At 46.1% G+C, this 128,954-nt stretch overlaps 5 protein-coding genes and 1 long non-coding RNA gene across 22 annotated transcripts in view; all 6 read right to left on the bottom strand.

The window, feature by feature from the left end:
- LOC121645730 (segment polarity protein dishevelled homolog DVL-3-like) overlaps positions 1-5,932 on the bottom strand; it is a 32,959-nt gene extending 27,027 nt beyond the window's left edge. The window contains exons 1-2 of one of the 3 annotated variants that reach the window (XM_041994378.1): positions 5,526-5,932; positions 4,538-4,607 (exon numbers count right to left, since the gene is read on the bottom strand). In XM_041994378.1, coding sequence (XP_041850312.1) covers positions 4,538-4,607; positions 5,526-5,689 — 234 coding nt within the window. In that variant the 5' untranslated portion in view covers positions 5,690-5,932. The remainder of the gene's footprint in view (positions 1-4,537; positions 4,608-5,525) is intronic. The other 2 variants (XM_041994376.1, XM_041994377.1) reach the window with 2 other exon arrangements.
- Positions 5,933-7,870: 1,938 nt separating this feature from the next.
- Positions 7,871-51,462, bottom strand: rnpepl1 (arginyl aminopeptidase like 1). Of its 3 annotated transcripts, XM_041994374.1 has the most exons (11): positions 50,054-51,456; positions 42,681-42,821; positions 16,834-16,985; positions 16,610-16,726; positions 16,304-16,539; positions 16,102-16,215; positions 15,904-16,016; positions 14,751-14,859; positions 14,449-14,676; positions 10,130-10,272; positions 7,871-9,413 (listed from the first exon to the last, which is right to left on the bottom strand). In XM_041994374.1, the coding sequence occupies exons 1-11, from the start codon at positions 50,540-50,542 to the stop codon at positions 9,108-9,110; spliced, it is 2,148 nt and encodes a 715-aa protein (XP_041850308.1). In that variant the 5' UTR covers positions 50,543-51,456; the 3' UTR covers positions 7,871-9,107. The 3 variants fall into 3 exon arrangements, 1 of the variants encoding a protein (XP_041850308.1); XR_006011499.1 differs by lacking the exon at positions 7,871-9,413 and having other exon boundaries at positions 10,145-10,272; positions 14,065-14,676; positions 50,054-51,462; XR_006011498.1 differs by lacking the exon at positions 7,871-9,413 and having other exon boundaries at positions 10,201-10,272; positions 14,048-14,676; positions 50,054-51,462.
- On the bottom strand, positions 42,837-48,636 carry LOC121645734. The gene is made up of 3 exons (XR_006011500.1): positions 48,559-48,636; positions 44,622-44,623; positions 42,837-42,926 (listed from the first exon to the last, which is right to left on the bottom strand). It is a non-coding gene; the product is annotated as an uncharacterized LOC121645734 (long non-coding RNA).
- Positions 51,463-56,261: 4,799 nt separating the features above from the next.
- abcc5 (ATP-binding cassette, sub-family C (CFTR/MRP), member 5) lies at positions 56,262-79,629 on the bottom strand. 4 transcript variants are annotated; one of them, XM_041994358.1, is made up of 30 exons: positions 79,504-79,629; positions 78,998-79,110; positions 77,734-77,831; positions 77,482-77,637; positions 77,198-77,342; positions 71,625-71,858; positions 71,366-71,539; positions 71,113-71,260; positions 70,875-71,023; positions 70,652-70,759; positions 70,409-70,572; positions 70,109-70,331; positions 69,899-69,970; positions 69,696-69,820; positions 69,555-69,627; positions 69,056-69,259; positions 68,839-68,982; positions 68,652-68,745; positions 67,665-67,834; positions 67,413-67,559; positions 67,163-67,292; positions 66,806-67,088; positions 66,530-66,716; positions 65,510-65,599; positions 65,164-65,353; positions 62,545-62,704; positions 62,382-62,460; positions 62,188-62,301; positions 61,953-62,117; positions 56,262-56,593 (listed from the first exon to the last, which is right to left on the bottom strand). In XM_041994358.1, the coding sequence occupies exons 2-30, from the start codon at positions 79,046-79,048 to the stop codon at positions 56,492-56,494; spliced, it is 4,179 nt and encodes a 1,392-aa protein (XP_041850292.1). In that variant the 5' UTR covers positions 79,049-79,110; positions 79,504-79,629; the 3' UTR covers positions 56,262-56,491. The 4 variants fall into 4 exon arrangements, with proteins under 4 accessions (XP_041850292.1, XP_041850293.1, XP_041850295.1 ...); XM_041994359.1 differs by having other exon boundaries at positions 70,109-70,298; XM_041994360.1 differs by lacking the exons at positions 56,262-56,593; positions 61,953-62,117; positions 62,188-62,301; positions 62,382-62,460; positions 62,545-62,704 and adding an exon at positions 64,631-65,105 and having other exon boundaries at positions 65,139-65,353.
- Positions 79,630-81,040: 1,411 nt separating this feature from the next.
- Positions 81,041-86,079, bottom strand: rpl35a (ribosomal protein L35a). Its single transcript, XM_041994380.1, has 5 exons — positions 86,013-86,079; positions 85,402-85,437; positions 85,178-85,330; positions 84,955-85,099; positions 81,041-81,122 (listed from the first exon to the last, which is right to left on the bottom strand). The coding sequence occupies exons 2-5, from the start codon at positions 85,410-85,412 to the stop codon at positions 81,099-81,101; spliced, it is 333 nt and encodes a 110-aa protein (XP_041850314.1). The 5' UTR covers positions 85,413-85,437; positions 86,013-86,079; the 3' UTR covers positions 81,041-81,098.
- An 895-nt stretch (positions 86,080-86,974) lies between these two features.
- On the bottom strand, positions 86,975-109,401 carry lrch3 (leucine-rich repeats and calponin homology (CH) domain containing 3). Of its 10 annotated transcripts, none has more exons than XM_041994365.1 (21): positions 109,103-109,401; positions 107,103-107,247; positions 102,992-103,118; positions 102,811-102,916; positions 100,643-100,779; positions 100,466-100,569; positions 100,289-100,382; positions 99,045-99,135; positions 98,824-98,972; positions 98,486-98,541; positions 98,372-98,411; positions 98,180-98,287; positions 97,967-98,011; positions 97,731-97,784; positions 94,727-94,792; positions 94,433-94,466; positions 94,239-94,352; positions 94,043-94,140; positions 93,744-93,881; positions 93,549-93,626; positions 86,975-91,275 (listed from the first exon to the last, which is right to left on the bottom strand). In XM_041994365.1, the coding sequence occupies exons 1-21, from the start codon at positions 109,359-109,361 to the stop codon at positions 91,129-91,131; spliced, it is 2,190 nt and encodes a 729-aa protein (XP_041850299.1). In that variant the 5' UTR covers positions 109,362-109,401; the 3' UTR covers positions 86,975-91,128. The 10 variants fall into 10 exon arrangements, with proteins under 10 accessions (XP_041850299.1, XP_041850297.1, XP_041850298.1 ...); XM_041994363.1 differs by lacking the exon at positions 86,975-91,275 and adding an exon at positions 91,558-93,182; XM_041994364.1 differs by lacking the exon at positions 86,975-91,275 and adding an exon at positions 91,558-93,182 and having other exon boundaries at positions 94,433-94,463.
- Positions 109,402-128,954: the final 19,553 nt, after the last annotated feature.

Below are 128,954 nucleotides of genomic sequence, written 5' to 3'. Positions count from 1 at the left end.
CCACCTTCAGACACCTGTCCCACCTTCAGTTATCTGTCCCACCTTCAGTTACCTGTCCCACCTTCAGACACCTGTCCCACCTTCAGTTATCTGTCCCACCTTCAGTCACCTGTCCCACCTTCAGACACCTGTCCCACCTTCAAACACCTGTCCCACCTTCAGACACCTGTCCCACCTTCAGTTACCTGTCCCACCTTCAAACACCTGTCCCACCTTCAGACACCTGTCCCACCTTCAGTTACCTGTCCCACCTTCAGACACCTGTCCCACCTTAAGACACCTGTTCCACCTTCAGACATCTGTCCCACCTTCAGTTACCTGTCCCACCTTCAGACACCTGTCCCTCCTTCAGTTACCTGTCCCACCTTCAGACACTTGTCCCACCTTCAGACACCTGTCCCACCTTCAGTTACCTGTCCCACCCTCAAACACCTGTCCCACCTTCAGACACCTGTCCCACCTTCAGTTACCTGTCCCACCTTCAAATACCTGTCCCACCTTCAGACACCTGTCCCACCTTCAGTTACCTGTCCTACCTTCAGACACCTGTCCCACCTTCAGTTATCTGTCCCACCTTCAGTTACCTGTCCCACCTTCAGACATCTGTCCCACCTTCAGACACCTGTCCCACCTTCAGACACCTGTCCCACCTTCAGTTACCTGTCCCACCTTCAGACACCTGTCCAACCTTCAGACACCTGTCCCACGTTCAGTTACCTGTCCCACCTTCAGACACCTGTCCCACCTTCAGAAACCAGTCCCACCTTCAGACACCTGTCCCACCTTCAGATACCTGTCCCACCTTCAGACACCTGTCCCACCTTCAGTTTTCTGTCCCACCTTCAGACACCTGTTCCACCTTCAGACACCTGTCCCACCTTCAGACATCTGTCCCACCTTCAGTTACCTATCCCACCTTCAGTTATCTGTCCCACCTTCAGTTACCTGTCCCACCTTCAGACACCTGTCCCACCTTCAGACATCTGTCCCACCTTCAGTTATCTGTCCCACCTTTAGACACCTGTCCCACCTTCAGTTATCTGTCCCACCTTCAGTTACCTGTCCCACCTTCAGACACCTGTCCCACCTTCAGATACCTGTCCCACCTTCAGACACCTGTCCTACCTTCAGACACCTGTCCCACCTTCAGACACCTGTCCCACCTTCAGTTACCTGTCCCACCTTCAGATACCTGTCCCACCTTCAGACACCTGTCCTACCTTCAGACACCTGTCCCACCTTCAGACATCTGTCCCACCTTCAGTTACCTATCCCACCTTCAGACACCTGTCCCACCTTCAGACACTTGTCCCACCTTCAGACACTTGTCCCATCTTCAATTACCTGCCCCACCTTCAGACACCTGTCCCACCTTCAGTCATCTGTCCCACCTTCAGTTACCTGTCCCACCTTCAGACACCTGTCCCACCTTCAGTCATCTGTCCCACCTTCAGTTACCTGTCCCACCTTCAGACACCTGTCCCACCTTCAGTTATCTGTCCCACCTTCAGTTACCTGTCCCACCTTCAGACACCTGTCCCACCTTCAGACACCTGTCCCACCTTCAGTTATCTGTCCCACCTTCAGTTACCTGTCCCACCTTCAGACACCTGTCCCACCTTCAGACACCTGTCCCACCTTCAGTTATCTGTCCCACCTTCAGTTACCTGTCCCACCTTCAGACACCTGTCCCACCTTCAGACATCTGTCCCACCTTCAGCTACCTGTCCCACCTTCAGAAACCAGTCCCACCTTCAGATACCTGTCCCACCTTCAGACACCTGTCCCACCTTCAGTTATCTGTCCCACCTTCAGTTACCTGTTCCATCTTCAGACACCTGTCCCACCTTCAGACATCTGTCCCACCTTCAGTTACCTATCCCACCTTCAGTTATCTGTCCCACCTTCAGTTACCTGTCCCACCTTCAGACACCTGTCCCACCTTCAGTTACCTGTTCCACCTTCAGATACCTGTCCCACCTTCAGACACCTGTCCTACCTTCAGACACCTGTCCCACCTTCAGACATCTGTCCCACCTTCAGTTACCTGTTCCACCTTCAGACACCTGTCCCACCTTCAGACACTTGTCCCACCTTCAGACACTTGTCCCATCTTCAATTACCTGTCCCACCTTCAGTTACCTGTTCCACCTTCAGATACCTGTCCCACCTTCAGACACCTGTCCTACCTTCAGACACCTGTCCTACCTTCAGACACCTGTCCCACCTTCAGTTATCTGTCCCACCTTCAGTTACCTGTCCCACCTTCAGACACCTGTCCCACCTTCAGACATCTGTCCCACCTTCAGTTACCTGTCCCACCTTCAGAAACCAGTCCCACCTTCAGATACCTGTCCCACCTTCAGACACCTGTCCCACCTTCAGACATCTGTCCCACCTTCAGTTACCTATCCCACCTTCAGTTATCTGTCCCACCTTCAGTTACCTGTCCCACCTTCAGACACCTGTCCCACCTTCAGTTACCTGTTCCACCTTCAGATACCTGTCCCACCTTCAGACACCTGTCCTACCTTCAGACACCTGTCCCACCTTCAGTTACCTGTCCCACCTTCAGACACCTGTCCCACCTTCAGATACCTGTCCCACCTTCAGACACCTGTCCTACCTTCAGACACCTGTCCCACCTTCAGACACCTGTCCCACCTTCAGTTACCTGTCCCACCTTCAGATACCTGTCCCACCTTCAGACACCTGTCCTACCTTCAGACACCTGTCCCACCTTCAGACATCTGTCCCACCTTCAGTTACCTATCCCACCTTCAGACACCTGTCCCACCTTCAGACACTTGTCCCACCTTCAGACACTTGTCCCATCTTCAATTACCTGCCCCACCTTCAGACACCTGTCCCACCTTCAGTCATCTGTCCCACCTTCAGTTACCTGTCCCACCTTCAGACACCTGTCCCACCTTCAGTCATCTGTCCCACCTTCAGTTACCTGTCCCACCTTCAGACACCTGTCCCACCTTCAGTTATCTGTCCCACCTTCAGTTACCTGTCCCACCTTCAGACACCTGTCCCACCTTCAGACACCTGTCCCACCTTCAGTTATCTGTCCCACCTTCAGTTACCTGTCCCACCTTCAGACACCTGTCCCACCTTCAGACACCTGTCCCACCTTCAGTTATCTGTCCCACCTTCAGTTACCTGTCCCACCTTCAGACACCTGTCCCACCTTCAGACATCTGTCCCACCTTCAGTTACCTGTCCCACCTTCAGAAACCAGTCCCACCTTCAGATACCTGTCCCACCTTCAGACACCTGTCCCACCTTCAGTTATCTGTCCCACCTTCAGTTACCTGTTCCATCTTCAGACACCTGTCCCACCTTCAGACATCTGTCCCACCTTCAGTTACCTATCCCACCTTCAGTTATCTGTCCCACCTTCAGTTACCTGTCCTACCTTCAGACACCTGTCCCACCTTCAGTTACCTGTTCCACCTTCAGATACCTGTCCCACCTTCAGACACCTGTCCTACCTTCAGACACCTGTCCCACCTTCAGACATCTGTCCCACCTTCAGTTACCTATCCCACCTTCAGACACCTGTCCCACCTTCAGACACCTGTCCCACCTTCAGACACCTGTCCCACCTTCAGACACTTGTCCCATCTTCAATTACCTGCCCCACCTTCAGACACCTGTCCCACCTTCAGTCATCTGTCCCACCTTCAGTTACCTGTCCCACCTTCAGACACCTGTCCCACCTTCAGTCATCTGTCCCACCTTCAGTTACCTGTCCCACCTTCAGACACCTGTCCCACCTTCAGTTACCTGTCCCACCTTTAGACACCTGTCCCACCTTCAGACACCTGTCCCACCTTCAGTTATCTGTCCCACCTTCAGTTACCTGTCCCACCTTCAGACATCTGTCCCACCTTCAGACACCTGTCCCACCTTCAGACACCTGTCCCACCTTCAGTTACCTGTCCCACCTTTAGACACCTGTCCCACCTTCAGACATCTGTCCCACCTTCAGTTATCTGTCCCACCTTCAGACATCTGTCCCACCTTCAGTTACCTATCCCACCTTCAGACACCTGTCCCACCTTCAGACACCTGTCCCACCTTCAGTTACCTGTCCCACCTTTAGACACCTGTCCCACCTTCAGACACCTGTCCCAGGTGAATGATGGAGCATGGAGAGGCTCATACCTGTCTGTCATGGTTTAAAGTGGAACAGAGGTTGGGAAGCAGTCTACTGGGTTTCTTAGAGGCAGCTAAACGAGGATCCGAATAAGGAATAAACTGATGCTGGATACGTTGCTAGGTAACCAGCTCAGAGGACCAAACTGAATCATCACCATCACAAACCAGTGGATCAATCAGATCATTGATGACTGATCATTCATTTAGATGTCCATTCAGGATTGGACTGGACCGGTGTCAGAACCAGGTCCCAACCAGACCAGACTTAGAGGTCTAATTACTGTCAGGCTCCCGGCAGGTTCTGGTCCGGGAACCAGAACACAAACTGGACCGTGTGTGTGTGTGTGTGTGGGTGGGTGGTTCTTACCCAACAGACAACCCGTCCGTTCACACATGGCAACCTGGCATCATCATCACTGATCTCCTCCTTGACCACCCTGAAAGACACCATCATCTTCTTAACCTTCATCATCATCATTATCATCACCATCATCACTGAGATCAGCTGTTAAATCATTCTCTGATCTTCATCAGAACCTCCTTCTGTAAATGGGTGGCAGGCCTCTTGACCACCAAACCTCTTCTTCCTCCTCCTCTTTCCTGTCTACTCTTCTGAGATCTTCATCTGTCCATCAGGGACCCAACAGAAGAGTCTGAGACCATGGAGGAGGTGGAGAAGATGATGGTGAATGTCAGGAGCCCCCTCCCCAGTAGACCAGATCTGCACCTGGAAGAACAGCACTTCTTGTCTGGTTAGGAAGGTTCAGCAGCTCCTTTCCTTCCTGGTCTGAGGTCCAGCCTGGTCCTCGAGACATGGTGGAGACAAAGGTTCTGGATGGAGTGACGCCCCCCAGAATGGTCCAGAAGAGAACCACCTGCATCTGGAAGGACTCCATCCTGCCTGCACATGAACCAGAACCAGAACTAGAATCAGAGCCTGAACCAGCTGATCCTGGTGGTCTTCATGGTTTCAAAAACATTCTGGTCTCCGTTTTTCTGTTTAATCCTTCTGGACGTTCAGACTAAGAAGGAGAACGGTTCTGACGATCCGGTCCCTGAGCCTGGACCTTCTGACGATCCGGTCCCTGAACCTGGACCTTCTGACGATCCGGTCTCTGATGACCTGGTCCTGACCCGCCTGTCGGGCCTCGGTATGAACATTAAAAGCTTTGTTTGTTACATATGTGCAGCGCGCAGAGGATTAGAGGAAAACAGCTGATGGACAAACAAACAAACAAGCCCGTGCACGTGCGCGGTCACTGTTTTTAATGACAACGCTGATCCCATTGATGGTCGATCACATGACCCCCCGCCCCCGCGCCCATCTGAGCATCACCATCGATCACGTGACCCACCCGAAGTCGTCGTCCACGGACTTGAAGAAGAATTTAACGTTCGGTTTGTTCAGGACCTGCTTGAAGTCCGCGAGGGTGACGCGCTGCGCGGGTACGCTGATCCGGATCAGGTAGGGGGTCTCCTGGTCCTCCAGGTGATAGATGACCCGGGTCTCCTCCGCCATGGTGGCCCCCTCGGCCCCGGATGCTCTGAGGGATGCTGAGACAGAGACTGCGCGTGTCCGTCTGTCTGCCCACGTGACCGCGCACCTGTCTGTCCGGTCCGCGTGTCCGCGCAGGTCCAGGGGTTCCTCGTTCGGTTCTGGTCCAGATGAGTTGGTCCAGCAGCTGCAGGTCCGCGATGCTCCGTCTGCTTCGAACCACGTCAAGACACGCGCAACAACACACACAACTTCCGGCTGTGCTTTTCAAAATAAGAGAGAGGAAGGAACTAGTAGGACTGAAACTGACCCGGTTCTGTAGGAACATCTTACCAAAAGAGTTCTGGTTCCTTCGGAGAACACCGCATGTGCTCTTCTTTCAGTGCGCCATTTTATGTTGTCAATAAAAAGTTTATACATCAATAATCCACGTGGAGAAAATCAAACAGAATAACTTTATTCACACAGGACAGAATAAATCCTCCAGTTATTTATAGAACAATGAAAAAGTCTTTGGTTTTACCTTAAACATGGTGCTGATGGTCCGGTCTCTGAACCTGGAGGCTCTGGTGATCCGGACTCTGACCAGAGCGCCTCTTTACTCAGTTTATTCTACTTTCATGTCTTTTTTATCAGGTTTTATTCCATTTATTTATGTTTGTAAATTTATTGCACACTTCTGGTTTTGAGCATCTTAATTTCGTTTCACATTGTTTTTAAAATAATTGTCTGATATAATTCTAAGAAAACACTGAAAAATACATCAAATACAAGTTAAAATCTATTAATTATTAAATTATTTGACATTGAAATATCTGAAAGTTTATCTTTCTTTACTTGGTGGTTTTAGGCTTGCAGGCTTCCGGGTTGAGGCTGAGGGGAAGTCACTGAATCATGGATGTACCCACATAGAAATGATATTTCCGTGCATGTGCAGACATGAGAGGTAGGACGTCTGGATGGGCGTGATGTTAGAACAGAACCAGAATCATGAAACGTCTTCCTGCTGATCTGAACTTAAAGGTCCCATATTATGCAAAATTCACTTTTTAATGGTTTTGGAACAGTCATACTGGTCCCCCCGCATGTGTAGGAGACCCGTAAGTGTGAAACTCTTTCAGGCGCTCTCTCTCCCCCCTGCTCCACCTCTAGGGAAGTAAGCGCTGAAGTGAGCGAGTTTGAAAGCGTGTACGTTATGACGTCATAAGGGACAATAACCACTCCCCACAGAGCGATGGACCCGTCTACCGGCTCTCAAAGTCCGCCCTCTAAAAATCACCTAGCGCCCAGTGTTTTTCCCTCTTCGGCAACCCTCGTTAGCGGACATGGCTAAGCGACAGAAGCACTGTTCTGTTTGTGGCTGCATAAATGAACACGAAAACGTTTTTTTACTTCCATCCACTGAACCCACGAGGACTGAGTGGATTAATTTTATTTTTGGAGGAAATGTACCCGGAAAACTTCCAAAGGTTTTGCATGTCTGTGGCCAGCATTTCAAAGAGGACTGTTTCCACAACATGGGGGCATGGAAAGCAGGCTTCGCCAACCGTTTGAAGCTGAAGCCAGGTTCAATACCAACTGTCCGTGACACAGCTGGAGAGGTAAGAGCTGGCAGTTATTTTATCGTTTCGGCCTTATTAGTCTGATAGCTTGAAAATATATTAACCTGTCAATCACCTCATGACGGGCGATGCGATGGGCGGAGCCAACAGCTGAGCTGCTCCACCAGGGTTCCGCCCACCATAAACGGCACATTTCTGAAGCTGCTAAAAAGAGGGAGGTGAAGAGAAGCCGCTGCACTCAAACTGAGGGTCGATTTGTCCATACCATGGCGGAAATATTTCATTTAGATATTAATGAATGGTCTCAGATTGGGAATAAAGTGTATAATATGGGACCTTTAAAAGTAAAAACATTTCACTTATCTTCCCTCATCAGCTGATCCAACATGTCAGGATCTCAGGTTGTTATTCTGTGGTCTCCTGCTTTCCTGAACTTCATCTCCACATAAAATTCCACTTTGGATGTTTTCAGTTTTTAAATTCCAAGATCAGAAAACCAGGTTCTGGTTCTGGATAAATGAGAACGGGTCAGGCAGCAGAATCCACATTTTACCTGAAAGATTCAGATTTTATCACGTTAAAAAAAAAGAAAATCAGAAAATTATCAATTGAAGAAATAAAAGTCACATGATCGTTTTTCTTCTGTTATCTCGGTCTTTTATTTTGAAGGTGGCATCACAAACTTCCGGTGCATAAAAAAAATCAAAGCGATTGAACAAGTGTGAGTTAACATTTCCGGTGTGATTAGAAAATAAAAAAGAAGTTGATTCAGATTCCTTCAAAATAAAACCACTATTCTAAGCTTGATGTCACAGAAAACTGTTTACGAACATCACCATTTACTTATTTCTGATTCAACATAATAAATATTAAAGTCAATAATTTATTAATTCTGCTTCAATGATCCAGTTGAAATAATCTGATTAATCGGATCAGAACCATCAGGTAACAGGAAGTAGAACTGAGGTTTCAGGAGGGTTTTCTTTTTCACAGTTTATTCAGATGAGGCGTTCAGTGTTGGCTGGGAACTGGAACTTCCTGAACGATCTGGTTTTCCAGGTGACTGGTCTTCCTAGTTCTGGTTCTGATCAGAGTTCTGGTGAAAACCTGGATCTTTGCTGCTGGTGATGTCTAAGAGAAAAAATAAGTCCACATAGGAAAGGCCACGCAGTTGAAGGTTTTGGGTTTGAAGATGGGGCTTGAGCTGGACCTAAAAAACAGTTCTGGGTCCAGGTCTGCAGGTGTGTCCATATCAGGTGGAGGTAGAGTTCTGGGTCTAGTTAAACCTGGTTTAGTTTTGATTCCAGCAGTTAGATTTCATTAAAATCACATTTTTTGCAGAGAAAGTGAAAGCACCATTCCTCAGCTGGAACCTGGTGAACCAGGTGAACCAGGTCTGGGTTCAGCTGGAACCAGGTGAACCAGGTCTGGGTTCGGCTGGAACCAGGTGACCCAGGTGAACCAGGTCTGGGTTCGGCTGATGAGCAAAAAACTTTTGTTTCACAACTTAAAACAAAAGTAAAAAGTGTCCATAGTTTATTTTTATTGTTTAGAAAAACAATAAAAAGCAGTTTTTTTCTCTCCCACATGGACTTCCTGTGGACTGGTCCTGGTCCTGGTCTCAGACTGTCTCCACCTGCTGCTGAAGTTAGGAGGTTAACAGGTGAACTCTCAGCCAATCAGCTCACTCCAATAAAAAAAAAATTAGGTCCGGGAAACTGGATTGGTTCTATGTGGTGGCATGACAGTGGCCCCTCTGAGGACCAGGGGCCACAGTTTGAGCAGCTGCGGAATGAAACTACTACTTCCAGTGTTTAAACTCTGTTTCCATGGCAACCTGCCACTTGCGGCACCCATCTATAAACCAATCAGAACTGTCGTCACGCTGAGACGTTGACGTCCTGCAGAGCGATGGCAGCGGCCGTCCCGTTGGTGGCAGGAGTGGTTGCCATGGCAGCAGGTGTTGGCTGCGGGGAGCTGGAGGGGGGGGGTGAAAGCACAGCAGACAGGGATGGGCTGTTCTGATTGCTAGGAGAAGATCCGGTCTGAAACAGGATCTGCTGCAACGTCCGCCTCAGGTTGGGGTGGAGGCGGCACTGCGTCTGGTAAAAGATCTCCACGGCAACGCACTTCATCACCCCGGCAACCAGGTCCTCGTAGAGAGGCACGGTGTACATCCTGGATGTCTGTGGAGAGGCCAGAGGACAGCGGTGAGGACAGAGGAGGGGACAGGGTGCTCCAGTTAACCTGTAGAGATTCTAGAGGTTTGAGATCAGGAACTGGTCCAGGACCAGAACTGGTGCCAGTTCAGTGAAGAACAGGAAGGTGGACCAGAACAGCAGCCATGTTAGCATGGATGAATAAAAAATGCTTCCTGCAACCCCATTCAGACGGGACTGTTGCCATGGTGACAGTTTTTCTGGTCAGTGTGAATGAAAACGTGTCTGGGTAGAGGATCCTCACCCTGCTCTTCTTTTTGTAGTAACCGTTTTATTCTTTAGTCCCCCTGATTTTTATTTCTACTTTACGGCACTTTGATCAACATATGATTTAATGTGCCTTTAAATACAGTTGACTTGACTATGACATCAGCGTGACGTCATCCTGTCCTTTATGATGCGTTAGTGGAAGACCTGGCGGACGGAAACAGAACCAGTCCGTATGTGATACATACAGACTTGGAATGATTAAAGAGGTGGAAGAGAAAAGGGTGAGATGGAGATAAATATGCAGCATTCTTCTACTGATGATGTCAGGTGATCTATTCTCTTCCAACGTGTGATGTGTGGAAACGTCACGATGGGAACAACTTTAGTAAAATCTGAGCCGTCTGATCGGAGCCGGAAACATGGAAACATGGCTGCTGTGGGTTCTTCCCGGTCACGTGGTTCCGCGTTCTTACATGTTTGTGCAGGAAGGCTCGGACTCGCGGCAGGTCCGGGTGGAACGTGTTCCTCACCACCATCTGCAGCCAGCGGATCTGGACTTCAGCATTCAGACTGTCAAACAGGGACGAATAGCAGCCGGACAGACTTGCCATCACATCTGAGACACAGATAATCACTGATCAATACCACCCAATCAATAACATCTGATCAATAACACTGATCTGAACCTTCTCTAGGTCCACAAAGCATATGTAGACTGGTTGGATGATCTTCCTCAATCTGAGGTTTGACTATTTGACGGACCCTCCTCTCCAGGACCCTCTGAAAAGATCTTACTAGGGGGGGCGGAGAAGCGTGACCCCTGTGGTTGGAGCACAACTTCCAGTCCACTTTCTTGAAGAGGGGGACCACCACCCCAGTCTGCCAGTCCAGGAGAACTGTCCTCACTGTCCATGCGATGCTGCAGAGGCGTGTCAACCAAGTCAGCCCCACAGCATCCAGAGCCTTAAGGAACTCTGGGTGGACCTCATCCACCTCCAGGGTCCTGCTTTTTAACCACCTCAGCCCCAGAGATTGTAGAGCCCACGCCCGATTCCCCAGACTCTGCTTCTTCGTTAGAATGCATGTAGGTGGATTGAGGAGGTCTCTGAAGTATTCCCTCCACAGTCCCACAACGTCTCGAGTCGAGGTCAGCAGCCCCCCCATCCCCACTGTACACAGTGTTGATGGAGGACCGTTTCCCCTCCTGAGCCTCCAGATGGTGAAGCAGAATCTCCTCAAAGCCACCCAGAAGTCTTTCTCCATGGCTTCTTCAAACTACTCTCTGAACTACTCTCTGAACTTCTCTCTGAACTTCTTCCATGCCCAAGTTTGTGCCTCAGCAACTGCAGAAGCTGCGTTCTGTTTAGCCTGCTGATACCCATCGGCTGCCTCTGGAGACCCACAGGCCAAAAAGGTCCAAAAGGACTCCTCCTTCAGTTTGACGGCATCCCTCACTGCTGGCATCCATCAACAAGTTCGGGGATTTCTGATGCGACGGACACTGGCCAACCACCACCTTGGTGCATAAACACAAACAACTGCCAGGACCTGCACCCAAAGGTGGACAGAGGATACCCTCTCATCTACCGGGATAAACCTCAATATACATGCTGAACTCTCTCCTACTTTGGAGGAGTCTCTAACCGGAGACTCCAGAGTAGAGTCCAGCACTTTTCAAGGTTACTGGTTCCAGAGACAATCTGAACTAGAGGTTAGGAGAATTAAAAGATCACTCAACCCATCAAGAGCAAAAGATGCACTGGGGATGGATGCAGTAATGCTCAAAGATCTTGGTTCATCATTAGCTAGTCCCATAACTAAAATAATAAACCTTTTGATAGCTCAGGCCAAGTTCCCAGATGTCTGGAAATCTGTGATTGTTACTCCAATTTTTAAATCTAGTGATCCTAGTAACTAGTAACTACAGGCCAATCAGTATTTTACCTGCGATGTTTAAGGTTGCAGAGAAATGGATAGTTGAGCAAATAATTCACCATCTTAACAGTGTTTTCTCTCTGCATCCAATGCAATTTGGCCTCAGAGCAAAGCAAAATAAATGAACAAATGGATGGATGGATAAAGGTGGTGTTGTCGGTGCGGTGTTCCTTGATTTCAAGAAAGCATTTGAATCTGTGAACGACAAAGTTCTCTTGTCCAAACTGTCAAAACCTTTAATTTTTCTAGTGAGACCCTATCATGAAATGAATCCTCTCTCTCCAACTGCTCCCAAGTTGTTCAAATACAGAATCATAGGTCAAATGATCTTTGTCTGTCCACTGGGGTACCACAAGGGTTCATATTAGGCCCATTATTATTTAGCTTATACATCAATGATTTGCCATCTGTATGCCCTGAGACTGAGATCCAAATGTATGCTGATGACACAGTATTGTATGTACATGGCAGCACTAAATAATATGTTGCTGCCAAACTTACAAATGCTATTGTGACAAAATGGCTCGGTCAGTGTTGTCTACAACTAAATGTGCCCAAAACTGTTAGTATGTTCTTTACCAAGAAAAACAATATTTCAGAACAGATGTTTTTGTCGTAGGAGAAAGGTTACAGGTGGTATAAGAATTTAAGTATTAAGGTATTGTGACTCCAACCTTAACTTCATTAAATTAAATTTAACCTAGCCAATTTTAGATCTGCAAGACACTGTATGTCTACTGAGGCAGCTAAAATATGAGGCCAGATCAGTCTCAATAAGAATGAACTCACGCCAGGTGTTTCACAAATGCACACGCTCTGGTTTGCATTTGTATTTCAGAATCGGAAATGCACACAATCTGTTTCACAAATGCACACGCTGTGGTTCACAAATATAATTTTGAGGCACACTTGTAAGATTATACGAATTGCTGAACGTGCATTTACGAACTGCTTCTCATTTGTGAACATCTCTGCATTCGTGAGAGAATTCTCTGCGGTGGATTTTGAGACTCCCCTGACGCCGCAGTGTAACGAATCTCACCATTGGTTGACTAATCTGTCAATCAAATTTCCGAGTGTGATTGACAGATTCATCAGTCAATCAGGTGTGTTTGCATTCAGCCAATCATACTGCTCCTTACATTTTCTCCACACTTTTAGACCTGTCGCAGAGCTAATACTGCTATTTGAGCATGGTAGTTAAAGTCCAACTAGCGGGCAGACATGGAGGAGACGCAACAATCACAACCTGTAAGTAACACATTTATCTTACATTCCCTCGTTGTAGATCATGTAATGTTATCGAATTAACTGATTGACTGATGAATCTGTCAATCACACTCGGAAATTTGATTGACAGATTAGTCAACCAATGGTGAGATTCGTTACACTGCGGCGTCAGGGGAGTCTCAAAATCCACCGCAGAGAATTCTCTCACGAATGCAGAGATGTTCACAAATGAGAAGCAGTTCGTAAATGCACGTTCAGCAATTCGTATAATCTTACAAGTGTGCCTCAAAATTATATTTGTGAACCACAGCGTGTGCATTTGTGAAACAGATTGTGTGCATTTCCGATTCTGAAATACGAATGCAAACCAGAGCGTGTGCATTTGTGAAACACCTGGCGTGAGTTCATTCTTATTGAGACTGATCTGGCCTCATACTAAATTGTTCATACATTGATTATTTCACACATGACATACTGTTTGACGAGCTGGTCACAGGCCACTTCTACCACTCTCAAACCTTTGAAATTGTTATACAAACAGACCCTGAAAACTCTTGACAACAAACCTCAGTTACCATCACTGTTCAATACTGACGAAACACAGCCTTTTAAATTGGGAAAATTTGATAAAGTATACAAATATATGTCTTGTTTACAAAATCCTCCATGGTCTGGCTCCCCCCATACCCAGTGACTTTGTAGGTACAAGATCGGACTCACTCCAGATTACGAGACGGGTGACAAGAGGGGATTATTATTCCATCTGGGACTAGTGCTTTTAGTCAGTCCGCCTTCTTAATCAGAGCCTCCCAGCAGAGGAACTCTATTCCAAGTCACATCAGACAACTTGACACTTACCAGTTGTTCATTTCCATCACAAAAAAGTGGCTTATTGATACCTACACAAACATTAATGTTTTTATTTTTAATATGTGTTTTTATTATACTATGGTCTGTGTTTCTTGTGGGTTTGTTACTAAGTAAGTACCATTTTAGTGTGTTCTCATAGTGTGTTTTTATAATGTTTTATTAGTTCCCAGGCAGCCTTGTAAGATCTGGCCAGGGACTACGGGTGAAAATTAGCCTTTTGGCGAACCCTGGCATATTTACAGTTTTATCTTTGTTTCTGAACATGTGCTGTCCCTGTTAAATAAATAAAATATAAATGAATTTAAAAAAAGCCATGTGTCAAGGTGAGCCCAAGAAATCTCCAGAGCTGGGGTCACCTCTTGATCTCACGCACCAGCTCAGGCTCCTTCTTCACCAGAGACATGACATTCCACATCCCTAGGCTCCATGGACATAAACCTGGCCACCCGGAGCTCGACCAGTGCACAGCCTCCGGGCCTGGCTCCAGAGGAGGTCCCCGATGACCCGAGTACAGGCAAGGGATAACTGGCTCCAACGATATTTCTCATCCTAAGGGTCCTTTGTGCTGCACTTTGTCAAGTCCTTCACCTAAAGACCCGTTTACCTTGGCTAACACTACCAAGGCCATCAAGCCCCCGAAAACATAGCTCCTAGGATCACTGGGACACACAAACCCCACCACATGAGATCAAAACAATCTAATCAATCATTCTTCTGGTTAAACTTCCAGGTTCTTCTGGTCCTGGTGGGTCTGTACCCTGGGGGAGTGGCGCCTGGTCCAGCATACGGTCCAGGAACAGAACCACCTGGAAGGTGCTCCAGGCTGACAGGTTGAAGGTGGCCAGGGTCTGGGGGTCCGGAGGGTCGCTGCTCCTCCACAGGTCACACAGATCCTGGACCGGCCTGATCAGAGAGGCCCCTGCTGACAGGTCCGGTTCAAACGGAGGCGGTCCACAGCCGCTCAGCCAGTGCTCGAACTCCAGACCTGGGGACACACACAGGAAGTGATGTCACTGATGAGGTGGGGCATGTGGTACCAAAGCCTCTAATCAAACTGACCTTCTCTCTGAGCGACGGCAGCGTCCTTCAGATCCGGGAAGGACTGCAGGAAGTAGTCAATGAGGTCCTGAGCAACCACGCTCCGGAACCGGAACGCCGAGATGTAGTCCTGCACACGCACACACATACATGTTTTAAAATGTGTTCGTGAATCCATCTCCAAGTTTCAGTGTGACATCAAGCAAGACCAGAACCTGGACACCCTTCTTCTGAACAGCTTTATATCCCGTCCAGGATCCAGCCACAACATTCAGAGACTATCTGGTGGATCCACAAGGATCCATGAGAACAGCATTAATTATCTTTTTATTTCATGGTTTCGTCATAGACGTTTGTTTTTACCTCGACATGTTTTCATTGTGTCTGCAGTCTTCCTCAGAACTGACAGCTGTAACCGCTCGTTTAACAGCTGTTTCTGAGCGTGACTAACCCGATAGATCCGCCAGGTTGGCCATGACCCCCGCGATAGATCCGCCAGGTTGGCCATGACCCCCGCGATAGATCCGCCAGGTCGGCCATGACCGCCGCGATAGATCCACCAGGTTGGTCATGACCCCCGTGTGCGATGGTATCTAGAGGGAAAGAGTTCCAGATGTCTGACATAAAGCATCCTTAAAATCCTCCAGAATGAAAGGAGGACGACGGTGGACGTCCAGAACCAAAGGAGGACGGTGGACGTCCAGAACCAAAGGAGGAGGACGGTGGACGTCCAGAACGAAAGGAGGAGGACGGTGGACGTCCAGAACGAAAGAAGGAGGACGGTGGATGTCCAGAATGAAAGGAGGAGGACGGTGGACGTCCAGAATGAAAGGAGGAGGACGGTGGACGTCCAGAACCAAAGAAGGAGGACGGTGGACGTCCAGAACGAAAGGAGGAGGACGGTGGACGTCCAGAATGAAAGGAGGAGGACGGTGGACGTCCAGAACCAAAGAAGGAGGACGGTGGACGTCCAGCAGGTCATTTTCCTTCTTCTTGCTTACCGGATGTAAATCCAGCGTATTTTTAAACTTTCTTCTTTTTGCTGACTCACACAGGAAGTCATGACTGTTTTCACCAATCAGAGGACTGCAGCTTGTCAGGCTCCACCCTGTAGGGTCCCAGTGTGTACATGTGTGTCCAGATGTTTCAGGTGTGTGTAGGTGTGTGTTCTGACCCTGAGGAATCGATCAAAGCGTCTCACGTCCCCGCAGAGCTCCGACAGGTAGGAGACGAAGCAGAATCCTTTCTCATAGGTGAAGAGGTTCATCAGCGTGCTGGGGTTCACACCTGGAGGGGGAGGGGCGACAGTGATGGAGACACACCTGTACCTGTGGAAACCACACCTGTTTGTGTGTGCTTGTGTGTGTGTTACCTGGCTCAAACTTGACCTGCAGCTTGCTGACAGGGTTGTTGTCTCCAAAAAGACGCAGCTGTCTGTGGAGGGCGTCCAATCGTACGACAGTTTCCAGGCAGGTGAACGCCTCACCTGCAGACCGGGGGAGGGACCATCAACGTGCTTCTGAACCACAGCAGGAGTTGAACGGCATCGCTACAGGGGACCCCTAACCGCTTACCGTAGGCCTCGGTGGTTATCCTCCGCTGGGCGTAGGTGGCAAGGCCTTCGCTCAGCCACATCTCTTCCCAGGTAGCGTTCGTGACGGCGTTCCCGAACCAGCCGTGGGCGATCTCGTGCACCACATCGATCAACAGGAACTCGCTGCTCTCCATGATGGAGGCGATGATGAAAGTCAGGCAGGGGTTCTCCATGGCGACAATGGGAAAGGAGGGGGGGAGGAAGACGATGTCACACCTGAGGAGGGGCTGCGTCACTGCTTGTCACCCACCATTTAAATAAAGTTTGGTTGGAGTTCCAGTCTCACCTGCCCCACAGGTAAGGTCCAAACAGGTCCTCAGCCACGGCCAGCCAGCGCTCCACGCTGCCCCCCAGCTTCTTCACTGCGCAGGACAGCAGACATGGCTCCGCCCAAACACGGCTCCTGATTGGATGACGACAGCGGAGAAAGTTTGATTAAAAAAACTCAAAAGATAAAAAAAAATTTGTTTAGCCCCGCCCCTCAACGTCAGGTGTGTCCAGGTGATCGACCTCGGGCCGATGTCGGCGTGCTGCAGCTCTCCGGCCACCAGCGCCACCAGGTAGGAGGGGACCGGGAACTCCATGGAGAACTGGAAGACCCGGTCCGGTTTGGAGTAGGAACTCCGAGAGGCGCTCATCAGAACCGTCAACCCATCTGGGACCTGAGGAAGAGGAGGATGAAGTTTCTTCATCAAAACAATAGTTTTTTATTTTAAAGAGATAACTGAAGCACTCAAGAAGCTAGGGAATAAAGTCTTTATTAAATCATAGCTAATCTAAATAAAAATACACGCCTACGCGTTTCGTCGGATTACATTTTGACGAAACGCGTATTTTTATTTTTAAATTTTTAAATGAGATTTAATAAAAACTTTTTATTAACTATCTTCTCGAGTGCCTCATTATGTCTTCATTTTTTTTTTTTTTTTTTTTTTTAACTTGTCTTGTCCAGCATCGTTGCAAACAGAATGATTGTCTGGCTGCTGTCTGGTGCTGGGCAATTTTACTCTATCAAGCAGGGATTTATACTACATGTATAAAGTCCCTCTTGATGACATGAAAAACTTTATTAAATCAGACTCTTAATGCTGGACTCGACCGGAGGGGACAGAGAGAGAGAGAGAGACAAGAAAGTAGAGAGAAGAGGGAGGGGAGAGAGAGGGACAGAAAGGGTGTGGGGAGTGCGGGTGGGGACTTAAAACATTATACAGAAAACCATGTAATCCATACTACTTGCAACATATATAGCTAAGATCATCCTGGCCAGTAGGTCATTACACCTAGTTGATAATAGTAACAATAATAATAATCACAATAATAGTAATAATAATAATAGTAGTAGTAATAATAATAAGAGTAAGAGTAATAATAATAATAAGAACAGAAATAATAAAAATTAAAGCCGCAAGCGGCATCCATCGGGTCCGAGCTGCCTGGACCCCGCCACCCGATGTCTCCCTGACAACAGGTGGTGTAATGCGTTAAGGACCCAACGTGTGTGAATACTGTCTAGTTTGGTGCCGTTCCCATTTATTCCTGTGGAGATATAAGCAATCCGTGTTTCATGGCGAGAAGGCTTTTTTGGTCTGTTGCCACGGTTACAGGCTTTTTCCTATTAGAAAGATTTGAATAGCGTTTGTTCCCCAACTTGTCAGGAAGGTTCCCACTAAGTGTGGAGTCAGTCGCACGAATCTCCTCAGACTAGTTCGTTCAAATGGCAGTGAAATCCAAGATGGCGGGCACGCCGTTGTCATGGCAACAGCTGTTCGATTGACTTCTTTGCTGCACTTGGGGTGTCACCAGTATGAATACTGTGAAGTTTGGTGCAGATCCCATGTATTTACATGGAGATATGAGCAAACCGTGTTTCATGGCGAGAAGGTCATTTTCCGTCGGTTGCCACGGTAACATGCTTTCTGCTATTAGAAAGATTTGAACAATTTTTGGTCCCCAACTTGTCAGGAAGCTTCCCACCAAGTTTGGAGTCAATCGCACGAATCCCCTCAGACTAGTTCGTTCAAATACGATGTGTGTAAAGTGCAAAAAATGGCAAAAAAATGGCCGCACACGCCAAGATGGCGGGCGCCCCGTTGCCATGGCAACAGGTGTTCTATTGAATTTTTTGGTCGGCTCAGCATGTTACACGTGTGTGCCAAGTTTCGTCTTCCTATGTTGAAGTAGACGTTCGGGACCCCATTCATTTGGGGAATTTTTGTGTCCGTAGGTGGCGCTGTTGAGCCAATTTTGCATTGAAGTCAATGCGGACTTTAGAATATAAAATTTTTCACCGGGCTTGATGTGTGTGCCAAGTTTCACAACTTTTCATGGGTGTTTAGGGGGTCAAATTTGGCCTCGAAATGCTTAGAAGGAGGAGAAGAATAATTAAAGCCGCAAGCGGCATCCATCGGGTCCGAGCGGCCTGGACCCCGCCACCCGATGTCGCCATGACAACAGGTGGTGTAACGCGTTAAGGACCCAACCTGGATGAATCCTGTCAAGTTTGGTGCAGTTCCCATGTATTCCTATGGAGATATGAGCAAACCGTGTTTCATGGCGAGAAGGTCATTTTCCATTGGTCGGCACGGTAACACGCTTTCTGTTATTAGAAAGATTTGAATAGCGTTTGTTCCCCAACTTGTCAGGAAGCTTCCTACCAAGTTTGGAGTCAGTTGCACGAATCCCCTCAGACTAGTTCGTTCAAATGGCAGTGAAATCCAAGATGGCGGGCACCCCGTTGCCATGGCAACAGGTGTTTGATTGACTTCTTTGCTGGACTTGGGGTGTCACAGGTATGAACACTATGAACTTTGGTGCAGATCCCATGAATTTCTATGGAGATATGAGCAAACCGTGTGTCATGGCGAGAAGGTCATTTTCCGTCGGTTGCCACGGTAACATGCTTTCTGCTATTAGAAAGATTTGAATAGCGTTTGGTCCCCAACTTGTCAGGAAGCTTTCCACCAAGTTTGGAGTCACTCGCACGAATCCCCTCAGACTAGTTCGTTCAAATACGATGTGTGTAAAGTGCAAAAAATGGCAAAAAAATGGCCGCACACACCAAGATGGCGGGCACCCCGTTTCCATGGCAACAGGTGTTTGATTGACTTTTTTGGTCAACACGGGGTGGTATATGTGTGTGCCGAGTTTGGTCTTCCTACGTTGAAGTAGACTTCCTGGGCCCCATTCATGTGGTGATTTTTGGTGAGTCTAGGTGGCGCTGTTGAGCCAATTTTGCATTGAATAGTATGCGGACCTTATAATATCCGATTTTCGCCGGGCTTGACGTGTGTGCCAAGTTTCACAACTTTTCATGGGTGTTTAGGGGGTGAAAATTGGCGTCGAAATGCTTAGTATAATAATAAACATTTCAGGAACAATAGGGCCTTGCCATACTTTGTATGGCTCGGACCCTAATTAAAGCCGCAAGCGGCATCCATCGGGTCCGAGCTGCCTGGACCCCGCCACCCGATGTCTCCCTGACAACAGGTGGTGTAATGCGTTAAGGACCCAACGTGTGTGAATACTGTCTAGTTTGGTGCCGTTCCCATTTATTCCTGTGGAGATATAAGCAATCCGTGTTTCATGGCGAGAAGGCTTTTTCGGTCTGTTGCCACGGTTACAGGCTTTTTCCTATTAGAAAGATTTGAATAGCGTTTGTTCCCCAACTTGTCAGGAAGGTTCCCACTAAGTGTGGAGTCAGTCGCACGAATCTCCTAAGACTAGTTCGTTCAAATGGCAGTGAAATCCAAGATGGCGGGCACGCCGTTGTCATGGCAACAGCTGTTCGATTGACTTCTTTGCTGCACTTGGGGTGTCACCAGTATGAATACTGTGAAGTTTGGTGCAGATCCCATGTATTTACATGGAGATATGAGCAAACCGTGTTTCATGGCGAGAAGGTCATTTTCCGTCGGTTGCCACGGTAACATGCTTTCTGCTATTAGAAAGATTTGAACAATTTTTGGTCCCCAACTTGTCAGGAAGCTTCCCACCAAGTTTGGAGTCAGTCGCACGAATCCCCTCAGACTAGTTCGTTCAAATACGATGTGTGTAAAGTGCAAAAAATGGCAAAAAAATGGCCGCACACGCCAAGATGGCGGGCGCCCCGTTGCCATGGCAACAGGTGTTCTATAGAATTTTTTGGTCGGCTCAGCATGTTACACGTGTGTGCCAAGTTTCGTCTTCCTATGTTGAAGTAGACGTTCGGGACCCCATTCATTTGGGGAATTTTTGTGTCCGTAGGTGGCGCTGTTGAGCCAATTTTGCATTGAAGTCAATGCGGACTTTAAAATATAAAATTTTTCACCGGGCTTGATGTGTGTGCCAAGTTTCACAACTTTTCATGGGTGTTTAGGGGGTCAAATTTGGCCTCGAAATGCTTAGAAGGAGGAGAAGAATAATTAAAGCCGCAAGCGGCATCCATCGGGTCCGAGCTGCCTGGACCCCGCCACCCGATGTTGCCATGACAGCAGGTGCTGCAATGCGTTAAGGACCCAACCTGTATGAATCCTGTCAAGTTTGGTGCAGATCCCTCGTATTCCTATGGAGATATAAGCAAACCGTGTTTCATGGCGAGGGCGTTTTTCCCTCGGTTGCCACGGTTACAGGCTTTCTCCTATAATCCTATAGATTTGAATAGCATTTGGTCCCCAACTTGTCAGGAAGCTTCCCACCAAGTTTGGAGTCAATTGCACGAATCCCCTCAGACTAGTTCGTTCAAATACGATGTGTATAAAGTACAAAAGATGGCAGTGAAATCCAAGATGGCGGGCACCCCGTTCCCATGGCAACAGGTGTTTGATTGACTTCTTTGCTGCACTTGGGGTGTGACACGTATGAATACTGTGAATTTTGGTGCAGATCCCATGTATTTCTATGGAGATGTGAGCAAACCGTGTTTCATGGTGAGAAGGTCATTTTCCGTGGGTTGCCACGGTTACAGGCTTTCTGCTATTAGAAAGATTTGAGGAGTGTTTGGTCCCCAACTTGTCAGGAAGCTTCCCACCAAGTTTGGAGTCAGTGGCACAAATCCCCTCAGACTAGTTCGTTCAAATGGCAGTGAAATCCAAGATGGTGGGCACCCCGTTGCCATGGCAACAGGTGTTTGATGGACTTCTTTGCTGGACTTGGGGTGTTACACGTATGAATACTGTCAAGTTTGGTGCAGTTCCTCTGTATTCCTATGGAGATATAAGCAAAACGCGTTTCATGGCGAGAAGGCTTTTTCTGTCGGTTGCCACGGTTACACGCTTTTTCCTATTAGAAAGATTTGAGGAGCGTTTGGTCCCCAACTTGTCAGGAAGGTTCCCACCAAGTTTGGAGTCAGTCGCACGAATCCCCTCAGACTAGTTTGTGAAAATGTGAGTGAAATCCAAGATGGCGGGCGACCCGTTGCCATGGCAACAGGTGTTTGATTGACTTCTTTGCTGGACTTGGGGTGTGACACGTATGAATACTGTCAACTTTGTTGCAGATCCCATCTATTTCTGTGGAGATATGAGCAAACCGTGTTTAATGGCGAGGTCTTTTTCCATCGGTTGCCACGGTAACACGCTTTCTGCTATTAGAAAGATTTGAGGAGCGTTTGGTCCCCAACTTGTCAGGAAGGTCCCCACCGAGTTTGGAGTCGGTTGGACCATTCCCCTCAGACTAGTTCGTTCAAATGGCAGTGAAATCCAAGATGGCGGGCGACCCGTTGCCATGGTAACAGGTGTTTGATTGACTTCTTTGCTGTACTTGGGGTGTCACACGTATGAATACTGTGAAGTTTGGTGGAGATCCCATCTATTTCTATGGAGATATAAGCAAACCGTGTTTCATGGCGAGAAGGCGTTTTTCCGTCTGTTGCCACGGTAACATGCTTTCTGCTATTAGAAAGATTTGAGGAGCGTTTGCTCCCCAACTTGTCAGGAAGCTTCCCATCAAGTTTGGAGTCAATCGCACGAATCCCCTCAGACTAGTTCGTTCAAATACGATGTGTGTAAAGTGGAAAAAATGGCCAAAAAATGGCCGCACACGCCAAGATGGCGGGCACCCCGTTGCCATGGCAACATGTGTTACATTGAGTTTTTTGGTCAACACGGGGTGGTACACGTGTGTGCCGAGTTTCGTCTTCCTACGTCGAAGTAGACTTCCTGTTCCCCATTCATGTGGTGATTTTTGGTGACTGTAGGTGGCGCTGTTGAGCCAATTTTGCACTGAATAGTATGCGGACCTTAGAATATCCGATTTTCGCGGGGCTTGACGTGTGTGCCAAGTTTCACAACTTTTCATGGGTGTTTAGGGGGTCAAATTTGGCGTCGAAATGCTTAGGAGGAGAAGGAGAATAATAATTAAAGCCGCAAGCGGCATCCATCGGGTCCGAGCTGCCTGGACCCCGCCACCCGATTTTGCCATGACAACAGGTGCTGTAATGCGTTAAGGACCCAAGAACTATGAATCCTGTCAAGTTTGGTGCAGTTCCCATGTATTCCTGTGGAGATATGAGCAAACAGTGTTTCATGGCGAGAAGGCGTTTTTCCGTTGGTTGCCATGGTTACACGCTTTCTGCTATTAGAAAGATTTGAGGAGCGTTTGGTCCCCAACTTGTCAGGAAGCTTCCCACCAAGTTTGGAGTCTGTCGCACGAATCCCCTCAGACTAGTTCGTTCAAATACGATGTGTGTAAAGTGCGAAAACTGGCAAAAAAATGGCCGCACACACCAAGATGGCGGGCGCCCTGTTGCCATGACAACCGATGTTTCATTGACTTTTCTGCTCGACTCGGGGTGTTAGACGTGTGTGCCGAGTTTCGTGTTCCTACGTCGAAGTAGACTTTCTGGACCCCATTCATTGTGTGATTTTTTTGGTGTCTAGGTGGCGCTGTTGAGCCAATTTTGCATTGAAGTGTATGCGGACTTTATAATATCCGAGTTACGCGGGGCTTGACGTGTGTGCCAAGTTTCACAACTTTTCATGGGTGTTTAGGGGGTCAAATTTGGCGTTGAAACGCTTAGGAGAAGAAGGAGAAAAATAAACATTTCAACTACAATAGGGTCTCGCCATACTTTGTATGGCTCGGACCCTAATTAAAGCCGCAAGCGGCATCCATCGGGTCCGAGCTGCCTGGACCCCGCCACCCGATGTCGCCATGACAACAGGTGGTGTAATGCTTTAAGGACCCAACGTATATGAATCCTGTCAAGTTTGGTGCAGTTACCATTTATTCCTGTGGAGATATGAGCAAACCGTGTTTCATGGCGAGAAGGTCATATTCCGTCTGTTGCCACGGGAACACGCTTTCTGCTATTAGAAAGATTTGAGGAGCGTTTGGTCCCCAACTTGTCAGGAAGCTTCCCACCAAGTTTGGAGTATGTCGCACGAATCCCCTCAGAGTAGTTCGTTGAAATGGCAGTGAAATCCAAGATGGTGGCCACCCCGTTTCCATGGCAACAGGTGTTTGATTGACTTCTTTGCTGGACTTGGGGTGTCACATGTATGAATCCTGTCAAGTTTGGTGCAGATCCCACGTATTCCTATGGAGATATAAGCAAACCGTGTTTCATGGCGAGGTCATTTTCCGTCGGTTGCCACGGTTACACGCTTTTTCCTATTAGAAAGATTTGAGGAGCGTTTGGTCCCCAACTTGTCAGGAAGCTTCCCACCAAGTTTGGAGTCAGTCGCACTAATCCCCTCAGACTAGTTTGTGAAAATGGGAGTGAAATCCAAGATGGCGGGCGACCCGTTGCCATGGCAACAGGTGTTTGATTGACTTCTTTGCTGGACTTGGGGTGTGACACGTATGAATACTGTCAACTTTGTTGCAGATCCCATCTATTTCTGTGGAGATATGAGCAAACCGTGTTTAATGGCGAGGTCTTTTTCCATCGGTTGCCACGGTAACACGCTTTCTGCTATTAGAAAGATTTGAGGAGCGTTTGGTCCCCAACTTGTCAGGAAGGTCCCCACCGAGTTTGGAGTCGGTTGGACCATTCCCCTCAGACTAGTTCGTTCAAATGGCAGTGAAATCCAAGATGGCGGGCGACCCGTTGCCATGGTAACAGGTGTTTGATTGACTTCTTTGCTGTACTTGGGGTGTCACACGTATGAATACTGTGAAGTTTGGTGGAGATCCCATCTATTTCTATGGAGATATAAGCAAACCGTGTTTCATGGCGAGAAGGCGTTTTTCCGTCTGTTGCCACGGTAACATGCTTTCTGCTATTAGAAAGATTTGAGGAGCGTTTGGTCCCCAACTTGTCAGGAAGCTTCCCATCAAGTTTGGAGTCAATCGCACGAATCCCCTCAGACTAGTTCGTTCAAATACGATGTGTGTAAAGTGGAAAAAATGGGCAAAAAATGGCCGCACACGCCAAGATGGCGGGCACCCCGTTGCCATGGCAACATGTGTTACATTGAGTTTTTTGGTCAACACGGGGTGGTACACGTGTGTGCCGAGTTTCGTCTTCCTACGTTGAAGTAGACTTCCTGTTCCCCATTCATGTGGTGATTTTTGGTGACTGTAGGTGGCGCTGTTGAGCCAATTTTGCACTGAATAGTATGCGGACCTTAGAATATCCGATTTTCGCCGGGCTTGACGTGTGTGCCAAGTTTCACAACTTTTCATGGGTGTTTAGGGGGTCAAATTTGGCGTCGAAATGCTTAGGAGGAGAAGGAGAATAATAATAAACATAGCAGAAACAATAGGGCCTTGCCATACTTTGTATGGCTCGGACCCTAATTAAAGCCGCAAGCGGCATCCATCGGGTCCGAGCGGCCTGGACCCCGCCACCCGTGTCCTAAACCTTTTCCTAGCATGGTAGGTAACCTGGTAACATCATAGTTAACATGGTAAAACACCCAGCTGAAATGTTGATATACTTAGTTAGCATTTTTTCCTAGCATGCTAATTTGCTAGCTAACATGCTATGTTGCCATGACAACAGGTGTTGTAATGCGTTAGGGACCCAACAAGTATGAATCCTGTCAAGTTTGGTACAGTTCCAATGTCTTCCTATGGAGATATAAGCAAACCGTGTTTCATGGCGAGAAGGCGTTTTGCCAAGGTTGCCACGGTAACACGCTTTTTCCTATTAGAAAGATTTGAGGAGCGTTTGGTCCCCAACTTGTCAGGAAGGTCCCCACCAAGTTTGGAGTCAGTCGCACGAATCCCCTCAGACTAGTTTGTTGAAATAGGATGTGTGTAAAGTGCAAAAAATGGTCCAAAAATGGCCGTACACGCCAAGATGGCGGGCACCCCGTTGCCATGGCAACACGTGTTTTATTGACTTTTTTGCTCGACTCGGGCTATTACACGTGTGTGCCGAGTTTCGTGTTCCTACGTGGAAGTAGACTTTTGGGACCCCATTCAATTGGGGATTTTTGGGGTGTCTAGGGGGCGCTGTTGAGCCAATTTTACATTGACGTGTATGCGGACCTTACAGTATTTCAATTTTCACCGGGCTTGAGGTGTGTGCCAAGTTTCACAACTTTTCATGGGTGTTTAGAGGGTGATATTTGGGCTCAAAGTTCTTAGAAGAATAATAATAATTAAAGCCGCAAGCGGCATCCATCGGGTCCGAGCGGCCTGGACCCCGCCACCCGTGTCCTAAACCTTTTCCTAGCATGGTAGGTAACCTGGTAACATCATAGTTAACATGGTAAAACACCCAGCTGAAATGTTGATATACTTAGTTAGCATTTTTTCCTAGCATGCTAATTTGCTAGCTAACATGCTATGTTGCCATGACAACAGGTGTTGTAATGCGTTAGGGACCCAACAAGTATGAATCCTGTCAAGTTTGGTACAGTTCCAATGTTTTCCTATGGAGATATAAGCAAACCGTGTTTCATGGCGAGAAGGCGTTTTGCCAAGGTTGCCACGGTAACACGCTTTTTCCTATTAGAGAGATTTGAGGAGCGTTTGGTCCCCAACTTGTCAGGAAGGTCCCCACCAAGTTTGGAGTCAGTCGCACGAATCCCCTCAGACTAGTTCGTTGAAATAGGATGTGTGTAAAGTGCAAAAAATGGTCCAAAAATGGCCGTACACGCCAAGATGGCGGGCACCCCGTTGCCATGGCAACACGTGTTTTATTGACTTTTTTGCTCGACTCGGGCTGTTACACGTGTGTGCCGAGTTTCGTGTTCCTACGTGGAAGTAGACTTTTGGGACCCCATTCAATTGGGGATTTTTGGGGTGTCTAGGGGGCGCTGTTGAGCCAATTTTACATTGACGTGTATGCGGACCTTACAGTATTTCAATTTTCACCGGGCTTGAGGTGTGTGCCCAGTTTCACAACTTTTCATGGGTGTTTAGAGGGTGATATTTGGGCTCAAAGTTCTTAGAAGAATAATAATAATAATAATAATAAACATTTCAGGAACAATAGGGCCTTGCCATACTTCGTATGGCTCGGACCCTAATAATAAACATTTCAGGAACAATAGGGCCTTGCCATACTTCGTATGGCTCGGACCCTAATTAAAGCCGCAAGCGGCATCCATCGGGTCCGAGCGGCCTGGACCCCGCCACCCGTGTCCTAAGCCTTTTCCTAGCATGGTAGGTAACCTGGTAACATCATAGTTAACATGGTAAAACACCCAGCTGCAAATCTGAAATGTTGATATACTTAGTTAGCATTTTTTCCTAGCATGCTAATTTTCTAGCTAACATGCTATGTTGCCATGACAACAGGTGTTGTAATGCGTTAGGGACCCAACAAGTATGAATACTGTCAAGTTTGGTGCAGTTCCCAAGTATTGCTATGGAGATATGAGCAAACCGTGTTTCATGGCGAGAAGGCTTTTCCGTCGGTTGCCACGGTTACAGGCTTTTTCCTATTAGAAAGATTTGAGGAGCGTTTGGTCCCCAACTTGTCAGGAAGGTCCCCACCAAGTTTGGAGTCGGTCGCACGAATCCCCTCAGACTAGTTCGTTCAAATGGCAATGAAATCCAAGATGGCGGCCACCCCGTTGCCATGACAACAGGTGTTCGATTGACTTCTTTGCTGGACTTGGGGTGTGACACGTATGAATACTGTCAAGTTTGGTGGAGATCCCATCTATTTCTATGGAGATATAAGCAAACCGTGTTTCATGGCGAGAAGGCGTTTTTCGGTCGGTTGCCACGGTAACACGCTTTCTGCTATTAGAGAGATTTGAGGAGCGTTTGGTCCCCAACTTGTCAGGAAGCTTCCCACCAAGTTTGGAGTCAATCGCACGAATCCCCTCAGACTAGTTCGTTCAAATACGATGTGTCTAAAGTGCAAAAAATGGCGAAAAAATGGCCACACACGCCAAGATGGCGGGCGCCCCGTTGCCATGGCGACAGGTGTTACATTGAGGTTTTTGGTCAACACGGGGTGGTACACGTGTGTGCCGAGTTTCGTCTTCCTACGTTGAAGTAGACTTCCTGGGCCCCATTCATGTGGTGATTTTTGGTGACTCTAGGTGGCGCTGTTGAGCCAATTTTGCATTGAATAGTATGCGGACCTTATATTATCCGATTTTCGCCGGGCTTGACGTGTGTGCCAAGTTTCACAACTTTTCATGGGTGTTTAGGGGGTCAAATTTGGCGTCGAAATGCTTAGGAGGAGGAGGAGAAGGAGAATAATAAACATAGCAGAAACAATAGGGCCTTGCCATACTTTGTATGGCTCGGACCCTAATAATTAAAGCCGCAAGCGGCATCCATCGGGTCCGAGCTCCCTGGACCCCGCCACCCGATGTCGCCATGACAACAGGTGGTGTAACGCGTTGAGGACCCAACAAGTATGAATCCTGTCAAGTTTGGTGCAGTTCCCATTTATTCCTGTGGAGATATAAGCAAACCGTGTTTCATGGCGAGAAGGCGTTTTCCGTCGTTAGCCACAGTAACACGCTTTTTCCTATTAGAGAGATTTGAGGAGCGTTTGGTCCCCAACTTGTCAGGAAGGACCCCACCAAGTTTGGAGTCAGTCGGACGATCCCCCCCAGACTAGTTCGTTCAAATGGCAGTGAAAGCCAAGATGGCGGCCACCCCGTTGCCATGGCAACAGGTGTTCAATTGACATCAATGCTGGACTTGGGGTGTCACAAGTATGAATCCTGTCAAGTTTGGTGCAGGTCCCACGTATTCCTATGGAGATATAAGCAAACCGTGTTTCATGGCGAGGTCATTTTCCATCAGTTGCCACGGTTACACGCTTCTTCCTATTAGAAAGATTTGAGGAGCGTTTGATCCCCAACTTGTAAGGAAGCTTCCCACCAAGTTTGGAGTCAATCGCACGAATCCTCTCAGACTAGTTCGTTCAAATAGCAGTGAAATCCAAGATGGCGGGCACCCCGTTGCCATAGCAACAGGTGTTCAATTGACTTCTTTGCTGGACTTGGGGTGTCACACGTATGAATCCTGTGAAGTTTGGTGCAGATCCCACGTATTTCTATGGAGATATGAGCAAACCATGTTTCATGGCGAGAAGGCGTTTTTCCGTTGGTTGCCACGGTAACACGCTTTCTGCTATTAGAAAGATTTGAGGAGCGTTTGGTCCCCAACTTCTCAGTAAGCTTCCCACCAAGTTTGGAGTCAGTCGCACGAATCCCCTCAGACTAGTTCGTTCAAATGCGATGTGTGTAAAGTGCAAAAAATGGGAAAAAAATGGCCGCACACGCCAAGATGGCGGGCGCCCCGTTGCCATGGCGACAGGTGTTACATTGAGTTTTTTGGTCATCTCGGGGTGTTGCACGTGTGTGGCGAGTTTCGTCTTCCTACGTTGAAGTAGACTTCCTGGGCCCCATTCATGTGGTGATTTTTGGTGACTGTAGGTGGCGCTGTTGAGCCGTTTTTGCATTGAAGTGTATGCGGACCTTATCATATCCGAGTTACGCCGAGCTTGACGTGTGTGCCAAGTTTCACAACTTTTCATGGGTGTTTAGGGGGTCATATTTGGGGTCGAAGCGCTTAGAAGAAGAACGGAGTAGAATAAACATTTCAACCACAATAGGGCCTTGCCATACTTCGTATGGCTCGGACCCTAATTAAAGCCGCAAGCGGCATCCATCGGGTCCGAGCTGCCTGGACCCCGCCACCCGTGTCCTACACCTTTTCCTTGCATGGTAGGAAACCTGATAACATCATAGTTAACATGGGAAAACACCCAGCTGAAAATCTGAAATGTTGATATCCTTAGTTAGTATTTTTTCCTAGCATGCAAATTTGCTAGCTAACATGCTATGTTGCCATGACAACAGGTGTTGTAATGTGTTAGGGACCCAACACGTATGAATACTGTGAACTTTGGTGCAGATCCCATCTATTTCTGTGGAGATATGAGCAAACCGTGTTTAATGGCGAGGTCTTTTTCCATCGGTTGCCACGGTAACACGCTTTCTGCTATTAGAAAGATTTGAGGAGCGTTTGGTCCCCAACTTGTCAGGAAGGTCCCCACCGAGTTTGGAGTCGGTCGGACCATTCCCCCCAGACTAGTTAGTTCAAATGGCAGTGAAATCCAAGATGGCGGCCACCCCATTGCCATGGCAACAGGTGTTCAATTGACTTCTTTGTTGGCGTTGGGTTGTGACACGTATGAATACTGGCAAGTTTGGTGCAGATCCCTTGAATTTCTATGGAGATATAAGCAACCGTGTTTCATGGCGAGATGGTCATATTTCGTGTGTTGCCACGGTAACACGGTTTTTCCTATTAGAAAGATTTGAGGAGCGTTTGATCCCCATCTGGTCAGGAAGGTCCCCACCAAGTTTGGAGTCAGTCGGATGAACCCTCTCAGACTAGTTCATTCAAATGTCAGTGACATCCAAGATGGCGGCCACCCCGTTGCCATGGCAACAGGTGTTCGATTGACTTCTTTGCTGGACTTCGGGTGTGACACGTATGAATGTTGTCAAGTTTGGTGCAGATCCCATCTATTTCCATGGAGATATGAGCAAACCGTGTTTCATGGCGAGAAGGCGTTTTTCCGTCGGTTGCCACGGTAACACGCTTTCTGCTATTAGAAAGTTTTGAGGAGCGTTTGGTCCCCAACTTGTCAGGAAGCTTCCCACCAAGTTTGGAGTCTGTCGCACAAATCTCCTCAGACTAGTTCGTTCAAATGCGATGTGTGTAAAGTGCATAAAATGGCCGCACACACCAAGATGGCGGGCGGCCCGTTGCCATGGCAACAGGTGTTCTATTGAGTTTTGTGGTCGACTCGGGGTGGTACACGTGTGTGCCGAGTTTCGTGTTCCCACGTCGAAGTAGACTTTTGGGACCCCATTCATTTGGGGATTTTTGGGGTGTCTAGGGGGCGCTGTTGAGCCACTTTTGCATTGAAATGTATGTGGACCTTAGAATATGAAATTTTTCGCCGGGCTTGATGTGTGTGCCAAGTTTCACAACTTTTCATGGGCGTTTAGGGGGTCAAATTTGGGGTCGAAATGCTTAGGAGTATAATAATAATTAAAGCCGCAAGCGGCATCCATCGGGTCCGAGCTGCCTGGACCCCGCCACCCGATGTCGCCATGACAACAGGTGCTGTAATCCGTTAAGGACCCAACGTGTATGAATCCTGTCAGGTTTGGTGCAGATCCGATGTATTTCCATGGAGATATGAGCAAACCGTGTTTCATGGCGAGGGCATATTTCCGTCGGTTGCCACGGTTACACGCTTTTTCCTATTAGAAAGATTTGAGGAGCGTTTGGTCCCCAACTTGTCAGGAAGGTTCCCACCAAGTTTGGAGTCGGTCGCACGAATCCTCTCAGACTAGTTCATTCAAATACGATGTGTGTAAAGTGCAAAAAATGGGAAAAAAATGGCCGCACACGCCAAGATGGCGGGTGCCCTATTGCCATGGCAACAGCTGTTTCATTGACTTTTTTGCTTGACTCGGGGTGGTACACGTGTGTGCCGAGTTTCGTCTTCCTACGTTAAAGTAGACTTCCTGTGCCCCATTCATGTGGTGATTTTTGGTGACTCTAGGTGGCGCTGTTGAGCCAATTTTGCATTGAAGTGTATGAGGACCTAAGAATATTGCAATTTTCGCCGGGCTTGACCTGTGTGCCAAGTTTCACAACTTTTCATGGGTGTTAAGGGGGTCAAATTTGGCCTCGAAGTGCTTAGAAGTATAATAATAATTAAAGCCGCAAGCGGCATCCATCGGGTCCGAGCTGCCTGGACCCCGCCACCCGATGTCACCATGACAACAGGTGGTGTAACGCGTTAAGGACCCAACGTGTGTGAATACTGTCAAGTTTGGTGCAGTTCCCATTCATTCCTGTGGAGATATAAGCAAACCGTGTTTCATGGCGAGAAGGCGTTTTCTGTCGGTTGCCACGGTAACACGCTTTCTCCTATTAGAAAGATTTGAGGAGCGTTTGGTCTCCAACTTGTCAGGAAGCTTCCCACCAAGTTTGGAGTCAGTCGTACGAATCCCCTTAGAGTAGTTCGTTAAAATGGCAGTGAAATCCAAGATGGCGGGCAGTCCGTTGCCATGGCAACAGGTGTTCTATTGACATCAATGCTGGACTTGGGGTGTCACAAGTATGAATCCTGTCAAGTTTGGTGCAGATCCCACGTATTCCTATGGACATATAAGCAAACAGTGTTTCATGGCGAGGGCATTTTTCCGTCGGTTGCCACGGTTACACGCTTTTTCCTATTAGAAAGATTTGAGGAGCGTTTGGTCCCCAACTTGTCAGGAAGCTTCCCACCAAGTTTGAAGTCAGTCGCACGAATCCCTTCAGACTAGTTCGTTAAAATGGCAGTGAAATCCAAGATGGCGGGCACCCCGTTGCCATGGCAACAAGTGTTCTATTGACTTCTTTGCTGGACTTGGGGTGTCACAAGTATGAATCCTATCAAGTTTGGTGCAGATCCCACGTATTTCTATGGAGATATGAGCAAACCGTGTTTAATGGCGAGGTCTTTTTCCATGGGTTGCCACGGTAACACGCTTTCTGCTATTAGAAAGATTTGAGGAGCGTTTGGTCCCCAACTTGTCAGGAAGGTCCCCACCGAGTTTGGAGTCGGTTGGACCATTCCCCTCAGACTAGTTCGTTGAAATGGCAGTGAAATCCAAGATGGCGGGCGACCCGTTGCCATGGTAACAGGTGTTTGATTGACTTCTTTGCTGTACTTGGGGTGTCACACGTATGAATACTGTGAAGTTTGGTGGAGATCCCATCTATTTCTATGGAGATATAAGCAAACCGTGTTTCATGGCGAGAAGGGGTTTTTCCGTCTGTTGCCACGGTAACATGCTTTCTGCTATTAGAAAGATTTGAGGAGCGTTTGGTCCCCAACTTGTCAGGAAGCTTCCCATCAAGTTTGGAGTCAATCGCACGAATCCCCTCAGACTAGTTCGTTCAAATACGATGTGTGTAAAGTGGAAAAAATGGCAAAAAAATGGCCGCACACGCCAAGATGGCGGGCACCCCGTTGCCATGGCAACATGTGTTACATTGAGTTTTTTGGTCAACACGGGGTGGTACACGTGTGTGCCGAGTTTCGTCTTCCTACGTTGAAGTAGACTTCCTGTTCCCCATTCATGTGGTGATTTTTGGTGACTGTAGGTGGCGCTGTTGAGCCAATTTTGCACTGAATAGTATGCGGACCTTAGAATATCCGATTTTCGCCGGGCTTGACGTGTGTGCCAAGTTTCACAACTTTTCATGGGTGTTTAGGGGGTCAAATTTGGCGTCGAAATGCTTAGGAGGAGAAGGAGAATAATAATAAACATAGCAGAAACAATAGGGCCTTGCCATACTTTGTATGGCTCGGACCCTAATTAAAGCCGCAAGCGGCATCCATCGGGTCCGAGCGGCCTGGACCCCGCCACCCGTGTCCTAAACCTTTTCCTAGCATGGTAGGTAACCTGGTAACATCATAGTTAACATGGTAAACACCCAGCTGAAATGTTGATATACTTAGTTAGCATTTTTTCCTAGCATGCAAATTTGCTAGCTAACATGCTATGTTGCCATGACAACAGGTGTTGTAATGCGTTAGGGACCCAACAAGTATGAATCCTGTCAAGTTTGGTACAGTTCCAATGTCTCCCTATGGAGATATAAGCAAACCGTGTTTCATGGCGAGAAGGCGTTTTGCCAAGGTTGCCACGGTAACACGCTTTTTCCTATTAGAAAGATTTGAGGAGCGTTTGGTCCCAAACTTGTCAGGAAGGTCCCCACCAAGTTTGGAGTCAGTCGCACGAATCCCCTCAGACTAGTTCGTTGAAATAGGATGTGTGTAAAGTGCAAAAAATGGTCCAAAAATGGCCGTACACGCCAAGATGGCGGGCACCCCGTTGCCATGGCAACACGTGTTTTATTGACTTTTTTGCTCGACTCGGGCTATTACACGTGTGTGCCGAGTTTCGTGTTCCTACGTGGAAGTAGACTTTTGGGACCCCATTCAATTGGGGAATTTTGGGGTGTCTAGGGGGCGCTGTTGAGCCAATTTTACATTGACGTGTATGCGGACCTTACAGTATTTCAATTTTCACCGGGCTTGAGGTGTGTGCCAAGTTTCACAACTTTTCATGGGTGTTTAGAGGGTGATATTTGGGCTCAAAGTTCTTAGAAGAATAATAATAATAATAATTAAAGCCGCAAGCGGCATCCATCGGGTCCGAGCTGCCTGGACCCCGCCACCCGATGTTGCCATGACAACAGGTGCTGCAATGCGTTAAGGACCAAACCTGTATGAATCCTGTCAAGTTTGGTGCAGATCCCTCATATTCCAATGGAGATATAAGCAAACCGTGTTTCATGGCGAGGGCATTTTTCCGTCGTTTGCCACGGTTACAAGCTTTTTCCTATTAGAAAGATTTGAGGAGCGTTTGGTCCCCAACTTGTCAGGAAGCTTCCCACCAAGTTTGGAGTCAGTCGCACGAATCCCCTCAGACTAGTTTGTTAAAATGGGAGTGAAATCCAAGATGGCGGGCAGTCCGTTGCCATGGCAACAAGTGTTCTATTGACATCAATGCTGGACTTGGGGTGTCAGAAGTATGAATCCTGTCAAGTTTGGTGCAGATCCCACGTATTCCTATGGAGATATAAGTAAACCGTGTTTCATGGCAAGGTCATTTTCCATCAGTTGCCACGGTAACACGCTTCCTGGTATTAGAAAGATTTGAGGAGCGTTTGGTCCCCAACTTGTCAGGAAGCTTCCCACCAAGTTTGGAGCCAGTCGCGCGAATCCCCTCAGACTAGTTCGTTGAAATGTCAGAGAAATCCAAGATGGCGGGCACCCCGTTGCCATGGCAACAGGTGTTTGATTGACTTCTTTGCTGGACTTGGGATGTGACAGGTATGAATCCTGTGAACTTTGGTGCAGATCCCACGTATTTCTGTGGAGATATAAGCAAACCGTGTTTCATGGCGAGAAGGGTTTTTCCGTCGGTTGGCACGGTAACACGGTTTCTCCTATTAGAAAGATTTGAGGAGCGTTTGGTCCCCAACTCTTCAGGAAGGTCCCCACCAAGTTTGGAGTCGGTCGCACGAATCCCCTCAGACTAGTTCGTTCAAATGGCAATGAAATCCAAGATGGCGGCCACCCCGTTGCCATGACAACAGGTGTTCGATTGACTTCTTTGCTGGACTTGGGGTGTGACATGTATGAATACTGTGAACTTTGGTGCAGATCAAATGTATTTGTATGGAGATATGAGCAAACCGTGTTTCATGGCGAGAAGGTGTTTTTCCGTCGGTTGCCACGGCAACACGCTTTCTGCTATTAGAAAGTTTTGAGGAGCGTTTGGTCCCCAACTTGTCAGGAAGCTTTCCACCAAGTTTGGAGTCAGTCGCACGAATCCCCTCAGACTAGTTCGTTCAAATACGATGTGTGTAAAGTGCAAAAAAATGGCAAAAAAATGGCCGCACACGGCAAGATGGCGGGCGTCACGTTGCCATGGCAACAGATGTCCGATTGACTTTTTTGCTCGACTCGGGGTGTTACACGTGTGTGCCGAGTTTCGTGTTCCTGCGTCGAAGTAGACATTTGGGTCCCCATTATATTGGGGGTAATTTATTTTTTGTAGGTGGCGCTGTTGAGCCACTTTTGCATTGAAGTGTATGCGGACCTTATGATATCGCGATTTTCACCGGACTTGAGGTGTCTGCCAAGTTTCACAACTTTTCATGGGTGTTTAGGGGGTGAAATTTGGCCTCGAAGCGCTTAGAAGGAGAACTATAATAATAAACATTTCAGGAACAATAGGGCCTTGCCATACTTTGTATGGCTCGGACCCTAATAAAGCCGCAAGCGGCATCCATCGGGTCCGAGCGTCCTGGACCCCGCCACCCGTCTCATACACCTGTTCCTAGCATGGTAGGTAGCCTGGTAACATGGTAGGTGACATGGTAAAACACGTAGCTGAGAATCTGAAACGTTGAAATACCTAGTTAGGATTTTTTGCTTGCATGCTAATTCTGCTAGCTAACATGCTATGTTGCCATGACAACAGGTGGTGTAATGCGTTAGGGACCCAACAAGTATGAATCCTGTCAAGTTTGGTGCAGATCCCACGTATTGTTATGGAGATCTAAGCAAAGCATGTTTCCTGGCGAGAAGGCTTTTTCCGTCGGTTGCCACGGTTACAGGCTTTCTCCTATTAGAAAGATTTGAATAGCGTTTGGTCCCCAACTTGTCAGTAACGTTCCCACCAAGTTTGGAGTCAGTCGCACGAATCCCCCCCAGACTAGTTCGTTCAAATGGCAGTGAAATCCAAGATGGCGGCCACCCCGTTGCCATGGCAACAGGTGTTCGATTGACTTCTTTGCTGGACTTGGGGTGTCACAAGTATGAATCCTGTCAAGTTTGGTGCAGATCCCATGTATTCCTATGGAGATATAAGCAAACCGTGTTTCATGGCGAGGGCATTTTTCCGTCTGTTGCCACGGTTACACGCTTTTTCCTATTAGAAAGATTTGAGGAGCGTTTGGTCCCCAACTTATTAGGAAGCTTCCCACCAAGTTTGGAGTCAGTGGCACGAATCCCCTCAGACTAGTTTGTTAAAATGTGAGTGAAATCCAAGATGGCGGGCAGTCCATTGCCATGGCAACAGGTGTTCTATTGACTTCTTTGCTGGACTTGGGGTGTCACAGGTATGAATCCTGTCAAGTTTGGTGCAGTTCCCATCTATTTCTGTGGAGATATGAGCAAACCGTGTTTAATGGCGAGGTCTTTTTCCATCGGTTGCCACGGTAACACGCTTTCTGCTATTAGAAAGATTTGAGGAGCGTTTGGTCCCCAACTTGTCAGGAAGGTCCCCACCGAGTTTGGAGTCGGTCGGACCATTCCCCTCAGACTAGTTCGTTCAAATGGCAGTGAAATCCAAGATGGCGGGCGACCCGTTGCCATGGTAAGAGGTGTTTGATTGACTTCTTTGCTGGATTTGGGGTGTCACACGTATGAATACTGTCAAGTTTGGTGGAGATCCCATCTATTTCTATGGAGATATAAGCAAACCGTGTTTCATGGCGAGAAGGTGTTTTTCTGTCGGTTGCCACGGTAACACGCTTTCTGCTATTAGAAAGATTTGAGGAGCGTTTGGTCCCCAACTTGTCAGGAAGCTTCCCACCAAGTTTGGAGTGAATCGCACGAATCCCCTCAGACTAGTTCGTTCAAATACGATGTGTGTAAAGTGCAAAAAATGGCAAAAAAATGGCCGTACACGCCAAGATGGCGGGCACCCTGTTGCCATGGCAACAGATGTTCTATTGAGTTTTTTGGTCGACTCAGGGTGTTACACGTGTGTGCCGAGTTTCGTGTTCCTACGTCGAAGTAGACGTTCGGGACCCCATTCATGTGGTGATTTTTGGTGAGTCTAGGTGGCGCTGTTGAGCCGATTTTGCATTGAAGTCAATGCGGACTTTAGAATATGAAATTTTTCACCGGGCTTGATGTGTGTGCCAAATTTCACAACTTTTCATGGGTGTTTAGGGGGTGATATTTAGGCTCGAAATGCTTAGAAGGAGAAGGAGAACAATAATAAACATTTCAGGAACAATAGGGCCTTGCCATACTTTGTATGGCTCGGACCCTAATTAAAGCCGCAAGCGGCATCCATCGGGTCCGAGCGGCCTGGACCCCGCCACCCGTGTCCTAAACCTTTTCCTAGCATGGTAGGTAACCTGGTAACATCATAGTTAACATGGTAAAACACCCAGCTGAAATGTTGATATACTTAGTTAGCATTTTTTCCTAGCATGCTAATTTGCTAGCTAACATGCTATGTTGCCATGACAACAGGTGTTGTAATGCGTTAGGGACCCAACAAGTATGAATCCTGTCAAGTTTGGTACAGTTCCAATGTTTTCCTATGGAGATATAAGCAAACCGTGTTTCATGGCGAGAAGGCGTTTTGCCAAGGTTGCCACGGTAACACGCTTTTTCCTATTAGAGAGATTTGAGGAGCGTTTGGTCCCCAACTTGTCAGGAAGGTCCCCACCAAGTTTGGAGTCAGTCGCACGAATCCCCTCAGACTAGTTCGTTGAAATAGGATGTGTGTAAAGTGCAAAAAATGGTCCAAAAATGGCCGTACACGCCAAGATGGCGGGCACCCCGTTGCCATGGCAACACGTGTTTTATTGACTTTTTTGCTCGACTCGGGCTGTTACACGTGTGTGCCGAGTTTCGTGTTCCTACGTGGAAGTAGACTTTTGGGACCCCATTCAATTGGGGATTTTTGGGGTGTCTAGGGGCGCTGTTGAGCCAATTTTACATTGACGTGTATGCGGACCTTACAGTATTTCAATTTTCACCGGGCTTGAGGTGTGTGCCCAGTTTCACAACTTTCATGGGTGTTTAGAGGGTGATATTTGGGCTCAAAGTTCTTAGAAGAATAATAATAATAATAATAATAAACATTTCAGGAACAATAGGGCCTTGCCATACTTCGTATGGCTCGGACCCTAATAATAAACATTTCAGGAACAATAGGGCCTTGCCATACTTCGTATGGCTCGGACCCTAATTAAAGCCGCAAGCGGCATCCATCGGGTCCGAGCGGCCTGGACCCCGCCACCCGTGTCCTAAGCCTTTTCCTAGCATGGTAGGTAACCTGGTAACATCATAGTTAACATGGTAAAACACCCAGCTGCAAATCTGAAATGTTGATATACTTAGTTAGCATTTTTTCCTAGCATGCTAATTTTCTAGCTAACATGCTATGTTGCCATGACAACAGGTGTTGTAATGCGTTAGGGACCCAACAAGTATGAATACTGTCAAGTTTGGTGCAGTTCCCAAGTATTGCTATGGAGATATGAGCAAACCGTGTTTCATGGCGAGAAGGCTTTTCCGTCGGTTGCCACGGTTACAGGCTTTTTCCTATTAGAAAGATTTGAGGAGCGTTTGGTCCCCAACTTGTCAGGAAGGTCCCCACCAAGTTTGGAGTCGGTCGCACGAATCCCCTCAGACTAGTTCGTTCAAATGGCAATGAAATCCAAGATGGCGGCCACCCCGTTGCCATGACAACAGGTGTTCGATTGACTTCTTTGCTGGACTTGGGGTGTGACACGTATGAATACTGTCAAGTTTGGTGGAGATCCCATCTATTTCTATGGAGATATAAGCAAACCGTGTTTCATGGCGAGAAGGCGTTTTTCGGTCGGTTGCCACGGTAACACGCTTTCTGCTATTAGAGAGATTTGAGGAGCGTTTGGTCCCCAACTTGTCAGGAAGCTTCCCACCAAGTTTGGAGTCAATCGCACGAATCCCCTCAGACTAGTTCGTTCAAATACGATGTGTCTAAAGTGCAAAAAATGGCGAAAAAATGGCCACACACGCCAAGATGGCGGGCGCCCCGTTGCCATGGCGACAGGTGTTACATTGAGGTTTTTGGTCAACACGGGGTGGTACACGTGTGTGCCGAGTTTCGTCTTCCTACGTTGAAGTAGACTTCCTGGGCCCCATTCATGTGGTGATTTTTGGTGACTCTAGGTGGCGCTGTTGAGCCAATTTTGCATTGAATAGTATGCGGACCTTATATTATCCGATTTTCGCCGGGCTTGACGTGTGTGCCAAGTTTCACAACTTTTCATGGGTGTTTAGGGGGTCAAATTTGGCGTCGAAATGCTTAGGAGGAGGAGGAGAAGGAGAATAATAAACATAGCAGAAACAATAGGGCCTTGCCATACTTTGTATGGCTCGGACCCTAATAATAATTAAAGCCGCAAGCGGCATCCATCGGGTCCGAGCGTCCTGGACCCCGCCACCCGATGTTGCCATGACAACAGGTGGTGCAATGCGTTAGGGACCCAACTAGTATGAATCCTGTCAAGTTTGGTGCAGTTCCCGTGTATTCCTATGGAGATATGAGCAAACCGTGTTTCATGGCGAGAAGGCTTATTCCGTCGGTTGCCACGGTTACACGCTTTCTCCTATTAGAAAGATTTGAATAGCGTTTGGTCCCCAACTTGTCAGGAAGGTTCCCACCAAGTTTGGAGTCGGTCGCACGAATCCCCTCAGACTAGTTCGTTCAAATGGAAATGAAATCCAAGATGGCGGGCACGCCGTTGTCATGGCAACAGTTGTTCGATTGACTTCTTTGCTGGACCTGGGGTGTGACACGTATGAATACTGTGAACTTTGGTGCAGATCCCATCTATTTCTATGGAGATATGAGCAAACCGTGTTTCATGGCGAGAAGGCGTTTTTCCGTCGGTTGCCACGGTAACATGCTTTCTGCTATTAGAAAGTTTTGAATAGCGTTTGGTCCCCAACTTGTCAGGAAGCTTCCTACCAAGTTTGGAGTCAGTCGCACGAATCCCCTCAGACTAGTTCGTTCAAATACGATGTGTGTAAAGTGCAAAAAATGGCAAAAAAAATGGCCGCACACGCCAAGATGGCGGGCACCCCGTTTCCATGGCAACAGGTGTTTTATTGACTTTTTTGCTCGACTCGGGGTGTTACACGTGTGTGCCGAGTTTCGTGTTCCTACGTCGAAGTAGACTTTTGGGACCCCATTCATTTGGGGATTTTTGGTGTCTCTAGGTGGCGCTGTTGAGGCAATTTTGCATTGAATTCTATGCGGACTTTAGAATATCGAATTTTTCACCAGGCTTGATGTGTGTGCCAAATTTCACAACTTTTCATGGGTGTTTAGGGGGTCAAATTTGAGGTCGAAATGCTTAGAAAAATAATAATAAACATTTCAACCACAATAGGGTCCTTCCATACTTCGTATGGCTCGGACCCTAATAAACATTTCAGGAACAATAGGGCCTTGCCATACTTCGTATGGCTCGGACCCTAATAAACATAGCAGAAACAATAGGGCCTTGCCATACTTTGTATGGCTCGGACCCTAATAAACATAGCAGAAACAATAGGGCCTTGCCATACTTTGTATGGCTCGGACCCTAAAAAAGAAAAAAAATATGATAATAGATATAAGTGAAACTGCTGTATTCAAGAACACGCGCAGAGAAACCTGTGTGGATGTGCTGGAGAACTCGGCCACACGGCGACTCAAAGACTGTGTGGAGACGTTCAGGAAGGAGTGACCATGCAGAGTGATCATGCAGATGCCACCTCACTTGAACAGAGGCCAGAGTCAGGCCAGCGGTCCCGAGACCCAGGCCACCAGCCCCCCCGTAGGCTACAGATCCCGACCGGTCCACAGAGACGACCACTCGCCCGCCCAGGAAGGCAGCAGCAGGAGACCCCATCAGGAGCCGCCCCGCGGACACAGGGCACCGGCCCCGGCAGGCCGAGGCCAGCAGTCCCCGACCCCCCCGGGCACCGGCCGCCCGGGACAGACGGGGCAGAGGGCCCGGGCCCAGGAGCGCAGGGACACCCCCCACCCCCACAGGCCGAGGGCCAGCACGCCACCCGGGGGGACCCGGCCCGCCCAGACGGCCACCGCCAGAGGCCAGCCCCACACCCCAGCGCCCAGCCGCACACCCCGAGAACCAGTCCTGCCCCCCCCCCCCCCCAGACCAACACACACAAACACACACACTCTCCTTCCACTCCTCCATTCATCCTCCCACACATACACCATCCAACCCTTACATACTCTGTCCTCCCACACACACACACCATCCTTCCACCATCCATCCTTCCACACACACACCATCCTTCCACCATCCATCCTCCCACACACTCACCATCCTTCCACCATACACTCTCCCACACCTACCCCATCCTCCCACACACACATCATCCCTCCACCACTCATCCTCCCACACATACACCATCCTCCACCTTCACACCTCCCACACACACACACACACACCATCCTTCCACTACCCATCCTCCCACACATACATCATTCTCCTACACATACACCGTCCTCCCTCTCCTACACCAAACATCCACCTTCACGTACCCCATCCTCCCACACACACACACACCACCCCTCCATCACCCACTCTCCCTAAACATACACCACTCCCCCACACACACACCATCCTCCCTCCCATACACCATCCATCCTCCTGCACACACACCATTCTTCCACCATCCATCCTCCCACACACTCCCCCTCCCTGCACCATACATTCTCCCACACATACCCCATCCTCCCCCACATACACCATCCCTCCACCATTCATCCTCCCACACCCACACCACCCCCCCTCCCACACACCACACATCCACCTCCACACACCCCACCCTCCCACACACACACACCATCCCTCCACCACCCATCCCCCCACACACACACCACTCTCCCCCCCCCCCCCACATACACACACACACACAAACAAACACCATCCCCCCACCACCCATCCCCCCACACACACACCACTCTCCCCCCCCCCCCCCACATACACACACACACACAAACAAACACCATCCCCCCACCACCATCCTCCCGCCACCCCACGCCGCGGGGGGACAGCCCCAGCCAGGAGGCGAGGAGACACGAGCCAGGCCCCCACCCCCCCCCACCCCGCCCCAGTCCCCCACTCCCCACCCCCAAAACAGCACCTTCCCCCCAGGGGAAGATTTTCTTCATAATAAAACCTGAATCCCTGAACTGAGGAACACCGGAGGAAAAATACTCTGCAGCGTTCCAAGCGTTTTTTTTACGTTTTCATAAAATATTTTGATCATTTATAAATTAGTTTATTTAAATTTAAAAAAGTTCTTATTAAATTTTTATTTATTTTTACTTAATTTTAAAAACCTAACTCAAACTTTTTGGAGGTTTCATGGTTTTCTGTTTGTTTGAAGTTTTTAACTGAATTTATTTTCCATGTTTAACCAGTTTTTTGTCTTTTCATCAAGTTTCCTTTGTTTCTCTTTTTTTCCTCCAGTTTTCCTTCTTGTATGTAAAACATCCAGTTTTCACAGCTGATCTCAGATCAGCTGATCGCGGGTCGGCTGATCGCGGGTCGGCTGATCGCGGGTCGGCTGATCGCGGGTCGGTTGATTGGATCGTGTGATGACTCACCCGGACCGTGGCTGTGTACGTGCTCTTCACAGCAGGTGTGTCGAAGCAGGGGAAGAAGGACCGGTTACAGACCGAGTGTCCCTGAGTGAAGACCAGAGGACGAGACTGTCCACAGGTCAGCTCTGAGTCCAGCCACCAGATCTGAGGACAGACACACAAACAGTTGGGTCACACCGACGGGGTCTTTTTCTTCCAGAATAAGGAGGAAGAGCAGCAGCTTGATCTTTGGGTTCAGAAAGGACGATTCTGTCGAGGTCACCTGCAGAACAACCACAAGGTTCAATTTGAGGAAATTAACAAAAGCAAAAGGTGCTCCCACCACCAGGATCAGCCATTAACCCCAGCGCTAGCTAGCTCGATAGTATGAGCAAAGGTCAAAAAGATGGATGGAAATGCAGCAGGCTACCATGTAGCAACATGGCTCCCACGCTGCTGTGGAGCCCAGGAGCTCAAACACCTCAGTTAAGCTGTCGACAAGAGGTGCAGCCCGCCATCGAGGAAATCCGTTCCCCAAACTGATTCCCAGCATGTTCAGAACGGACAGAACTGCACCAGAGTGCTTGCAAAGGCATGCTGTTTGAGCTACACATGCACATCTGTGGCCTGCTGGAGGTCATGTTGCAGGGCTCTGGCAGTGCTCCTCCTGGTCCTCCTTGTACAAAGGTGGAGGTAGGGTCCTGCTGCTGGGTTGTTGTCCTCCTACGGCCTCCTCCACGTCTCCTGATGTACAGGCCTGTCTCCTGGTAGCGCCTCCATGCTCTGGACACGACGCTGACAGACACAGCAAACCTTCTGGCCACAGCTCGCATTGATGAGCCATCCTGGATGAGCTGCACTACCTGAGCTACTTGTGTGGGTGTAGACTCCGCCTCATGCTATCAGTGTTGTTTCTAAGTGGACAGTTTGATTTCACACAAGTGTGACTGACTTGGAGTTACACCGTGTTAAGTGTTCCTTTTATTTTGTTGAGCTGTGTATAAAACTGGTCATGAAAAACAACTGCACACTATTGAGGCATTTAAAGGCAACAACTCAGCCAGTTTCCAGTCTTTCTGCAACATCTTCCAAGTGAAAGGAGCTGCGTGAACAAAGGCTTTCCTCCCGAGCCAGATGACCTCGTGCTGACCATCACACCTGACATCTTTGCGTTCCTTGATGACTGTAGAGCTTTAGGACACGGCCACTTTTGTTAACCCCACATTTAAAGCAGCCTCCATTTCTGCAGACCAGAGGCCTCTAAAGCCGACGTACAAAATCTAGAAAAACAGGAAGCGGCGACACCAACGGTCCAGAATAAAACCAGGAAATGATGTGAAATGTGAGACATTTGTACACAATCCACTATTACCTTCCACACCACATGTTAGATTTTAAAGCTGTTTGTAGACATGAATAAAGACACATTCCATATTTATCCTCCTAAGAGCCACGCTCGGGAAAACCAGGATTTCCAGGAAAACCAGGGTTTCCAGGAAAACCAGGGTTTCCAGGAAAACCAGGGTTTCCAGGAAAAAGGGAGAAGATGTTAATAAGAAGCTCAACCACTAAAACATGTTCTGTCATTGTGGAACAAAACTTCATGTTATAAAACCATCCAGATAAATAAGGAGCCAGTCTGCTGCCAGCATGTAGCAGTCAGTAAAAGAACAGGCGGAAAGTAGCTTCAGTCCTTCATCCTAGACCCAGCAGAGCGGGACCAGACTGGAGGCTGGAGGTCTAGAAGTGATGCAACACTTAGGAAACACGTAGAGGAGGATTTATTTATTTATTCTTACACAAAGCTTTTTATTGTTGTCCTCATTTCTGTCCACACGTCTTTATCTCCTGCAACTCCTTGTCCACCTGGTTAATAGCGGTGATGGTGTCCCTTTGCCCCGCCCACCCAGCTGGAGCCCCGCCCACCCAGGAACTAAAAGAAATATTATTTAACACTAAATAAACGGCTACCAGTCTCAGATGTTTCTGTACATGTTCATTTTATAAATTAAAACAAATTCCTGGCATCATTACTGTCATTTAGCAGATACTTTTCTCCACTCTGGGAATCGAACTTCAGTCTCCTGCATGACAGACAGATGTTCTACCGACTGAGATATCCATCCGTACGTTCTGACTCCTCTGGTGGTTCTTCCTTCTTACACTGTGATGACAGCGTCTCCACCTGCTGCCACTATTCTGTCTTTCTGACACCAGTAACGTCCTCACCGTGTCCACCAGTTAAACATTTTTACCTTTTCCAACGCGGTCCATCAGGATCTCTGTCTCACACCCCGAAAAATTCCTCTTCTTCCCTCTTTTTCCCTCCCGAGCCACCATGGAAATGATGTGATGAACATGTGTTACAGGCGTCCACCTGAACATTTATAGCCACCATGTGGGCGGGGCAAGGCGTCCCTCACGTGGGCGGGGCAAGGCGTCCCTCACCTGCGCCGCTTTAGAGTTGGTTCTGGTTTATAAACAAACAGGTGGAGGACGTGCGTGCGCTCGCTTTGATAAATCTGGAAGTTGAAGTTTGCTGCAGACGCCGCCTGTAGTTCACTAGAACGCCACTCAGCCAACAGCTGCAGTCCACACAGGAAGTAGCACAGAGAGCACCGCGCCTCAGCCCACATCGTCATCATCACCACCATCATCATCATCATCATCGTCACCATCGTCATCATCACCCTCATCATCATCACCCTCATCGTCACCATCATCATCGTCATCACCATCGCCATCATCATCATCATCACCCTCATCACCATCATCATCGTCACCATCGTCATCGTCACCCTCATCACCATCATCATCATCACCCTCATCGTCACCATCATCATCGTCATCACCATCGCCATCATCATCATCATCACCCTCATCACCATCATCATCGTCACCATCGTCATCGTCACCCTCATCACCATCATCATCATCACCCTCATCGTCACCATCATCATCGTCATCACCATCGCCATCATCATCACCCTCATCACCATCATCATCGTCACCATCGTCATCGTCATCATCATCGTCACCATCATCATCATCGTCATCATCATCACCATCATCGTCACCATCGTCATCACCATCACCCTCATCACCATCATCACCATCATCATCGCCATCATCATCGTCACCATCGTCATCATCATCACCCTCATCACCATCATCATCGTCACCATCGTCATCACCATCGCCATCATCATCATCATCACCCTCATCACCATCATCATCGTCACCGTCATCACCCTCGCCATCATCATCATCATCGTCACCATCATCATCATCATCACCATCATCGTCACCATCGTCATCGTCATCACCATCACCCTCATCACCATCGTCATCATCACCATCATCGTCACCATCACCCTCATCACCATCATCATCATCGCCATCGTCATCATCATCACCCTCATCACCATCATCACCATCATCATCACCATCGCCATCATCATCACCATCATCATCATCACCATCGCCATCATCATCATCATCGTCACCATCATCATCGCCCTCATCACCATCATCATCATCGTCATCATCACCATCATCATCGTCGTCATCATCACCTTCATCGTCACCATCATCATCATCGTCATCATCATCATCGTCATCATCGCCCTCATCACCATCATCATCATCGCCATCATCATCATCACCATCGTCATCACCATCATCATCACCGCCATCATCATCATCGTCGTCACCATCGTCATCATCGCCCTCATCACCATCATCATCATCATCACCATCGTCATCACCATCATCATCACCGCCATCATCATCATCATCGTCACCATCATCATCATCACCATCATCATCGTCACCGTCATCATCATCGCCCTCATCACCATCATCATCATCATCACCATCATCATCATCGTCATCATCATCATCGCCATCATCATCATCATCATCGTCACCATCGTCATCATCGCCCTCATTACCATCACCATCGCCATCATCATCGTCATTGTCATCACCATCGTCATCACCATCATCATCATCGCCCTCATCACCATCATCGTCATCACCATCATCATCATCGCCATCATCATCGTCATTGTCATCATCGTCATCACCATCGTCATCACCATCACCATCATCATCATCGCCCTCATCACCATCATCATCATCGTCATCACCATCGTCATCACCATCATCGCCATCATCATCATCATCGTCATCACCATCCACACCATCATAGTCATCATCGTCACCATCATCAATGTCAGCTTCATCATCGTCACCATCATCACCATCATCACCATCATCAATGTCGTCTTCATCATCTTCATCATCATGGTCACCGCCATCATCTTCATCATCATTGTCACCATCATCACGTTGTCATCTTCATCAACATCATCATCATCATCATCAAACTAGTCTAAATCTAGTCTGAAACTAGTCTAAATCCAGTCTGAAACTAGTCTAAATCTAGTCTGAAACTAGTCTAAATCCAGTCTGAAACTAGTCTAAATCTAGTCTGGAACTAGTCTAAATTCAGTCTGAAACTAGTCTAAATTCAGTCTGAAACTAGTCTAAATCCAGTCTGAAACTAGCCTAAATCTAGTCAGAAACTAGTCTGAAACTAGTCTGAAACTAGTCTAAATTCAGTCTGAAAATAGTCTAAATCTAGTCTGAAACTAGTCTAAATCCAGTCTGAAACTAGTCTAAACCTCGTCTGAAACTAGTCTAAATTCAGTCTGAAACTAGTCTAAATTCAGTCTGAAACTAGTCTAACTCTAGTCTGAAACTAGTCTAAATCCAGTCTGAAACTAGTCCAAGTCTAGTCTGAAACTAGTCTAAATCCAGTCTGAAACTAGTCTAAATCTAGTCTGAAACTAGTCTAAATCTAGTCTGAAACTAGTCTAAATTCAGTCTGAAACTACTCTAAATTCAGTCTGAAACTAGTCTAAATCCAGTCTGAAACTAGTCTAAACTCAGTCTGAAACTAGTCTAAACTCAGTCTGAAACTAGTCTAAATCTAGTCTGAAACTAGTCTAAATCCAGTCTGAAACTAGTCTAAATCCAGTCTGAAACTAGTCTAAATCTAGTCTGAAACTAGTCTAAATCTAATCTGAAACTAGTCTAAATTCAGTCTGAAACTAGTCTAAATTCAGTCTGAAACTAGTCTAAATCCAGTCTGAAAATAGTCTAAATCTAGTCTGAAACTAGTCTAAATCCAGTCTGAAACTAGTCTGAAACTAGTCTAAATCCAGTCTGAAACTAGTCTAAATTCAGTCTGAAACTAGTCTAAATCTAGTCTGAAACTAGTCTAAATCCAGTCTGAAACTAGTCTAAATCTAATCTGAAACTAGTCTAAATTCAGTCTGAAACTAGTCTAAATTCAGTCTGAAACTAGTCTAAATTCAGTCTGAAACTAGTCTAAATCCAGTCTGAAAATAGTCTAAATCTAGTCTGAAACTAGTCTAAATCCAGTCTGAAACTAGCCTAATTCTAGTCTGAAACTAGTCTAAATTCAGTCTGAAACTAGTCTAAATCCGGTCTGAAAATAGTCTAAATCCAGTCTGAAACTAGTCTAAATCTAGTCTGAAACTAGTCTAAATTCAGTCTGAAAATAGTCTAAATCCAGTCTGAAACTAGTCTAAATCTAGTCTGAAACTAGTCTAAATCTAGTCTGAAACTACTCTAAATCTAGTCTGAAACTAGTCTAAATTCAGTCTGAAAATAGTCTAAATCCGGTCTGAAAACAGTCTAAATCCAGTCTGAAAATAGTCTAAATTCAGTCTGAAAATAGTCTAAATCCAGTCTGAAACTAGTCTAAATCTAGTCTGAAACTAGTCTAAATTCAGTCTGAAAATAGTCTAAATCCAGTCTGAAACTAGTCTAAATCCAGTCTGAAAATAGTCTAAATCCAGTCTGAAACTACTCTAAATCTAGTCTGAAACTAGTTTAAATCTAGTCTGAAACTAGTCTAAATCTAGTCTGAAACTAGTCTAAATTCAGTCTGAAAATAGTCTAAATCCAGTTTGAAACTAGTCTAAATCTAGTCTGAAACTAGTCTAAATTCAGTCTGAAAATAGTCTAAATCCAGTCTGAAACTAGTCTAAATCCAGTCTGAAAATAGTCTAAATCCAGTCTGAAACTACTCTAAATCTAGTCTGAAACTAGTTTAAATCTAGTCTGAAACTAGTCTAAATCTAGTCTGAAACTAGTCTAAATCTAGTCTGAAACTAGTCTAAATCCAGTCTGAAACTAGTCTAAATCTAGTCTGAAACTAGTCTAAATCCAGTCTGAAACTAGTCTAAATCCAGTCTGAAACTAGTCTAAATCCAGTCTGAAAACAGTCTAAATCTAGTCTGAAACTAGTCTAAATTCAGTCTGAAAATAGTCTAAATTAATTCTGAAACTAGTCTAAATTCAGTCTGAAACTAGTCTAAATCCAGTCTGAAACTAGTCTAAATCTAGTCTGAAAATAGTCTAAATTAATTCTGAAACTAGTCTAAATCCAGTCTGAAACTAGTCTAAATCTAGTCTGAAACTAGTCTAAAACTAGTCTAAATCTAGTCTGAAACTAGTCTAAATCCAGTCTGAAACTAGTCTAAATCTAGTCTGAAACTTGTCTAAATCTAGTCTGAAACTAGTCTAAATCTAATCTGAAACTAGTCTAAATCTAGTCTGAAAATAGTCTAAATTAATTCTGAAACTAGTCTAAATCCAGTCTGAAACTAGTCTAAATCTAGTCTGAAACTAGTCTAAATCTAGTCTGAAACTAGTCTAAATCCAGTCTGAAACTAGTCTAAATCCAGTCTGAAACTAGTCTAAATCTAGTCTGAAACTTGTCTAAATCTAGTCTGAAACTAGTCTAAATCTAATCTGAAACTAGTCTAAATCTAGTCTGAAACTAGTCTAAATTAATTCTGAAACTAGTCTAAATCCAGTCTGAAACTAGTCTAAATCCAGTCTGAAACTAGTCTAAATCTAGTCTGAAACTAGTCTAAATCTAGTCTGAAACTAGTCTAAATCTAGTCTGAAACTAGTCTAAATCCAGTCTGAAACTAGTCTAAATCTAGTCTGAAAATAGTCTAAATTAATTCTGAAACTAGTCTAAATCCAGTCTGAAACTAGTCTAAATCTAATCTGAAACTAGTCTAAATCTAGTCTGAAAATAGTCTAAATTAATTCTGAAACTAGTCTAAATCCAGTCTGAAACTAGTCTAAATCTAGTCTGAAACTAGTCTAAATCTAGTCTGAAACTAGTCTAAATCTAGTCAGAAACTAGTCTAAATCCAGTCTGAAACTAGTCTAAATCTAGTCTGAAAATAGTCTAAATTAATTCTGAAACTAGTCTAAATGCAAAAAAGATGGGTCTGGAACCAGTTTTAGGGGACAGACCCCAACATGCAGACAGAGGAGGAACTTACCGCAGGGCCATCCGTGGTTGTGTAGCGGACGGTGATCTGGATCATCCGTTCTGGTCTCACTGCCGTGGTCGGCAGAGTGATGCTGAGCGACGAGCCGTACTCTGTGAACGGGTCGACCCGGTACGTCAGGGAGACAGGGTCCTCCTGCCCGTGTCCGGGGACCTTGCAGTCTATGGAGTGGATTAAAAGGGAGGGGTGGGAGTCCAGGATGAGGGTGTAGACCCCTGTCTGGACCGGGACCAGGTCCAGAACCAACCAGCCACTCATCTCTTTCATTGCAAAGTTCAGCCACAGGTCCAGGTGGAAGTGATGCAGCTGGAAGCACCTGAAGTTTGAGACTGAAGCCACATCCACCAGAGGACACTGTGGGGTCCTGGGTCCTGGACCCACCGAGGGCTGGTTGGAGTCCCCGATGCACCGGCCCCCAGAGACCGGCAGGGACTTTCGGCAGCAGCAAAGTGAGGTAGGACTCTGGTGGAGCTCTGCCATGGCGAGCTAAACCTGGGACCTTACCCCACTTAGACCTGGGCTAACTACATCAACGGAAAGCAGAACAGGACTTTAAAGTTCAGGACTGATCCGGACCATCTTCACAGGAAAGACCGGGTCCGATCAGGTCTGAAACCAGCTGGGCTTTTAAAATCCAGTTCAGATTGATCCTGAAACCGGTTAAACAACTTCTAAAGTCCAGTTTAAAAACCCACTAATCTGAACCGGTTTTGTATCAGAACCGGAACAAATCCTTTAATCTGCTACTGGACCAGAACCGAACCAGTTCACATTTCCAGTCTAATAATCTTGAGTTAAACTTTTAACCCAGCTTGACTCAGTTCGGACCGTTAACCGGAGAAAATGGTTGGGTCACATTCACGAGCTTTTCAGAACAAACTAGAACCCCGGTTTTCTGCGGCGTGCACGCGCAGCTAGCCGCTCAATTAGCATCTTTAGCCTGAAAAGCTTTAAAAACAACCCGAGTTAGAGGTCAAACCAGCCGGAACTAAGGTAACTAGTTAAACTAACTTGGTTAGCAGAGCCGGCTAATCAGCACCCTGACTGATTAACCCGCAAAGAGCATTACGTTAGCTCCAGAGGACAAACATTAAGTAAAATCCATCAGGACGCCGCAACCAGTCGGACACCGGCCCCTCCTGCGGGGCTCTGCCCGGCGCCCTGCGCTGCTCCCGGCTCGCCGATTCCAACTCCCCCTCAAAGGTTCGATAAGTGGGCGGTGAGTCCGTGGACACCGATACAGAGGACAGGGAGCCCACCGACACAAACACGAGACACAGCACCGGAGGACCGAGAGGACAGAAAGACTCCACTCCGGACAAAACAGGAAGTAACTACAGCGCGAAGAAAGTTTCCACAAGCCGCAAGAGGGCGCTGTGGAGGCGGAGAGAGCCGGGGCGGTCAGCGGGGCAACCAGAGCAGGCCATCGGGGGCTGGATCCATCCACTGTTCATTCAGGTTAAAGGTGGTAAAATAAATAAATAGAAACTTAAATGACATTTTAGAATTTCTTTTTTTTGTCATGAATTTTCTATCCTTAACTTTTCCCAGATTTTTCATGTATAAATTAAATAAATTATCAGGACAATGTGTTTCTGAATTATTTATTTTGCTGTGTAAAACAGGGTTTGGTTCCCACTTTGGTAAACAGGTAGCTGGTCATGTTGAGGTGTGATTGACAGGTAGGAGGTTATGTTGAGGTGTTGATAGGTAGGAGGTCATGTTAAGGTGTTGATAGGTAGGAGGTTATGTTACGGTGTTGATAGGTAGGAGGTCATGTTGAGGTGTTGATAGGTAGGAGGTTATGTTAAGGTGTTGATAGGTAGGAGGTCATGTTGAGGTGTTGATAGGTAGGAGGTTATGTTAAGGTGTTGATAGGTAGGAGGTCATGTTAAGGTGTTGATAGGTAGGAGGTCATGTTAAGGTGTTGATAGGTAGGAGGTTATGTTAAGGTGTTGATAGGTAGGGGGTCATGTTGAGGTGTTGATAGGTAGGAGGTCATGTTGAGGTGTTGATAGGTAGGAGGTCATGTTGAGGTGTTGATAGGTAGGAAGTCATGTTAAGGTGTTGATAGGTAGGGGGTCATGTAAAGGTGTTGATAGGTAGGGGGTCATGTTGAGGTGTTGATAGGTAGGAGGTCATGTTGAGGTGTTGATAGGTAGGGGGTCATGTTGAGGTGTTGATAGGTAGGGGGTCATGTTAAGGTGTTGATAGGTAGGGGGTCATGTTAAGGTGTTGATAGGTAGGAGGTTATGTTAAGGTGTTGATAGGTAGGGGGTCATGTTAAGGTGTTGATAGGTAGGGGGTCATGTTAAGGTGTTGATAGGTAGGAGGTCATGTTGAGGTGTTGATAGGTAGGAGGTCATGTTGAGGTGTTGATAGGTAGGAGGTCATGTTGAGGTGTTGATAGGTAGGAAGTCATGTTAAGGTGTTGATAGGTAGGGGGTCATGTAAAGGTGTTGATAGGTAGGGGGTCATGTTGAGGTGTTGATAGGTAGGAGGTCATGTTGAGGTGTTGATAGGTAGGGGGTCATGTTGAGGTGTTGATAGGTAGGGGGTCATGTTAAGGTGTTGATAGGTAGGGGGTCATGTTAAGGTGTTGATAGGTAGGAGGTTATGTTAAGGTGTTGATAGGTAGGGGGTCATGTTAAGGTGTTGATAGGTAGGGGGTCATGTTAAGGTGTTGATAGGTAGGAGGTCATGTTGAGGTGTTGATAGGTAGGAGGTCATGTTGAGGTGTTGATAGGTAGGAGGTCATGTTAAGGTGTTGATAGGTAGGAGGTCATGTTGAGGTGTTGATAGGTAGGAGGTCATGTTAAGGTGTTTATAGGTAGGGGGTCATGTTGAGGTGTTGATAGGTAGGAGGTCATGTTGAGGTGTTGATAGGTAGGGGGTCATGTTGAGGTGTTGATAGGTAGGAGGTCATGTTAAGGTGTTGATAGGTAGGGGGTCATGTTGAGGTGTTGATAGGTAGGAGGTCATGTTGAGGTGTTGATAGGTAGGGGGTCATGTTGAGGTGTTGATAGGTAGGGGGTCATGTTAAGGTGTTGATAGGTAGGGGGTCATGTTAAGGTGTTGATAGGTAGGAGGTTATGTTAAGGTGTTGATAGGTAGGGGGTCATGTTAAGGTGTTGATAGGTAGGGGGTCATGTTAAGGTGTTGATAGGTAGGAGGTCATGTTGAGGTGTTGATAGGTAGGAGGTCATGTTGAGGTGTTGATAGGTAGGAGGTCATGTTAAGGTGTTGATAGGTAGGAGGTCATGTTGAGGTGTTGATAGGTAGGAGGTCATGTTAAGGTGTTGATAGGTAGGGGGTCATGTTGAGGTGTTGATAGGTAGGAGGTCATGTTGAGGTGTTGATAGGTAGGGGGTCATGTTGAGGTGTTGATAGGTAGGAGGTCATGTTAAGGTGTTGATAGGTAGGAAGTCATGTTGAGGTGTTGATAGGTAGGAGGTCATGTTGAGGTGTTGATAGGTAGGGGGTCATGTTGAGGTGTTGATAGGTAGGAGGTCATGTTAAGGTGTTGATAGGTAGGAGGTCATGTTGAGGTGTTGATAGGTAGGAGGTCATGTTGAGGTGTTGATAGGTAGGAGGTCATGTTGAGGTGTTGATAGGTAGGAGGTCATGTTAAGGTGTTGATAGGTAGGAGGTCATGTTGAGGTGTTGATAGGTAGGGGGTCATGTTAAGGTGTTGATAGGTAGGGGGTCATGTTGAGGTGTTGATAGGTAGGAGGTCATGTTGAGGTGTTGATAGGTAGGAGGTCATGTTGAGGTGTGATTGACAGGTCAAAAAAGCTTCTTGAATTTACTTTTATTTTAATTTCATTCATTCATTCAGAGGTGATTATGAGGTTAAATAAAGATATTTCCAGCCAGTGACTGATGATGATGATGATAACGATGATGATGATGGTGATGATGATGGTGATGATGATGATAACGATGATGATGATGGTGATGATAATGATAATGCTGATGATGATGGTGATGATGATGATAACGATGATGACGATGGTGATGATAATGATAATGCTGATGATGATGGTGATGATGATGATAACGATGATGACGATGGTGATGATAATGATAATGCTGTTGATGATGGTGATGATGATGATGATGATGATGCTTTTAACAATGATGATGATGATAACGATGATGATGATGATGCTTTTAACAATGATGATAATGATAACGATGATGAAATTAACGATGATGATGATAACGATGATGGTGATGATGATGATAACGATGATGATGATGATGATGCTTTTAACAATGATGATGATGATAACGATGACGATGATGAAATTAACGATGATGATGATGATGATAATAACGATGATGATGGTGATGGTGATGATGATAACGATGATGATGATGATGCTTTTAACAATGATGATGATGGTAATGATAACGATGATGAAATTAACGATGATGATGATGATGATGGTGATGATGATAACGATGATGATGATGATGCTTTTAACAATGATGATGATGGTAATGATAACGATGATGAAATTAACGATGATGATGATGATGATAATAACGATGATGATGGTGATGATGATAACGATGATGATGATGATGCTTTTAACAATGATGATGATGGTAATGATAACGATGATGAAATTAACGATGATGATGATGATGATAATAACGATGATGATGGTGATGATGATAACGATGATGATGATGATGCTTTTAACAATGATGATGATGATAATGATAACGATGATGAAATTAACGATGATGATGATGATGATGGTGATGATGATAACGATGATGATGATGATGCTTTTAACAATGATGATGATGATAACGATGACGATGATGAAATTAACGATGATGATGATGATGATAATAACGATGATGATGGTGATGATGATAACGATGATGATGATGATGCTTTTAACAATGATGATGATGGTAATGATAACGATGATGAAATTAACGATGATGATGATGATGATAATAACGATGATGATGGTGATGATGATAACGATGATGATGATGATGCTTTTAACAATGATGATGATGATAATGATAACGATGATGAAATTAACGATGATGATGATAACGATGATGATGGTGATGATGATAACGATGATGATGATGATGCTTTTAACAATGATGATGATGATAACGATGATGATGATGATGATAATAACGATGATGATGGTGATGATGATAACGATGATGATGATGATGCTTTTAACAATGATGATGATGGTAATGATAACGATGATGAAATTAACGATGATGATGATGATGATAATAACGATGATGATGGTGATGATGATAACGATGATGATGATGATGCTTTTAACAATGATGATGATGATAATGATAACGATGATGAAATTAACGATGATGATGATGATGATAATAACGATGATGATGGTGATGATGATGATAACGATGATGATGATGATGCTTTTAACAATGATGATGATGGTAATGATAACGATGATGAAATTAACGATGATGATGATGATGATAATAACGATGATGATGATGATGATGCTTTTAACAATGATGATGATGGTAATGATAACGATGATGAAATTAACGATGATGATGATGATGATAATAATGATGATAATGATAACGCTGACGATGATGGTGATGATAACGATGATGATGATTAAGGATAACGATGATGATGGTGGTGATGATGATGATGCTTTTAACAATGATGATGATGATAACGATGACGATGATGATTGTGATGATAACGATGATGAAATTACCGATGATGATGATGATGATAATAATGATTGTGATAACAATGATGATGATGATTGTGATGATAACGATGGTGATGCAACAAAACAAACATCGGTAGATAAGGAGGCTCATCTCCAGGTTTTGTACATGTCTGCTGCCCCCTGTAGGAGAACTGCAGAAACTACACCCTGAAGCTTCATCACTTCATCTTCCTCCTCCCTGAGATCGCTCTGTCCCACCTTCAGCCTGAAAATGGAAGCCGGTTGTTGCTGTGAGGGACTGCTGTTTATCCTGCAGGGAGTTAAATGACCAAACAGGCTCATTTTGATTCATGAAGACATGGTGGCAGTTTTAGTTTTTTTTTCCTTTTGGAGCAGAAACAGCTGATTTTGTTTCTGTTGTTTGCAGAGCAGCTGGACCAGGTTTTGCAGAACCAGCAGACAACGTAAAAAAAACTCAAGTCAGATAAAATAAACACGTTCAGACTTTATTATTTACATAAATAAAAACATAAGCTGGTCCTCACATCACCTCAGACTGAGTTCAGGACATTAAACCGGTAGGACAACCAGAACCGCCGACCCGCTTCAGACCGGGTCACAGAAATGAGAAATGTTGCCAAAAAGCAACAGGAAGTTGTCGGAGGTTTGATCCTCCCTTGTTTCTGTACGAGGCTCCGTCACAGCCTTCATTGCCTCATCCTCGCACCGAGACCTTGCCTTCCACCGCCGCCAGCATCCAGCACAGCCGCGAGTTCTCATTGGCCAGCAGCTTAGACGGCTCGTCGAACTCCACCACCTGAACCAATGAGAGACAGGGATCCACTTCAGCGTGAGAAAATTCCTCTTTTTATTAAAGTCTGATCAGAAGCAAAGCAGGACGAGGAACAGAATTCTGTTTAAATCAAGATTGAAGTTAACATGAAATCCACTTTGTCCTGTTCCAGGACAAGAAACCAGCCCTGGAGTTTTGGCCCAGACTGGTCCAAACCAGTCCAGGCTGGTCCAGTTCAGACCTCAAAAAGCATGCAGAGTTAGCAGGAATCAGATCAGAGATGTTAAATACTTCCACTAAGTATAATTTATTAATACAAATAAAAATGTAAACCCCTCCACAGTGATATTAGAGCAGGGTTCATCTGAAGGGATGAAGCTGGACCATCCGGTCCAGCTGCAGGGTTCATCTGCACATGTTTTCTCAACCAGGTTCAGTTGAAGACTGAATGAATGTTTATTCATCATAATGATGCAGTCAGGTCTAGAATTTCTGGTCCAGGTTCATCAACTTTATTACTTTTTTAGTGCATTATTTTATGAAGTCCTTTATGTAAATTGTTATTATTGCTGCTCTTAGTTGTTCTTATTGTTTAAGGTTATTTAATCTCCAGTGTTTTCTTCATGGGATCCTTTACGCTGGGGTTGTTGTCATGGTGATCATCCTTGTCTGGGTGGCTGGGGTCCTGCACTGCAGCCTTACGGCTGTGATGAGGACCCCGGCCTGCCCTGATCTGGGTGGTTGCTATGGCGATGGCGTTTGTGGACATGGGTGGACTGGCTCCTGGTGTGGATTCGCATGATATAGTTCCCTCTTAGCAGCATCAGGCCAGGTGTTTATCACTGCTAGTATTTATGCCTGCATTCAGTTTAGAGACAGAAAGTAGGGAGTCATTTTTGGGCAGAATGGGGGAGGGGCAACTGCTTTGTGTGCATGCGTGTGTGTGTGTGTGTGTGTGTGAAAGAGACAATGAGTTTTTTTAACTGCTATGTTATCTATTCTGGTGTGTGAAGGTTTCTTTTATTTTAATTATGCATGAATTGCTTTTTTTAATCATGTAAAGCACTTTGCGTTGCCTTCTGCATGAAAAGTGCTTTGTAAATAAAGTTTGATTTGATTTAGAAACCCTCTGTCGGTCTAACTGATCTAATATGGCACACACCCTTACAGGGATCATTAGGAGAATTTGTCAGGCTTCATTCACACACACACAGCGATAAAAATAGTTCTAATAGTCCTGGTTCTGGCTTGGTCGGTTCTGACTGGATTACGGGTGCTGTCTGGGTCCCAGAACTAGCCTTCCTTGGCCTTCTTTAGCTTTCCTTGTCCTTCCTTAGTGTTACGTCCCTAGGGACGTAAGACGGCTGGTGATCATTGCCAACAGCTGGGGCTCGTTGGATATGTAAAGGCCGGGTCCTGATTCCTCCTTGGACTGGCTGACTTCGGTGCCTCTCACTCTCCCTCCCACAGATTGGCGCTACATCCAGCCAATCACTGTGCAGCTTAGGGACGTCCTGGAGTTAAAGGACGGCTGCAGGGATCATTCGGGAGGGACAGGCTGGGCCGTGTGGGCTGCCTCCCCCTCACCGCAGACCATCTGGGCAGACTTATGGTGGCGTTGCTGCTTTGTGGGTGTGTTGTGTTGGGCTAGGTAGGTCATGTGTTTGTGTTCACACTTAGTTTAATGGGACTGCTGCCTTTTGCTATTAGGTTATCACACCAAGTTCAGAGCACCTGTTTGTTAAATTTGAGATGGTTTACTTGGTGGATTTTGTATATGGTTTCCTTATTTAACCTTTTGTTTCAGCAGTTCCGCTAACCCCAACACTCGGATTTAAGTTAACTTCCTGTTTTACCTTTATTTTTTTTCCCTCCACAATAAAATGACGTATTCCACCTTCACAACTGCCTGTGACTGTCCTTTATGTTACGTCCCTCTCATGCCCCTATAATGGGTCGTAACACTTAGCTTTCCTTAGCCTGCTAGCTTGCTTTGTCAACTGGTGCTAGGTTAAAACATGCAGAGGAACCTGCTGTAAATTTTCTCGGATACGGAACAAAGTGAGCTCACAATCGTCTCACTAAGCGAAATGTTCACACTTACCAGAATGAAAATGCCTTGAACACATTTTCAACCAGGTTGGGATATCAGAAAATTTTCATTTCCACGCCATCCGCCGCCTCCTTGTTACTTCTGAAAGCTCCCTTTATTTTTTTATCCATGTAGGAAAAGAATAAAAAGACGTCCATTTGCTATTTTTCCCGTCGATTGTGACACTGAAGCTCACGGTGCAACAAGTTCTCTTCACGTCCGTCACGCTGCCTCACAGTGGCCTCACACACTGGCTGTTTTTCCCACCAGCCAACGAGGGTCTGGTGTCGGGAAAACATTAACTGCTAAACAGGAAGTTTCTCACAGCGACTTCCTCTGCTCCGACATTGCCCCTCCCCTACGCTGTGCGTCTCCAGTTCTTAAAGGGGCCATGCTGTTGTAAACACCACCATGTCTCTGTAATCTGGCGGGCCAGTTATGGCCCACGGACCACCGGTTGCCACCACTGCTGTGAAAGCCTCCAAGGACCATGGGGAACTATTCCTGGAAAGAAATGACCGCAAGCTTCTCTCATGCTGCTTCCTCCCTCCTTATACACTTGCTGCTCACGCTTTGATTTTTATTGACTTTTAATCGGATTTTTTCTCATTTTTACTTATAAATCCACCCACAGTAGTTTTTTAATACCTATAAATCTCTGGGACTAAAGCATTTTAACAGAAACTGCAGCATCTTTCATAGCTCTTTAATCTGCAGCGCTCTGTGTGTGTGGCGTACACACAGCTGAAGCTAAGTAGCTTAGAAAGGTGCTAACGCTCGGCTAACGAGCAGCAGGATGTCTTCCATCTCCACCATGGATGTATTATAGGAACTGGATAACGGACTGAAAATGGCGGCCCATTCATTTCTATGGAAGTTGCTCACCCAGCGCATACGCCGAAAAAGTTCTCAGGCTTCCGGGTTACTTCCGCATATTGGGCCCATAGAGCATGCGCAGTAGTGTCACCTCCCATCATGCTTCACGTCACTGTGAACGAGCAATGCGCAGCCCAGTGACCTGATCCAGCGACGCGCGGTCACGACATTAATCTGCAGTATGAGAGCTGTACAAACTCAGATGATGATTTTCTACGGCACACGATCGGACCTCGATGTAAAGTAATGATATAATATACGTGGAAAAAGTTGTGTAGTAATTGTTAAAATGATGGTTTGTTTTAATCTGATGAATTTCTATATGGGATTCGTAATAGCCCAATATAAGTCAGTCTATATTGTATATTTGTATAATCCCGTGTCAAATTTTCACGATGACTTACAATTCCTACCTTTATTCATGAATAATTTCAGGCACGTCTTTTGTAATAAATGTTAGAAGTCCTTGTTAATGCAGTATTTCATTGTGCTACCCATGCATATTCTCTTTATTTTTCTGCTATTCCCTGGATGACACCAAGATTATCAATTGCGTCTCTTAAAATGTTCCTTTCTTGTGTTTTGCCGGATTCCACTTTGTTAAATGCTGCAGTTTTTTAATTGACAAAGAAAAAAAAACTTTGTTTAAACTGAGGACTATGTTAAGGAAAACTAGGCCACTTGGGTTATCACCATTCTATATTTATTATGTAGTTATGTATTTTATGTATCGTGATTTCCGTTAGGGATTGAAAATGGTTTTGTAGGCTATTTTACCTAACTTGGCGACATTGTGTCGCTGTCATGAAATGGCTCAACACTCCCAAAATATTTAACTGTATATGTATAACAAAATATCAAGACTGTTATTCATATTTTATTTGAACTAACGAAAATAGAATAGCAGCTCATAAGACAAAATATTTTAATTAAAAAAAATTCTATTGCCCTCTGGGTGAACAGTGTGATTAAACTACTTAACAAAAAGTGAACTAATGTGAACCAAAATATAAGAAATTAACAAATAAAAAAAAAAGCCACCCTCACTTTCCCCGATCTATTCATGGGCTGAATCTCTCTTTACATAAAATAAACCAGTAAAACGCACTATCAGGTGGTTTAAACAGGTGGTCGTAACTACAACCTAGAGCTAATTAGGATTTAGGTCACAATACGTTTAAAAACAGGAACTATCATGCATGTAATATCAAACATTAAGAATACAAATGTATTAAGTTACTCGATATCAGAAAAAAGAAACTTAACTTTAACTTAACTTTTACGAACAGCTTTCCCATCATATTGAAGTCAACAGCCGTCCTCCTCGCTCCCGACACAGCATGACCGCGCTTCGGCAGTGCATGTGCACAGCCGTGACGTCACCGGAGAAATAGAGACTTTTCTGTGGCTTTTATGGCCTTTTGAAAAATAATTGACGGATTAAATGTCCATGAATTAAAAATATTGAATAGAAAGATTAGTAATTAGCTGTGTTTAAAGCTGAAGACGTCCTGTCAACAGTTTTACAGCCGTGTCTTTTACCATTGTGGCCTATGGGAAAAATGCTTTTTGGGCCCCATGGGATTTTTTGTTGCAGTACCACGAGTCGCCACTGGGAAAAATCGGCGTGCCGCCATTTTCAGTCCGTTATCCAGTTCTTATAATACATCCATGATCTCCACAGACGACTACCAAGACCTGTTTAAGAAGATAACAGCGCTGGAGGGGAAAGTTTGCCACCTTGAAGTCAATATTAAAGTAAATGGTCGGTGTGGAAATGAAACGAGCTAACAGACGCTAACAGGAGCAGATAACTCTACCAGGAAGGAGGCAGCCTCTGTGAACTACAGTAAATCATCGGGTAAAATCCTCCCTGGAACTGGTACAAAGCCAGAAAGTAAACGCTGTCTTCTGGAAAAGGAGGACAACGTATCACAGGTCGGTGCAGCGAGCTGAAGTCTGAGACCGACTCCAGTCCCTACAAAACCAAGCACCTCTTCTACCCTCTACATGGTAGGAAACAGGACACCCAGACTGGTTAACAACAGACCTCCACAGCACCTGAATGTGGAACTAAAGAACTACAATCTTTTTCTTTCTGTTTTTACTGAACTAATTTTAACTTGTTTTTTATGCACCTGCTCTGTTTTGTCTCGTACATGAAATATAAAAATAAATTTGCCTCGCTTGTCTAAAAGGGATCAGATCAGGATGAAGAATAAAAAGTATTTCCTTTAAGCTTCTTAGACCTGGACATAGTTCTGATTCTGGATTTAGATTCATGTTTGATGCTTCCTGGTTCGTGGGTGGTTGTTCAGGACATTTGGACAGAACTATAAACCGTTATGATGATGGACGCCTCTGTGTCTTATTCTATTAACAGTGTGTCTGAGCTGAGCTCCTATTGGCCCGTACCTGTCCTTGGTTGAGCACCATGATGCGGTCGCAGGCGAGGACGGTGTGGAGACGATGAGCGATGGTCAAGGTGGTGCAGTCCTGAAAGGAACTCCTGATGGTCTCCTGGATTAGAGCATCTGTCTCTGCATCCATGGCTGCAGTAGCCTCATCGAGGATCAGCACCTGAGACCAGAATCAGCCAATCAGAGGAAAGAAGAGGAGGAGGGGGCGGGGCCATCTGTCTGTCTCTCACCTTGCACTGTCTCAGCAGAGCTCTGGCGACACACAGCAGCTGTCTCTCTCCCACAGAGAAGTTCTCCCCGTTCTCCACCACTTCTGAGTCCAACTTCTGAGGCAGCTGGGACACCTGAGAGACACAATGTCTTCATGAGACACATCAAACCAGGACAGGATGAGCAGAACAAGACTGACGCCTGAAAGACTCACACATTCTTTCATGTGACTCCTCTCCAAAGTGTCCCAGATCTTTTCCTCAGGGTACTGGTTAAAAGGGTCCAGATTGAACCTGTCCAAACACAGAGACACTGACCTGAGACCTGGCAACCATCATGTCTTTGTCAACATTTCAGGTACCCTCAGGTCCTCTTACCTGACTGTCCCACTGAACAGGACTGGGTCCTGAGGGATGATGGACAGCTTGCTGCGCAGGTCAGCCAGTCCAATGTCCCCGATGTCGATGCCGTCAATCAAGATGGAGCCTCCACAAGACTCAACAAGCCGGAACAAGACCACACCCAGAGACGACTTTCCTAGGGGACAAAACAGACAAGATGTAGCAAGACAATGTCTTCTACAGAAACAGGAAGTACTGAGACACTGTCCTCTAAGGAAACAGGAAGTACTGAGACACTGTCTTCTAATGAAACAGTAAGTACTGAGACACTGTCCTCTAAGGAAACAGGAAGTACTGAGACACTGTCCTCTAAGGAAACAGGAAGTACTGAGACACTGTCTTCTAATGAAACAGGAAGTACTGAGACACGGTCTTCTAATGAAACAGGGAGTACTGAGACACTGTCCTCTAAGGAAACAGGAAGTACTGAGACACTGTCCTCTAAGGAAACAGGAAGTACTGAGACACTGTCTTCTAATGAAACAGGAAGTACTGAGACACGGTCTTCTAAGGAAACAGGAAGTACTGAGACACTGTCCTCTAAGGAAACAGGAAGTACTGAGACACGGTCTTCTAAGGAAACAGGAAGTACTGAGACACTGTCCTCTAACGAAACAGGAAGTACTGAGACACTGTCTTCTAAGGAAACAGGAAGTACTGAGACACGGTCTTCTAAGGAAACAGGAAGTACTGAGACACTGTCCTCTAAGGAAACAGGAAGTACTGAGACACTGTCTTCTAATGAAACAGGAAGTACTGAGACACGGTCTTCTAAGGAAACAGGAAGTACTGAGACACTGTCCTCTAAGGAAACAGGAAGTACTGAGACATGGTCTTCTAAGGAAACAGGAAGTACTGAGACACGGTCTTCTAAGGAAACAGGAAGTACTGAGACACTGTCCTCTAATGAAACAGGAAGTACTGAGACACTGTCCTCTAAGGAAACAGGAAGTACTGAGACACGGTCTTCTAAGGAAACAGGAAGTACTGAGACACGGTCTTCTAAGGAAACAGGAAGTACTGAGACACGGTCTTCTAAGGAAACAGGAAGTACTGAAACACTGTCCTCTAAGGAAACAGGAAGTACTGAGACACGGTCTTCTAAGGAAACAGGAAGTACTGAGACACGGTCTTCTAAGGAAACAGGAAGTACTGAGACACTGTCCTCTAATGAAACAGGAAGTACTGAGACACTGTCTTCTAAGGAAACAGGAAGTACTGAGACACGGTCTTCTAAGGAAACAGGAAGTACTGAGACACTGTCCTCTAAGTAAACAGGAAGTACTGAGACACTGTCCTCTAAGGAAACAGGAAGCACTGAGACACTGTCCTCTAAGGAAACAGGAAGTACTGAGACACTGTCCTCTAATGAAACAGGAAGTACTGATACACTGTCCTCTAAGGAAACAGGAAGTACTGAGACACTGTCCTCTAAGGAAACAGGAAGTACTGAGACACTGTCCTCTAAGGAAACTGGAAGTACTGAGACACTGTCCTCTAATGAAACAGGAAGTACTGAGACACTGTCTTCTAAGGAAACAGGAAGTACTGAGACACGGTCTTCTAAGGAAACAGGAAGTACTGAGACACTGTCCTCTAAGGAAACAGGAAGCACTGAGACACTGTCCTCTAAGGAAACAGGAAGTACTGAGACACTGTCCTCTAATGAAACAGGAAGTACTGAGACACTGTCTTCTAAGGAAACAGGAAGTACTGAGACACTGTCTTCTAAGGAAACAGGAAGTACTGAGACACTGTCCTCTAAGGAAACAGGAAGTACTGAGACACTGTCTTCTAAGGAAACAGGAAGTACTGAGACACTGTCTTCTAAGGAAACAGGAAGTACTGAGACACTGTCTTCTAATGAAACAGGAAGTACTGAGACGATTGCCCCGTTCAGAGAGATGGCGTCTATCTACCATAGGACTTCACGGTCAGACAGAACTTTGTGATGTCGGGGCGGACTATAAAAGCAGCATAGCCATGTCGGACATGTTCGTTGCCATGACGACTACCAGGGTGGAAGATCTCGTGGCGTTTGCTTCGTCACTGCGGATGTGATCGATGCCAAGGAGATCCCCGTTTTCCTTCAGGACCATGTCATGGTGCAGCGAGGCTGGAGTTCCTTCAGAAATGGTTCAGTGATTAACTGCATGGTTAGTAGCCTTCGTAGTTACTGACCAGCGTGGGCAAATGATGGACTCGTCCAAATCACTGTTCTGAAGTGGGCACCAGGAGAGATGCTAAGAGCTGGAGAAAGTCCTCCACTAAATATCCAGGAAACGTGAGAGAGCTAAACCAGTTCTGTCTGGATCCACAGGAAATGGCGGCTGCATAGCTCAGGTGGCAAGATCATAGCATTTCCCATGCGGGAGACCCGAGTTTGAACCCCACAGGGGATCCTTGTCCTTAGGCAAGACCCAGAACACTACTGCCTAACCAGCTTCTAATGTAAGTCGCTTTGGATAAAAGCATCTGTAGCATATAGGCCGTGGAGTCAGTTGAGGGGACGTAGTTCCCCAGGTTCACCTCTAGGAGCTGTTCAGGACTTTGGGTCTTCATCACTTAACATCTGGAAAATCCAGAACCTCCTACCTGATCCAGTTCTGCCCACGATTCCAACCTTCTCCTTGGGCCTGATGGTGCATGAGATCTTACTGAGGACCCGAGGGAGGTTCTCCTGGTACCTCATCTCCACCTCCCTGAACACTAGCTCCCCCTGCTGGGGCCAGTCCGGAGGAGGTGACTGACCTTTTACCCGGGCCGGAGCTTCCTGGGATAGCGACTGTGACAAAGACATAACATATCAAAACCAGAACCATACTAAATCAGTTACATAACAGACTGCAGGAATGAGCCAGAACGGTAGTGGAACCTGGTCCAACACTGTCTAGCAGAGTTCTGAACATCCATGGGAAGGTGCAGACTGGACTGACAGTACCTGGATGTAGTGATGGATTCTCTCCACGGAGGTGAAGCGAGCTTCCGTCTCTGAAGCCAGACGCACCGTGAACTGGAACAGCCCTGTTAACTGGGGGAGACAGTTCTGTCTTCAGGACCTGAAACATCTACCACAGCTTTGGTTTAACACCTTTCCTGTTGAGACCATAAACTGTATATAAAAAATGGGCGGAGCCTCCATGACTTCACCTGTAGGTTCCCGAAGAGCAAAAGTGAAGCTCGTTGGGCGGTTCCCACCGTTGCCATCTTGGTAGCATTACGCCTGCCGTTGCTCCCGGAAAATCCAAAAATGGGCAAAGAGGCGGAGCTGAGAGGGGGACTGTACCGATGGGGTGGATGATTGACACTCATTAAAAATTTCGAGCTGCCTGTAGCTAAGAGCTAACCGAGCTAACCCCGAGCAACGGTAGCTAACCAGCTAATGGAGGTAGCCGGGCTAAAGCTAAGGCACGCTGTTAGCCGGCTAAAAACGTGGTTGCTCTCCCTTCTTGCCGCGGATAATGGATATCTGTCAATCAAAAAGACACGCCCCTAATTATGCTGAATTTCAAGATTAAATAACATCCAAACAGATGAGTTAGAAAAAAATTCACCCCCCTCATGAAGGTAAACTTGACCTATTAATCCTAAAATGGATTTTTGTACCAGGCTTTAAACATGTTCATTTCTGCTGTGAAGTTGGTCTTTTTAACATGGGAGTCTATGGGGATTTGCTCTGTTTCGGAGCCCCTAGTGGACGAGGGGGGAACTGCAACTTTTTGCACTTCCATATAGGCTTCACTTTTTACCTCCGGAGGTTGCTGCTTGGTTGAGACGAGCTCTGAAACTCTGCTCTGGTTGATCAGCTTCACTCAGATCAGTTCAGGCTCCGCCCATTCTGTCTCAGCTCTACAATCGTTTCACTGGATCAGTAAGTGTGTCCGTCCCAAGAACAGGACAAGACATTTCCACAAAACCCCAAAAGCCCTCAGATGTCTGAGTCTTGTGATTTCACTCTTACCTGCACGGCGTAGGAGATGGCGAGGCCGGCGTAGGCGGGGGGGATCTGCCCGTGCATCAGGACCATCATGAGGGCCGTGATGCTGATCAGCGCCACGCTGATGACGTCCAGCCGAACCGCCAACCAGCGCATTGCACAGCTGAACAGATAAAAAGGAGCCTGGTTCTGATCCAACAAAACCTGGTACCTGAAGACAACACACAGTCTAGAGTTCAGGTTCTGGATTATTTTCTAGATTTCAAGATGGTCGGCATGGTTTTGGGTTCCAACCCTGACCTGTGGAGAAAGTCCTGGTCCCTGCCGTAGGCCTGCAGGGTGGTCAGGCCCTGGATGCTGGAGGTGATGTGGGACATGAAGGGGGACATGGTCACGTTTTCCAGCCGCTTCAGTTCTCGGATGAAGACCCTGGAGACGCTGTGGAGCACAGAGAAGAGCAAGACCAAAGGACCCACGGCCACCAGGAACCATGGGAAAACACAGCTGATGACTCCAAGGCAAAAGAAGACCAGGATCACGTTCTGGATGAACATCTCGGCCTGGAAGGGCAGACGGGTGTCCACTGAAGAGAGACAGAAGAAGTCAGGACTCGGTCAGGTGGTGGACAACACCTCAGACAGCAGTCTGGTCCGTTACCTTCATCCATGTCCTTAGAGAAGCGGTTAAGGATGCGTCCTGTTGGCGTCACGGCGAAGAACTTCATGGGACAGCGGAGGATCCGGCGGAAGAGCTCATCATGAAGCTTGGAGGAGGCACGAAGCGTCCCCTGAGGACACACAAGCAGATTCAGGACTGGGAAGAACCAGGAGGACCGGTCAGTAAACTGGACTAGACCAAAACAGAGCGGTCCAGACCAAAGACCCGGCTGGACCAGAAGCCATCTGACCTTAACAAAGGCGATGCCTCGGAGGAATTTGAAGAGCAGCATGACTCCCATGGAGGAGGCGTAAATGGCGACGTACTGTTGCATCATGGGATTGTCCTTCATGCTGATGCTCATTGCTGAGCTGTTGCCCACGGTTACCGTGGCGTTCTGGGAAAAAGAGGTATGGGAGTCAGAGGGGGAGGAGGAGACAGCAAGAGTCATGAAAGGATAAATGATGATGATGAGGAGGAGGAGGGGATGATGAAGACTCACCCCACTGCCCTGGTTGATCCAGTAGCTCAGCCACCAGTGACAGAAGGCTGCACTTCCCACGTTGAAGACAAACAGAACCAGGATCAACAGACAGGAACCGAAACCGCCGCACGCTGCCATGTAAATGCGAAACACTGGCCAGGCCACACCCCCACACTGCTGCTCCTCCCCTTCAGGGTCACATGATCAAACAGAAACTGAGAAGATTGTGGGTTTTTTTTGTTGTAATATTTAGGTCCAATCTCACTCCCTTCATTTGGTCCAAACCCTCCAGTTTGTGAATGTGAGGAAGTGGATTTGCTTTGACCCTGCAGACCTGACGTGTGGGCCACCTGGACGCTCAGGTGACCATGACTTCTCCAACAAAATGGAGCACCTTCCAGCCCAGAGGGGGCGGGTCCACTGGAGGAACATCACACCATCTTCAGAGAGGTGATAAACTAGGTTATCTGTTAAATCACTCTACAGATGTCCAAGTGGACCAGGTCCAGAAGTCCAGAGTCAGAGGAGAGTTAGAAATGGGTCGTTCTGTGCAACTCTGACTGATAACAGCTGGAAACGTTGAGAAGAAAACTCCTGTAAGAACGTCCTCTGATCCAGACTTAAATACCTCAGTTCTACTGTCTGAACCTGTCCTCAAAAACTAACGAGGTCCTGGCGTCTGAGTCAGAACCAAAATCAAAAGAACCACGAGGAACCAATGGTTTTAAACAGTGCCCCCATGTGGCCGAGGGGGTTAAAACAGGAGCTGATGAGAAGAACTCAGGATTCAGGTCTGAGACCTGAGAGGTTCTTCAGCTGGAACTGGACACATCTAGACCATCTGTAGGGGTTTACTGAGACATAATCATGGTTCTGTACCAGCTAGACCGTCTCAGAGGAGAACTGGTCCAGGACGGTCTCACACAGGTTTCTCTGATGACAACTGATCACAGTTCAGTTTTTAAAATAAATGTTTAAATAAAGTTTTATAAAACTTTTTTTTACCATTGTCCTTGACAACCAGTGTGTTCTTCTTCACTGATCCTGGTTTATTGTCGGCTGGTTTCCGCTGAGAGCCGCCGTTCTTCCTGCTGGGAGCCTGGGACACAGAGAAGGACAGATGGTTGGACAGCTGGACAGACAGGTCGATCGACAGGTAGACAGGTGGACAAACAGACAGGTGGACAGGTACCTCTATGACAGGTGTGTCTCCCAGCTGAAAGTGGTTGAACATGGCTGCATAGTCTCCATTCAGTTTCATCAGGTTGTCATGGTTACCCTGCTCCACTATACTCCCCTCTTTCATCAGGATGACATCATCACAGTCCACCAGGTACTGTGCACACACAAAAACAGACTGGTTGTCTCCATGGTAACCAGTGACCCAGCTGACTGAGGATGAGGTGTACCTGCAGCTGGTGAGTGATGAAGATGACGGTCTTGTTGCAGAGCTGCTTTCTGATGGCGTTGTAGAAGATGTGATTGGCCACGTGGGCGTCGAGCGCACTGAGCGGGTCGTCCAGGATGTAAACGTCCCGATCGCTGTAGAGCGCACGGGCCAAGCTGATTCGCTGCCGCTGTCCACCACTCAGGGTGGCGCCGCGCTCTCCAATCTGATTGGACGGGAATATGAATACATTAAATGTGTAAGAAGGAGTTTTCTGCAGGTAGCGAACATGTCTGCTGACCCCGCCCCCTCTGAGTACACCTGTTCATAGACCCCGCCCCCTCTGAGTACACCTGTTCATAGACCCCGCCCCCTTCGAGAGCTGCCACCTGCCCATGGAGGCAGATTCATGACTGATTATAATGGCAGGATGATAAAACTACAGCCCATCTTCATCATCTTCATCACCAATAGCATTTCCTTCATCATAATTATCACCTTCGTCATCATCATCATCATACCTCTGTGAGGTCGGCGTTGGGCAGCAGGATGAGGTCCGGTCTGAGACAACAGGTGCTGAGGACGGACTGGTACCTGAAGAGAGATACCAATTAGCCCACCTGCAGTCTTTTTCCTCCACAAGTGTGTCCTGCCTGTCTCACCTGTCCTCCTGGTACTCCTGTCCAAACAGGATGTTGTCTCTCAATGTTGCATTCAGGATCCAGGCCTGCTGAGCCACATAGGCCAGCCGTCCCCTGACCGCCACGCTGCCCTCCAGCACGGTCATCTGTCAGCACACCAATCAATAATCAATACTGATCAGCAGCAGGCTGGCAGGAAGACAAGACACTGCAGGTAACATCACCTGTCCCAAGATGGCCGAGATGAGGGAGGTTTTTCCACTGCCGACACTTCCACAGACCCCCAGCAGCTTCCCCTGGACGGATGGACACAGACAGACAGGTGGACAGACGGACGGACACAGACGGAAAGACACAGACGGACACGGTGGACAGACAGGTGTCAGCCATGTCTTCGGTCAGGCTCAGGTGTCTCTGCTGTGTGATGGATCTACCTGCTGGATATTCAAGTTAATGCAATGCAGGGTCCTCTGGAGGCGCAGAGGGGGGGCAGGAACAGCTAGGAGGGGGGGACAGGTGTCTTCGTCCCCCTCCTCGTCCCCTTCTTCTTCCTCAGGAGTAGAAGCTGTGCTTCTTCCACTCAGCAGAGAGCCGGCCTCCTGCAGCACACCTGGATCTCTGCACCTGAACATGGGAACAAAGCAGCAGCTGTTTGACCTGAAACAGATTTGTCAATAATCAATAATCAGAATGATTAATAATCAGCTCATTGCTGCAGGATTGATGCTTTTTACTTGTGCTTCTGTTGGTGTCTGCCAGCTGATCGGACACACGGACTGGCCTGGGCGCTCTGTCCACCGCCCTCCCATGCCAGGCTAGCATCACACATCTCCACGGCAACCTGAGGATCGCTAGGCAATGCTCGGACGCCTTCCACCTCCGGCAACAGGAAGAGACTCTGGAGATGGAGACAGGAATTAGATCAGACCAGACATTAGTTCTGCTCGGATTCACCGTGTTCCAGATCGATGACTTACCTTAAATCTCTCCACAGCCACCGAAGCTTCTGACAGAGATTTGACAGAAAACGGAGTCACTTTCAGGGCAAATGTCATGGCATTGAACACCGTCACCACGGTGAAGGCCTGGGGAGAGGGGAGGAGTCCACAGGAGTATCACCAGGTGGATGAGAACAGGTAAAAAAAGCCTTATCAGAGTGAGCACAGCAATGATATGAGAAGATGTGCTTTAGTTTGGTACCTGAGAGGCTGTGAGGTCGTATCCTAGCAACATGTGGGCGGAGAATGTTGCCACGCTGGCAATGACGACCACGATGGGAGCCACGCCCACCGTGATGCTCTGGAAGTAACCTGTAAGCTCCAGGATCCGGCGCTCCTCATCCCTGATCCCTGAAGGAAAAAACACAAACCCTATCAATCTACACCTGTGTTACCGTGGCGACAGGCTGCCCAGATGATGCTTTGAGGTGAGCACATACTCTGGATGTCGTTGGAGAAGGCTTTGACCCAGGCGTACATCTTGATAAACTTGATGTAGTTGAGGATTTCATTCATCTTCTGCACTCGTCTGTCAGTGATGGCCACGCCTTTCCTCCGGAAGTATGCCGTCAATCTGGAGCTGAACATCTGAGGATCAATACATCTGATCAATACACCTGATCAATACACCTGATCAATACAGTCTGACAGAATATCCAGGAAGCAGTGACCGTGGTGCGTTCAGGTACCAACCATGGTGGGATAAAAGAGGATGAAGACAGCTGATCCCAGCAGAGATGTTGGTCCCAGTAAGTGCAGGTTGTAGGCAACACCGAGGATGGCCACCAGGGGGCCCCCTGCCAACAAACTGCCCACTGCTGCAGCATCGAACATCCGCTGACCGTCACTGGAACACATGTTCACTAGCTGGAGGGAAGGGGGTCAAACAAACTGGACTTAGTCCTGAACCAGTCCCTCAATGTGAAACACACAAACCCACAAACCCCACCACCTGTCCCATGGACTTGTCTCTGATGCTCTTCAGCTTCAGGATCTTCTGGAAGGCCAGACTGAGGATGGCTCCTCTCAGTCTTGACCCAGTCCGGTAGTTCAGGGCCCAGGTCAGAGCCAGAGACCAGGACCTCATCAGCTCCATGAGGAGAAGCCCCAGAACCAGCAGGAGCCCGTAGACCAGGTCTGAGTCCTCCTGCTGGGTGTAGTCCAGGAGACGCTTTACCACGAACGCCTGGGGAAAACCAGGACAGCAGTTACACTGGTCATACTGGTCCCATACTGGTCATACTGGTCCCATACTGGTCATACTGGTCCATACTGGTTATACTGGTCCCATACTGGTCATACTGGTCCCATACTGGTTATACTGGTCATACTGGTCCCATACTGGTCATACTGGTCCCATACTGGTTATACTGGTTATACTGGTCATACTGGTTATACTGGTCCCATACTGGTCATACTGGTCATACTGGTTATACTGGTCCCATACTGGTAAGACTGGTCATACTGGTCCCATACTGGTCATACTGGTCCCATACTGGTTATACTGGTCCCATACTGGTCATACTGGTCCCATACTGGTTATACTGGTCATACTGGTCCCACACTGGTCATACTGGTCCCATACTAGTCATACTGGTCCCATACTGGTCATACTGGTCCCATACTGGTCATACTGGTCCGTAACTGGTCATACTGGTCCCATACTGGTCATACTGGTCCCATACTAGCCATACTGGTCCCATACTGGTTATACTGGTCCATATTGGTTATACTGGTCCCATACTGGTCATACTGGTCCCATACTGGTCATACTGGTCCATACTGGTTATACTGGTCCCATACTGGTCATACTGGTCCCATACTAGTCATACTGGTCCCATACTAGTCATACTGGTCCATACTGGTTATACTGGTCCCATACTGGTCCATACTGGTCCCATACTGGTTATACTGGTCCCATACTGGTCATACTGGTCCCATACTGGTTATACTGGTCATACTGGTCCCATACTGGTAAGACTGTTCATACTGGTCCCATACTGGTCATACTGGTCCCATACTGGTTATACTGGTCCCATATTGGTCATACTGGTCTCATACTGGTTATACTGGTCATACTGGTCCCACACTGGTCATACAGGTCCCATAATGGTCAATACTGGTCCCATACTGGTCATACTGGTCATACTGGTCTATACTGGTTATACTGGTCCCATACTGGTTATACTGGTCCTATACTAGTCATACTGGTCCATATTGGTTATACTGGTCCCATACTGGTTATACTGGTCCCATACTGGTTATACTGGTCCTATACTAGTCATACTGGTCCCATACTGGTCATACTGGTCCCATACTTGTCATACTGGTCCATACTGGTTATACTGGTCCCATACTGGTTATACTGGTCCATATTGGTTATACTGGTCCCATACTGGTTATACTGGTCCCATACTGGTCATACTGGTCCATATTGGTTATACTGGTCCCATACTGGTCCCATACTGGTCATACTGGTCCATACTGGTTATACTGGTCCCATACTGGTTATACTGGTCCTATACTAGTCATACTGGTCCATATTGGTTATACTGGTCCCATACTGGTTATACTGGTCCCATACTGGTTATACTGGTCCTATACTAGTCATACTGGTCCCATACTGGTTATACTGGTCCATATTGGTTATACTGGTCCCATACTGGTTATACTGGTCCCATACTGGTCATACTGGTCCATATTGGTTATACTGGTCCCATACTGGTCCCATACTGGTCATACTGGTCCCATACTGGTTATACTGGTCCCATACTGGTCATACTGGTCCCATACTTGTCATACTGGTCCATACTGGTTATACTGGTCCCATACTGGTCATACTGGTCCCATACTGGTTATACTGGTCATACTGGTCCCATACTGGTTATACTGGTCATACTGGTCCCATACTGGTTATACTGGTCCCATACTGGTCATACTGGTCATACTGGTCCCATACTGGTCCCATACTGGTTATACTGGTCCCATACTGGTCATACTGGTCCCATACTGGTTATACTGGTCATACTGGTCCCACACTGGTCATACAGGTCCCATAATGGTCAATACTGGTCCCATACTGGTTATACTGGTCCCATACTGGTCATACTGGTCCCATACTGGTTATACTGGTCCCATACTGGTCATACTGGTCCCATACTGGTTATACTGGTCCATATTGGTTATACTGGTCCCATACTGGTTATACTGGTCCCATACTGGTCATACTGGTCCATATTGGTTATACTGGTCCCATACTGGTCCCATACTGGTCATACTGGTCCATACTGGTTATACTGGTCCCATACTGGTTATACTGGTCCTATACTAGTCATACTGGTCCATATTGGTTATACTGGTCCCATACTGGTTATACTGGTCCTATACTAGTCATACTGGTCCCATACTGGTTATACTGGTCCATATTGGTTATACTGGTCCCATACTGGTTATACTGGTCCCATACTGGTCATACTGGTCCATATTGGTTATACTGGTCCCATACTGGTCATACTGGTCCCATACTGGTTATACTGGTCCCATACTGGTCATACTGGTCCCATACTTGTCATACTGGTCCATACTGGTTATACTGGTCCCATACTGGTCATACTGGTCCCATACTGGTTATACTGGTCATACTGGTCCCATACTGGTTATACTGGTTATACTGGTCATACTGGTCCCATACTGGTTATACTGGTCCCATACTGGTCATACTGGTCATACTGGTCCCATACTGGTTATACTGGTCATACTGGTCCCATACTGGTAAGACTGGTCATACTGGTCCCATACTGGTCCCATACTGGTTATACTGGTCCCATACTGGTCATACTGGTCCCATACTGGTTATACTGGTCATACTGGTCCCACACTGGTCATACAGGTCCCATAATGGTCAATACTGGTCCCATACTGGTCATACTGGTCCATACTGGTTATACTGGTCCCATACTGGTTATACTGGTCCTATACTAGTCATACTGGTCCATATTGGTTATACTGGTCCCATACTGGTTATACTGGTCCCATACTGGTTATACTGGTCCTATACTAGTCATACTGGTCCCATACTGGTCATACTGGTCCCATACTGGTCATACTGGTCCCATACTTGTCATACTGGTCCATATTGGTTATACTGGTCCCATACTGGTCATACTGGTCCCATACTGGTTATACTGGTCCATATTGGTTATACTGGTCCCATACTGGTTATACTGGTCCCATACTGGTCATACTGGTCCATATTGGTTATACTGGTCCCATACTGGTCCCATACTGGTCATACTGGTCCCATACTGGTTATACTGGTCCCATACTGGTCATACTGGTCCCATACTGGTCATACTGGTCCATACTGGTCATACTGGTCCCATACTGGTTATACTGGTCCATATTGGTTATACTGGTCCCATACTGGTTATACTGGTCCCATACTGGTCATACTGGTCCATATTGGTTATACTGGTCCCATACTGGTCCCATACTGGTCATACTGGTCCCATACTGGTTATACTGGTCCCATACTGGTCATACTGGTCCCATACTGGTCATACTGGTCCATACTGGTCATACTGGTCCCATACTGGTTATACTGGTCCATATTGGTTATACTGGTCCCATACTGGTTATACTGGTCCCATACTGGTCATACTGGTCCATATTGGTTATACTGGTCCCATACTGGTCATACTGGTCCCATACTGGTTATACTGGTCCCATATTGGTCATACTGGTCCCATACTGGTCATACTGGTCCCATACTGGTCATACTGGTCCATACTGGTCATACTGGTCCCATACTGGTTATAATGCTTATTTGCTTATTATGCATACTTATTTACTTTCATAGGTTTAACTCTCTTGCTGCTGTTCTCTCTCTGCCATCGCCCCCCCCCCCCCCCCCCCCCTTGTCCAGCTGGCCCGGATGGGGGGTGCCCTAAATTGCTAATGATATGTGCGGAGGAGTTAGGTAACCCTCTCCAACATGCCTTTAATGTGACTCTGTCTTCGAGGGGGGAATCCCTGCTCTCTGGAAAACATCATGTTTAATCCCCGTCCCCAAGAACAGACAATCCAAAGCACTGAATGACTTTCGTCCTGTGGCCATAACATCACAAGTCATAAAATCTCTGGAGAGGACAGTACTGCGACTACTGAAGCATGTACAGGATCCACTTCAGTTTGCATATAGGGAGAAGCTGGGAGTGGAAGATGCTGTCTTGTATCTTCTACACCGGACTCTTTCCTACCTGGATGAGGGAGGCTGTGCTGTGAGGATTCTTTTTTCGATTTTTCCAGTGCTTTCAATACCATTCAGCCCCCCCTACTGCAAGAAAAACTAACCAACATGGAAGTGGAACCGTACCTTGTCTCCTGGATAGACTACCTGACAAAAGACCCCAGTTTGTTATGATGGGAGACATGGTATCCAGTACCCTGATCAGTAGTACGGGAGCCCCACAGGGTACCGTGTTGTCCCCTGCTCTCTTCACCTCCTACACTGCTGACTTCCGGCACAACTCTGATTCTTGTCACATGCAGAACATGCGATTACTGCGTGCATCAGAGGAAATGAGGAGAGGGAGTACAGGAAACTGGTGGAGGACTTCACGGAGTGGTGTGGGAGGAACCAGCTACAGCTGAACACCTCAAAAACCAAAGAGTTGGTTGTGGATTTCCGAAAACAGCAGCCGTCTCTACAACCTGTCTGTAATTGGAGTGTGGCTATAGAGACAGTCACATCCTATAAATACTTGGGTCTCACCTTGGACAATAACCTGGATTGATCTAAAAACACGGATAACCTCTATAAGAAGGGCCAAACGGGGCTCTGCTTCCTGTGGAGGCTGGCATCTTTTAACACCTGCAGCACGCTGACGAACATGTTCTACCCGTCGATGGTTGCCAGTGTGCTCTTCTATGCTGTGGTCTGTTGGGGGGCTGCATCAGGAGAAAGAGCCTAAATCGGCTGAATAAGTTGATTAAAAAGGCCGGATTGTCGGTGGGATTGAAGTCAGTGGAAGAGCAAAAATTCTGTCCAAATTTCGCTCCATCATGGACAAAGCCACACATCCCCTGTACTCTGTCCAGAGGAGGAGCATCAGGACGGTGTCGGTCCGATGTGCCACGGACAGGCTGAGGACGTCCTTTGTTCCCTCCAACTCTCTGGAGGGGCGGGGTGAGGGAGGGGGCGGAGGTAAGGAATAGTGGAGGCGGAGCTTCCTGGCTGTAATATATGAGCGTGGACTTGTGATTTTATTATGATTGATCTTATTTTGTTTTGCTTGGTTTTTATTGATTGATTTTTAGCAATAGAACTCTTAACTTTATTTATTTATAATGTGTCAGCTTTTGTATGAGGCATGAGCATCTTATCTTATCCTGGTCATACTGGCCAGACGCTAGTTGTCCTTATTTACTGTGCTGGTTTCAAGCTTCATGCTGGTCTAACCTGGTCCTGTTTAGTCCAGCTGTAAAGGCCACACTGATCTTACTGGTTGGACTGGTTTGACTTACTGGGCCGCTGAACCCGGCCAGCTGAGTGACGGTGAGACAGAGGATGGACAGGAGGAGACGTGTCCGACAGAAGGACCAAACCACCGAGCACAGAGAAGCGTTTCCGCCCTTTGACCTCTGCTCTTCATCCCACAGAGTCTTCAGCCTGAACACACACACACACACACACATTTACTGCATGTGCACACACGCCCACGGTCAAGGGGGAGTGTGACATCACAGTTTGACATCACAGATATTGTCCAACCAACTACTGAGTAAACAAATTTATAAGTCCCACCCACCTCAGACTGTTGTCATGGCAACATTCTCTGTGTGACATGGGCCAGATGTCCTCCAATAGGAGCTTCCCTTTTTGGTGGGCGTGTACAGCCAGAGGAGTCAGCCAATGAAAGGTCATGAAGGAGAAAAGCCCCGCCTTGTCCACCGGATGGTCACACCTGAGGAGACACACACACCTGAGCTGTATGTGCACGTTTGTCTGGCCACCAAAATTTTAGGGTCCTGTCCAGACCGGAACATCTCTGAGTCCTTACCTGTCTCCATGTCCTCCAGCATTCTGGTCACTGTCTTTGGCTCCGCCTCCCTCAGGCTGGCAGTCAGCTGATATGTCCTCACCTGGACGTAGACCCACCTGGAGACACAGACACAGCTTCAGGTCCAGATTTTTTGGTAAATTCCACACAGTGGTCCGATGTGGATCAGAACCACCTCAGAACCTTCATGTCTGTCAAATACAGTCCAAACATTAAAAACCTCAAGTTGTTTCACACCCAGACTTCCAGAACTTCCAGAACTTCCAGACCCTTCAGAACCTCTAGGCCAGTGTTCCTGGATTGAGAGACACTGATCTAGAACCTTTAGAACCTCGAGGACCTCCAGTCTGTGGACGACCTGAGGACGGTCTCAGACCGGTTCTGAACTCTTACCTGCTGCCATGTTTACTTCCTGGTTCTGGTTCTTCATCATTGATCAGAGACAGAAATCAATAATCAGTTTGATCAGCTCAGGTAACCAAACTGGTCGCCACACCTGACATATAATCCTGCCCTCTGATTGGCTGTCAGGTGTAAGTTAATGGATATTAACCTATGGGTAACCATGGTAACTAACTGCAGGTAACCATGGTAACCTGCAGTTAGTTAGGTTCTGGGTTCAAATTGTTTTATATAAAAAATGCAAAACAATTTGAAACCCAGAGTTTTATATAAAAACCAGATTAAAACTACTGGAACCAGGATCAGAATCTGGACCTGGTTCTACATCAGGTCCAGGTCCAGGTTAATGCAGGACCTGTCAGTCAGCTGCAGCTCAGACACACAGACATACTGAGCACGTGCAGCTCTCACGTTCCTGCTGATGTTCCCACTCCTCACCTCCCTTCAATCTGCCTCAGCCAATCAGGAGCCTCTCAGCCTCAGCCAATCAGCATCAGCAGGGGGCGGGGCTTCATTATATAAACAGTTATGAGAGCATCTGCAGCTTTGTCCTGGTTTCTTCATTCTGAGGCACATTTTCACTTTTCTTTCTTAAACTTCTGTTCACTCTCGTATTGATCAGATCTCATCGATCAGATCGATCAGCTGATTATCTGATCCGACTGATCGAGGAGGTTCTCCAGCAGTGACCCAGTTCACGAAGTCCAGCATTTCAGACTGAGACCTGCAGCAGAACCGGTCTGTCTACCGGTCCTCCTCCCAGAACCATCTGCTCTGAACACTGAAGAACCTTCTGACTCTTATTCTTCCAGAACCACCGGACCGTTCCGGACCAGGGACCAGAACCCAGTCCAGTTCTAACCTGGTGCTGGTTGACCTCTGACCCGCTCCATCCACAGTCATGGTGGTTCATCTTCTGTCAGACCACATGGAGGCGTGACCTCTGACCCCGACTCACCACAAGGTCCAGAGAGCCTGAAGAGACACAAATAAAGAAACAAACAAACAAATAAACAAATAAAAGAAACAAACAAACAAATAAACAATCTGATAAAGAAATAAACAGAAGCTGGAGGTCCCAGTGGGTCAGAACCGCGGCGTCAGGTGGGAAAACACCTGAAGGTTCTCATGAACATCAGCAAACAAAAACCAAACATGGCTGAGGTTTGAGTTCTGCTGAGGTTCTGGTGTGACCCGAAACACACTGAGTCCAAGATGACGTCATTCCAGAACCTCCCTGCACAACAAGAACGTGAGCTCAGCGCACGGACCACAGATCCGGTTCGGAAGGGTTCTGCTCCCTCAGCGTGACGCTGGGGCAAAAAACCAACGCGTCCTCGCGCGCGCGCTCGCGTCAGCTGTTCTCACCTGTCCGTCTGTCCGTGTCCGCGGCGCGAGCACGGTCCGGTCCGGTTCGCACAGTCCCGCTTCAGCTCCGCTGATCTCAGCGGCAGTGAAGCTGCGGGTCGGTGAAGGAGCCGCGGGGCATCATGGGAGATGGAGTCACTGCGTGACGTCACCGTTGACGCAAACAGGAAAAACAAAACGTCCAAAAAAATGGATTTTTTTTTTTCATAATTATAATTTATTTAAATAATTTATTTAATTTCAGCCATTTTTTATTCATAATTTTTTAATCAAATCACAGAAAAAAAATTTAATTCAACAGAAAACATAACTACTCCTCTTCCTCCTGCGATGAAGAACATCAGTGTTACACGATATTTTAACCCACCATATCTGCTAGTTTCACACACACACACACACACACACACATTGACTAGTACTGTGTGTGTGTGTGTGCAAACTAAAGATTAACAACTATTTTATTTAAATGAAGTTGATCATTAGAGTAAAAATTCAGACTAGTTGAAGTTAGTTAACAGAAACTAGTCTACAACTCAACTAGTTTCACTGATCATGGAGCCGTTTGTGCGTTTAGTTATTAAATAAAAACATCCTGATCTGGAACAATCCACCTTCCCGAAAGACGTCTTTGTCCTTCATCTCCTGGTTTTTTCCGGTAGGACTGAACCGGAATAAAACTCCAGTAACTTACCCACATGGTCCAGTTTAACCAGGTTAAATATCCAGTCAGTGGTCCTGAGGAGTCCAGCAACAGTTTTCTCCCATGATGCATCGCTCTCCTCAGCAGCAGCACGCTGCTATGACAACCTCTGCGCCAATTGAGAAACACCTGGCAGCTTTATGTCAGCTGTTGCCATGGTAACTCCAGGTATCACAGCTCCTTGAGGATGGATTTTAATTTTTTTTATTTTGGCGTCCAGCTCAGAGTAAAAACCAGAACCAAAAACATGGACCTGGTTTCTGGATCGGATCCCTGGACTCACCAGGAGGAAGAGGAGGGTGGATACAGCTGATCATTAATCACCTTCAGATGGATCAATAAACTTTTAGTTTGATTTTAAGACTAAAATAACTGGAAAGTAGATCCTAGAACTCCAGTCCTCAGATCTTTACTGGCTTCCTGCTGTTAGTTTACAAAGACCTGAATGGTTTAGGACCAGAATCCATTCAGGATCTTCTGGTTGGTTATGAACCAGATCCCTCAGGTCATCAGGGTCAGGTCTACTTTGTTCCCAGAACTAAACGTGGAGAGGCAGCGTTCAGCTTTATGCTCCTCACATGTGGAACAAACTCCCAGAAACCTGCAGGTCTGCTGACTCAGCAGTTTTACATCAGAACAGCTGTTAATTCCCCAAACTGGAACTTTCTGGTTTATTCAGGATCTTTTGTTTTTACTCGTGTTTCTTTTAAAGCGCCGTTGCTTCCTGCAGCTGCTGCGATGCTCCTCATGCTGAAGGTGAAGCTCTGAACCGTGACGTAAACCTGCTTCATGTTCACATTCATCACATACCAGACCACAGAAACCAGTCAGAACCAGTTTGGACACGATCAGTTTATTTCTGTACAAACAAAAACATCAGAACCATCGATCCGCTTCAGACCCGAGACGGATACAGCATCTGGAAGACAAACAGGAAGTCACCATCACAATGAGACACAGGAAGTCACCATCACAATAAGACACAGGAAGTCACCATCACAATAAGACACAGGAAGTCACCATCACAATAAGACACAGGAAGTCACCATCACAATAAGACACAGGAAGTCACCATCACAATAAGACACAGGAAGTCACCATCACAATAAGACACAGGAAGTCACCATCACAATAAGACACAGGAAGTCACCATCACAATAAGACACAGGAAGTCACTTTCACAATGAGACACAGGAAGTCACCATCACAATAACACACAGGAAGTCACCTTCACAATAAGACACAGGAAGTCACCATCACAATAAGACACAGGAAGTCACCATCACAATAAGACACAGGAAGTCACCATCACAATAAGACACAGGAAGTCACCATCACAATAAGACACAGGAAGTCACCATCACAATAAGACACAGGAAGTCACCATCACAATAAGACACAGGAAGTCACTTTCACAATGAGACACAGGAAGTCACCATCACAATAACACACAGGAAGTCACCTTCACAATAAGACACAGGAAGTCACCATCACAATAAGACACAGGAAGTCACCATCACAATAAGACACAGGAAGTCACCATCACAATAAGACACAGGAAGTCACCTTCACAATAAGACACAGGAAGTCACCTTCACAATAAGACACAGGAAGTTGTGTGTCTGATGGATTTTAAATGGCCTTTTTATCTTCAGAATCAACGTCGCTGTTCTGGTTCAGTCTGTAAACTACAGCAGTAGAACCTCCTGACCCGGTTTCATCTGGAACCAGGGTTCTGTTGTCGGGGTCAGTCATTACAAGTGACTGTCAGGGAAAGTGTTCGAGGTCTGCATTTCCTCAGAAGTTTTCTTAAACAGTAGAAAAGAAAACCAGAACCAGGACTCATTCTGGACCTGTCAGAGACCACCTCTATTACAGAACTGGAGGATCCCCTGATCCGGGTCAAAACTAAGATGGAGATCTGATGATGCTTGACAGATGACATTTGAACTGGTTGGAACCAGCTGGTGTGATGGAACCAGAAGCAGCAAAGGATCATGGGTCAGAACCAGCCTGAAGGGGGAGATGAGGTCTAGGTCTCAGAACTTCATGGTCGGTTCTGGTCCGAGAGTTTAACATAACCAAAAGAACCTCCTCAGTTTGGTCTCAACATGGCCTGATCCATTTAAAGACGACCTGACAGAAACTCCATCAGGGCCACCAGCCAGAGGACCTGCTCTGATTGGCTGTTCAGCTCAGCTAATGGGTGCGCTGGGGTGGGTCGGGTGCCTGGGGTGGGTCGGGTCCCCGGTGGCCGCCAGTTTAGACCGGCCAACCTGCTTAGACCAGAAAAAGCTGGTTCTGAACGGGAACCAGAAAGAAGCAGTTCTTCTTCATGAACTGTGATGTCATCAGTGTGAGACGCTGAACTCCGCGTATCGGCAGACCGACGCGTCACCGTTTCCTTCAACATAAAGCGGGTCCGGACCAAAACAATCCTCTTTAGATGAACGGGGACAGAGACGAGACTCAGACGGAAGCTGGACGTGGTGTCTCATGTCCATCTCTGGAGCTGCTGGACAACCACCACAGAAGAAGAATCTGAGTGAAGTTCAGATGGGCAACCGGAGATCGATCACTGGAATCAATCATTCAGATCAGTGGTGGTGGTGAAGGGGGGCCCGGGGCCCCGTTCACAGGTTTTCCTGCTCCAACACACCTGATTCACATTTATGAGTCACTGCAGAACCGTTTGAATCAATTCAAACTTTATTTATACTTTTTATGCTCGGGCAACACAAAGTGCTTTACATGAAAAACCAAGTCTTCCATATTAAAACAAAAAGAAACTGCATAACGGGGGAGAAAGAAGAAAGAAACGCAGGGACACGTATTTATACACGCATAGCATACACCCCCCCCCCCCCGAGCAACCCCCAACCGACACACGACTCCTTGATTTCTTTCTCTGTACTAAAGTAGTATAAAAACACTAAGAGTAAAAACCATCTGGCTTTATGTTGCTGTGAGGAAACAATATCATGGGGATCCATCCACACCAGGAGCCAGTCCACCCATGTCCTATAGAGGCTGCCGTCACGACAACCACCCGATCAGGACAGACCGGGGCTACACCACAGCCATAAGGCTGCCGTGTAGGGCCCCGGCCACCCAGACAAGGGCGATCACCGCAGCAGCAGCCCCAGACTGAGCAGGCAGAGCCCCCGGCGTGGAGGATCCCCATGAAGTTGTGTTTGAGCAGGGAAACACGGAAAACTTGGGTCCCTCGAGGATCAGGGTTCCCCACCACTAACGTAAGGCCCATTTATGATCTACGCACAAGACGGAGCAGTACCACCACTGAGCAGAACAGCTGACATGGGACCAGAGAAGAAGAAGAGGATCAGGGCGGGAACAACAAAGCAGAAGAACCATGACGAGCACAACACCTGTAGAAATTGTGCGAGCTTTTGAAAAAAAAAAAAAACAAACAAAATGTGCGAGTGTTTGGGGCGTGTTGGAAACAACACAGCGACGTAAAGTTCTAGAACGGTCCAGCCAGGTCAGGTGAGGGTCCCACAGCAGGTCGGACCGCCACTGGGCGGCGGTGTTTAGACCAGATGCCTAGCATGGCATCATACTAGCACGACAACCACAGAGGTGATGCTGCGAACAACGGAGGCCAGTCGGCAGCCGGTTCTGCGTTGGTTTCTTGTACGGACGACGCGCCGCACTGTATGACCTACTTCCTGTTAACATCCACCTGATCCACGAGCTCAACAACAACGCTGTTTCACGCTTGATAGATGTCCGTAGCTCCGCCCTGAGCGTACCGTAGCATTGTCCTGCTGACCTACAACTGAAACGGGTCCATAAATGGTGCGGTTCGGTTGTATGGGCCTCTTTTATAAAGGACACACACAAAACAGCGACCGGACCGAACCACTCGGTAGAAACGGGGCTTTATGGTGACAGTTTGGATAACTGATCATCTAAAGCAGAATGACATGGCATCGCGTCATTGGCTGTTCTGTACTCATGTCCGACCCGGGTCAGGCCAACAGCGTTCACTGGACGTCACGATGTACCGACGAGGAAACGATGGATAGTTTTGTTTTAAAGAAAACCGACGAGGCGAACCGGCATCTAGAAACGTCCGATTTGTTTCCACTGCTGTGCTTTCATGTAGCTGGAAGCAGAATTCAGTTATAAGAAGAGAAGGAACGAAACTAACGGACAGACGAACGTTCGGGCGCCGCTGTGATGCTGGAACACAGAAAAACCACCGTCCATCAAATCCACATTTCTTCTTCATCATCCTTCCAACAAAGTCTGTAACACGAGTCACACCGACCCCAGCTGCTCCATGTTCACCTGAACCAGCTGATCAGTCTGAGGTTCTACTGAGGTCCTGCTGAGGTTCTACTGAGGTCCTGCTGAGGTTCTACTGAGGTTCTACTGAGGTCCTGCTGAGGTTCTACTGAGGTCCTGCTGAGGTTCTGCTGAGGTTCTGATAAATCTGACTGAGCAGAGACCAAATGCAGAAAACATGGGAACTCTTCAGAGCAGCTTTGAGATGGAAACAGAAGCACACTTTAATTCATTTTTTGAAGTATGGGAGAAATGGACCGGACCTCCCCACCAGAACCTCCAGATGACTAGCAGAACATCCTGAGATCTGAGTTTTAACCCAGTGGGTCAGGTTCTGCGCAGCAGCCTGTCTGAGCTTCACATAAACACCACTGCAGCGTAATGGGTCAGACATTAGTTCACCGACCCGTCACAGGACGACCCAGAAGGTTCTGACTCACCACTCTGATCCGGTGTCCGATGGCCTTGGCTGGCAGGTTGCTGCTGAACTTGGCCCGGACCATCCCACTGTTCCCGTGGGCCCGGGTTACTTTCCCCCAGATCACCCGGGTCTTGTTGGGCTTCCCACCAGGCGTCACGGTGTTCCTGCAGACAGACAGAGCCAGGGTCAGCTTCAGAGGTTCTGCTGGGAACGAGCGGGTCAGAACCAGCGGCCCGTCTCACTTCTTGGCCTTGTAGACGTAGGCGCAGCGTTTGCCCAGGTAGAAGTCCACCTCGTCGCGGCTGTAGCAGCCCTCCACCTTCAGCAGCGCCGTGTGCTCGCGCTGGTTCCTCAGACCGCGCTTGTAGCCGGCGAAGATGGCCTTACTCCACAGTCTGCCAACAGGGACACGCTCAGAACCAGAACCAGAACCAAAACCACACACATGCACACTCAGTCACTTTACCTTCCAGGCATCGTCGTCCTCTTCAGGTGAGTTCACCTGAAACACACACATTACAACCGTGATGTCACAGAAACAACTGTGATGTTACACATCACGTCAGAAGATGATCTGAATTTGTTCGTGTCTAAGTTCTGTTCGGTTCCAGTGATCCGGGTTCGGTTCATTCCAGACTGGACCGGCGGCACCGGGACCTGCCGGGCTCGCGCCGCAGGTGGAGTTCTGGAACTTGAAGACTGCACGCGGACACCGGGGACACGCGCGCAGGTTGGACTTTCTGCGCTCAGCAGAATCCTCTCTAACGCTAACGTTGCTAACACCGGTTCCGTTCTGCTCATTACGGCCTTGTAGGACCATCTGAGTCACCGGGTTCTGTTCCGCACCGCCTTAGGAGTCCGAATCTCAGCTGGACTCGGTACGGTCTGAACTTCGCTGTTAGCCGCCGTTAGCTTCTCCATCCGCTACGAATCTCAACCATCACGTCCTCCGGCGTGGACATAAAGACCCCGGAGGACAGAAGAGACTCTGGCCGGCGCGCGGGGATGATTATCGGTCAGAGAAAACCCGGATTAACACTTAGATTGAGGACTTTTCTCAGACATGTTGGGTCTTACCTGCTTATGTCCACAGAGATGGAGGAAAAGAAAGGCCGAAAGGAATGCTGGGTAATTAGTGTGAACAGAGGTGGCCGCGGCGCTGCCTGATCAAAATGTCTCCATTTATTCCACTAAAAACCTGTTAAACTAAAGAGGCCAAAGCGTGTAAAATAATAACTATTTTTCAGCTACATCTTTATATTCTAGATTTATTTCTAAATCGGATTTCTTAGAAAATGCAGATTTTGTTTTGGTAAAATTTATAACAGCTTATTTTTTCATACAAATTCTTCTAATTTATTTGCTTGATCGTCTCACATTTGTTGTTTTTATGCTGAATAAAAACATATTTTTTGTCTATTTAGTCTCATTAAATTATCAATACAAATTATTTCTATGGTAGTTTATGTATTTCTAATTTTAAATGTTATTTAATCAATTATAGTTCCCTTTTTTTGCCACAATTAAAAAGAATTAACTTGAAAACAAAAGACTAACTTTAGAAGGAAGTAATACTTTTAGATTTTTGCATTTTCCATTTCTGTAACATTATTTTTATTTTATTTATATCTGTCAGATTTCAGTTTTATTTACCACTTTAAGGTGTGAAAGATGTTTTTTATGTGATTTAACAGAAACTTTAGTTTTGTTGTAATAAATTTCATTCCTCTTAGTAATACCTCAAATAAATCTGCTTCATCTCACATGTACTCTGTAATTATGTTAATAAAAACATTTTCTGTCAACTTGTTAGTATTAAATTGTACATAAAATATTTCTGTGGCCATTTTTGTATTTTTCTATTAGAAATAAATGTGATGATTTTTTTTTAGGTAAAAACCTGATCTAAAAGAATTTTCTGTTTGGATGCATTTGTGTTGAAATCTTTAAATTTCAACATGAGAACTGAACAGGTCCAGTTCTGGACTGGGTTCTGGTTCTGGAGACTGAGGATGTTTAAAAGAATAAAAACCCGACAGACGTTTCAGATGAATGTTTAATGTTTTTCAGATTTTTCTACAGGTTTCATCCAAAAATAAGTGAAAAAATTTTTCGTCCTCCTTTAAAAGTGGTGGAATGTCCTTTAAAAGCAGCGCGTCACATGACCTACAGGACCCTCCTCTCCTCCGTCTCTAACATCCATGTCCATCCAGGTCACGCGAAATCCAACGTCTTGGTTTTAGTTTCTCTTCCCATCAGCAAAGGCAATGAGGCCTGGAGGCCAGCCGGAACCTCGGGCCAGGCCTGGAGGCCAGTCGGACCCTCGGACCAGGCCAGCCGGACCCTCGGACCAGGCCTAGAGACCAGCCGGACCCTCGGGCCAGGCCTGGAGGCCAGTCGGACCCTCGGACCAGGCCAGCCGGACCCTCGGACCAGGCCTGGAGACCAGCCGGACCCTCGGGCCAGGCCTGGAGGCCAGTCGGACCCTCGGACCAGGCCAGCCGGACCCTCGGACCAGGCCTGGAGACCAGCCGGACCCTCGGACCAGGCCTGGAGACCAGCCGGACCCTCGGACCAGGCCTGGAGGCCAGCCGGACCTGTATTTTAGATTTCTGTCTGAAAAGTGCTGAGTCAGCTGAAGTGAAGAGGTGGAGTGAGAACAGGAGGAGAAAATAACTCCTTGAAACAATCAATTAGGAGTTGCCATGGCGACGTAACCTCTGACAAACTGCATCGCCATGGCAACACACAGGTTACAGCCTCATATACAGAAATATCTATGTATGTATATATTTACAGGATATATGTGGAGCCAAGCCACTCGTCAGGTCAGCTTTTCAACATGAAAAATGTCCCGGCGCGACCTCCAGGCTCAGGCGTGTCTCCACGTGAGGACCACCCAGGTGATCAAAGAGCCTGACACCTGCAGCCGGGTCACATGATCCACCTGAAGCCTCCATCAGAGCAACAGAACAAACAACAACAGCTGACCTTATGAAAATTAAACACTGTACAAAGAACAAAACACGGGTCCGTCTGTCTACTGGACCCATGGGTCCTCAAATCCTGCAAGTCAGAGTTCAGGGTTCATCATCCTCATCATCCTCATCTGGTGCCCGTCAGAAAGAAACTGTAAGAACGTCCGAAGTTCCTGCTGGGATCTGATGGAGACATTAAAACCTGAGCTGAGAACAAAATTTATGGTACACAAAACCCTCCATCTGACCAGTTTTGGTACCAGTCCTGGTACCAGACCAGTTCCAGTCCTTTCATATTTAAGTAAACCAACAGGTTCCAGTCAGAGCTCTGAGGTCCTCCACCCAGCAGCTCCTGGACTCGTCTCCAGACGTGACGGATCTTTCTGGGCGTCTGCCCCAGACCTGTGGAACGGTTTGCTAAATATAATAAAATCCTGATTACTAAACAAAGTTTGTTTACTATCATTAGTGTTTAGCATTATTAGAAGACTGAACTTCAACATTTATCCCAAGACAGCTGCAGTAGTGTTTGAGACCACTGACAGTACGCAGCGTTAGCTAAACTTAGCTTAGCTGAAGACGCTAACTAGCAGACGGTTCGTTAACAGTCTAAAAACTTATCAACTTACTTCAACACAACTTAACCAGCTTTAGATGTCTTGAAGCTAACTGTTACTAGAACTGTTAGCAGAGTTAGCATAAACACAACATTAGCATTTAGCTTCTTCCCTCAATGTAAACCCCTGCCAAAAGGTAGCCGCATTAGCTTGAACCATTTCCATAATACTAGCAGCAGCAATCCAGCTGCTATTTTAAGCTTCTCCGTATCATTAGCAGAGAGCTTCTCTACTTTTATTTTTAAGTTAGCAAGTACAGCTAATGTTCACAGATAATGTAAATTAGCATTTTTATATTGCAGCGTGTTTTCAGCAACAATTATCAAAAGTTAGCGTTTTGGGGCTCATATGAATCAAGCTAAGAATGTTAGCTTGAAGTTTACATCAACAGGAATTAAAATCTTTGTTAACAGTGCCTTTGATTTGTACTCGGAAGTCGAATTTTTCCAGTTGGAAATACAATGTGAAGTCTGATATCCAACTTGGAAAGCGCGGCAAACCCACCGACCCCGACTTCAGCCGGACTTCCAACTCTGTCGACACAAACGTTTTTATGATGCATTCCAGTTGTCTTGGAATTCCGAGCGGTGGGCAGATGGAGACGTCAGCAGGTAGATCAGAAAAACAGATGCCTCCAAAGAAGCCAATTTGTGAGCTTCTACGAAACCGTATAAAACCTAGAAAATCACAAGCCTGTTGTAAAAACGTCGCCGTGAGAACAGCAGCCAGTTTAAACCACATGTTGACGTGATTTTCTGCGAACAAGCCGGCTTAACAACATAATTATCAATACCGACTCATTGCTGTTTACACATGAAGAGTTTTAATAAAGACAACCGTGGACTGACTAAACGGGACAGGGAGCAGCCATCTTTAAATCTGGAATCTCGGGGTCCTTTGAACCTTATGAATTTACCATTTGGAAAACAAGATCACTTAGTGGCAAAAATAATCCTTGGAATGCCGAGGACATTTGGAACAATCCAAATCATTCCAAATCCCACTTCCGAGTCAAATCGAACGCACCGTAATATCGTCGCTTTTAGCAGCATGCTAACTGTAGCTTGTTTGCTTCAGAAATGTTATTTCAGAACAAGTAATTTTAGCAGGAAGCTGCTGTAGTGTTAGAAAGTGTGCTATGATACCATGTTAGCTTTGTTAGCATTTAACAGTAGCTGTGTTAGCTAAAGGCTAATTTACAAAGCAAACTTATGTAATCTGGTTTCAAATATATTAATATTGAAATAAATAATATGTTCTATTATCTTTGTTTTAATAATTTGTTAATCAATATTAAACTAAAATCTGGAACAAAGCTCAGAAATATTGTAAACATGCATTTACAAAGAAAAAAAAGGAGGTAATTATTGTGATTATTTCTAGATAAAACTACTGATGGACGGTAAATAAGGTCGTCAGGGCAGAGAAAGAAAACACACACACACACACATTATATATATATATATATATATATATATATATATATTTATATATAAAAACACATTTAGCTCTAAACATTTTTCTGTTTTCCTTAATATTTTGTCCTCATCTTGTTTGTTAAAAACAAACATCTCAAAAAGATTTAAACGGTTTAATGTTTAAATCATTAATATGTGCAAAAAAAGCCAAGAATGAAGATTTTCTGTTTCCTTCGTTAAAAACAAAACATCCCTGAATCTCATTTAACGGGAATCTTAACGGTAACCGGCGGCGACCACGAATTTCCATCTGAAAGATATTTAGTTTCTACCCCAGAAGCCAAACAGCTTCCAATTACCAGAAATGATCAAAGATTATTGTCTGGTATCCTGCTCACCTGGAAAACATTCACACCTGAGACAAGTCCAGGGACTGGTCACGCGACCTGTGTTCAGCTCCGAACATGTCTCCATCAGAACCACATGCTGGTTTATCAGTTTTCTAACGGCTGCATCTACCTGACGGCTCACCTGTCGGTTCAGTACGGAAGCCTATTTCTGCCAGTTAAAAAATAAATAAATAAATACAGTTAAAAGAGAATAAATTAAAAAAAAGTTAAAATTCAATTTAAAAACACAAAAATCTGACTTTTCTGTCCTAAAATTCAGTTAAAATGTAATAAAAGGATATTTAAAATCTTTTACTTTTTCTTTCATTCTTACTCTAAACTTTTCTACTGTTTTTTCTTTGAGTCGCTTTTTAAATAAAAAGATAAAATTACAAAGTTTAACTGAACATCTGCAGTCAAACTTTTTGTCGTCGCTTTTTATTAAAGGTCAAAAAGAGTTCAAACCGGGACGAGGACGTTAAGTCCACTCTGACCGGGTCCGAACATGCAGCAGAACCAAACATGGATATTTTCTTTCCTAAATCTAAGCTATGTTTGCATCTTTATTTTCTCTCTTTCTGGCAGATATGGGCTTCCACACATCATTATTTAGTCTCTGACATGGACCAATAGGAGCGCAGATACTGTAACCATGGCACCAGTGAAGACCAGAACCCCCAGATGGGCGGTCCCGTTTTTTTTTATAAACAAATGACATAATTTGTTTACATTGTCAGGTTGTGAAGTACAGCGAGCTCTGATTGGCTGATTTACTGCAGGCAGCGATCTATCTAAATGGTGACAGAGGGTCCGGGTCCGGGTGTTGCCATGGAGACAGACTGTCTGGGCAGGGCCAGGCTGATCAGCGCGCTGACTGTTCCGGCCACCTGGGGGAGCCCTCGCTCCTCCAGGATGTGAAGAGGAAGACACAACTGACTCTGCACACATACCACAGAAGAAGACACGGAGGGGGGGGGGGGACAACGGAAAGTTGGGTCAACAGATGGTAAATAAATTAAATTAATGGATAAAATAACTGTAACCATGGCAACACAAAAGAAAAACAGCAGCAGAAGTAAAAGGAAAGTGGTGGAGGAAAAAAAAGAGACAGGTGGAGGTGTGTCAGCAGCTTCCAGCTCTTCTTCATCATCTGGTTCTGGTCCTGGACTTGGATCAAGTCTTACCAGCTGGATGTGAGTCAGAAACGACACCAAGCCCAACTGGTTTAATCGACTTTATTCAGAGCTCAGAGGGAACACGAGGTCCAGTCTGAGGAAACTTCTTCAGATCTCGTCTTGTTTCAGGACTTTCTGGACCTGGAACCAGTTTTTAAGACAAAAACAGAACCCTGTACATGTCCACCTGAACCTAACCCGGTTCGCCCCAGAACCCGCTTAGATAGGACCTTGTTCACTCTTTGGTGCGAAGTTCTCCTCACAGTTAAAACAACACCGACCCAATATCCAGAACTTCTCTGGACCTGGTCCTGGTTCTGGGGCTGCATGTCGACATACTCCATGTTGAAGACGAGGAAGAACTGATTTTTGGTTCAGTTCAGGCAACATGGCGGCAAAAAAAAAACAGAATTCAGACGGGCCAGAGTCGGGTCTGAACAGTAGAAAACACACACTCACAAACACACTCAGAGGTAAGGCACAGGGGGCGGAGCTTCAACAGGCAGGTAAACTTAGGGAGGAACCATCAAGACTAAATCTGAGATGATGGATCATTTGACTCACTACGATTAGGTCCATCACAGTCAAGACTCACAGGTCCAGGACCAGAACAACTAGTCCCAGTCAGGATCTACAAGTCCCAGTCTAGAACGTTAAGTCACACACTGAGGGTAGCAAGTCCCAGCCCGGACTAGTAGGTCCCAGTTAGGGATGTCAGGACTTTATGGCTTGAAACATGTCCGTGTTCAGTTCCTAAACAAAACACCACACGTTAAAACCTGGAACAGGTCAGATTTGGATGAGACAAAGCAGGGATCAGCAACTCTTCGGACAGGACACTGCAGGTTTTATATGTTTCCCTGTTGCAACACACCCGATCTGAATGAAATGGTTCTCTCGTTGCAGAGTTCTGCACCAGCCTCTTATTGAGGCTCACTCATTTGAATCAAGTGTCTTGCAGCAGGAAAACAACTAAAACCTTCAGGACCCGGGCATAAGAGGTCCGGAGGAGGTGATCCCTGGGATCAAGGAACAAGAAACGGATCCGGATCTGACTAAATGTCCTTGGATTCTGTGACGGGTGTAAATACACTCCTAGACGGAAACAGGGACCAAGACCTGGACAGAGTTCTGCAGAGTCATCACGGTACCACAACCAACATCAGCTGGGGGGATATGTGTCATGTGCAAATTTCTCCATCAAGTTCAGAAACGATGAAGGCCATCAGGAAATCTGACCTCAGCGCCGTGGATCAAGCTGATCAACTCTCTATCTGTTGGTTCTTGGCTGGAGGAACCAGAAGGAACAGATAGTCTTCCTAAAGGCCGTGGATCCACATCTTTTCAGGGAGCTTCAGAAGGTTCTGGAGGGGTTCTATGGTCTACAGGGCAGGACGTGACCAGAAGCAGATCCCGGTAGGGTTGTGTGGCCTGCGTGGCGGTCAGCGTGCGTTCAGGGTCTTGGGTCGACCTCAGACTCTGGGTGTCAGGTGAACGTAGATGGCACACAGCACCGACATGATGGACAGGTAAAAGAGGGCAAAGCCGGCCAGCTGCACCTGAAGGGAGGGGCTGAGGAGGGGTGGGGTCATGGAGAGCAACACGCCTAGAGTCCTGTAAACCCCGCCCCCTGTCCCCTGGAGGACATCCCCCACCGAACAGAGGTGGTCCTGAGTGTGAGATGGACACGGTGGAGGACATGGACGGAGGGAGAGACAGTCATGAGAGGCGGGAGGATGAGGGGGAAGAGAGAAAGCTGTTAGAGGAGGACAAGAAGCTTCAGCTGTTCCCACTGAACAACAAAACCATGACCTGAGTCTCACCCAGTTCTGATCCGGTTCTGAGGAAAACTGGTTTTGTTTTAGGTCCACAGTGTGTTTACAAACCCAGACCAGAACTCCTGGACCTGCTGAGGTGTGGAACGCTCCAGAAGCTTTGTTAACGAGTTCAGATCAGAACCTTCTGGAGAACTAAACTCAATCAGTTCTGCATGATGGTGCCAAGGAAGAGGAGGAAGACTCGGGTGTGTTTCTTACCTGAGGAACTCCAATCCTGCGACACGCCTCCAGGAAGTTTTCTACATTCCGTCGACATTTGGCCATGGTGAGTTTAGGCTGTGAGGGGGTCAAACAGACGGGGTTCAGCAGGCTGGAACAGGTTCTAACCTGTTCTAAACAGGTTCTCCTGAACCAGGACCCATCAGCCAACGTTTAGAGAACCAGAAAACTCACCACAGCAGGGGAGGGGACATGAATGCTGGGGACAGACCGTGGCCTCACGTGATTGGCCAGGTGGCACAGCACCACGCCGTCCGTCAGAGCTGCTCCCAGGTCGCTAGGCAACGACACCTTCAGGCGAGCCTCGATGTTCTGGACAGAAAAACAGACGGACAAGATGTCCCCCGAGCAGATGTATCAGGTGTGCAGGTGTGTACACCTGTACAGATGTAGTAGGTGTATACAGGCATGTCTGTACAGGTGCAGCAGATGTGGTGCAGGTGTGTACAGGTACAGCAGGTGGAGGAACGGACCTTTCTGAGCTGATCCACCAGCTCAGCATCTTCGCCAACCAGAGGAGGTGGAGGAGGAGGAGGCGGCTCCTGCTGGCTCTGAGGAGGTGCGGCATCTCCTGGTGGACAGAGAGGAACAGGAAGACGAATAGGAGTCAGACACCTGACAGGTGAAGCTGTTCTCAGCTCCTATTGGCTGAAATGTACTTATACACACCTTTCCTCTTGTCTTCTCTCTGGCCGAGACGGTACAGGAAGCTCTCTGGTCTCACACTTGCTGTCCGACAGGAGGCCACGCCTCCTGAGCCTGGGTAAGATGGCGACTGATTGGCTGAAGGAGTCAGAACATGTCAGGTCATACACAGGTAAAGGTAAGCAGAGGGATGATGTGAGTCATGTTGTTAAGCTTACCTGTTGGAGAGAGAGTGGCTCGGTCCTCCCCCTGCTGAGACACAACACACACAGTTACACACGGGTACACATCTGGACACACCTTAGAATCAGGTGTTTGCTCATTTAAGTCAACAGGTGAGGTGTGTCCGACTCATCACTGCAGAACCAGAACCGCCTGAAATTCTGCTGCTGAACCTGGTTCTGTCAGCAGGTAAAGGATTCAAATGGAACTTTACTGAGACTCTGATCAAGGACTGACAAAAACTGACACTGTGACGTCATCATCAGACAGCAGCATGCAGGTGGGCGTACCTGCAGCAGACAGGAAGAGGCGGAGCTATCAGAAGCAAGGGAGCGACAGTCGTCTGCAGACACAGACTAACGAAGAGGAGGAGGAAATAAAGAGATGAGGACAAAAAAAGAAGGTGGGAGGGTTAGGCATATGATAATTGATCACCAATATCGGATCAATACTGATCATTTCAGAAACTTTTCCACCATAAAATTTCCAGATTTTCTTGTTCATCTTTCTCCAGTCTGATCTGATCTAATCTGATCTAATACAATCTAATCTGATCCAGTATGCTGTAATCTGATCCGATTTATTCTGATCTGGAAAATACTGCAAATAGACCCTGAAAGAAGCTGTGGTCACCAGTCTGTGTAAGCCGGGTCGCCTCTTTACGGTGTTCGTGTGAGAGTCCAACTCAAACACCAGAACCCACTGACATGCAGAACAAGACAGAGAACCACAAAGAACCACAGAGAACCAGACAGGACCAAAGGCAGTGAGGATGAAGAGGACAGTGATGAAGATATGTAATGATGTGAGGAAGAACAAATGGAGAAAACCAGAAGAAGAGTTAGTTCAGGAAGCAGATTTCATCTACTCCTCCCTGAACCGCCACCTTATCGTGGTGGAGGAGTTTGTGCGTCCTGATGATCTTAGCAGCTATGTTGTCGGGGGCTTTATGCCCCTGGTAGGGTCACCCATGGCAAACAGGTGTCTAGAGGACGGACCAGATGAAGATCAAAGAACCCCTATGATGACAACAAACCATGGACCAAAGTTTCCCTTGCCTGGACGTGGTTGACTGGGGCCCCCCTCTGGAGCCAGACCTGGAAGTGGGGAGGTGAGCCTGTGGCCATGGGGCCCGGTTGGGCTCAGCCCGAAAGGGTGACATGGGCCTCCCCTCTTGTGCAGGAGGGGCCATAGGGGTCGGGTGCAGTGTGAACTGGGCGGCTGCTAGAGGCGGGGACCCTGGCGGTCTGATCCTCGGCTGCAGAAGCTAGCTCTAGGGACGTGGAACGTCACTTCTCTGGCGGGAAGGAGCCTGAGCTGGTGCACGAGGTCGAACGGTTCCGGCTAGATATAGTTGGACTCACCTCGACGGACAGCTTGGGCTCTGGAACCACTGTCCTTAGAGGGGCTGGACCCTCTTCCATTCTGGAGTTGCTCCCGGTGAGAGGCGCTGAGCAGGTGTGGGCATGTTCGTTGCCCCCCGACTTGGAGCCTGTACGTTGGAGTTTACCCCGGTGGATGAAAGGGTAGCCTCCCTCTGCCTTCGGGTGGGGGGACGTGTCCTGACTGTTGTTTGTGCTTAAGCACCAAGCAGCAGTTCAGAGTACCCACCCTTTTTGGAGTCCTTGGAGGGGGTGTTGGAGAGCACTCCTTCCAGGGACTCCCTCGTTCTGCTGGGGGACTTCAATGCTTACGTGGGCAATGACAGCGAGACCTGTAGGGGCGTGATTGGGAGGAACGGCCCCCCTAATCTGAATCCGAGTGGTGTTTTGTTGTTGGACTTCTGTGCTCGTCATGGACTGTCCATAACGAACACCTTGTTCAGACATAAGAGTGTCCACGTGTGCACTTGGCACCAGGACACTCTAGGCCGCAGTTCGATGATCGATTTTCTAGTCGTGTCATCGGACTTGCGGCCGCATGTTCTGGACAGTCGGGTGGAGAGAGGGGCGGAGCTGTCAACTGATCATCACATGGTGGTGAGTTTGCTCAGATGGTGGGGGAGGATGCCGGTCAGGATCTGAGGACCTTAGTGTGGAGGTAAACTCTAAGCCTGAAGCTTCCACAGAAACATTAGATCTGAGGAGGAACATGTGAACAGGCATGTTCCAGGGAACACGTCAGCAGGAAACAGAAGTCGTCTCTGAAGGTGGTTTCACGTGCCACCTGCCATTTCTGAGACCCTTCAGGCTGACCTACATCACCTGCTCTGTACTGATCTATAAGGTCAGAGAACATTAAGACTCTGAAGTTACATGAAATGTTTTTGAGTTTTAATCTGGTCACAGAGGAGCTTTCGTACAGTTTTCTGTCCTGCAGTGACAGCTTCCTGCCAGCAGAGGGAGTTACTGATGGACCTGCTGCCGACAGGCCTGTTAGAGGTGGGTTCATCAGGCTCATTGTCCTACACCGATCTACTGGGTCACATTCAGCACAAATGTTCTGACCCGCATGGATCAGTCTACAGTTCCATGGACACTGTTGTGTTAAACATGAAAACATCACACTGAGAGGAAAGAGGAGGGGGGCGGGGCTCTGACAGCACAACCACAGAGGATTGGTTAATGATGAGTGAGTGACCAGTGTGTTCATGCTGCCAGACTTGGGTCCAATCACCAGTTACTACCAGTAGGTGGTGCACATGTTTCAGGTGAATTCAGGTGGTCTCAGGTGTGTTCAGCGTATGGAACTGAAGAACCAGTGTAGAATTTAATTGATCTGATGTGGACTATAGAGACTTGTACGGATCCCGTCTAGTACCAGAGGGTAGAAAAAGAAGCCGTGGAAATCCGTGTGCACGGGTTAGTAAACTGCTCTCTGTTTAGCAATCCGTGCACGCAGATTTGCTATTTGCGTAAAGGGCGATTACCTGATTTTTGGGGGAACGCAGACCACATTAGACCAGGTCCTGATTAAAAACTACTTAAACTTTTCAAATCTGGACTGAAATATTCTAGTGTGCAGTTTCTTTATATCACAGTTTTTGATCTGTGAAACATTTGTTCTATTTGTGAAAATTCACATTAGGCTAAATTAATTAAGTTTTAAAAATCTTTTAACATGTGAGGAAAGGTAGGTACCCATAATCTTTAATGATGACACATAGCTGGACCGGTTACTGTGAATGAACACTGTTTTGTCTTCAAGTTGAGGTATAAATAAAGTTATCATAAACAGCCTGAACATAAGGGCTCCTCATCACTGATATTTATGGTGATCAAATATAAATCAGTGATTCCCATTTGCTTCTTTTAAATCTGTTAGTAGACCTTTTGGGGACGGGGCAACTCTTACCATAAAGAGGGCGGAGTCATCTGTGTGGGTGGAGCGTCTGGAGGGGCAGACATTCTGAACACACAAACATCACGGACAGAAAAACATTAACACGTACCGATAAGACATGATGGGTGTGGTCTGGAGACGGGGTGGGGGCGGGGCTACATGGTTGATGTCAGAGCTCCACGAAACGAACGTGATATAAGATCAGTTTCTTTATGGTGTTAAACCGGTTTGACTAGGTTTGGTCTCACCTCAGAATCAGAACCAGACTTCGTTGGACTCTGAGCTGATTTATGCTGAAAAACAAAACAATCACAAGTATAACTTATTAAACTGGAGTATAACTGGTTAACCGGGTTATAGCTGGTTAACCGGGTTATAGCTGGTTAACCGGAGTATAGCTGGTTAACCGGGTTATAGCTGGTTAGCCGGGTTATAACTGGTTAAACTGGGTAAAACTGTACCTTGGTGTAGCTTGTGTCTCTCTGCACCGAGCGGCTTTTCTGTCTCTCCTCGTCGTACCTCAGAGCGGCGAGCTGAGCCTCCCTCCTCATTCGCTCCACACCTCCTCTCTGACGACACACACGGACAAAAAGACACACTAAGTCCTCAAGCAGGACTCAGAGATTTCCTGTCTGACAGGTGAGAGGACTTACCTGGCAGATGGAGGGCGGCGTGACTCCATCGACCATGCTCCTGAGAGGCAGGTGGACAGACATTAGACGGACATGAGGACACACAGAATGTGGACTGAGCTGGTTTATTTGTACCTGCTGTGTCTCTTCGTGTCTTCTGTCCTGGATGGGCTGTTTTTTACAGGAGAACCCTGGAGACACACAGACAGGTCAATGTGGAGATATAAGTGACTCAGGTGTTCACGACCACCTGTAGACCTACAGGTGGTCTATTCCTACAGGGTTAGACCAGTCCTAGAAGTTGTCCAGGCCTAGAGGTGGTCCAGACCTACAGGTAGTCCAGACTTACTTGTGATCCAGAGCTACAGGTAGTCCCCTACGGTACGTCATCATGTAAGTGACATCACTGATCAGCTGATGAAATATCAAGACGTGTTACTGGTCAGGTGTGACATCCTGGGGGCGGAGCCTACCTCTCTGGTGATGCGTCTCTCGATGTACGCCATGAACTGAGAGCTGAGGCTGCTGCTGTCCCTTCCCCCTCCCCCCCTTCCTCGGCTCTTTGCCTCCTCGTCTTCCTCCACACAGCTGTCGATGAAGTCGATCTGCTCCAACTCCACATCTGGAGACGGACATGAGAGACAATGAAGATCTGATTCACAACTTTAAGCTGAGTTCAGAAAAACCCTCTCACATGTTCCATTAGTCAGCAGAGGTGCTCCTCCTCTGTGCTTCTGGTCTTTGCCGGTCTCGTTGGTTCGCAGCTCGGACAGCTCCTCTGAAGCCTGAGAGGACAGACAGCAGTCAGTCTTTACAGGTCACCTCTCGGTACAACGAGTAATAATATCCATTCTACTCAGTTAACCTAATCACCAGTTTAAACTGGTCGTCCTCCACTGGACTGTTAATTCATTCTCTGTACCGCTTAGTTCATTACGGGTTGCGGGTGAGCTGGAGCCTATCCCGGCATTAACAGGTTAGAGGCAGGTACACCTGTACAGGTCACCAGTCCATCGCAGGGCCGACACATAGGGACAAACGACCATTCACACTCACTCCTAGGGGGAATTTAGAGTCATCAATTAACCTAACATGCATGTCTTTGGACGGTGGGAGGACCTTCTTGCTGTGAGTGTGAGTGCTAACCACCACACCACCGTGCAGCCCCCTGGACTGTTTAGTGCAACTTAAATCATTAAACCTGAACATGGTGTTTTATCCAGATTATTAAATATAATCCTGACATATAAAATAGCTCAAAGTTTAAATGGGAACCAAAATTCAGTTTAAAGGGGAGCCCTACGGTACACAGACGCAACCCTGCGGTACGTAAACGCCGGCCCTACGGAACACAGAGCGAAACCCTGCGGTACGTAAACGCCGGCCCTACGGAACACAGAGCGAAACCCTGCGGTACGTAAACGCCGGCCCTACGGAACACAGAGCGAAACCCTGCGGTACGTAAACGCCGGCCCTACGGAACACAGAGCGAAACCCTGCGGTACGTAAACGCCGGCCCTACGGTATACAAACGCAACCCTGCGGTACGTAAACGCCGGCCCTGCAGTACACAGACGCAACCCTGCGGTACGTAAACGCCGGCCCTACGGAACCAACGATTTGGACATGTTGTCATGTCTCTCAGGCTCTGGGGGGTTAGGGTTGATCAGCTGTAATCAGCATGCCAGGTGGCTTCCCTGGAGCTGGCAGTGCTGCTCCTGGTGGTGGATCTTCTGGACCAACCATCGAGGAGGTTGATTAAACATTCCAGGACTTTATCTACCTCCTGAGATGTTTTCTAAGAAAGAAACCCTCTGACAGGCACGTTTCAACTGGCTAAAGAGTGTAATTTAATAAGTCAGGACCAGGCTCAGGTTTAAGGTAACGGGTCTGGTTGATCTGGTCTTTACATACACAGGTCATGTGTGTGTCTCTGACCTCGTTGCCCAGCCATCTCTTGTCTCCGCTGTCCACGCTGTTGAAGCCTGAGTCCAGCGCTCCATACAGACGTACCGGATACAGCTCGTCAACACTGAGGACCACAGCAATGCAGATCAATACCTGGAGAAACAGGAAGTGATGCGTGTGTGCGTGGGTGCGTGTGTGAGGTCAGACCAGGAAGTCAGAGGTCGTCTGTCGTACTCGGGCAGGTCCGGCGTGGTCTTGCTGGCCTCCAGGTTCAGGTATTTGAAGATGTGGACCTTCCCTTTGATGCAGATCTGCAGAGCAAACAGAGGACGGTAAAACATGATGATGTCACTTCCTGTGACATGACGATGTCTTCCCACGCACCTGTGCAGGCGGGTTCTGCAGCGGGTTGTTATCGAGGATGATAGTCTGCAGGTGGGTGAGTCGGCGGTAACAGACGGGGATGGAGGTGACCTTGTTGCAGGAAAAGTCCAGACGGACCAGAGGAAGCTCGGCCAACTCTGGAAGCAGAACACAGACACGCCGGTGCCGCCATGCCGGTCCGACGCCGTTCATCATGAAAACCACAACCCAACAACCTGTCGGTAACTCAGAGACCAGCTAATGCAGCAGCTAACCCAGTTAGCTAACAGATGCTAACCGTTAGCAGCCTAACCAGAAATCAGTCAATCAAGTTTTTTTCTACAGCACCTTGCAGCATTCGGGCTGACCGAGCTGCTTAACACCATCAAGCAGAGCAATACAATACACATTAAAATGAAGGAAATATAATAATAATAATATAAAAGAGGTAAAAGCATAAAACCGATAAAAACTAATCGATAACAAGGAAACAAAGTCCTACGAGCCAAAGGTCTTGTTAAATAAACAGGTATTTTTTCACCATGTTGGACCTGCTGCTGAAAAGAACAGATCCCCATCGCTTCCCCTGGACTGAGGCTCCTCGAACAGACGCTGACCAGCAGAACGTAGAGCTCTGCTGGGCTGACGGGAGGAGCGAAGCCATTCAGCGCTTTAAAAACACACAGCAACAAGTTCTACCGGATCCTGGACTGAACCGGGACCCGAGCAGAACTACCAGGACGGGAGGGATGTGTTAGTTTGGAGGCGAGCGGCAGAACTTTACCAGCAGCTCACAGAGGCATGGCGGCCTCCTCCAGACCACAGCGGCTCAGGAAAGGCTAAACGTTGGACATCAGATGAAGCTAAAAGAAACTTGTTTTCACAACAGGATCAACCTGAGTGGCCACGGTTATATGGTGTTTTTTTTTATTTGGAATGAAATATTAAACAGATTGAAAGTATTCTCCTTCACGCTTACAAGGTTTACATGGAAAACTCATTTAATCGTCTTTATTCTGCTTTAGATCTGGGAAGGGTTCAGATTGGACGGGGTGGACATGATGTCTTTCCGTCTACCGGAAAAAAACAAACTCCAGGTTTTCCTTTCGTCTACAACATGGACGACCACATAGCAGGAACCATTTGGCTCTGATGGTGGTTCTAGTCTTGAAGCAGCAGCTGGACGTCCTGCTTCACCGTGGCCAGCTGAGCAGGAGAAGGGAGGGAGAGTACCGCATCGTCATGGCGATGATCGAGGAATTATTCAGATTAAAATCAGAATAAACCAGCCACTTTAGGTTTAATTCAGAACGGCCATTTTCATTGGGAATCAGGTGTTTACAAGGTCTTTTTTAAAGGGGATTAGAGTTTTATTCTGAATAAAGGGGAATTAAAACTCTCATGTAAACATGTCCAGTTTCAGCCCCAGATTTTAAACCACCTGGATGAAATCGGGGCGAACGACAGAGACTAGGAACAGCGGTGTCTGGCTTCTCGGAGCCATCAAACTAAATCCATGCTGTCTGGTCGCTGTTCAGGTGGAGGCGTTTAGAGAGAGGCGGTGCTTAACGAGGAGAAGTGGGCGGGGCTGGCAGATCGATGTGCATGCAGCTGAAGCCACAGATGACGGTTCAGTCATCTCCTAAAGGCTGCATGTGTAATGAGAAGAGCCCCAGAATGGATAGGGAGAGATCCTGGGACCTGGCCTGGTTAGCAGCATCTTGGTAGCCGTGGAGACGGTCTCTCAGTACGCCCAGAGACACATGAAGCCGGTTCTTCTTCCGTCTGCCTTCTGGCTGTCTGCAGCGCCGTCTGATGCCCGGTGGCGTCATTAAACCGGGCGTCTGGCTTCGTTTTAGTAGACAACCGTTTTAGAGGCGCGATGGAGTCCAGGATCTCTCAGGACAATGAGGAAAGACCAGCCCTTCACTGGGATGTAATTCAGCAAACTGCCCTGCTGTGGACGCGGTGGTAGAGCGGCGAAGATGCGCCGGAACCATAGGTTTGATCACAGGGGAGGAGCAGTAAAGTCAAACATGAAAGCGAGATGATCTGAAATACACATGTCCCAAATCTCTGTAACGGATGTAGGAAGAAAGAACTTCCTTTAATCTGGAGGCAGCCTGTCGCCATGGAAACAGATCTGGTTTGGCTGCTGGTGGACTCAGAGTGTGTGTTGGTGTGTTTACCTGGAGGCAGTCGGACCAGGTGGTTCCTCCGGATGTTCAGGTCTCTCAGCGCCTCCAGCTGACCCATCTGAGACGGTAACGCCTGGATCTCGTTACAGCTCACGTCCTGACAGGTGACAGGTGACAGGTGAGGAAGACCTGGTCAGGTGACCTGACCTGAGAGGAGACGGAGGATACTGACCAGCTCTGTCAGGTGTCTCAGTCGACCCAGTTCCTCGGGTAGAGAAACCAGCTTGTTGTTGCAGGCGATCAGGACCTTCAGGGGGAGGCTGCAGACCACTGGGGGGAGGACCGCCAGCTGGTTCCGACTGAGATGGAGAGACAGGTGAGAAACACCAGGTGTGTTACCTGTACAGCTGACTGACTGCGCTGATGTCACAGAATTATTCATTTATTTTTAGTAAGAATGTGCAGACAGAGACCGTAAAACAAACGTTTCATTTTCATAAGAAACGATCTGGAGGAACTCAGATTAAAGATGACAGAACCACATCTAACGCTGCACTTATGGAGAGGTCAGAGGTCACTGTGTGCACAGGTAAGATGGGAACGTTGCCCCTAGCGACGGAAGTAGGCAGGTATGACGCAGGGCTCCAGACTGCAACCATCGGTCGTATTTTGTGACTAAAATGTGAGAAATGTGAGTGAATGTTTCATCGTCTCTACAGCGGTGATGAAACATCTAGCGGTCTTTTTCTTGTAGGAGTTATAACAGAATTTATTTAGTCTCTAACAACCTTCTGCTCCCTCTTCAGCCCCGTAGTTCACAGTAAAAACAGATTAGCTGCTGGTTTGCCTCAAACTAACTTCAATTCAAGAAAAGGAGACGAACACCAACGAAGAAGACGACAGCCAATGAGTGTGTGAGCGGGAACGAACGAGCACTGTGATTGGCTAATGTGTGGAAAGAGGCGGGTCTTGGGAAATTTATTACCAGCGTAGCGACTTTGTGGTTGTATTTAGTGAGTTTTCAGACCCTCTAGCGAGTTTTTCTGGTGTTATTGGAGACTTTTGGAGACGGAGGTGAATGAAGGGAGTTTATCTTCCCAATGAGGAGCGGTGCACATTGCACCGGTTTTAGAATCACTGCATTGGCTCCCCGTGTGTTTCAGGATCAATTTTAAGGTTCTCTTACTGGTTTTTAAATGTCTTAATGGTCTTGGGCCTTCTTATCTTTCAGATTTGCTTTTACCTTATGAACCCTCGCGGCCCCTGAGGTCTTCCGGTACTGGCCTCCTGACTGTACCTAAAGTCAGGACACATACTCATGGAGAGGCAGCTTTCCAGTGGTATGGTCCTCGTCTGTTTAACAGCCTGCCGGAGGAGCTCAGGGCTGCAGAGAATGTTAATGTTTTTAAGAGCAGGCTCAAGACCCACCTTTTTAATTTAGCTTTTACTTAATATTTATTCATTTTATTTTTATTTATTCCCCTAGCCTATTTATTTTTCTATGTTAACCCATTTTTATTTATTTTATGCTTTTATTCTATTTATATTATTTTTAGGTTATTTCCCCAGTGTGTCCTCGGAGGGGGCTCTCTGCACCGGGGGCTTTTCATCGGCTGTGGCTGCTGCGGCTCTGTCCTGCGGGTTCTTTCGGTCTGGTTGGGTGGCTCCTCTGCCTCTCAATTGGCCGTGTGCCCTGGGTCGGTGTCATGGGTCGGTGTCCTGGGTCGGTGTCGTGGGTCGGTGCCCTGGGTCGGTGTCATGGGTCGGTGCCCTGGGTCGGTGCCCTGGGTCGGTGTCATGGGTCGGTGCCCTGGGTCGGTGTCATGGGTCGGTGTCATGGGTCGGTGTCCTGGGTCGGTGCCCTGGGTCGGTGTCATGGGTCGGTGTCATGGGTCGGTGTCATGGGTCGGTGTCATGGGCCGTGTGCCCTGGGTCGGTGTCCTGGGTCGGTGTCATGGGTCGGTGTCATGGGTCGGTGCCCTGGGTCGGTGTCATGGGTCGGTGTCATGGGTCGGTGTCCTGGGTCGGTGCCCTGGGTCGGTGTCATGGGTCGGTGTCATGGGTCGGTGTCATGGGTCGGTGCCCTGGGTCGGTGTCCTGGGTCGGTGCCCTGGGTCGGTGTCATGGGTCGGTGTCCTGGGTCGGTGTCATGGGTCGGTGTCCTGGGTCGGTGCCCTGGGTCGGTGTCATGGGTCGGTGTCATGGGTCGGTGTCATGGGTCGGTGCCCTGGGTCGGTGTCATGGGTCGGTGTCATGGGTCGGTGTCCTGGGTCGGTGTCATGGGTCGGTGTCCTGGGTCGGTGCCCTGGGTCGGTGTCATGGGTCGGTGTCATGGGTCGGTGTCATGGGTCGGTGTCATGGGCCGTGTGCCCTGGGTCGGTGTCCTGGGTCGGTGTCATGGGTCGGTGTCATGGGTCGGTGCCCTGGGTCGGTGTCCTGGGTCGGTGCCCTGGGTCGGTGTCATGGGTCGGTGTCCTGGGTCGGTGTCATGGGTCGGTGTCCTGGGTCGGTGCCCTGGGTCGGTGTCATGGGTCGGTGTCATGGGTCGGTGTCATGGGTCGGTGCCCTGGGTCGGTGTCATGGGTCGGTGTCATGGGTCGGTGTCCTGGGTCGGTGTCATGGGTCGGTGTCCTGGGTCGGTGCCCTGGGTCGGTGTCATGGCGGTCGTGGCCGGTGGGCGGCTCCCTGTGATAGTGTTTCCTTACCAGGCTCATCTGTGCTCAACCTCACATTAGTCTTTTAATATGTGCAAGTATGTGTGTGTGTATGTGTGTGTGTATGTGTATGCTTGCTTGTACACAAGCGGGGAGGGAGGGGGTTATGTGTGGGGGTGGGGGGGATTGTTTTAACCATGGAAAGCACTTTGTTCTGCATTCATGTATGAAAAGTGCTATATAAATAAAGATTGATTGATTGATTGGTCAGACCCTCTCATACGAGGCTTGGTCTTCTAGCAGCAGCTGCATTCAGACGACGTTCAGCTCTGTTTCATGAGCAGGCTGGAAACTAAACGTAAAGCTGCTGCTGGAGGATCCTGCTGGTTTACCGTCACAGTAACGTCTGTTAATGAAGAGTGTGGAGGAAATGTTTAAACATGCTCCAGACTCCTGATTAAAAAACAAAACACACGTAAATAACTGAACTAAAAATAAAGAAAATATTGACAGAATTATTTTATTTATTTTGCTGTTCTAAACATTTTAGGTTGTCTTTTTATCAGTGTTTGCCTTTCATCCCTCTTTACAGCAGCATCCATAACAACCAAGGCTGTGTCTGCTCCCTACATAGTGCCATTTATAGGGTTCACGCCATTTTGTCGGAGTGTCCCAATGTCCAGGGATAAAAAATTAGGGCACTCACAATTACCCACAATGCATTGCAGGCAGAAGCTCAACATGGCGCAAGGAGGAGAAATTTAGCTGCGTGAAATTACCTATAAGCAAACAAACAAAAACAAAATATTTACACACAACTTTGGATTGGACTTGTAATGACATCTTGACGCTGGTTGTGGTTGCCATGGTGACGGCGGTAGTCACGTGGTTTGCGGTGAGGAAAAAATAGGCAGCTTGGTGTCCGAATCGCCAAGAGAATGAGTCTCTATGTAGTGAAGGACGGGTTGGTAGGGGGACATTCGGACACAGGGTATATGAACCAGGCTGATGATGCTAAATAGCGACTTGTAGGACAGCCAATAGCTGCTGTTCTTACTGAGGAGTGGGAACAGCGGCTGGAGGAGCATCAGTCCCTGAAGCTGTTTATTACCAGGAACTACATGGACCAGTCCTACCATGTCCTGTGGGGGACGACGGGACAAAGACGTCGTTCTGCTTCGACTACAAAGTGAAAATCAAATCAAATCTGATTTGATAAGTTCTGTGTCTACTTGTTTGGTGTTCGTGTAGACAGTAAGACGTTTTTGTGAATTGTAAACTTGTAATTTCTGAATTTATTGTTCAAGTTTTATAACTAATAACAGTGAAAATGAGGAAATGTGAACATTTGCTTTGCAAGACCATTTCAGTGTGTGTCCCTGAATTTGCTGCTTGTGCTTCTAAAGGTTTAAGTTGCAGGTCGCTGTGCTCTCGTTCGTCTGGAGGCCTGGAGCTGATGGTTTTATGTGTCCTGATTTTGGTTTCCTGGTTTCCTGTTTTGCCATCTTGATTTATAAAGTGTGGTGTTGTAAGACCATGTGGGAACATCATGACACAAACAAACCAAATATTCATCATCACATCATCTTCACCACTGCCAACGTCATCATCATCAGTCCTTGACATACAGAAGTTTGATAAGTGTCGTTTGACATCATATAATTAACTCTGTGTGTGTGTGTGTGTTACCTGAGGTTCAGGTACGTCAGGGCCTGCAGGTTCATCAGACCATCAGGAAGAGACCTGAGACAGTTCTGGTACAGGTTCAGACTCTCCAGGGACACAAAGAGACAAACGTCCAGAGGAAGGTCGGACAGCCGGTTCCTGGACAGATCTGAGCACACGGAGATCAGGTTACACCAGGACGAGGACAAACATGGCGGATGAAGGAGGTCATCAATCTGACAGTGAGGGTCCACCCCCTCATTTCCTAATCTGGTCCTCACAACGAGCCAAGCTGTTTCCATAGCAACCATTAAACGTTAAAATACTTACGAGTCACCATTTCAGACGTCTTCAGATAGAACTGATCTGGTTCCAGCAGACCTCTGACTGCTGGTTAACCAGGAGGTGGGTCTCCTCTGGTTGGCTCTGACCCACAGCTGTTCCCCGTGAAGGGTTAAACATCCCACACCAGAACGATGAAGGACGACACAGACAGGTCAGAAACGTCAACTTACAGGACGTTTTTCATTAAGACAAACACAGAAGCACCTGGTCCGGATTCATGTGTGTGAGGAACCTGTCCAGCACCAGGAGGACCCTCCAGTATCCACAGACCTTCAAAAAACACAAACCCCCACATAGTTTGACTGACTGGGATCTTTCCTGTCCTGACTAAAGCTCCAACATCCAGCTGATGAAGTCTGAGAGAGGCCATCAGACCGGTGGGATGAGTCCAGCCTGCACGTGTCGCCACCTGAGACGAGACAGACCGCTTCCTGGTTCTGTCACCTAACAACAAACACTCCAAGTTTACATTCATCCGAGCACCTGCAGGGATGCAGGAAATAAATCACTACAATAACTTCTGCTTCCTGATGCCACACGGCGAGTGGCAGCGTTCAAACCTGAACCTGAACCTGAACCTGCACCTGAACCTGAACCTGCAGAGTCACTTCCTGCTGCAGAAACCAGCTGGTTTAGTTAACGCTCTGATTTAAGATCAGTAAATAATCCTGCTTCTGTGGAGAATCAGATTAAACTGATTCATCAATTATGAACTGACTGGCTGGTTCTGGGCTCGCAGTTGCGTTTGTTTTCCTCTCCAGACCCGCGCGCCGTCCCGGGCGGGCGGAGCTGCTTCATTCCTGCCTCATTATCGGATCAGCCACCAGACGTTACAAACAAAACAAAGAAGAGAGGTGTGTGTGCTTACCTGGCGTAAAAACACGCGCTGGGGGCATTACTGGCCTACCCACCCAGCACCAGGATGGTCCCTGTCCGGGCCGAGTCCTAGACCGGTTCTACCCGCCATGTTTACATTTCCCAGCCTTCAGACCACGGTTTAGAGTTAGCATGCTAGCTGTCTGCACCGGTGTCATGACACAAACAGTTACCCCAGAATACAGTGTCCCACCCGTCTCCACCTGTCGCTTCCAGCTACACCTCTGGAAACGCAGCGAATCACACCGTTTGTTCTGCGCGAGCTTCCATTTAACTCCCGGTAAATACCGACAACTACTGAAACTAGTGGCTGCGTTGCCTCGCGCGCAACCAACTGAAATTTCAACTATTTTTACTCAAGTGCTCTACTTGCAATAATAATAATAAGAAGAAGAAGAAGAAGAAAACGAATGTGGGTTTATTAATCATTGTATTATTATTATTATTATTATTATTGTCAGTCAAAATGATTCACTTAAGTTTTTATTCCAGAGGCTGTTGACAGGAATCACCTCCACCTAATAATAATAATAATAATAATAATAATAATAATTTCATATGATCATGGAAATTCAGCCACAACATCAACTGAGCTCGGGACGGGGAATCATTTAGCGGGGTTACGGCAGCGATCATAACACCGGCCCTGACGGTTTTCCATCCATCCTTTCTAGAGCCTAAAAGTTGGATGCGAACTTTCTCCGATGTAAAATGCACAAAACATGTCTCGAAGTTACTCCAGCGGCCCGGCAGAGATCAGCCTGACTCCGTGTGTCCGGTACCGGGCTGTGAAGCTCACTTACCGGCCCTGGTGGTGTCGGTCAGGTCGTGGTTGGCGGCGCTCCGGGGAAACTCCTTCAGCTTCCTGCCGCTGAGGTTTAGGCACCCAGTGACCGAGGCTTCGTCCAGCGCCCGGTCCAGAGAACGGTTCCAAGGTGCCGGGCCGGCCGGTCCCAGACCGTTAGAGTTCCCGATTAAAACATTCACAGTGCTGCTGCCGCCTCCGACCGTAAAGCTGAGTCCGGTGCTGTCCGCAGACCCCAATATCACCGAGGCCGCCATTATGCACTCCGGCTGTTAGCTTACAGTGCTAACGGCTAACTCCCACCCTAGTCCAGAACAGCGCATGCGCACTATGGCGCTCACAGGACCCTACGCCGGACAGGGCTGATAGAGAACTACTGTAAACTACCACTACCAGGCCAAATTCAACGTGACTGATAGAGAACTACTGTAAACTACCACTACCAGGCCAAATTCAACGTGACTGATAGAGAACTACTGTAAACTACCACTACCAGGCCAAATTCAACGTGACTGATAGAGAACTACTGTAAACTACCACTACCAGGCCAAATTCAACGTGACTGATAGAGAACTACTGTAAACTACCACTACCAGGCCAAATTCAACGTGACTGATAGAGAACTACTGTAAACTACCACTACCAGGCCAAATTCAACGTGACTGATAGAGAACTACTGTAAACTACCACTACCAGGCCAAATTCAACGTGACTGATAGAGAACTACTGTAAACTACCACTACCAGGCCAAATTCAACGTGACTGATAGAGAACTACTGTAAACTACCACTACCAGGCCAAATTCAAAGTGAGGGGAAATAAAAGTAAAATAAAAAGTAAATAACAAAGGGAATTAGAAAGCAATCTGATTCACAATAGAAACAACTGCTGTAATAAACACGCCATGACGAGAACAGATAAAAAACATCTTTTATCCCTTCTATAAGAAAAAAGCATTAAAAACATTAAAAGCATTAAAAGCGTACTACATTAGAGCACGTGCAAAATGGATTGAAGAAGGTGAAAAAGACAATCTGGAAAAAGACAAGAAAGAATTCGATAAACACTCTTAATAAATGGGAAGGAATAATAAAACTATAGCAAAGGAAATATTTAGGTTTTATATTCCTCTGACTTTTTGATAGCTAATTCAATACATTTTTTTACTTAATTAAAACTCACATCCCAAAAATTGATTCAGGGTTCAAAGACGTGTGATTCAGATATAAAAATGAAAGAATTAAAACAAACTAAAAACAGGTAAATCCTGGTCAAGATGGGCTGACAGCAGTTTTCTATCAGTTCTTCTGGGAAGAACTAAAAGATTTTCTCTTTAAAGCTTTCAAAGATATGATCCTAAATGAAACCTGGAAAAGAGGAATGTGGACAACCTGCGGCCAGTTCCTTTATTAAACCCAGATTACAGCCTTTTTACTCGTATCGTTGTTAGCAAATTAAAGGCCTACAACAGGTTATTATTAGTGTCTGGAGCCCTGAAGGACCAGCCGGTCCGTCCATGTGGACGTCTACACGGCGTTGGATACGGTTCAGCATGCTTTATCCTAAAATCTTTACAACACTTTGATTTTGGAGAAAAGTTTATTAATTTAATTTCTCTCTGCCTTTTATTAAAGGTTTTAATGTAAAAGGAGGAATTCGTCCAGGTGGCCTAGCATCCTCTTCATCACTGTGGATGAACTATTGGCTATTTTTATGAAAACAACCAGAACACTGCACCTTTAAACTTGATGGGAAATCCAGTGATTATTAGTCAGTTAGCAGATGACACGACTTTATTTTTATTTTACGTTGACTTTTTTCTCAAGTCTCTCTAAAGCTTCAGGTTTACATTTAAATATTAGAAAATGTGAGTTATTAACAATTCATGACCCACCTGGAAACTTCTTTAACATCCCAGCTAGAGATGAAACTAAATATCTAAGAATTACAATCACAAAGGACACAAATAAAAGAGAAAACCTAAACTTTGAAAATAATATACAAAAATCCAAGAAGATCTTAAATAGTTGGCTCCTAAGAGACCGGCCCATAAAAAACGGACGGTCTGTCACGATTAATCTGCCCTCTTAATGCTTATATATATATATCTATATATATATAGATATCTGTAAATTCTATAAAAAAATAAATCAAATCTCTAATTACATCTGGAAAAATAAACATCATCATATCAGGAAGAAAAGTTAAATCATTGGAGGAAGGAGGCTTAAATATGATGGATTTTCTATCAGTGATACTGTAAAATAAAACCTTGGAGGAATCGAATTCTTACTAAAATGTGACTTTGAAATTTCTAAATTAATAAATAATAAATAAATAAATAATTAAATGATCAGACTTTCACAAACAGGTTCTCTGATACAGGAAAATGATCTAAAAACAACTTTTCCTCTCACACAACCTCAGTGTGGAACAACAGGAGCATCTTAATAAACAGAAAATCTGGATGGACGAAGGAATCTGGACCACATTAAATCCACTAGATACCGATGGAAGTTTTTTTATCATACAACTAATTTACTGAGAAATTTGTTTATTTGTTTGTTTATTTATTTGAATCCCCATTATTCTTCCTGGGGTCCCGAAAAAGAGTTTAAACACGTTTAAAATGATCAAAATAATTATAAATTACATTCTTTCATTGCCATGCACAAATAATGTAAAAGATACTCAGCAATATTAAAACCATATTCTTACAATAATAAACCTCAGATCATTTTTAAATAACAATTTTCACATTTATTATTAAAATATTTGTAATAATAAAAAAACTTTTCAGTCAGTCTGGACAATTATGTTAATGAGTCACTCGAATTTTGTAGAATTAACTTTTTTAATTGAATCTTCTATTTGTGTTATTTGTTTAGGGAATAAGATCCATTCCTGCATTCCTCTATAACTGAATGTTTTCTTTCTATAGTTTGTTACTACTTTGGGTAAAATAACTTTATTTACGGAGGCATGTCTACTATCATACTTATGTATGTCTACACTAAACAGTAGATTTTGGTGGAGGATCTGAGGAGTTTTAGTGACCCAAATATTCCTAACAAATGTCAGTAATGAATATAAAAGTCATAAACCACCAGCCAGTTTAATTTCTCATACATGAGTTTTTACTGGTGTAACAGAAGAACCTTTCTTGCTGCTCTGTTCTGTATTATTTGTAATTTTCTCATCTTTCCAGCTGTTGTATTTGACCATACAGTTGGACAATAGTCGAGATTTGATAATGTTACTGCTTGTGAAATTACTTTGATTGTTTTAAATGTTAAGAACTTTGCATATCTTTTAATTATTGTAACTGCCCTACCTATTTTGGGACACATACTATCTATATGTTTAGACCAAGATAACCTGTCATCTACTATGATTCCTAAAAGCTTAGTCTCATAGACGTGTTCAGTTTGGGTTTCTTGGACTTTTATCTTTAGGGATGGATTTTGATTTATTGTATAGTTAGAACCAAATACCATGCATTGTGTTTTTGATAAATTTAGAATTAAATGGTTCTTATTAATCCTATCCAGCACAGCATTTAACTCTGTTTGTAGGACATCATGTAGCTCTTACATGGTCGATGCTGATGTATAGATTGTTGAGTCATCGGCATACATTACTGTTTCTGTCTTTGTCAAAACAAGTAGTAAATCGTTAGTGTAAATATTATAAAGTAAAGGACCGAGGCTGCTTCCTTGGGGAACGCCACGAGTCACAGTCTTAATCCTGGAATAACAACCGTCACAGTCTTAGTCCTGGAATAACAACCGTCACAGTCTTAGTCCTGGAATAACAACCGTCACAGTCTTAGTCCTGAAATAACAACCGTCACAGTCTTAATCCTGGAATAACAACCGTCACAGTCTTAATCCTGGAATAACAACCGTCACAGTCTTAGTCCTGGAATAACAACCGTCACAGTCTTAATCCTGGAATAACAACCGTCACAGTCTTAATCCTGGAATAACAACCGTCACAGTCTTAGTCCTGGAATAACAACCGTCACAGTCTTAATCCTGAAATAACAACCATCACAGTCTTAATCCTGGAATAACAACCGTCACAGTCTTAGTCCTGGAATAACAACCGTCACAGTCTTAGTCCTGGAATAACAACCGTCACAGTCTTAGTCCTGAAATAACAACCGTCACAGTCTTAATCCTGGAATAACAACCGTCACAGTCTTAATCCTGGAATAACAACCGTCACAGTCTTAGTCCTGGAATAACAACCGTCACAGTCTTAATCCTGAAATAACAACCGTCACAGTCTTAGTCCTGGAATAACAACCGTCACAGTCTTAGTCCTGGAATAACAACCGTCACAGTCTTAGTCCTGGAATAACAACCGTCACAGTCTTAGTCCTGGAATAACAACCGTCACAGTCTTAATCCTGGAATAACAACCGTCACAGTCTTAGTCCTGGAATAACAACCGTCACAGTCTTAATCCTGGAATAACAACCGTCACAGTCTTAATCCTGGAATAACAACCGTCACAGTCTTAGTCCTGGAATAACAACCGTCACAGTCTTAATCCTGAAATAACAACCGTCACAGTCTTAATCCTGGAATAACAACCGTCACAGTCTTAGTCCTGGAATAACAACCGTCACAGTCTTAGTCCTGGAATAACAACCGTCACAGTCTTAGTCCTGAAATAACAACCGTCACAGTCTTAATCCTGGAATAACAACCGTCACAGTCTTAATCCTGGAATAACAACCGTCACAGTCTTAGTCCTGGAATAACAACCGTCACAGTCTTAATCCTGAAATAACAACCGTCACAGTCTTAGTCCTGGAATAACAACCGTCACAGTCTTAGTCCTGGAATAACAACCGTCACAGTCTTAGTCCTGGAATAACAACCGTCACAGTCTTAATCCTGGAATAACAACCGTCACAGTCTTAATCCTGGAATAACAACCGTCACAGTCTTAGTCCTGGAATAACAACCGTCACAGTCTTAATCCTGAAATAACAACCGTCACAGTCTTAATCCTGGAATAACAACCGTCACAGTCTTAATCCTGGAATAACAACCGTCACAGTCTTAGTCCTGGAATAACAACCGTCACAGTCTTAATCCTGGAATAACAACCGTCACAGTCTTAATCCTGGAATAACAACCGTCACAGTCTTAGTCCTGGAATAACAACCATTGAAGTAAACAGTTTGTGTTCTGTTAGTTACGTAGCTGTTAAACCACGTTATAGCAGATTCATCAAATCCATATGCAGCTTATCGGTTAACGATGTAGGATTAATTATATCAAATGCTGCAGAAAAATCTAACATGACACTGGCCACTATTTTCTTTTTTTCAGTGTCAGTCATCAGTCATCATTGTCGGAGCAGCAGCTGTTGAACGGCCTTTTTTAGAAGCATGTTGATGTGGAGTAAATAATCCTAGATGTAGGAAGTAGTTGTTGACCTGTTTGCATACAACATTCTCCATGAGCTTGCCTATAGTTGTTAAAAGGCTTATAGGTCGACTATTTTTACCAGAGAAAGGCTGCTTTTTATCTTTTACTAAAGGTATAATCTTTGCTTTTTTTCATTCTTGTGGACATATACCTGTGGTTAAACTTCTTCAGGAGGTTTCCATCCATGTCATCAACACCTGGTGGCTTATGTCTAAGAAATATGAGGCGGTATGTTCTGAAAACAAATTCAAGAGAGAACTAAAAGCTGGCAATGATTCAAATGACTAAAGAGATTTTAACTCATTTTTATTTTTCTTATATAATCAGAAAACCATCATTAATAACTGAAGGTTGTCTATTTATGGATAAAAAATGTAACAACAAATTTTAAGGTCAGATCTCACTAAACACTACTTTCCATCTCTACTAAAAAGAAAACGCTTTTTTAAAGATTATAACCTGAAATTTATGGTTTAATATCTTTTCCAATTCCACCTAAAGCAGGAAATCCATCTTAAAATGTTAAACGCCATTTATCCATGCACCGAGTTTTTACATAGCGGTTACAAACATCGGGTGGAGTGTGTGTAGCTTCTGTAAGGCCGACACAGAAACCGTGGAGCATCTTTTCTATTCTTGCAAATAAAACACTAGACTTTCGGTCTGGTACTCAGGACTGGATAACCGGTAAAAATATCTATTTACCTCCTTAACTTTTGAAGTTTTAAAATATTCTTTGTTGGCTTTAAAAGATTTGTTCACCACCTGTAAATCAGAAGGAAGAGTGTTCAAAAATCCACATTTTTAAAAGAAGGCAAAAACACCAGAGTTTGAGTAGAATTGACAATTCTTTGTTAAGCCAGTAATAAGAAAACAATACATATCTTCTCGAGAAGGAGGCCTGTTAGCTTAGCTTCTGATCACTAATACACAAAGTGTCGGGACCCTTCGGTTCAGCCAAAAGACCCGCCTAACTAAATTATCCTCCTCATTTATAGTGATACAAAGCATTGTGGCTATGTGCGTGCATGTGGTGCGCATTCATGTGAATGTGTATTTTGCAAGGTGGTCCATCCTTCTTCCGGGAATTTGATTCCTCCAGGTCCTTCGTCTGAGGTGCGTCAGAGCTGAAAGGAAAAAGACACTATGCTCTGCTTCACTATCTTTTTCTGCCTTTCTACTGACTCCCTTATACTTTTTCTCACAATATTCACACAAAGGCCATTCTTTTAATGATTTCTGAGTTACTGGGAAATTCCGTTCTGCTAGGAGTGAATAGATAAGCAAAGAGATGTACCAATATTTAGATTACTCCCTAGTGGCCATCCAGAACATTGTCAAGGCCGCTAATTGTCAGCTGTTTTCTCAGTATTGAACTCAGTAACCTTATATGAGTTTATGTGAATACACTATCTGTAACCTGCAAAGCAATGATGACAATTAAGCTGTAGTTCTATTAAAAGCAAAGCCTAATGCACGTTACTAAAATCTAAGGATAAAATGTAAATGAATAAATGAATAAGAATGCTTAAATGAGTAAATGAATAATAAATGAGTAAATGAATCAAAATGCTTATAAAATATTTGCAACAACTCCCCCTGTTGGACTGAAGGTACCCTTCAGTCCACTAAACCATCCTCCTGTGTGGTTAACCCTTAAATAGCAACTGTACGAGAGATCCGTTGTCTCCCGGAGCTTCAAACCCTCATCAACCAACACAGTACTGTTTGTACCTTTAAGTAGGAAGTCAGCTGCAGAAAACATGGTTAAGGGGTCTCAAACCTCTGTGTCCTCCCCTGACACTTCTCCATCCAGGGGGTCATCAGAGTCCAGCAGGGACTGGACCTCCAGAAGGGGAAACTGAGCTGAATAAGGCGGTGGAGGAGAATACTTTTTGTCAACCGCAGCCTGAATAGAACGCTCACAGAGAGAACAGATTAGTGTAATACAACAGCAGCCACAGATCAATTTCGTCTTAAAAATCGGCTATGAAAAAAAGAAAAAACAAACATGGTTCAGTTCCAAATTTTGTCTTAAAATAAAACTTATGTCTGATATGATTTTACCATCTGCTTAATTGTTTTCAGTGAGAATATGACTTCTCATCCGTTCAGAGTGTTAAATTAATGCCTTTACTGTAAATACAACAGTGTCCAGGTTCATTATGTCTTTTAAGGAATGTATGGAAATAAGACCTGTCCTCTAAGTCATTTATGGCTTTGTGTGGTTCAGCACACCATGTCGGAAAGGGGGGTGCTTTATAATTATTTATTTATTTATTTTTCTAAAGACAACTAAAATGAATAAAATAAGAAACTTGCCCTATAAGCTTAAACAGTGCTGCTTTATAATAAAAATACAATACAATTTTAGAATATAAAAATATTAAATGTCATTAGCTCCCAGAAAGGTCTAAGAAAGGAAGAAATTTAAATATCAAATGAAAAGTAAACAGTAGTTTTTATAATCTCTGGTGATGCTCTCAATTCCTGTTTTTCTATTTCCTTCAGTCCCTCCTGGTCTGAGAGTAGCATCTGAAATAGCTGTGGTCGATAGCCAGTGACGTTTTTTTGCTGCTTTATCTGCCGCTGCGTTTCCTCTGGCTTGCCTGTCCTGGTCTTTCGTGTGTGCTCTGACTTTAACAACTGCCACTTCTGTGGGTTCTAAGAGAGCCTGTGCCAAGTCCTTCATGAGTTTGGCATGTTTAATTGGTTTGTGAGTGGATGTCAGATATCCACCTTTTTCCCACTGTGGAAGTTCCATATGTACAGCATTTACAATGTAAGCAGAATCTGAAAAAATATTCACTCTTCTATGTTTTGCATATTTTAAGGCTGCAATGATAGCTTTTAGTTCAGCTTTTTGTGCTGACTTCTGTTCATCTGTAATGATTTCAGCTAGGACAGTTTCAAACTGTCCTTCTTTTCTCTGTGTATTTACATCTTGGACCACTGCAAATCCAGCCCTTAACTCCCCCTGTGCGCCCCTGAAACAACAACCATCTGTAAAGAGTGAGAGATCAGGACCAGAAAGAGGTGTGGCATACAGGCCAGGGCGAAAAGATGAAAGAGAGATAACTCTGGGCACACAGTCATGTGGTTCTCCTTCAGGGAAGGCCTCAGCAGCATTAGAACGGGTGCACTCAAAGGTGATATGGGGCTGACACACAATGCGGGAAATTTTTGTGTGTCTGAGAGGAGAGAGAGTGAAAGCAGAAGAGTCCAACAAAGCTCTAACTCCATGAGGAGTGTGTACAGTGAGAAGATGACACTGAACTAAGCAAAAAGAGGTTGGACTGATGGGTGGAGAGGAATGTGAAAGAAAGCATTCTTCAGATCAATGACAGAGAAAAACTGGAACTGGGAGGTGATGGAGTTCAGGCAGGTATAAGGATTAGGGACTGCTGGTGGTTTGGTTTTGGTTATCTGGTTAATGAGTCTGAGGTCATGAGCCATTCTGAAAATGTCAGTTCCTGGTTTGGGGACAGGAAGAATAGGAGTGTTCCAGGGAGAAGAGGTAGGATAAATAACCTGTTTAGCTTTAAGATCAGCAATGACAGGTCTCAATCCAGCCATAGCTTTTTCAGAAATGGGATATTGAGCTCGAAAGACAGGTTTGGGGGACTCATAGTTGAAGGTGACAGGAGACACTTTCATAGGGGTCCCCACATCACCAGGCCCCTCAGCCCACAGGGAAGAGGGCAGAGTGGAGCAAAGGAAATCTTTATGTGGATGGTCAGTTTTTTCACGGCCATGCTGTCTGTCCAAAAGAAGAGTTTCAGGTGTAGCTTTGTCCTGAGTGAGGGAACAGATTTTGTACAGTGAGGTGGAAGGAGAAAACAAAACCTGGGGCAGCTGAGTGTTTACCCAGTCAGAAGCATCTGAGGCCTGCTTACACATAGGGCCTAAATCTTTAGCAGAATGAGCAGGACTGACTGCCAGAGTGACATGAGGTGCTGCAGAAGGAGACATTTCATAAAAGGATAACTGTTCAGGGGTTAAATCAATTAAAGGAGCCACACCTTGGGGGCCCAAAACAATGCCAGAGCCAGACAGGTCCCAGGTCCCCACAGCCTCATCTGTCCATCTGTGATAATAATCAGTGCTGGTGTCCCAGCGATCATATAACATAGTACAGTGAGGAGGGTCAGGAGGGGGGCCGTAGGGAGCATGGTGATGGATCCAGGGGGACCATTGAGCATACAGGGTGAGCAGTGACTGTGGTGAAGGTGTGAGGTCATCCAAAAGAAGCCAGAATATACGTGCATGTTCAGTTTGCATGCTGGGTGCAGAAGCAGGAGGGGTGGAAAGAAGCCATTGTCCATGTGAGGCAGAATGAATGAGACCAGAGTTGCAGTCCACTATATTTCCATTAGGGAATCTGACAGTCACTCCATCTGGAGAACAAAGAATTTCTGCTCTCAGCTTAGTGAGGATGTCTCTGCCCATCAGTGGGACTGGGCAGTGTGGAGAGGAAACATAGCGATGTTCAAAATGATATCCAGCTGCCTCGGTGGGGAGAGAAGCAGTTAGTGGCAGATATCAGTGGACCGAAGTTCAGGTGAAACAGAGGTTAAAGTGGACCATTTTGCCCCTGAATCTACCAAGCAAGTCACAAACTTTCCACCCACTCTGACGGTCATCATGGGCTCTGCCTCCTCCCCCATGACTGGATAGGCTCCTCCTGGGCATCCCTATTGCTGAGGTATCCACCCTCCAGTTCCAGGAGGAGGTGGTGGGGGCGGAGCTGCAGAGGCATAGGGTGCCTGCTGTGGGAGTGGCTGAGAGAAGGGACACTCCTTATGCCAGTGGTCGAACTGTCCACAGTTGAAACACCCCTGCTGTCCTGGCCCACCCCTTCCTCGTCCACCACGCCTAGGGCCACCCCTTCCACCGCGTCCCCTGAAATTTCCCCGCCCCCTAGGAGGGCCAGAGTATGGAGGATAATAGGACTGCTGCATAGCTGGGGGAGGGGCCTGTGGAGCTACAGTCACCGGGGCCTGAAGTGGAGTAGGGGGCGTGGCTACCATCTGTTGCTTAGCTTTTTTCTCTCTGTTTACATCATCTCTGAGTTTTGCTAACTGAAGCTTCAACACTGAGACCTCCATCTCCTCTTTGTGATTCTGCTGTTCCTTCTGCTTTTTGTCATACTGATTAAGATGATGCTTAGCAAACATGCAATAACACTCAAAAGCTTCTGAAGGGAAAAGGTCAGGCTGGTCCCCTAATTTGTCCTTAACCTCAATAGGGAGGCCAGACTCAAACGCCTGCTTAAACCATGAACAGTGGACCTCACTACGGCTGGGGTGATGCCCCACCCTGTCAGTGTATGTAGTAATGCATCTCAGTACATAGTCCTCTGGTGTCTCTTTGTCATCTCTCTGGAAAGTCATTTTAGCTACATCACCCACAGGAGGGGGAAATGTTCTGTCAAGTGCAGCTGACCATGCAGTAGCATAAGGTCCCAAAGGGGTGTCATTAGGATGAGTAAAAGTTCCTGCCAAGTAATCAAGTTCTCTGAGAGTCAGAGTGGAAGTACAGGAGGCAACCATCCCTCGCACATCTCCCAGAGCCAATTGAGTCCCTGCAGTAAGAGAAATCATTTTGTTCCACCACATCAGTCCCCCAGAAGTGACAGCAGGTAACTTAGAAGTAAGAGAATGCATATCTGTCAAAGAATAAGGCTTGTAAACTGAGCCTCCAGCTTGATGTTGCATCAGAGGAAAATTTCCTCCAAGTCGCTGTGGCATGTTCTGAAAGTATGGTGGGCCCAATTGTGGCTCGGTGAGAGAGCTCTGCGGTTCCACTGAAGAAATGTTTTCTGTGCTTTTAAAAGTAATCAAGTCAGAAGTGGCCATGCTGTCAGAGGGAGCGGAGTCCCGAGAAGAATGCCACGAAGAAGTGGAGTCATGTGTGACCTGTTGGTGGTTCTGTCTAGAAATGTCCTCCATCTGCTGCAGAAAGGAGTTCGTGCTGGCTTTTACTGGAGTGGCACTCAAAACTCCTGCCACTGTCATAGAAAATGTTCCGTCTGAACCAGAAAGTGGTTCAGTCTGGGAGCAAGATGTGTGCTCAGTCTCCTGAGGGTGGTCTATAAGCTGACTAGTAACATTCCTTCTGCTAGAACTGTCCCTCTTATCCTGTTCCATTGATGTAGAATGGAGAAGTCCTGCAGGACTCAGTGATGGATACAAGGTAGTATGAGAAGTCAAAGACTCTTCCCGAGCCTCCTCACAATCCAAAAATCCTCCTTTTACATTAGTGATGGGCGCCTGAAGAGCAGGGCTTGGAGAGGTCTGATAAGGAGGTGGACCAGGACGGGAGGGAGAGAAGCTCGACTCCCCGTGTCTGCTACGCTGGTGTCGCTGAAGTGCATACAATGCTGTTGCAGTAATATAGATATGATGAATAAAAGCTCTCCAATTCTCGGCTTCTTCAAATTTTTTCTTCTTCTTACCCTTATTAATCCTACTCGCATTTTCCATTTCTTTCTTAACAACCTCCTTAGCTCCTTCTGCCTCAGATCCTGCACATTTTAACCATATCAAAACTTTCCGAGGGTCAGGGTTTACCACATTCACCTGGCTTATCTGCATTCTAGTCACACAATCTGACCAAAAAGAATCAAACTCTTTTTCTTTGCCTGCAATGCTTGACTGGGCTTGGTTTTTTACACAAGTTAAAAAGTTGTCTTTCTTGCCCTCCGCAGGAGGGACTTGCTCTGCTGAAATAGACATGTTTTAAAATATGGACTCTGATGTATGTGAATGGATCGTGTCCCCGAGTTTGCTACCTTCACAGCACCTGCGAGATCACAGATCAACCTACTTCACCAGACCACTGGCTTATGTTAACACCGCTAGGTTTCCACCAGTGCGATGCTTCAGTCAAAATGTTCACTCAGCGTCCGGTGTGATATTCGCAAAACCCGGTTTTAATTCTCCACACAACAGAAGTCAACAATCAATACAGTTTTCCCCACAGAGCAGAAAAATTTATCCAGTAAAAGTTCTGCTGTCTCAATCCTCTACTGTCCGGAATTAAATGAAGACAGCAGAGAGTTTTTTTTTTTTCTTTTTTTTCAAAACACTCAAAGCTCTGTGTTTAAAAGCCTCCCCACAATACAATTCTCCCACAATGCAGAAATATCACAATGCCACATGCAAAATCAGCATAGCAAAATCAATGAAGTTCTCAATGGAAAAATGTCACAATGTCACATGCAAAATTACCATAGCAAAATCACTAAAGCTTTGAATACACTCCTAATGCAAAAATATTACACTGCTGTATGCAAAATACCATAGGAAAATAACTGAAGCTCTGATTTACACTCACAATGCAGAAATATTACAATGCTGCAGGCAAAAATCACCACAGAAAAATCTCTGAAGCTCTAATAACACTCACAATGCAGAAATATCACAATGCTTTATGCTAAATCACCACAGCTTCTCAAAACACTTCTGAAAACACTCACAATGCAGAAATATCACAGTGCTTTAAGCAAAAGCAGAGCTCCCCGGTCTGCTGCAGTCTCTTCCAGACTCAGTGAAGCGGGTGGTTGTGCACGTCGGGACCAATGACACCACCCACCGTCAATCGGAGTCAACTAAGAACAATTTTAGGGATCTTTTTAACATTTTAAAAAGCAGCCGCAAGTCTGTTTTTATTAGCGGCCCGCTTCCCACTCTGAATCGCGGCGCAGAGCGTTTTAGCAGACTACTCGGACTGAACACTTGGCTCCAGCATACTTGCAAAGCTTTGAACATTGATTTTATCGACAATTTTAACGTGTTCTGGAACCGTTCCACTTATTACACATCGGACGGTCTGCATCCGAATAGATTAGGTTCCCGTATTCTAGCATTCAATTTACAGTACACATTGCAATCAGATGCACACTGACTGTTTACATCTGACGTCCCCACGTTCATTTCTTCCTCTGTACAACCACAACCAGTATCCGATTACCCCGTGCTCACTAGCCCCCCCATCCGATCCCTACAGCTTGATCCACCATCCAATCAACAACCGCCATCATTAGATCCGGACAAAACAGACAATTGTTACATTCTTTCATCTATCCCAGTCATATCCACGAATAGAAATACATACAGACAGACGAAAAGAATAAACCGCACTCTTAAACCAGTCAACATCACTGTAAACAAACTCAGAAATAAAGCTTGCCCTACATCTCTGAGCATGGCTCTTTTAAATGTAAGATCTTTAGTAAATAAGTCTTTTATTATCAATGATTTAGTTTTAGACTTCAAGCTTGACTGTATGTTTTTAACTGAAACTTGGCTGGGTGCAGATGCAACTGCTGTCCTTGCTGAGGCCTCACCGCCTAATTTTAACTTTGCTTTTTCAACAAGACATGGTAAAAGGGGAGGTGGCACTGCTTCAATAACATCAAAAGCTCTTGCCACCAAACCTGTTTTATTTAATCACTATGACACTTTTGAATACCATGCAATCATTCTTAGCAGTCCTCCCATCCTGATTATAACCATTTATAGACCACCCAAGAAATGCTCAGCTTTTATTAGAGAATTTTCTGATTTTTTATCTATTATCTATAATTCTTATAGTATGATTGTTTTAACTGGTGATTTTAACTTACACATAGACAACCCCTCAGATCCTGTGGCAGCTGAGTTTTTAAGTGTTCTTAGTTACATGGGTTTTATTCAACACGTGGGGCAGCCGAGTCACAACGGGGGGCACGCCCTAGACCTCGTCATCACGTATGGCCTGTCTGCTGGTGTGTCCTCCGTTGTCGACTTGGCTGTTTCTGACCACTACTGTGTGTTTTTTAACGTCACCAGTTTTATCCAGCGGGGTGCCTCGGTGAGGACAGTGAGGAAGCGTCATCTGACCCCTGAAGTGGCTGTAAACTTTCTCCAGGTGTTAGAGAAATGTCCTCCTGCTGTTTTAACTGCCTCCTGTGATTTTATTGTTGAAAATTTTAACAGTAGACTTCAGTCAGCCCTCAACATTCTTGCCCCACAAAAAACTACATCCATTTATACTAAACCTATAGCCCCATGGAGGAATGAGGAACTGAAGAAATTAAGAGGAAATGCAGGATGGCTGAGAGGAGATGGAGAAAAAACAAAATAACAATAAATTATCAAATTTACAAAGATCAACAAAAAATATACAATAACGCCCTTAGGAATGCACGAGATAATTACTTTTCAAAAATAATCAGTAACCATAAAAACAACCCCAAAATCCTCTTTTCAACAATAGATAACATCTTAAATTCAGATTCCATTATATCCAATTTTAACCCAACACATGCTCTATGCGAGGAGTTTGCAGACCACTTCGTGGGTAAGGTAGACACTATAAGACGTGATATTTTATCCTTTCAAAATAACATTATTTTAAATACATCTGAGTGTCTGCCTTTACCGGAGGAAACACTGGACAGTTTTGCCCTGGTTAACGCTGTGACACTTGATAAGGTTTTCTCCTCAGTGAGGCCTACCACATGTCTTTTGGACCCAATCCCAACTTCGTTTTTTAAGTCATTTTATGCATCTTTTAGAGACGAGCTTTTAAACATTATGAACTGCTCTCTTCAGACGGGGGTCTTCCCTGCTGCCTTTAAAGGAGCTGTGGTGAGGCCCCTGCTGAAGAAGGGCGGTTTGGATTTTAATGACCTTAATAACTTTAGACCGGTGTCCAACTTACCATTTTTAAGTAAAATTTTAGAGAAACTAGTTTGTATTCAGCTCGCTGATTTTTTAAACACACAGAATGTCCTTGAGAAATTTCAGTCTGGGTTCAGGGTGAACCACAGCACTGAGACGGCCCTTTCTAAGATTTTAAATGATCTTAGATTAAATTATGACTTAGAGAAGACAACAGTGTTGGTTCTCCTGGATCTAAGTGCTGCTTTTGATACCGTTGACCATACTATTCTTTTATCTGGTTTAAAGCAGCTCGGCCTCTCTGGTACAGTTCACAAGTGGTTCACCTCATACCTCACAGACAGGACATTTATGGTAAGCATGGACACCTACTCCTCTAGGGTCCGGGAGATCACATGTGGTGTGCCCCAGGGTTCGGTTTTGGGCCCAGTGCTTCTTAATCTATACATGCTCCCTCTTGGCGGGGTCATCAGGAGACATGGGGTCAACTTTCATAGCTATGCTGATGACACCCAGCTGTACATCTCCGTGTCTCCTGATGACTCAAGGCCAATGGATGCTCTTTTTAACTGTATTTTGGACATCAAATCCTGGATGGCAGAAAACTTTCTCCAGCTTAACCAGGCCAAAACTGAGTTTTTAGTCATCGGTCCTGAGGCCCAGAGAGAGAAACTTTTACCTAAACTACAATCATTGTCTTTTAATCCATCTTCACAAGTAAAAAACTTGGGCGTGATTTTTGACTCTGAGCTGACTTTTATTCCCCATATTAAGAATATTACCAAAATAGGTTTTTATCATTTAAAAAACATTGCCAGAGTGCGCCCAATTCTCTCCCGGGCCAACACAGAGACGCTTATGCATGCTTTTATCACAAGTCGTATTGACTATTGTAATGCCCTGCTTTCTGGTCTTCCCCAAAAAACCATCTCAGGTTTACAACTTCTTCAGAATTCAGCAGCACGTGTCCTGACAAAGACCAGAAGGCGGGCCCATATTACACCCATTTTACGATCACTGCATTGGCTCCCTGTGTGCTTCAGGATCGATTTTAAGGTCATTTTATTAGTTTTTAAATGTCTTAATGGTCTTGGACCTTCTTATCTCTCAGATCTGCTTTTACCCTATGAACCCTCGCGATCCCTGCGGTCCTCCGGCAGTAGACTTTTAGTCATTCCTAGGGTCAGGACACACACCCACGGGGAGGCGTCGTTCCAGTGGCGCGGCCCTCACCTGTGGAACAGTCTGCCGGAGGACCTCAGGGTTGCAGAGAACATTCATGTTTTTAAGACTCGGTTGAAGACCCATCTATTCAGCTTAGCTTTTAGTTGATATTCAGTTATTTAAGTCTTAATTAGCTTCGTAATATTTGGTTTTATTACTTCTGACGTTTTATACACTGAATGCTCTTTTACTGCCTTTTATTGTTTCTGGATCCTTCCAGTGTTTCCTCTACGGGGGTCCGTCTGTACTGGGGGTGGTGTCCGGCTGTGGCTGATCGATGCGGTGGGACGTACGTCTTGGCGGTGGGGGCTGGTGTCTCAGCCAGGTCTCCCCGGGCCGCCGTGCTCCTGTGTCCCTGCAGTTGCAGAAACTTGGCAGAATACTGTCCCACCCTTGGTGCAGATGGATCCCCTACTGATGAGGTTTCCTCATTTGTCCATCTGCACCTGGCATCATGTACTTTGAATTATCCTAGGCTGAAGGAGTGTGTGTGCCTGTATGGGGGTTGGGGGGTGAGGGTGATTGGACGGGAATGTTTTTAAATGTAAGGCGCTTTGAGCCACAATCCTGTACGAAAGGCGCTTTATAAATAAAGTTTTGATTGATTGATTGAAAATCACCACAGCTTCTCAAAACACTTCTGAAAACACTCACAATGCAGAAATATCACAGTGCTTTATGCAAAATCACCTCCTTCTGAGCTGCTGCTGTCCGGTTCTAGAATAGGACAGCGCAATCCCACACTTTTAGGTTATTATCTTCAGTTGCTCTATGTTCTGTGTATCAAAGCCACCACAGTTTGCTCTACATACAATTTATATATATATATATATATATTTTCTTCCCCACTATTATTGTTGTAATTATATATTTATCTTAATATTTATATTTATATTTATAAATTATTATTCATAAGACATTAGACAAACATAAAACATACAACGGGGTACCCCAAAACTAGAAAGGGACTGGAACCCTTTTTACTCACAGGAGGACTGAAACCTCCTGCGGTGAGGACTGGCACCTCACTTTTACAGGGACTGGAACCCTGTTACTTGTAGGGGACTGGCACCCCTATCCTTAAAGGGACTGAAATACCCTTTAACTTTTTACCATATAATGAATTGCTTTCCTACAGACTGGCTTTTTACTCACCAGAGTGAGGGTTCAGGATGTCTGATAAATTTGGTTAAAATCAATCTGCAGTATTCAGTACATATAAGTACAATAGGTTACTGCTTACCTTTGTTGTGGTGGGCGCCCAGACTCAGACAACCCGAATCCTGCTCTGGATACTCTCCGTTGCCGTTCTTAGTGGATCACGTCGGGGTCACCAATTGAAGTTTTAAAATATTCTTTGTTGGCTTTAAAAGATTTGTTCACCACCTGTAAATCAATCATCAGAAGGAAGAGTGTTCAAAAATCCACATTTTTAAAAGAAGGCAAAAACACCAGAGTTTGAGTAGAATTGACAATTCTTTGTTAAGCCAGTAATAAGAAAACAATACATATCTTCTCGAGAAGGAGGCCTGTTAGCTTAGCTTCTGATCACTAATACACAAAGTGTCGGGACCCTTCGGTTCAGCCAAAAGACCCGCCTAACTAAATTATCCTCCTCATTTATAGTGATACAAAGCATTGTGGCTATGTGCGTGCATGTGGTGAGCATTCATGTGAATGTGTATTTTGCAAGGTGGTCCATCCTTCTTCCGGGAATTTGATTCCTCCAGGTCCTTCGTCTGAGGTGCGTCAGAGCTGAAAGGAAAAAGACACTATGCTCTGCTTCACTATCTTTTTCTGCCTTTCTACTGACTCCCTTGTACTTTTTCTCACAATATTCACACAAAGGCCATTCTTTTTAATGATTTCTGAGTTACTGGGAAATTCCGTTCTGCTAGGAGTGAATAGATAAGCAAAGAGATGTACCAATATTTAGATTACTCACTAGTGGCCATCCAGAACATTGTCAAGGCCGCTAATGGTCAGCTGTTTTCTCAGTATTGAACTCAGTAACCTTATATGAGTTTATGTGAATACACTATCTGTAACCTGCAAAGCAATGATGACAATTAAGCTGTAGTTCTATTAAAAGCAAAGCCTAATGCACGTTACTAAAATCTAAGGATAAAATGTAAATGAATAAATGAATAAGAATGCTTAAATGAGTAAATGAATAATAAATGAGTAAATGAATCAAAATGCTTATAAAATATTTGCAACACTTTTCAAATAATTAGATATGGTTTGAGAAATTTGAATTTGGATTAAAAATCTGATTATACTCGTAACATTTTTTATTCAGATTCTTGAAAATTGACCCGATCTTTGAAGCCTTCAAATAGGAAATGTTCCTTTTGAAAAAAGCTTTGAAACGGTGCAAATCCAGTAAAGCAACTTCCTGAATAACATAAAGAATATACTTCACAGTTTTATAGGTGTATGTGAGTTTGTACATATGGTTGATTACACATATCCCCTAATATTTTTATGAAGAAGAAGGAAAGGGGGAGGGAAAAGGAAAAGGAGGGAAAGAGGAGGGAGGAAGGACCGGTGAGGGAGGGGAAGGAAAAAAAAAAGAAAAGGAATAACAATAATCTTTTTTTTAACTTTGAATTTTTATTCTTCCATCTTTCATATTGTTACTGCTCAGACTTGTTCTTTGTACTTGTGGTTAACTATGCTTATGTCATGCTGTACTATGATGTGATTACTTGAAGTAAAAAAAAACTACTACGTGGGTCTGGGACGAGATAATATTACATATAACACACACAGTACCTGTGCAATAATGAAAATTCTTTTTTTATTTATGTTTTTATATAGACCTCTATATTGTTTTTATATCAGATTTTTTACACGGTTGTTGTTCTTTACAGTTTTTGTCCTTTTGTCTCTGTAACGCTGTTTTTGCTCCTTTGCTGCTGTGGCACTGAAATTTCCCCACTGTGGGACTATTAAAGGATTATCTTAACTTAACTTATCTTATCTTACCTTAACTTATCTTATCTTATCTTATCTTATCTTATCTTATCTTATCTTACCTTACCTTACCTTAACTTATCTTATCTTATCTTAACTTATTTTATCTCATCTTATCTTATCTTATCTTATCTTATCTTATCTTATCTTATCTTAACTTATCTTATCTTATCTTATCTTATTAACTTATTTTATCTCATCTTATCTTATCTTATCTTACCTTAACTTATCTTATCTTATTAACTTATTTTATCTCATCTTATCTTATCTTAACTTATCTTATCTTATCTTATCTTATCTTATCTTACCTTAACTTATCTTATCTTATTAACTTATTTTATCTCATCTTATCTTAACTTATCTTATCTTATCTTACCTTACCTTACCTTACCTTAACTTATCTTATCTTATCTTATCTTATCTTATCTTATCTTATCTTATCTTACCTTACCTTAACTTATCTTATCTTAACTTATTTTATCTCATCTTATCTTAACTTCTTATCTTAACTTAACTTATCTTATCTTATCTT

The sequence above is a fragment of the Melanotaenia boesemani genome, chromosome 9, assembly GCF_017639745.1.
Source record: "Melanotaenia boesemani isolate fMelBoe1 chromosome 9, fMelBoe1.pri, whole genome shotgun sequence".
In the NCBI taxonomy this organism is placed as follows: domain Eukaryota; kingdom Metazoa; phylum Chordata; class Actinopteri; order Atheriniformes; family Melanotaeniidae; genus Melanotaenia; species Melanotaenia boesemani.
Note: the sequence above shows the minus strand (reverse complement) of the source record. Positions and strands in the feature narration are given on the sequence as shown.

Excerpts from the sequence above, each read along its gene's own strand:
- rnpepl1 (XM_041994374.1), bottom strand. The coding sequence starts at position 50,542 with ATGGCAGAGCTCCACCAGAGTCCTACCTCACTTTGCTGCTGCCGAAAG. Across the intron at positions 16,216-16,303 it reads GATAACCACCGAGGCCTACG|GTGAGGCGTTCACCTGCCTG; the intron begins GTAAGCGGTTAG and ends CCCGGTCTGCAG. Across the intron at positions 14,677-14,750 it reads TGCCGTCGCTCAGAGAGAAG|GTCTGGAGTTCGAGCACTGG; the intron begins GTCAGTTTGATT and ends GTGTGTCCCCAG.
- abcc5 (XM_041994358.1), bottom strand. The coding sequence starts at position 79,048 with ATGAACCACCATGACTGTGGATGGAGCGGGTCAGAGGTCAACCAGCAC. Across the intron at positions 67,560-67,664 it reads GGATCAACCAGGGCAGTGGG|AACGCCACGGTAACCGTGGG; the intron begins GTGAGTCTTCAT and ends TCTTTTTCCCAG. Across the intron at positions 62,705-65,163 it reads CGTGGGCAGAACTGGATCAG|GAAAGTCGTCTCTGGGTGTG; the intron begins GTAGGAGGTTCT and ends TTTGTCCCCTAG.
- rpl35a (XM_041994380.1), bottom strand. Across the intron at positions 85,100-85,177 it reads TACGTCTACAAGGCCAAGAA|GAACACCGTGACGCCTGGTG; the intron begins GTGAGACGGGCC and ends GTCTGTCTGCAG. Across the intron at positions 81,123-84,954 it reads TCGGACACCGGATCAGAGTG|ATGCTGTATCCGTCTCGGGT; the intron begins GTGAGTCAGAAC and ends TTTGTCTTCCAG.
- lrch3 (XM_041994363.1), bottom strand. The coding sequence starts at position 109,361 with ATGGCGGCCTCGGTGATATTGGGGTCTGCGGACAGCACCGGACTCAGC. Across the intron at positions 103,119-107,102 it reads CTGACGTACCTGAACCTCAG|TCGGAACCAGCTGGCGGTCC; the intron begins GTAACACACACA and ends TCTCCATCTCAG. Across the intron at positions 100,570-100,642 it reads TGCAGAACCCGCCTGCACAG|ATCTGCATCAAAGGGAAGGT; the intron begins GTGCGTGGGAAG and ends TTTGCTCTGCAG.